The sequence below is a fragment of the Nicotiana tabacum genome, chromosome 6 (assembly GCF_000715075.1).
Source record: "Nicotiana tabacum cultivar K326 chromosome 6, ASM71507v2, whole genome shotgun sequence".
Taxonomy (NCBI): domain Eukaryota; kingdom Viridiplantae; phylum Streptophyta; class Magnoliopsida; order Solanales; family Solanaceae; genus Nicotiana; species Nicotiana tabacum.
This window is the reverse complement of record NC_134085.1, coordinates 27,286,175-27,430,353: the sequence shown is the minus strand read 5'-3', so window position 1 is coordinate 27,430,353 and position 144,179 is coordinate 27,286,175.

Sequence of the window (144,179 nt, the reverse complement as noted above, 5' to 3'; positions counted from 1 at the left end):
CTCAAAGAGATCTAATCCAGTCTTGGCTCAACTTCTATCTATGGTCCTTTCCTGGACATCCATTGCCGATCGAGTCAGATCTATGGCTGTTCCGGCTAGATCGGTAACTTTTCGATGTTTTTCTCACTTTTTTGGGTTCTCTGAAACCCTAACTTTTAAGTTCTTTTGATTTTCTTTCAGATCTATCCTATATCTGTGGATGTTATGAACCTCGTGGTGTTTTCTCAAAGCTTTTTTGATTTCTTTCAAAGCGACTCTTCGTCTTTAACGACTAGGGTTTTCTTAAGATCTCTTAAAAGATTTCTTCTCTGATTTTTAAGTATTAACTTATGATTTTACTATGTTTAAATGTTTTGCTTATGTTTTTCTTCTACCTGGTTCATCGTGCTGAAAGCCCTAGCTGTTTTGGTTGTATCTGGGGATCTGAGACTCTCTTTGTTTATTTTATACGCATGCTTGGTTCGATTAAGTTCTTTGTATTTGAATCCTTTTTGACTTATCTGATTTTGAGTTCTTACCATTTTTTAACTCGACTATTGAATAAACCCTAGTTTTTTAAAAAAGTTTTCCTCACTTATTACTATGAGTTCTTTACTTGTTTCTCACTTTCTTTATCTGTTAGACTGATTTCTTCACTTTGGTTCTATGTGTGAACCACGGCTGCTTGACCTTGTTCATTACCATTCTTTGAATAGTCTTTAGCCTATTCATGTCACTCATGTATGTCTATGTTCATCCAGTTTGATCCTTTTCGTCAATATGTTTGACCCTGTATGTCTAATACGCCCGTTCATTCCTTTCGGTTTATATGTTCAAGTGCAGAATCACAACCACTTCTTGATTGATCTTGATTTTATTAAGTGACGATTTAATTGCAAGGTTTTCTTATAAACCCTAATGTTACTCGCTTGTTTAAGTGATTGATTCCTTCATTTATTTGCTATTATATTTCACCCTGTCGAATCCTTTTCCCAATTAAATATATTCTTTACCTAGACTCAATTGTATACTCTATATTTTACTATCCCTTATATGGTCATAAATCAATCTTCCTCAATTAATTTTCTTTATTTAATTATATTTGCTAGTATCTGTTAAGCAGTAATTCATTGATTAAAGGGAAGTACTTGTGTTAATTGATTCTGATTGTGATTATTTCCATGTTTATGTTAAGACTTTACTTGTTACCTTAGTTTCTACTCGTTTTCAAAGTTATAAATACCCTACCCTCTCTTCTTTAAAACATATGAACAATTGAGTTCAAAAACACACACTCACACACTCAAAACTCTCTCTTTCTTTACTACTACTTGTACTACTACTTTGTCTATCCGGCTGAAAGCCAAGGCTAGACTGTGGAATCCTACTTGCTTTACCTTTCTACACATTGCTTTCTCTACTAGTATGTCCTATTTTAATGTTAAAGCTTCAACAACAACATGCTTCTTTAATTGTTTCATTTTCTCTCATTCTTGTCTACTTCTACTTGTGGTTATGTAGTCAAGATACATTACCAACATGCTATAAAGGCTCCCCTTCCCCTTTAGATGAATGCACTTCCCTATGTGTGTTTCAAGGCATACTCTGTCAGTCACTTATTGTGTACTTGCCATCCCAAGTACCTATCCCTTTCAATGTGCTTATGTTTTTTCTGACTAGACTATGATCATGCCAGTATCAACTATTGTTGTGCATATCCAACTAGTCCTAAAGACCCTTGATGGGGTTATGTGTTTATAGTCCAATGTCTGTGTGTCCCAAATCCCATGACCCCCTTGTATGACTACTGATTCTGTGTGTGATCCCATCTTGGGAGTTTGAGTTTTGTTTACTACTGTAATTTCTTTTATCTTCTTTGTTACTGATTACTTTCAAAAAATGGACTTGCCAATCCAGTTTTCAAACAAACTCTTTTTTTTAAAACTATGTCAAGCACTCTCACCTATAGTCTTAGAATCTAGGTTCTGCCCCTTTTGTGTGAGCCTTGCCTTGGGACCCTTTAGCTCCCTCTAACTTAGACACATAAGAGCTGGCCCTTCTACACTGCACTAATTCTGTTTGGTTATGCAAATCTGGGTGTGAGCACTGTCCGGGATCCCTTAAGGTCCTTAGAGAACTCTGACACACCCAGATATGAGAAAGACTTGGAATAATATTGGCATTGAAGTAGTTCATTACATAACTTAGAGAGGAAGTCGATATCAGGCTTCCTATGGTTGTAACTTCTTATTTTTGCACTTTTTCTGTAATTCAATCATTTGGTCTGTAATAATTTGTAAACAATTATGGGGTTGGCTAGTGAAAAGGGCTGGGAAATATGCATGTTTTAGCTATCAAAATTGTAGAAAGCATGTTATTAGGTTTACATTCTTACTTGCGTAATCGAATCTATGCTTGGGACTCATTTCATGCATTAGAGATCATGTCCTTTAGAATTTACACTTACTGTTTTCAGCATGTCTGTTTCTCTATCATATCACTTAGCAAATCTTGCGTTAAAATGTGTTAATAACCGGTGTTTCTGCAATCATGTTTCTACTACCATGCACACTTATAGATCCTGTATAGGCTAAATGACATTAATGAACATATCATCTCTGCATATTCTAGGAATCATGTTTAAATATTGGTGCATATAGAAATCCTACTTAGGATTCTGCATATATATCATTCTGCATCCCTGTACATTAGATACCATGTCTTTAGGATTTCATTCACTTATATTCCCTTAGGCTAATTAGGATTGCATAAAAAAAGGAATAAAACATTTTTACTTAGTCTTTACAACTAACTGGCCATAATTCTGTGTGGTGAACACCTAGAACATCATGTTTATGTAATAAGAATAATCTCCAAACGTCTTAATAATTCTGAATAACTTCTAAATACTACTTACGCCTAGGCAAGCCTTAGGAAATTACTTAAATAAAAAATTTGAATTGCCTTCGTTAATTATCAACTACTACAACTAGCAGGAAGGCCTGATCCAGACGTCTTTTCTAAGTTAAATAATGAATCTGGTTCTGACTCAAACACCTTGCTTTAGGATTTAAAATTTAGACCTTAACTATGTTTAAGTCATGCTATTTATATGCGCTATTTGGGGAGGTATACATGAGCCTTCTATTTACTTATATGTTTCCCCTTCTAAATGCAGTCTTACTTGTTTCTATAGGTCGCTTTAGCATTTTACCTTTAAACCTAAGAGTTAGCTTAGAACCTCCTTCTTATTGGAATAGGAATCCTAAATCCCTCCGGGACTGATAGTAATAAAACGGGTAACAACATGCAATAGAGGTCGAGACCAATCCTCGCTTTAATACCTTCACAGGGTGGGAAGGGTAGATATGGATATGATGACCGGTGCGCTAATACCACGTGTTTCCCCTCTTCTGAGGAGTGTCATACCGGGTATTGCATTGATGTGATCCATATTACAAACAAACCTATGACCCCCTTTTATTTTTACAAGCATGTTTAGCTTATAACCCTTTTCAAAACCTTTACTTTCAATAATTGTTTTCAAACGCTTGTGTATTCAAACTTAAATCCCCTCTTATTTGAGCCTTATTCGTTTACTTGCTAATTGCATAAATTCACAAGAAATATCTGGCCGGGAACCACACTAGTGGATCCTGAGGGGTGCCTTACACTTTCCCCATAGGATAATTTCAAGCTCTTACCCTATATCTGGTTATCAAACCTAGTTGTAGTTGAACCTTATAGGTGCCTTAACGCACCTTAAAATCGTTAGGTGGCGACTCATCAAAGTACCCAATTCCCAAAAGGAAATGAGTCATTACACCCCATGAATGTCGAAACCCGGAATTCCTCTCCGAAGAAAGGGGAAAAAAGGGGTGCGACAGTAAATGTCATGAAGCAAGTTATCTGTCCCATCCCGTTTCGTTTATTACTCAACGTATCTTGTACTATGTTTGGACTTCGCCCTATTATAAAATGGGAGTCGTTAACACTCTGTAAACAAGAGCTAACAATATCAATAATATCTCTCTCTCTCTCTCTCTCTCTTTTCTCTCTAACTCGTTTGCTCAAGGCTACTCTTTCCATTTATTACTTTCATATTTGTTCTTCATTTATCACTTGGTATTTGCCATAAAGAGCCTTATTTAGTTATATCTTAACTGTTATCCCATTCCCGATTTACCCCGATAACTCGAACTCGTGCCGGATATCGATCCCGAGGCCCAACATCGAGCACTTCGAAGCTCGGGCAGCAAGCCCCTCGGTTTGATCACTGCCTCGTTTTAGCTTGTATTTCATCGTTAAACTTCATACCTCTAGCATCAACTGCTCTAACAACTAGCATAAAAATAGATCACGTATGATTAGTGTCCCATTTACAAATTTAATTGCTTTTACCATTTTCACAGTAAATATTGTGTCAGCTTGCTGGGGTGGAAGAGGCTCCGGGGGACAATTGTGTCACACCTCCTTTTTCCTACACCCCGGAAGGGTATAAGAGAGTTTTTCCAATTAAAGTGACAATCGAAACGGGATTATTTTATTTAAAATTCAGAGTGGCCACTTGGGATAATTTATGGTGTCCCAAGACACCGGTTTTAAATCCCGGATCGAGGAAAGGTTGACTCTACTTTACACTCCGCGAACACAGAAATTCGGGCAAGGAATTTTGTTAACCCGGGAGAAGGTTTTATGCATTCCCGAGTCGCTCAACTATTATTAATTGTCTATTTATTTGATTTTAAAACATCTTTAAACCTATGTGCATTTTATTACTTTTAAACCGCTTTTAATAAATTAGTGTTACACATTGCGAATCATGTCACGGGAACCGTACCCACGATCTATAACATGTTTAGTATATTAACACGATTAAATTTGGGTCGGGTCACATAAATGTACCCTCGGATTTTAGAAATTAAACATCGCAACTACGTCACGGAAACCGTACCCGTAGCCATGAAAATTATTCAATTAACGTGCCTAAAGCAAACTACGAAAGTTCAAGGCATTTTTATAATAATTTTTGTATTTATGGGAGGGCCATATATTATGGATTTTATTTGTGTATGGCGCACCTCAAATCATTTTTAAAAAAGGTTTGTATATACTTTTGAAGGCCAACTAAAGATATTCCTATTTATTTAGTTTTCTAAAAGCAAGTACCATAACTACATCATGGGAACCGTACCCGTAGTTGTGATAGTTTTAATTACGTGCCTAAAGCAAACTACGAGATTCATTTTCAAATGGCTAGTTGTGGTATTTATGAGGGCCATGGGTTATCTGATTAGAATGGCACACCCCAGTCATTGGTAAAGGGCAATACTCGATTGAAACAAATTATGAAGTTTGTTAGGGTAAAACGGATCATCAGCTAGAGAGCCAGGGATACGTGTCAATCTTTGTGTTGTATCTAGGCCAACTATAAGCCCAAATCACGTAAAGCAATAGCAGAACACACGAGGACAAAGGGTATTGGGCTTAACCAAATATAGATGAGTGTTGTGCTCAATTGAGCCCCAGAAATGAAACCGGGCAAAGGGTCAATGAGCTTCAGATGAGCCATACGATATAGATCAAGGCTAAGGATTCCTAGGCCTGAGATTTGGCTTAAAATCCAAAGAAGATTGGATTTGTTAGTTTTGGGCCCGGTATTGGAAAAACATAACCCAACAGGCCCATGACATGCCTCTTGATACTTTTTGCCTTAGGCACATGCACACAGTGTTAAGCGTGTAAATCAATTTGCTGAAATTAACTAAACACACATGCATCTGAGCATTAAAACTACCATTAAGCTGTTACTGAATTCATACACATCACTTTTAACAACAAATGTATTCTAAACTTTAAATCAAGTGTTATAATAATGCATGGCTCCTAATCTCGTTCATATATTTAAAATCAAAGGTTAAATCAAAATGCAACTAGAGTGACCCAACTCAATCAAAACCCAACAAGGAAATGCTTTCTCGTCTAAATTGAAACCCTTGCTGTAACAGCCCAAAACATAGATACATGGCAGGAAAGGGTTCAATCCAATCAAAATCATGACAAAACTAAAGTCCTCATACAACCCCCAAGAATGAACTGTTAATATTACAATTGAATGCAGTAAAAAAACATAAATCATCTTTGAGGAACATAGACTGATCTACAATCGACTGATCATTCATCCATAACATCCAAAACAATTACATGGATTCAGACTACATTTCACACGTTCATAAGGTCGAAGAAGTACCTGGGAGCAGAAAATTAGAGCAAACAATGAGGAAATCAACAGCAATAGAACACTACAAATCAGCAGATCAACACCAAATTTTCAGCCGCATTTAGACCATTTTAAACCCAGATGCACGAAAATCCTTTGAAGCTTTCAAGACTTTGCCTAACAATGGAGATCAAATAGCACAGCCAAAGCAACAAAAAATACAGGAAACTTTCAGTAGTTTTCAGAGTGTAAAGAGAAGGTTGCCGTTTCTAAGTTTTTTTCAGTGTTATTAATCCCTGAATCTGCCTTGACAAAGAAGGAAACAAGCTTTTTATAGGGAGCCTTTAGGGCAGCAGAAATTACTATAACATTTATAAATTAACCCCTTCCCCAATTTTCATTTTTTCAACTTAGACCTTCATTTTCTAGTCTGTTTATTAAACTAACCCCAACCCCACCTTCCTGGAAGCTTCCCATTAAGTTTTTTAAAGACTATTTCAATTAAACTTCCCAAACTACCCTTTAATACCCTATTATTTACCCTCTCTAGCCTGAGCCAAAACAGGCTGTCTGAATCCAAACCTAGGCCCTAACAAAGATGGGCTTCTAATGCCCCAAGTCTACCTTACCATAAACCCCAAACATGATCCCAAATCAGTAGGGTAATAAATCAAGAAAGGACCAAAAAGGATCAAAGTAATCAACATAGACCAAGCATGATGAAACCAGCCCACTGGCTAAATCAAACTACAATTGGCCAAGGACAAAAAGAGAAGAGAAAATAAACACAGTAGAATTGACCTAATCAAACCACAAAAATTTAATTCAACAAAGAAACAAAATAAAGAAGACAATTGACATGACTTGAACAAAACATAACATAAATAAATGAACGGAGACACAGAAAAAGAAATGAGATTAGAATGGGAAGCAAACAATGTTGAAAAAAAATGGGTATACAATCAAAGGTAAAAACATGTATCGTTTTACCAGAAACAACACGAGTGAAATTGCTTTGATAAATCAGTTGGTCTTTGGCCTTACATGGGGCTGATGAACTCCGAAACGAGTCGAAATCCATGCTAATCGCTCATCCTCACGGAGAATAGTTGATTAGCATGGGTCTCGACCCATTAACAACCCAGAAAATGACTCGATTTCCTTCAAGTTTCCGGCACCAGATTTGGGATTTGGGGGAAAAGGTGGGATTTTTGGGGTATTTATGTTAGATTTGTGTTTCATGGGGTGTGCGTATTGTGTGATGAAATTTTGGTGGCGGTTTGAGGTGGCGCAGCCAGCTGATGATGGAGAGCAATTTGGAGGTGGCGGTTTAGGGTTCTTGAGGTTGAAAGGGAGATGAATTGAAGTAGGGGGGATGAAGTGAACTGGTACTAGGTTAATTGGGGTGTTCAGACACTTTTATTAAAAGAGGGGGAAGTGATCTTGGCCATTAGATCAGATAGGATGGAAGGCTAGGATTGTTTCTAAGTGACTGAACTTAAAAACGACGTAGTTTTGATCCCATACTACGTCGTTTGAGCTGCTTAATTGACTTGAATAGTTGGACTGGGTTTAGTGTAATTTGGGCCAGATTTTGAACGTGTATGGGGAAGAAATATCACTTGGGCCAGCTGAATTGGCCCAAAAATCAGCCTTTTCTTCATTTTCTTTTCAATTCCCAATTATTTTTCCCTTTCAAGTTAACTTAAAAACCTAAATTAATTCTTAAACTAAATTAACCTACAAAATTAAATTAATTACTCAACATAGTATTTACACCATTTAATTAATTCTCAAATTAAATGAAAAATTACAAAAAATTTAAAATTAAAAAGTGAAAAATGCAAAGTGAGTTATTTTTTGTGATTTTTCTATTTTTGTAAAACAACTAAATTAATAATTAATTTTAAAATGCAAAATTAAATCCTAAATACAAATGCAATGTATTTTTTCGGTATTTTTCATGAATTAAATAAAATAAACGTGCACATACAAATGCAAATAACTAACAAAAAATGCTACAAAAATCCACGAAATTGCAAACAATGGGAAAATTTTATTTTGTTTGAATTTATGGGAGTAATTTATATAGGGAAAAAATCACGTGCTCACAGCTGCCCTTCTTTGCTCAAAAACACGACGAGTTTTCATGCAAAGATAAAGTGAGCGGATACGAGCAATTTTTGCCAGTTTGAATACTCCGTGGGAAGCATTTTTGAAAGATTTGACCGCACCCCTCTTCCGAGGTTTCCTACATATCCTTGGCTATAAAGGAATCAGGTCAGTGTAGTTCAGGAAGTTTCGGTAGCTGGGACAACCAGGAAGCTGTGATTTCACTGTAGCTGCTGCTGCTACTGCTTACTGAACTATTTATTACACCAAGACAAAATAAAAGAAGCTAGACTAAAATATGATCTACGAATTACAAGAATTCTATCTATATCTTCAAACATGATCATGTCGTTCCAGTTTCTCTGTTGACTCGTACTTTCCGGGTGAAATACCTTTGTTGCAGACCTGAATTGCAATCTGAGATGCTTTTCCCTTTTTTCAGGTGGGTGCTTGATTGCTGAACTTGAACCGTCTTCCTTTGACCACTGTTGCCTTCCCTTTGTTCTCCAGGTGGGCTCCGGATTTCCAACACTTGAATTATCTTCTTTTGAATATTGTTGTTTCCCTTTGTTTTCTAGGTGGGCTCCTGATTGTTGGCTTCCTTTGAACGTTGATGCTTCCCTTCGTTCTCCAGGTGGGCTCCTGATTACCAACACTTGCGCTGCTTTCCCTTGAAACTTGAACTGCTTCCCTTTGTTGTTCAGGTGGGCTCCTAATTGCTGAACTCCTCTGAACCTTGCTGCTTTCCCTTTGTTCTTCAGGTGGGCTCCTGATTGCTATACACTTTTTAACCTTGCTGCTTTCCTTTTGTTCTTCAGGTGAGATCCTGATTGCTGAACTCCTTTGAACCTTGCTGCTTCCCTTTGTTCTTCAGGGGGGCTCCTGATTACCATTGCTTGAATTGCTCTCCCTTTGTTCTCCAGGTGGGCTTCTAATTACCGCCACTTGAACTGCTTCTCCCTTTGTTCTTCAGGAGGGCTCCTGAATTCCAACACTTGAATAACTTCTCCCTTTGTTCTTCTGGTGGGCTCCTGATTATCGACGCTTGAACTGCTTTTCCTTAGAATTTGATTTGTTTTCCCTTTGTTCTCCACGTAGACTCCTGATTGCTGAACTTGAACTACTTCCTCTTGCGACTGTTTTTCCTTTGAACTATCTTTTCTTGTTTCCCCGAATAGGTGCCCAATTGCTTGACCCTGAACTGCTTTCTATCCTTAAAACTCGTGTTGTTCTCCCTTGCTCTCTAGGTGGGTGCCTGATTTCAACAAAATAGACAAAAAAAAGAATGTTTTCTGCCCCAGTTTGGTAGCTGGGCACATCTGTGAGTGTTAATTGAATCATGTTACCAAATATCTCTAAGAATTTGAAAGATAGATCCCATTATCTAGGAGGGTCGTGAAAACTCCTAGTTAAATGACTGTTTTAAAGCTAAATTATGTTTCCTAAAGGTATGACTTCCGCTAAATCGCGTTATCTATGAAGGTCTTAAAACTAAATTTCATTATCCAGGAGGGTCCTGAAAGTTATTATCTAATCTCATCTTAAGAGTGACAACTTCAAGGCTAAATTATATTTTGCTAAGGCAGAACTTACACTAAATCCTGTTATCTAATGAATGTCTTAAATCTAAGTCCCATTATTCAGGAAGGTCCTGGAAATTTAAATTGAATCCTATCCTAAGAATGAAAACTTCAAGGCCGACCTATATTTCCTTAAGGTAAAGTTTATGCTAGATCTTGTTACTCATGAATGTCTTGAATTATAACTAAGTCCCATTGTCCAGGAGGGTCCTGAGAATTTACGGTCAAACCTGTCTGGTACTTGCTTTTCCTTACGGAGGGTTTCTTCGAAACAAACAAAATTTTCTGCCCTTGTTTCACATCAAAGATAAATCTTGTCACTTTAAAAATGTGGTGGTTAGTTTGTGGCATTCTTGCTAAAAGTGGATCTTCCCTTGTCGTGCTTTTCTTTGATTGGCTGCCTTGAACTAACCAAGAATTGTTTGACTTTCAGACTGATCCTCAACCGCAGGACCCTGGATGACCCGAGTGCTCTATACCCAAACCGTTGTTTTACATTTCTGACCCTTCTATCTGAACCTCTGCATCCACCACGAAATTACTAAACCATTCCACCGATGGAACTTTCATTGACACTTTATTTCCCAGTTTACATCATGCTATCTTTGGTATGCTTTGGCCTCCCTTTGCTTTGTACAATTAGAAGTTGGTAGTAAGCTTTGAAATCCTTTCTTACTTGCTTAAACAAAGCTGACATTGGAAAAACCTTAGAGAAATAAACCCGAAAGAAATGAAATGCAATGACTTTGTGAGTTAGGGAATAAAGGAAAATCTAAAATTGGATGACTGTGGGGAAAAGGAAAAGAGACTTATCTGAGTGGAACAGCTGGCACCAATGATCATGACATGCATTTCGGATTAATCAGCCCAGCCTATTCAACCAATCACCTTTCAGTTGTCATATTTTATGCCTCACGATTTCCATAACCCAATTTCTTCACCAAATCACTGACCTTGTTCGGCTTGCGGTACCCTGAAGGGTTTTCACCGACAAACCTCTCTCATTTGTCCTTCTCTCAACTCACTGTCGCCTTACGGTGCCCGTGAGAGTTTTCACCAATAAGACTCTCTCATTTTAATTTTTCTCATCTTTCGTCTCCTTACGGTGCCCGTGAGGGTTTCCACCAATAAGACTATCTCATTTTTTATTTTTCCTGCTTAGACCGGAGTGTTTCCCCTGATATGAATCACCTCTACTTGCTCGACTTGGCATCTCTCGAAGACTGGTCGGAAGGTCTTTCTTTAGACCATAATATAGGCTTCTGGATAGGGTTAGAAAGAAAGGATATGAAAAAGGCTCAGAATAATTCAAATAGGTTCAAAATTAAAACTTTTGGAATCAAAATTCTTACAACAACCACAACTTCTGCTCCAATTTCTTTGCTTGGAGACTTTTTGAATTTTTATTTTGATGGGACCGAATTGTGAGGCTGCGTACGTATCCCTAAAAGTAATCAGGTCAAACGTAGTTCATGTCATAGAAATTACTTTGTTGTTGTGATTTTTCTCTTTTCTTTTTCTTTTCTCTTCTTTTTTTTCTTTTCCCTTTTTTTGTTATTGTTTTTTTTCTTCTTTTTCTTCTTCTTTCTTTTTTCACTCTTTTTCATTCTTTTCTTTGTTTTTTTCTTTCTATTCTTTTACTTATCTTTTGCGCTCGCGTTTCTGAACTTTGCTACTAATTCCAATAGAGGGGTATGAAAGAAAATAAATAAGGATCAAAGGGGTAACAAAGGATAAAGTGTTTAGATAGTAGAACAAAATGTCTTCGTCATTCCAATCTTCAAAACATGCCAAGTACAAACAAACACAATTTAAACCAAAGAAATCATACATAATATCTTTTGACTTCATCAGTATTGATAGCCATATCTACACATTTGCCTTATCTATATGTTAAATACAAAGCACCATTGGACAACACTCTCGTTACGATGTACCGCCCCTGCCAATTTGGGGCAAACTTGCCTTTTGCTTCAGCCTGATGTGGAAGGATACGTTTCAATACTTGCTGACCCACTTCAAATTTTCGGGGACGGACATTTTTGTTGTATGCCCTTGGCATTCTCTTTTGATACAACTGGCCATGACATATTGCTACCAGTCTCTTCTCATCAATCAAACTCAATTTCTCCAAACAGGTCTTGACCCACTCATCATCCTCAATCTCGGCTTCAGCCACAATCCGAAAGGATGGGATTTCAACCTCCGCGGGTATCACTGCTTCTGTACCATATACCAACAAATAAGGAGTTGCACCTACTGAAATGCGAACAGTAGTGCGATAACTCAAAAACGCAAAGGGTAACATTTCATGTCATTGCCTGGAACCTTGCTCCATTTTTTGAAGTATCTTCTTTATGTTCTTGTTGGCTACCTTGACTGCTCCACTTGCCTTGGGGCGGTATGGGGTGGAATTGCGATGCGTAATCTTAAACTGTTGACATACCTCTTTCATCAAATAACTATTGAGATTAGCACCAATATATGTGATGATTATCTTTGGGATCCCGAACTGACAAATGATATTTGAGTGAACAAAATCGACAACTGCCTTCTTGGTCATAGACTTGAAAGTTTTAGCTTCAACCCACTTAGTGAAATAATCAATGGCCACTAGAATGAACATGTGCCCATTGGATGTTGCTGGCTCAATTGGTCCAATGACATCCATACCCCAAGCAACAAAGGGCCATGGTGCAGACATTGTGTGTAATTCAGATAGCGGAGAATGAATCAAATCTTCGTGCACTTGACATTGATAACACTTGCGCACAAAACTAATGCAATCTCACTCCATGGTGAGCTAGTAATAACCCGCTCGAAGAATTTTCTTTGCTAGAACATACCCACTCATATGCGGTCCGCAGAGTCCGGAATGTACTTCGGTCATGATAGTCGTGGCCTGTCTAGCATCTATGCATCTTAACAATCCAAGATCTGGAGTTCTTTTGTACAAAACGCCTCCACTGAAGAAAAATCCACTTGCCAAACGACGAATTGTTCTCTTTTGATCACCTCTGGCTTGTATTGGATACAGCCCCATCCTGATATACTCCCTGATATCGTGGAACAACAATTCACCGTCTAGTTCCTCTTCCACCATGTTACAGTAAGCATGTTAATCGCGGACCAGAATATTCAAAGGGTTGACATAATCTTTGTCCGGATGGTGCAACATTGACGCCAAGGTAGCCAAAGCATCGACAACCTCATTATGGATTCTTGGAATATGTCTGAACTCTATTGATCGAAATCGTTGACAAAAATCATGCAAACATTGTCGGTACGGTATGAGTTGTAAATCCCGTGTTTCGCATTCTCCTTAAATCTGGTACACCAGAAGATCCGAGTCTCCCAAGACCAATACTTCCTGGACACCCATGTTTACAGCTAACCTTAAACCCAAAATGCATGCCTAGTACTCAGCCATGTTATTGGTACAATAGAAACGAAGCTGAGCCATAACAGGGTAGTGATGCTCTGTTTCAGAAATAAGTACAGCTTCTATCCCAATGCCTTTTATGTTAGCAGCCCCATCAATAAGAAGTTTCCAACCTAGCTTTTCAAACTGTTTCAACTTGTCGATATGCATTACCTTTTAATCAGGTAAGCAAATTCTCAAAGGTTCATATTCTTCATCCACTGGGTTCTCGGCAAAGTGATCAACAAAAGCTTGGGTTTTCATCGCTGTCCAAGCCATATATATGATGTCAAACTATGTGAGCAAGATCTGCCACTTTGCGAGCCTTCCTGTGGGCATGAGCTTCTGAAAGATATATTTCAAAGGATCCATACGAGAGATGAGGTAAGTAGTGTAGGATGACAAATAATGCTTCAACTTCTGCGCTACCCAAGTCAGGACACAACACTTCCTCTCAAGCGGAGTATACTTAACCTCATAAGATGTGAACTTCTTGCTGAGATAGTAGATGACTTTCTATTTCCTACCAGTGATGTCATTCTGACCCAACACACAACCAAATGAATTATCTAGGACTGTAAAATAAAGAATCAAAGGCCTCTCGAGATCTGGGGGACCAGTACATGTGGGTTTTACAAGTACCCCTTTGTCTTATCAAATGCTTCTTGATACTCATCAGTCCACTTCACCGTAACATCCTTCTTCATCAGTTTGAAGATAGGTTCACAAGTTGTTTTGAGCTGAGCAATAAACCTGTTGATGTAGTTCAGCCTCCTTAATAGAATAATCACTTCGGTCTTGTTCCTTGGCGTTTGTAATTCCTGGATAGCCTTGATCTTTGACGGATCCAATTCAATACCTTGACGGCTGACTATGAATCCCAGCAATTTTCCAGATGGAACACCAAATGCACACTTGGAGGGGTTAAGCTTATGATTGTACCTACGAAGCCTATGGAAAAATTTCCTCAAATATCTGACGTGGACAGACTGCTTCCTAGACATTACGATCACATCATCCACGTAGACCTCGATCTCCTTGTGTATCATGTCATGGAATATGGTCGTCATTGCCCTCATGTAAGTTGAACCAGAATTTTTCAAACCAAAAGGCATGACCCGATAGCAATACGTTCCCCATGGCGTGATGAATGTCGTCTTTTCTGCATCTTCCTCATCCATTAAGATATGATGATAGCCCGCATAGCAATGCACAAAAGACCCAATCTCATCCTTGGAACAATTATCAATCAAAATATGGATATTTGTCAGTGGGAAGTTGTCCTTTGGACTTGCCTTGTTGAGATCACAGTAATCAACATACACCTTGGTCTTACCATCCTTCTTTGGCACAGGCACAACATTGGCTAACCAAGTGGGATACCGCGTGATTCGAATGACCTTTGCATCAAACTGCTTTGTGACCTCTTCTTTAATTTTCACACTAGTGTCGGTTTTGAACTTTCTCAACTTCTACTTAACGGGAGGAAATTCCAAGTCAGTGGGAAATTTGTGAACCACCAAGTCAGTGCTTAGACCTAGCATGTCGTTATATGACCATGCAAAAATATCTTTGTATTTAAATAATGCTTTAATTATCTCTTCCCCGATTTGCGATTCAAGATAGACACTTATCTTAGTTTCTCTGACATTTTCTAGGTCCCCTAAATTGATTACTTCCATATCGTTCAGGTTAGGCTTGGGTTTTTCTTCAAAATGATTTAATTCCTTACTAATCTCCTCAAAAGCCTCATCCTCATCATATTATGATTCATCATCACACTATATTTCTTGAATTATTATTTCAGTATTAGATTGACTTTTAAGATTGGACCGAAGATTCCTCATGCATGTCATGTCATTGAAACCAGCATAAAAATAATTGTACAAGGAAGAAACGAAAAACAAAAATAAAACTATTAGGAATGATGGATAAAGGGAAATTGCATTTCATTGAAAATAAATGATAACAGGTTTTATACATCCACACGGACGGAACATAAAATCTAAACTACAACCCTGGAATAATCCAGATAAACTGAAAGAAAATCAAAGCAAACTACAAAAACTCCTTCTGGGTAAGGAGAGGAGTATCCTTCCAATTGTTAAGCTTTGCATTCGGCCCGACAAATTGCACATCTGCTTTGCTAGAAACTTCTCCAACTTCCACCATGTTCACATCATCGAACAACCTCTGGAACCTTTAAATTAACTCCTCATCAACGTCAACCACAGAATTTGGAACTGTCGTCACTTGGCGTTTCCTGGCACCAGGCTTGACAAATGACTTGGAGAGACGTGGAACAGGCTTTGGAAGTTCCCACGCCTTCTGCTTCAACCTTTTATCCCTTTTCACATCTGCCGCTGTAGGTTTGAATCCAAGACCGAACGTACCCAAATTCTCTGGAGGGACACTGGCTGTATGATACCCTGCAGTGATGCACCCAGACCTTTACCGGGCATAAAGCCATTTTTTAGCATTTCAAAGGCCACCATGACTGATGCATATGTTATCTTTGGGGTTAGAAGACATTTTCCTTCTGGAACCTTCTCCACCGGCACTGTTTCAAAAACTTGATAGACCCAAGGCCCTTTGTCATCTTCAACCTCAGTGAACGGGACATAGGGATCACTGTGAGCACACAAGTTATCTTCATCATGCACGACGATCTCCTGTCTATCCCATTCGAACTTGACCATCTGGTGCAGAGTGGATGGGACTGCTTTGGCGGCATGAATCCAAGGTCGACCTAACAGTAAATTGTAAGAGACGGCTACGTCCAGCACCTGGAACTCCATGGTGAATTCCACCGGTCCTATTGTAACCTCAAGCACTATATCACCAACTGAATCTTTCCCTCAACCATCAAATCAACGAATGCAGATGATGTTCATGTGAATCCTCTCATCATCCACTTTCAACTTGTTCAGAGTAGAGAGGGGCAAATATTTGCACTGGAACCATTGTCAACTAATACCCTGGTAACCACAGAATCTTCACATTTTAACGTAAGATAGAGAGCTCTGTTGTGCTGAGTACCTTCCATATGCAACTCATCATCAGAGAAAGTGACCCTGTTCACCTCAAATATTTTGTTGGAGATCTTTTCTAGATGGTTCACTGAGATTTTGTCGGGAACGTGAGCCTCGTTCAGAATTTTCATCAAGGCCCGACGATGTTCGTCTAAGTGGATTAACAATGACAATAATGAAATCTGAGCATGCGTTTTTCTCAACTGCTCCACGATGGAATAGTCTTGTACCTTCATTTTTCTCAGAAACTCCTCCGCCTCTTCTTTAGTCACTACTTTATTCACTAGAACTGGGTTATCTCAGGATGTTTTAGCTTTCCTTAAATCTTCTGGAGCGAAGCATCTCCCCGAACGAGTTAATTTATCGGCCTCATTAACTTCTTCTTTCACTTCTTTACCCTTGTAGGTCACTATCACTCGTTCATAGTTCCACGGGATAGCCTTGCTGATGACTATCAGTAACTGGGTTACAAGCTTGATGATGACAGGATCCGTACGGGCACCCTCTACAATTATGATAGGCTTATTTGCCACTCCTGGCACAACCACTTTTGACTTTTCTTGCTTTGTTGCAACATCACTTGGGGATACTTTCTTGACTACCGCAGATGGTTCACCGTTTGCCATGCTCAATTTGTTCACTGATCCTTCAACCGTTAGTTTTTTGACTGGCTTGACCTCACTGGACCGAATCATCATAATGGTCTGCGAAGGCTTCATGGGCTCCCCTCCCTTATGTAGTATCTCGATCATGTTCGTTTCCTGATGCGTTGGCAATAGGTTCTAGTTGATGTTGGGTGCCTTTGGAATTTGGACTTCAATCCAGTTTGTGTCAATGAGCTCCTGGATAGCAATTTTCAAGTGCCGACACTTCTCCCTATCATGCCCCGAAGTACCAGAACAATATTAACAGCTTACAGAGTAATCAAGATTCTTTGGAAGAGGGTTTGGCAATTTCAACTCTATTGGCCTCGGCATATCCAATTGCCTCAGTCTGTGTAACAAACTAGTATAGGACTCCCCCAATGGGGTGAAGGTTTTCTTCCAATGCATCCTCTTATTTTTAAATGCTTGATTATGCCGAAAACCTAGGCCGGTAGTGTTTTGATAGGCTCGTGGGGGTGGGTAAGCATTTTGTGGAGTTGGGTATGTGTTTTGTAGGGCTGGCACATGCCATTGTGCGTGGGAAGGAGGTTGAGTGTATGTTTGGGCGTGGTGTACAGAAAAATGAGGGTCAGGTGATGGGAAGTAATGCTGTGGTGGATTATACGGGGTTTGGGTGTAGGTTTGGTGCTGGAGTAGAGGCTGAGTATAATGGTGTGACGGGCCCCTAGGTCCAACCCATGATCCCGAATCAATTGTTGCCATATCGTCTTTCTTCTTCATTTCGATTACTCCCCTAGTACCATTCTGAATGGCTTGGGTAGTTGCCTTAATAGCCGAGTAACTCATGATTTTGTTTGATTTAAGCCCTTCTTCCACCATGCCATCCATCTTCACTACCTCGTTGAAGGACATGCCTATGGCCGATACCAGATGGCCGTAGTAAGTGGGATCTAGGTCCTGCAGAAAATAATCCACCATTTTGCTCTCTTTCATCAAAGGGTCAACCCTTGCCGCTTGTTCTCTCCAACGAAAACCGTACTCCCTGAAACATTCACTAGGATTCTTCTCAATCTTAGTCAAAGAAAAATGATCTGGAATAATCTCGAGGTTGTATTAGAAATGACAAGCGAATGCTTGGGCCAAATCATCCCATGTATACCATCTACTGTGATCCTGACGAGTGTACCACTCCAACGTCGCGCTGCTCAGACTCAGGCTAAAGTATTCTATCCACATCACCTCTTTCCTACCGGCTCCTCTCATTTTACTACAGAATCCCCTTAAATAGGCTACCGGGTCTCTTTTCCCATCATATAGATCAAATTTGGGCATCTTGAATCCCACTGGCAGTTGAACATCGGGAAATAGACATAGATCTTTGTAAGCCACGCTCACCTAGATTTTAGGTGATTTCTAAGTCTCAACAGGGAGGTCGAAACGGGGAGTGTAAGAGTAAGGTTCCGGGGCCTTGAAAGTAGGTTCCGAGGGGTAGTATTGGTTATCTTGGGTCTGGAATAAAGGCTCACTGGAGGATCGATAAAGTGTAGCGGGCGGAGCTGGCTGATGGAGGAGGGTATGTAATTGGTTTGGTGGTGGATCTTCTAGTGTTTGGGAAGTTGTGCCTTGGTAGTGGTGGTAAATGGGAAATTCTGGAGATGAATCAACAGTGGGAGGTTCCTGGGATTGAGCCAACGTTGGCACGAAAGCAGGGTTGGCGGGGTAGGATGGTGGTGGATGCCCTTTTACCCATTCCTGGTACATCTTTGTCATCTGTTGTTTCAGCTTATACAACTCCTCTTTCAGATTAAAATCAGACCATTCCCCCTCTTTTGACGGATGAATAACACTCACATTCAGTTCTTGGTTAGCCATGATCAACTTGTTTTGGGACCTGGTGCTGTACGGGTGAGTTTCCAGAATGTCAAACAAACTAACCACCTGCCTTATTGATTTCAACAACAAACTTGTTAGCGGTTAGAGCTTAACATATAGGCAATCGCACATCGGGGATGCAATACACCTAAATAGTTAATCATTTCTATTATGCATTTGATCGGTTGCTCGCTTCATCCCAACCTTACCTAATTTCCATTTTGCAACTTCTATCTTTTTTCATTACTGCCTTGATTTCTCGTTGTTCTTTATTCTCTCACTTTTCTCTCTTGTTTTGCCATTGTTTCCTTCCTACAGTTTCTTGTTTTCTCTCTTTCTTTTTTTTCTTCTTTCTTCTTGTTTTTTTCTCTGGTTGAGATCGAATCCTATGGGGATTGTCTACGTATCATGACGCCGCATAAATTAGACCACGCATAGTTCTAGAGGATAAGTGTAAAAATAAATAAAATGAAATAATAAAAAACATTTTGGGGTTTTCAAATTTTTCATAAAACAAAAGCATTTTGATTACAACGACTCATCCTACCGGATTTAATCAAAAAGCTAACAGACTCGAAAAGGGGAACTAAAAGATTCCAACAGAAAGATGAAAATACAAACTCGAAAACAGACTAACAGACTCCAATAGAAAGACAAAAATACAGACTCAAATAAAAATCATGAATACATTAATGCCTCAACTGCTCCGGGGGCCCGCCGGACATCAGTCGGTCCCACCACGGGCCTATGCGCTAGATTCTCTTGGAGACGATATAGATCCTCCATTATCTGGCAGACAAAGATCATTACAGTGGTGAAGAACATGGATCTGGTCATTTCCACACACTCTCCATTTCATCGTGATATAGTCGGCGATCCTTCTGGCCCTTTCCCTTATGATGCCCATTTCTTGCAACAAATGCCCAATCTGCTAGTATCTTGCCTCTAAGGTTTGGGTGGCGGTATGATTTTGCTCCTGCAAGTGCTGTAGGTCTCCCTCTAACTGTGCCATCAAAGCGTAGCACTGTTGTCTCTCAGATTTGAAATCCCTTGCCTGCTTAGTCATTTCATTCTCAAAGACGGTGATCTTTTTCTTCAACCCCATGATTCCATAGTTATATTTCTCTTTTAGCTGTTTGACCAAGCATGCTCATTCCACCGCAGTGTTAGCCAATTTTATTCAAGATCTTGTCAGTTCACCTTCGGCCTTGTTCAGATCAAAACCATATTAACCCACTTTCTGTCTAAGGTTACTTATAAGCTTTTCATCTTTTGCACTTCTAGCGAGGTTTTCGGCTGCTGTTTTCATTTCCTCAATTTGGGCTCGTAGGGCGTCATTTTCTTTGGCTAGCTTTTTCTTTTCACCATCACCCGCAGCTGCATGCAAACCATTCTTGAATTGAAGATCTCTAACTTGCTTTTCCATCTTGCTTATGGTGGCCCTATATTCATTTTCTTTTGCCAACCAATCCCATTGTTCCTGTGATGCCTTGACATGTTCTTGAAGATGAGGTCTTTTGGATGGTCTTCCAAACTCAACGCTTCTTTTGTACCAAGCGAGGTAATAGGGTGAGACTTCACCCTTGGATATATCACGCACTTGGGTGCTTGCTGTCAAGTACTGACACTCACTCCAGATGTGGCGAACTGCCGCTTCATGAAACTTACCATTAGAACCGATCTCGACTACCTGAGTACTAAGGTCTTCATCCTTTGGAACTATTTGACATCTCCCTAGCTGTCTCAAAACCCGGTACGTGGCATAAGGTTGTACACTTCTGAGACCCATCAAGAGGAAGTTGGTATCGGTAGCAGGTATGTATATGATTTCATCAGCAGGGAGCCAACCAAACTTCCAATCTATTTGATTGGCAGTGATGGAGCGGAAGCGAGATATCCATTATGTGACCCCTTCTGGCATGTTGAACCCGTTGACCCTTGTATAAAACTTCTCTATGAAGCTTTCTCCCGTTAACCCATGGTTCATGTACTGGGGACGATGACATAGATGCTCAGTCATCCACATTTGTAGCAACAATTTACACCCTTCGAAAAAGTCTGCTCCGGATTTGCAGGCTGTGAGAGCTCAGAATATTTCAGACACTATCATGGGTGCGAGGGTGCTTTTGGCTTGGTTAAGAAATGTTTTGACGACCCCAGCTACACGTACATCGATATTTCCGTCCTTCCTGGGAAACACTAAAAGACCCAAAAATACTACCATGAAAGCGAAACATCTATGCTCTTCCCATTTTAGTGCTGCAAATTTTGCTCTACGTGTTTTCGAATCCCCCTATGTGCCCGTACCGTTGATATATGAATTGTGGAGTAGAAAACCCAACCGCCAAATCTTCATATTTGACCCCCTCCTTATTTTTAGCAAATTAAGAAACTTGTGAGGGGTGACGGCTCTCGGGGCAACCAGCTATTTATGTCTCAAAGCTTCGGTACTCCCAACATAACCGACTATCTTTTCTAAAGTGGGTGTGAGTTCAAAGTCCAAGAAAAGAAACACGTTGTGTGCTGAATCCCAAAATGTAACCAATGCCTTTATTATCTCTCCTCTAGGTCTGATCTTCAATAACCCGATGAGACCCCCCTAAGTACTGGTTGACCACATCTCGTCCTGATTTTCCCAGATCTTCCCACCACATGTACAGTTCCAAAGGAATCTTGGTCATGACCTTCATTGGCAAGTTTTGACTTGTGCTCATTCTGCACATTTAGGTTAGGGTGATTGGTTTACACACAAAGTGAATCTCATTTGAAAAACTGATAAAAGAGTTATTCTTGCAAAAATTAAGAAATTAGGGCTACTTTTGCGAATATGGCCCTTCAACACTTTGAAATGGAAGTTTTTAGGGATGTGCTTGCTAAGTGGCCAAAATTTGACAAAACACAGTCAACGGCTATTCTTGCAAAAATAGCCTTCCGACGTCCCGTCGGGACATTTGGCTATTTAGACAAGAACGACATGACCCATTTTATTTACAACAGAATGGCGACGCCTAATATATTTCTTCCAAAAATTTTCAAAAAGGGGGCTGGACCCGATGAGGGCTGCCTACATATCCCACATCCAGTGAGAATCAAACCCACGTAGTTCGACCAATTTTGACACAACTGAAAAAAATAAAACATTTTGAAATGATCTTTCTACTTTTTCTCTTTTTTTTTTAAAAGTTTTCGGCAGAGTTTCGGGATGTTTTGGATACTGAATTTTGGGCAACGGACAAAATTTTCTCTCATTCTCCGCACTTGGTCTGTTTTTTTCTTTTCTCTAATAGATTTTAGTTTTTGTCACTTAATCTAGAAGCCGGTCAACATGCAGTCCGAAACAAATTAAATGCACAGGTAGCACATAAAAATGCATTAGGTTGGTCTTTTATTTTCGGGTACGTCTGTCCTAGACGGATCCAACCCCTGTGTTGAGTTCCCAAAATCAAATGCATATAATGCAAACAAGCGTTCCTACTAGGGATCCTTCATGAGTCTGAGTTATTCTAAGTTGAAAACCTGGGTATGTTGTTCTAGACTTGTGTACCCCGAGCGGGCAACTAGAGCCAGGAGGGGCTACGTACCGGAACCAAAAGGCCATGCGGCTTTGTAACTTGTCCGAGCCTCTTCCTAATTTAAGGTATGAAACTAACAGAAAAGGAGTCATGCCAGAGTGCACATCCCCAGAGATGAGAAGAGAAGAGTTTCGTAGCAGTTTATATACAGTTCAGATAATATCAAAGCGGTAAAAAACGGCATTTAACAAATTAGGCTCAAACATGTAATAAAACTAGATAATAAATAAAGCCAAATACAACAGTTATTCTAAGCTAGAATTCTTGAACCCTGAACCAGAGATTCTAGGTTCTTGTCCCCAGCAGAGTCGCCAGAGTTGTCACACCTCCTTTTTCCTACACCCCGGAAGGGTATAAGGGAGTTTTTCCAATTAAAGTGACAATCGAAACGGGATTATTTTATTTAAAATTCAGAGTCGCCATTTGGGATAATTTATGGTGTCCCAAGTGACCGGTTTTAAATACTAAATTGAGGAAAGGTTGACTTTGTTTTACAGTCCGCGAACACAGAAATCCGGGTAAGGAATTTTGTTAACCCGGGAGAAGGTGTTAGGCATTCCCGAGCTCCGTTGTTTTAGCACGGTCGCTCAACTGTTATTATTGACCTATTTATTTGATTTTAAAACATCTTTAAACCTATGTGAATTTTATTCCTTTTAAACCACTTTTAATAAATTAGTGTTACACATTGCGAATCATGTCACGGGAACCGTACCCACGATCTACAACATGTTTAGTTTATTAACAAGATTAAATTGGGGCTGGGTCACATAAATCTACCCCCGTATTTTAGAAATTAAACATCACGACTACGTCACGGGAACCATACCCGTAGCCATGACAATTATTCAATTAACGCGCCTAAAGCAAACTACGAAAGTTCAAGGCATTTTTTATATTAATTTTTTTATTTATGGGAGGGCCATACATTATGGATTTTATTTGTGTATGGCACACCTCAAATAATTTTTAAAAATAGGTTTGTATATACTTTTGAAGGACAACTAAAGATATTCATATTTATTTAGTTTTCTAAAAACAAGTACCATAACTACGTCACGGGAACCGTACCCGTTGTTGTGATAGTTTTAATTACGTGCCTAAAGCAAACTACAAGATTCATTTTCAAACGGCTAGTTGTGGTATTTATGTGGGCCATGGATTATTTGATTAGAATGGGACACCCTAATAATTGGTAAAGGGCAATACTCGATTGAAACAAATTATGAAGTTTGTTAGGGTAAAATGGATCATCAGCAAGAGAGCGAGGGATACATGTCAATCTTTGTGTTGTATCTAGGCCAACTATAAGCCCAAACCATGTAAAGCAACAGTAGAACACATGAGGACAAAGGGGATTGGGATTAGACAAATATAGATGAGTATTGGGCTCAATTGAGCCCCAGAAATGAAACCAGGCAAAGGGTTAATGAGCTTTAGATGAGCCATACAATATAGACCAAGGCTATGGATTCTTGGTCGTGAGATTTGGCTTAAAATCCAAAAAGACTAGATTTGTTAGTTTTGGGCCCGGTATTGGAAAAACATAACCCAACAGGCCCATGACATGCCTCTTGATACTTTTTGCCTTATGCACACGCACACAGTGTTAAGCGTGTAAATCAATTTGCTGAAATTAACTAAACAGACATGCATCTAAGCATTAAAACTACCATTAAGCTGTTATTGAATTCATACACAACACTTTTAACAACAAATGTATTCTAAACATTGAATCAAGTGTTATAATAATGCATGGCTCCTAAGTTCGTTCATATATTTAAAATCAAAGCTTAAATCAAAACCCAACTAGAGTGACCCAACTCAATCAAAACCCAACAAGGAGATGCTTTCTCGTCTAAATTGAAACCCTTGCTGTAACAACCCAAAACTTAGATACATGGCAGGAAAGGGTTCAATCCAATCAAAATCATGACCAAACTAAAGTCCTCATACAACCCACAAGAATTAACTGTTAACAGTACAATTGAATGCAGTAAAAAACCATAAATCATCTTTGAGGAACATAGACTAATCTACAATCGACTGATCATTCATCCATAACATCCAAAACAATTACATGGATTCAGACTACATTTCACACGTTCATAGGGTCGAAGAAGTACTTGGGAGCAGAAAATTAGAGCAAAAAATGAGGAAATCAGCAGCAATAGAACAATACAAATCAGCAGATCAACACCAAATGTTTAGCCCCATTTAGACCATTTTAAACCCAGATGCACGAAAATCCTTTAAAGCTTTCAAGACTCTGACTAACAATGGAGATCAAATAGCACAGCCAAAGCAACAAAAAATGCAGGAAACTTTCAGTAGTTTTCAGAATGTAAAGAGAAGGTTGTCGTTTCTAAAATTTTTCAGTGTTATTAATCCCTAAATCTGCCTTGACAAAGAAGGAAACAAGCTTTTTATAGGGAGCCTTTAGGGTAGCAGAAATGACTATAACATTTATCAATTAACCCCTTCCCCAATTTTTATTTTTTCAACTTAGACCTTCATTTTCTAGTCTATTTATTAAACTACCCCAACTTCCTGGAAGCTTCCCATTAAGTTTTTTAAAGATTCTTTCAATTAAACTTCCCAAACTACCCTTTAAGAACCGATTATTTACCCTCTCTAGCCTGAGCCAAAACAGGCTGTCTGAATCGAAACCCGGGCCCAAATAAAGATGGGATTCTAATGCCCTAAGTCTGCCTTACCATAAACCCCAAACATGATCCCAAATCAGCAGGGTAATAAATCAAGGAAGGACCAAAAAGGATCAAAGTAATCAACATAGACCAAGCATGATGAAACCAGCCCACTGGCTAAATCAAACTACGATTGGCCAAGAACAAAAAGAGAAGAGAAAAGAAACACAATAGAATTGACCTAATCAAACCATCAAAATTTAATTCAACAAAGAAAAAAAGAAAGAAGACAATTGACATGACTTGAACAAAACTTAACTGAAATAAATGAACGGAGACATAGAAAAAGAAATGAGATCAGAATGGGAAGCAAACAAAGTTGAAAATGAAAAGGGCATACAATCAAAGGTAAAAACATATATCGTTTTACCAGAAACAATACGAGTGAAATTACTTGGACAAATTAGTTGGTCTTTGGACTTGCATGGGGCTGATGAACTCCATAATGAGTCGAAATCCATGCTAATCGCTCATCCTCACGGAGAATTATTTAATAGCATGGGTCTCGACCCATTAACAGCCCATAAAATGACTCGATTTCCTTCAAGTTTCCGGTACCAGATTTGGGATTTGGGGGAAAAGGTGGGGATTTTTAGGGTATTTATATTAGATTTGTGTTTCATGGGGTGTGCGGATTGTGTGATGAAATTTTGGTGGCGGTGTGAGGCGCCGCCGCCGGCTGGAGATGGAGAGGAATTTGGAGGCGGCGATTTAGGGTTCTTGAGGTTGAACGGGAGATGAATTGAAGTGGGGGGGGATGAAGTGAACTGGTACTAGGTTAATTGGGGTGTTCAGACACGTTTATTAAAAGAGGGGGAAGTGATCTTGGCCATTAGATCAGATAGGATGGAAGACGAGGATTGTTTCTAAGTGGCTGAACTCAAAAATGATGTAGTTTTGATCCCATACTACGCCGTTTAAGCTGCTTAATTAACTTGAATGGTTGGACTGGGTTTGGGGTAATTTGGGCCGGATTTTGAACGGGTGTGGGGCAAAAATATCACTTGGGCCAGCTGAATTGGCCAAAAATCAGCCTTTTCTTCATTTTCTTTTCTTTTTCTTTTTAATTCCCAATTCTTTTCATTTTTAAGTTAACTTAAAAACCTAAATTAATTCTTAACCTAAATTAACATACCAAATTAAATTAATTACTCAACATAGTATTTACACCCTGTTAATTAATTCTCACATTAAAAGAAAAACTACAAAAATTTAAAATTAAAAAGTTAAAAATGCAAAGTGAGTTATTTTTGTGATTTTTCTATTTTTGTAAAACAACTAAATTACTAATTAATTGAAAAATGAAAAATTAAATCCTAAATGCAATGTATTTTTTCTGTATTTTTCATGAATTAAATAAAATAAACGTGCACATACAAATGCAAACAATTAACAAAAAATGCTACAAAAATCCACAAAATTGCAAATAATAGGAAAAATTTATTTTGTTGGAATTTATGGGAGTAATTCATATAGGGCAAAAATCACGTGCTCACAGCTGCCCCTCTTTGCTCGGAAACACGATGAGTTTTCGTGCAAAGATAAAGTGAGCGGATATGAGCAATTTTTTCCGACTTGAATACTCCGTGGGAAGCATTTTTGAACGATTTGACCGCACCCTACTTCCGAGGATTCCTACATATCCTTGGCTATAAAGGAATCAGGTCAGTGTAGTTTGGGAAGTTTTGGTAGCTGGCACTACCAGGAAGCTGTGATTTCACTGTTGCTGCTGCTGCTACTGCTTACTGAACTATTTATTACACCAAGACAAAATAAAAGAAGCTAGACTAAACTATGATTTATGAATTACAAGAATTCTATCTATATCTTCAAACTTGATCATGATGTTCCAGTTGCTCCGTTGACTCGTACTTTCCGGGTGAAATTCCTTTGTTGCAGACCTGAATTGCAATCTGAGATGCTTTTCCCTTTTCTTCAGGTGGTCGCCTGATTGCTGAACTTGAACCGTCTTCTTTTGACCACTGTTGCCTTCACTTTGTTCTCTAGGTGGGCTCCTGATTTCCAACACTTGAATTATCTTCCTTTAAATATTGCTGCTTCCCTTTGTTTTCCGGGTGGGCTCCTGATTACTGTCTTCCTTTGAACATTGTTGCTTCCCTTTGTTCTCCAGGTGGCTCCTGATTACCAAAACTTGCGCTGCTTTTCCTCGAAACTTGAACTCCTTCCGTTTGTTCTTCAGGTGGGCTCCTGATTGCTGAACTCCTTTTAACCTTAATGCTTTCCCTTTGTACTTCAGGTGGGCTCCTGATTTCTGAACTCCTTTGAACCTTGCTGTTTCCCTTTGTTCTTTAGGGGGATCCTGATTACCAACGCTTGAATTGTTGTCCCTTTGTTCTCCAGGTGGGATCCTGATTACCGACACTTGAACTGCTTCTCCCTTTGTTCTTCAGAAGGGCTCCTGACTTCCAACACTTGAATCACATCTCCCTTTGTTCTTCAGATGGGCTCCTGATTACCGACGCTTGAACTACTTTTCCTTAGAATTTGATTTGTTTTCCCTTTGTTCTCGAGGTGGGCTCCTGATTGTAGAACTTGAACTACTTCCTCTTACGACTGTTTTTCTTTTGAACTATCTTTTCTTGTTTCCCCGAATAGGTGCCTGATTGCTTGACCCTGAACTGCTTTCTATCCTTAAAACTCGTGATGTTCTCTCTTGCTCTCCAGGTGGGTGCCAGATTTCAACAAAATAGACAAAACAAAGAAAATTTTCTGCCCCAGTTTGGTAGCTGGGCACATTTGTGAGTGTTAATTCAATCATGCTACCAAATATCTCTAATAATTTGAAAGCTAGATCCCATTATCCAGGAGGGTCCTAAAACTCCTAGTTAAATGACGGTTTTAAAGATAAATTATGTTTCCTAAAGGTATGACTTCCGCTAAATCTCGTTATCTATGAAGGTCTTAAAACTAAATTCCATTATCTAGGAGGGTCCTGAAAGTTATTATCAAATCTTATCATAAGAGTGACAACTTCAAGGCTATATTATATTTCACTAGGGCAGAACTTACACTAAATCTTGTTATCTAATGGAGGTCTTAAATCTAAGTCCCATTATTCAGGAGGGTCCTGGAAATTTAAATTAAATCCTATCCTAAGAATGAAAACTTCGAGGCGTACTTATATTTACACAAGGTAAAGCTTATGCTAGATCTTGTTACTCATGAATATCTTCAATTATAACTAAGTCCCATTGTCCAGGAGGGTCCTGAAAATTTACGGTCAAACCTATCTGGTACTTGTTTTTCCTTACGGAGGGTTTCTCCGAAACAAACGAAATTTTTTGCCCCTGTTTCACAACAAAGAAAATTCTTGTCAGTTAAAAAATATGGTAGTTAGTGTGTGGCATTAATGCTAAAAGTTGATCTTCCCTTGTCGTGCTTTTCTTTGACTGGCTGCCTTGAACTGGCCAAGAATTGTTTGACTTTCAGACTGATCATCAACCGCAGGACCCTGGATGACCCGAGTGCTATATACCCAAACCGTTATTTTACATTTCTGACCCTTCTATCTGGACCTCTGCATCTCTCACGAAATTACTAAACCATTCCACTGATGGAACTTTCACTGACATTTATTTCCCACTTTACATCATGCTATCTTTGGTATGCCTTGGCCGCCCTTTGCTTTGTGCAATTAGAAGTTGGTAGTAAGCTTTGAAATCCTTTCTTACTTGCTTAAAAAAGCTGACATTGGAAAAACCTTAGAGAAATAAACCTGAAAGAAATGAAATGCAATGACTTTGAGAGTTAGGGACTAAATGAAAATCTAAAATTGGATGTCTGTTTGAGAGGGGAAAAGGAAAAGAGACTTATCTGAGTAGAACAGCTGGCACCAATGATTATGACATGCATTTCGGATTAATCATCCCAGCCTATTCAACCAATCACCTTTTAGTTGTCATATTTTATGCCTCAGGATTTCCATAACCCAATTTCTTCACCAAATCACCGACCATGTTCGGCTTGCGGTGCCCTGAAGGGTTTTCAACAACAAACCTCTCTCATTTGTCCATTTCTCAACTCATTGTCGCCTTACGGTTCCCGTGAGGGTTTCACCAATAAGACTCTCTCATTTTGATTTCTCTCATCTTTCGTCGCCTTACGGTGCCCGCGAGGGTTTTCACCAATAAGACTCTCTCATTTTTTATTTTTCCTGCTTAGACCGGAGTGTTGCCCCTGATATGAATCACCTCTACTTGCTCGACTTGGCATCTCTCGAAGACTGATCAAAAGGTCTTTCTTTGCACCGTAGTGTGGGCTTTTGGATAGAGTTACAAAGAAAGGATATCAAAAAGGCTCAAAACAATTCAAATGGGTTCAAAATTAAAACTTTTGGAATCAAATTTCTTACAACATCCACAACTTCTAATCCAGTTTCTTTGCTTGGGGATTTTTGAATTTTTATTTTGATGGGACCAAACCGTGAGGCTGCCTATGTATCCCTAAAAAAATCAGGTTAAACGTAGTTCATGTCATAGAAATTACTTTGTTGTTGTGATTTTTCTCTTTTCTTTTTCTTTTCTCTTCTTTTTTTTTCTTTTCCCTTTTTTTGTTGTTTTTTTTTCTTCTTTTTATTCTTCTTTCTTTTTTTCACTCTTTTTCATTCTTTTCTTTCTTTTTTTATCTCTTTTCCTTTACTTATCTTTTGCGCTCGCATTTCTGAACTTTGCTACTGATTCCAAAAGAGGGGTATGAATGGCAATAAATAAGCCTCAAAGGGGTAATAAAGGATAAAGTGTTTAGATAGTAGAACAAAATGCCTTCGTCTTTCCAATCTTCAAAACACACCAAGTACAAAAAAAGACAATTTAAACCAAAGAAACTTGCCCCTGCCAAAACACCATTGGACAACACTCTCGTTATGATGAACGACCCCTGCCAATTTGGGGCGAACTTTCCTTTTACTTCAGCCTGATGTGGAAGGATACGTTTCAATACTTGCTGACCCACTTCAAATTTCCGGGGATACACCTTTTTGTTGTATTCTCTTTCCATTCTCTTTTGATACAATTGGCCATGACACACTGCTGCCAGCCTCTTCTAATCAATCAAACTCAATTGCTCCAAACGGGTCTTGACCCACTCATCATCCTCAATCTCGGCTTCAGCTATAATCCGAAGGGATGGGATTTCAACCTCCGCGGATATCACTACTTCTGTGCCATATACCATCAAATAAGGAGTTGCACCTACTGAAGTGCGAATAGTAGTGCGATAACCCAAAAATGCAAAGGGTAACTTTTCATGCCATTGCCTGGAACTTTGCACCATTTTTCGAAGTATCTTCTTTATGTTCTTGTTGGCTGCCTCAATTGCTCCATTTGCCTTTAGGAGGTATGAGGTGGAGTTGCGATGCATAATCTTAAACTGTTGACATACATCTTTCATCAAATAACTATTGAGATTAGCACCAATATCTCTGATGATTATCTTTGGGATCCCGAACTGACAAATGATATTTTAATGAACAAAATCGACACTACCTTCTTGGTCACAGACTTGAAAGATTTAGCTTCAACCCACTTAGTGAAATAATCAATGGCCACCAGAATGAACATGTGCCCATTGGATGATGCTAGATCGATTGGTCCGATGACATCCATACCCCAAGCAACAAAGGGCCATGGTGCAGACATTGTGTGCAATTCAGATGGCGGAGAATGAATCAAATCTCCGTGCACTTGACATTGATAACACTTGCGCACAAAACTGATGCAATCTCGCTCTATGGTGAGCTAGTAATAACCCGCTCGAAGAATTTTCTTTGCCAGAACATACCCACTCATATGCGGTTCGTAGACTCTGGAATGTACTTCGATCATGATAGTCGTGGCCTATCTAGCATCTATGCATCTTAACAATCCAAGATCTGGAGTTCTTTTGTACAAAACTCATCCACCGAAGAAAAATCCACTTGCCAAACGACGAATTGTTCTCTTTTGATCATCTGTGGCCTGTACTGGATACACCCCCATCCCGATATACTCCCTGATATCGTGGAACGACGATTCACCATCCAGTTCCTCTTCCACTATGTTACAGCAAGCATGCCGATCGCGGACCTGAATATACAAAGGGTCGACATAAGCTTTGTCCGGATGCTGCAACATTGATGCCAAGGTAGCTAAAAAATAGGCAACCTCATTATGGATTCTTGGAATATGCCTGAACTATACTAATCGAAACCATTGACAAATATCATGCAAACATAGTCGGTACGATATGAGTTTTAAATCTCGTGTTTCCCATTCTCCTTGAATCTGGTGCACCAGAAGTTCCGAGTCTCCCAAGACCAAGACTTCCTGGACACCCATGTCTACAGCTAACCTTAAACCCAAAATGCATGCCTAGTACTTAGCCATGTTATTGGTACAGTAGAAACGAAGTTGAGCCGTAACAGAGTAGTGATACCCTGTTTCAAAAATAAGTACAGCTTCTATCCCAACGCCTTTCATATTAGCAGCCCCATCAAAGAGAAGTTTCCAACCTGGCTTTTCAAACTGTTCCAACTCGTCGATATGCATTACCTCTTCATAAGGGAAGTAAGTTCTCAAAGGTTCATATTCTTCATCTATTGGGTTCTCGGATATGTTATCAACCAAAGCTTGGGCTTTCATAGCTATCCGAGTCACATATACGATCTCAAATTCTGTGTAAGATCTGCCACTTTGCGAGCCATCCATTGGGCATGAGCTTCTGAAAGATATATTTCAAAGGATCCAGACGAGAGATGAGGTAAGTAGTGTAGGATGACAAATAATGCTTCAACTTCTGCGCTACCCAAGTCAGGACATAACACGTTCTCCTCAAGGGGAGTATACTTAACCTCATAAGATGTGAACTTCTTGCTGAGATAGTAGATGGCTTTATCTTTCCTGCCAGTGATGTCTTGCTGACCCAACACATAACCAAATGAATTATCCAGGACTGTCAAATAAAGAATCAAAGGCCTCTCGGGATCTGGGGGGACCAACACATGTGGGTTTGACAAGTACCCCTTTATCTTATTAAATGCTTCTTGACACTCATCAGTCCACTTGACCGCAACATCCTTCTTCAGCAGTTTGAAGATAGTTTCACAAGTAGTTGTGAGCTGAGCAATAAACCTGCTGATGTAGTTCAGCCTCCCTAACAAAATAATCACTTCGGTCTTGTTCCTTGGCTTTGGTAATTCCTGGATAGCCTTGATCTTTGATGGATCCAATTCAATACCTCGACAACTGACTATGAATCCCATCAGTTTTCCAGATGGAACACCAAATGCGCACTTGGCGGGGTTAAGCTTAATATTGTACCTACAAAGCCTCTAGAAAAATTTCCTTACTTCCAAAACTTGAATCACTTCTCCCTTTATTCTTCAGGTGGGCTCCTGATTACCGACGCTTGAACAGCTTTTCCTTAGAATTTGATTTGTTTTCCCTTTGCTCTCCAGGTGGGCTCCTGGATGCTGAACTTGAACTACTTCTTGTTACGGCTGCTTTTCCTTTGAACTATCTTTTCTTGTTTCCCCGAATAGGTGCCTGATTGCTTGACCCTGAACTGCTTTCTATCCTTAAAACTCGTGTTGTTCTCTCTTGCTCTCCAGGTGGGTGCCTGATTTCAACAAAATAGACAAAACAAAAAAAGTTTTCTGCCCCAGTTTGGTAGCTGGGCACATCTATGAGTGTTAATTGAATCATGTTACCAAATATCTCTAAGAATTTGAAAGCTAGATCCCATTATCTAGGAGGGTCCTGAAAACTCCTAGTTAAATGACGGTTTTAAAGATAAATTATGTTTCCTAAAGGTATGACTTCCGCTAAATCTCGTTATCTATGAAGGTCTTAAAACTAAATTCCATTATCTAGGAGGGTCCTGAAAGTTATTATCAAATCTTATCATAAGAGTGACAACTTCAAGGCTATATTATATTTCACTAGGGCAGAACTTACACTAAATCTTGTTATCTAATGGAGGTCTTAAATCTAAGTCCCATTATTCAGGAGGGTCCTGGAAATTTAAATTAAATCCTATCCTAAGAATGAAAACTTCGAGGCCGACTTATATTTCCTCAAGGTAAAGCTTATGCTAGATCTTGTTACTCATAAATGTCTTGAATTATAAATAAGTCCCATTGTCCATGAGGGTCCTGAGAATTTACGGTCAAACCTGTCTGGTACTTGCTTTTCCTTACGGAGGATTTCTCCGAAACAAACGAAATGTTCTGCCCCTGTTTCACAACAAAGAAAAATCTTGTCAGTTTAAAAATGTGGTGGTTAGTTTGTGGCAATATTGCTAAAAGTGGATCTTCCCTTGTCGTGCTTTTCTTTGACTACCTTGAACTTGCCAAGAATTGTTTGACTTTCAGACTGATCCTCAACCGCAGGACCCTGGATGACCCGAGTGCTCTATACCCAAACCGTTATTTTACATTTCTGACCCTTCTATCTAGACCTCTGCATCTCCCACGAAATTATTAAACCATTCCACCGATGGAACTTTCACTGACATTTATTTCTCACTTTACATCATGCTATCTTTGGTATGCCTTGGCCGCCTTCTGCTTTGTGCAATTAGAAGTTGGTAGTAAGCTTTGAAATCCTTTCTTACTTGCTTAAACAAAGCTGACATTGGAAAAACGTTAGAGAAATAAACCCGAAAGAAATGAAATGCAATAACTTTGAGAGTTAGGGACTAAATGAAAATCTAAAATTGGATGACTGTTTGAGAGGGGAAAAGGAAAAGAGACTTATCTGAGTAGAACAGCTGGCACCAATGATTATGACATGCATTTCGAATTAATCATCCTAGCCTATTAAACCAATCACCTTTCAGTTGTCATATTTTATGCCTCAGGATTTCCATAACCCAATTTCTTCACCAAATCACTGACCTTGTTTGGCTTGCGGTGCCCTGAAGGTTTTTCACCGACAAAGCTCTCTCATTTGTCCTTCTCTCAACTCATTGTCTCCTTACGGTGCTCGTGAGGGTTTTCACCAATAAGACTCTCTCATTTTGCTTTCTCTCATCTTTCGTCGCCTTACGGTGCCCGTGAGGGTTTTCACCAATAAGACTCTCTCATTTTTTATTTTTCCTGCTTGGACCGGAGTGTTGCCCCTGATATGAATCACATCTACTTGCTTGACTTGTCATCTCTCGAAGACTGATCGGAAGGTCTTTCTTTGCACGGTAATGTGAGCTTTTGGATAGGGTTAGAAAGAAAGGATATCAAAAAGGCTCAAAACAATTCAAATGGGTTCAAAATTAAAACTTTTGGAATCAAATTTCTTACAACAACCACAACTTCTGCTCCAGTTTCTTTGCTTGGGGACTTATTGAATTTTTATTTTGATGGGATCAAACCGTGAGGCTGCCTATGTATTCCTAAAAGAAATCAGGTCAAACATAGTTCATGTCATAGAAATTACTTTGTTGTTGTGATTTTTCTCTTTTCTTTTTCTTTTCTCTTTTTTTCCCTTTTTTGTTGTTGTTTTTTTTTTCTTCTTTTTCTTCTTCTTTCTTTTTTCACTCTTTTTCATTCTTTTGTTTCTTTTTTTCTCTCTTTTCCTTTACTTATCTTTTGCGCTCGCATTTCTGAACTTTGCTACTGATTCCAAAAGAGGGGCATGAAAGACAATAAATAAGGATCAAAGGGGTAACAAAGGTTAAAGTGTTTAGATAGTAGAACAAAATGCCTTCGTTATTCCAATATTCAAAACACGCCACGTACAAAAAACACAATTTAACCCAAAGAAATCATACATAATATCTTTTGACTGCATCAGTATTGATAGCCATATCTACACATTTGCCTTCTATATATGTTAAATACAAAGCATCATTGGACAACACTCTCGTTACGATGAATGACCCCTGCCAATTTGGGGCGAACTTGCCTTTTGCTTCAGCCTGATATGGAAGGATACGTTTCAATACTTGCTGACCCACTTCAAATTTCCGGGGACGCACCTGTTTGTTGTATTCTTTTCCCATTCTCTTTTGATACAACTGGCCATGACACACTGCTGCCAATCTCTTCTCATCAATCAAACTCAATTGATCCAAACCGGTCTTGACCCACTCATCATCCTCAATCTCGTCTTCAGCCACAATCCAAAGGGATGGGATTTCAACCATCGCGGGTATCACTGCTTTTGTGCCATATACCATCAAATAAGGAGTTGCACCTAATGAAGTACAAACCGTAGTGCGATAACCCAAAAAAGCAAAGGGCAACTTTTCATGCCATTGCCTGGAACCTTGCACCATTTTTTGAAGTATCTTCTTTACGTTCTTGTTGGTTGCCTCAACTGCTCCATTTGCCTTTGGGCGGCATGGGGTGGAATTGCGATGCGTAATCTTAAACTGTTGACATACCTCTTTCATCAAATAACTGTTGAGAAGGAAAGAAAAAAAATAGAATAAAATGATAAGAAGATGTAAATAAAGGGAAGATTAGGTATGGAATGGAAAGTGAAGAAAGGATGGAAAATGTTTTCGAAGGAAGTGGACTTTGATTGTAAATTTTGTAGTGCTTGGGGAGGTTTTGAGTCACTCTAACCAAAATTGTGCCACACCTTAACCAAAAGTCTAAACTACAACCCTTTAAGTCCTAATTGATTTTGAACCAAGTTGTCCACATTAGTGAAGGAATACATGAAGGGCAAACCTACGGTACTACTTGTAAGCATTTGAACACATGAGATTTGAGTGTGGAATCCTCTCTTAAATTTGAGAGCACATGAGATTTGAGTTGTGAATTTAATCCCATTTTTAATTGGAAGGAATGATCAAAGAAAGGTAATTATGATAGAGAGGCAAATTTTGAAGCTTTAGTGTCATGACTTGATTTGCTACTTTGATTTGCATAGTGCTTGAGCACTTGAAATGTAATGAAGTTCATGAAAAGTGTTCTGCAATTCATATGCATTGGCTTAATTGTTGGTACCAATCGAAGTTATGTGTTTGTGCATAAAGTAGACCTTTTTGTCTTAGTGTGATAATGATTCAATGTTGAGTTAAATACTTGGGAGGAGATTTTGTCGCTTTCATTGCTTTAGGACAAGCAATAGTTTAAGTTTGGGGGTCTGATAAGTTGGTATTTTACCAACATATCTTGTCTCTAAGCCTATATTTTTGCTGTGATTGATGTTATAAAATCACATGTTTAATGCCATTTACAGGTTCTATATGATTTAGAAGTGATGTTGAAGAAACCAAGTCAAACAAGTCAAAAAGAAGTTAAAAAGAGGAAAATATGGTCAATGCCCTCAGTTGTCGCAATTGCGATAAAATCCTAGGAATTGCGAAGAAAACAGTCTTGGGTATTGCGAAGGAAGATGATTAAGGTAGTAATCACAAATTCGAAAAAGACTTCGCAAATACGGAGTCAACCAGGGGAGTATACCTTCGCAAATGCGAAAAAGACTTCGTATAGGAATAGTTCGCAATTGAGAACTTATGTTGGCAAATGTGAATATCGAGCATCAGAGCTGGGAAATTCTAGAATTTCACATTTTTTGGCCCCAAACCATTTAATACCCGACTTAGCTCATTTGAAAAAGATTTTTGGCTTATTTTCAGTTCTTATAACTAGAGAGAACAAGGTGGAAGTTAGGGTTTGCACACACACTTGGGTTTTGAAGATTTCAAGCTTGTGGTTAAGGATTTCTTACCAATTTATGTTTATTTCTTCATTCCATTGCTTTGTATTGAATATTTAAGTGTGTAGTATTTATTTCCAACATGTGAATCTTGTTTATGGAAATATTCATAGTTAAAGTGTGGATTAAATATCTTGTTATGCTTATGTATTGAATGATTTTTATTTATTTATGAAGTGAGTTGTTGTTTCTTTAATTATTCTTGTTCTTTAATGTTTGCAAAGGGATTCGCTAACCCTAGGACTCGCCCATTAACTCCGAATTAATTTTGTAAAAGATAATTTGGGGTTGGGAAAGATTAATTAACAAGAACTTAAGGCTTTAACCCTCATTTTATAGATTCTACCTAGGGATAGGATTGAACTACTTGTAGTCATATCTGGGTGTTCTTAATCTCTTAATTGGGTTAGGAATAATTCAATTACGAAATCTTGTTAGTCTTCGGAAGAAGCTAATTAAGAATTATTATCCGTGGCTAATTAACGTAAACTCGCTCGTATTTGTAAAATCATAAAATACATTGGATCGTTACTTGAGTGTAATTCCTGATGCAAACATACTTGTAGCCATTGATCATTTTACTTGCTTTCTAGGTTAGTTTACATTTCCGCATTTAGGTATTATATTTTCTCAACCCAATTCTAAGTGTTTGACATTGCATAACAAGTGATAATTCTCTTACATTCCTAATCGCCTGCATATTTTTCTCTGTGGGATTTGATCCCAAATCATAGTTGGGTATATTATATTGCATACGACCGTGTCCATTTACTTCGTAGTAATGGATTTGGACGTCATCAGGCAGCTACCTTGCTAAACTCTGATGACTCTACCTCAAAGCAACCAACACCCGCAAACGGGTACAGAAATACCTGAATCGGCACACAAGGTGCAGAAAGTAATGTGAGTACTCCGACTTAGTGAGTAATAACAATAAATGAAGACTGAGCGATAAGAAATCACGTAAAAGCACATCAACATACTATAAAGAATCAGTATAAAACTAGTAAAAGCAATGATAGTGAAAACATATAAAGACACCTTAGTTCAGAATAAACTTCTTTAAAACACCTTTTTGACAATTAAACAATTAAATGGAAAGCAGCCAAAACAGAAAAACACATAAAATCCGCTCCTCGGGCACAATATCAACAGAATCCGCCCCTCGGGCAATATCATGGAACACTACCAGTCCCTCGGGCTATATCTCATATCACAATGGGTACCCGCGCTCACTGGGGGTGTACAGACTCTGGGAGGGGCCCCTTATGCCCCAAGCACAATATCAAGCCATCTTTTGACATAATCAATGGGCTCTCGGCCTCATATCAACAAGCCACCTCGTGGTGTACAATCTCAAGCCCTCGGCCTCATAATCATAATTAGTGTATCACTGTTGCGGTGTGCAGCCCGACCCAAAGTATCCTCACAACACAGGCCCTCGGCCTTACTCAGTTAGAATCTCATAAGCCACTCGAGCAATATCAAAACATGATGCTCAGCCCAAAATATCATTTAATGTGTTAATATAGAGTAAATGGTTGAATTATGGAAACAGTAGAATAAAGCATGACTGAGGTCAAGTATAACATCAAAACAGTGAGGAAATAGCAGTAAAAATCTCCTAAGGGTCCAAATAGTTGACATGAGGCCCAAATATGGCATTTAGCCAAAAACATGATGATAACAAGTAGTTTCCAGTCAAATACGTGGTAAAACAGTCATTCCGAATAGACTAAGTCACAATCCCCAATGGTGCACGACCCACGCTTGTCATCTAGCGTGTGTGTCACCTGAATATAGCACAACGATGTATAATCTGGGGTTTCATACCCTCAAGAAGATATTTATAATTATTACTCACCTCGTTCCGGTCCAAACTCTAGCCTGCGATGTCTTTGCCCTCTCGAATCGACCTATGAATGCTCCAAATCTAACCAAAATCAATACATAACCATTAAACTATGCTAAGGGAACAAAACCCACTCGAAAATATCCAAATTACATCAAAAATCCTGAAATTCATCAAACTCGGCCCCTGGGCCCACGTATTGGAATTCGATGAAAGTCACATAAATAGAATCCTCATCCTCTCACGAATCTATACATACCAAGAACATCAAAATCGGACCTCAAATGTCCCCTCAAATTCCCAATTTACACTCTCCAAATTCAAGCCCTAATTCCCCAATTTTAGGCTTTAATTTCCACATATTTCATGTGTAAACAAGTAAGAATCAATATAGGATCGAGTATTGAGTTCAAAAATCTTACATCCAAGTGTTATCCCTTGAATCCCTCTTCAAATTCTCTCAACAAGCTTTAAAACCTTTAAAAAATGGGGAGAAATGGGCTAAAAATCGCGAAGATGAGTTTTTATACATTCTGCCCAAACATCCTCTTTCGCGAACGTGGGATAACCATTGTCACACCTCTTTTTTTACACCTTGAGGGGTATATAAGGGAGTTTTTCCAATTATAGTGACATTATTCGAAATGGGATTACTTATTTATTTTAGAGTCGCCACTTGGGATAATTTAAGGTGTCCCAAGTCACCGCTTTATTCTTAAATCCCAAATCGAGGAAATTTTTCGATTTTATTTAAAAGTCTGCGAATCAAAAATTCTAGATAAGGAATTTTGTTAACCTGGGAGAAGGTGTTAGGCATTCCCGGACTCTAGTATTCAGTAAAATACGCGGTAAAACAATCATTCAGGATGGAATATGTGACAATCCCCAATGGTGCACGACTCACGCTCGTCATCTAGCGTGTGTGTCACCTCAATATAGCACAACGATGTATAATCCGGAGTTTCATACCCTCAAGACAACATTTACAATCATTACTCACCTCGATCCGGTCCAAACTCTAGCCCGCAATGTCTTTTCCCTCTCGAATCGACCTCTGAATGCTCCAAATCTAACCAAAATCAATACATAACCATTAAAATATGCTAAGGGAACAAAACCCACTCGAAAATATCCAAATTACATCAAAAATCCCGAAATTGCTCAAACTCGGCCCTCGGGCCCACGTATCGGAATCTGATGAAAGTCACATCAATAGAATCCTCATCCTCTCACGAATCTATACATACCAAGAACATTAAAATCGGACCTCAAATGCCCCCTCAAATTTCCAATTTACACTCTCAAAATTCAAGCCCTAATTCCCCAATTTTAGGCTTTAATTTCCACATATTTCATGTGTAAACAAGTAAGAATCAATATAGGATCGAGTATTGAGTTCAAAAATCTTACATCCAAGTGTTATCCCTTGAATCCCTCTTCAAATTCTCTCAAAAGGCTTTAAAACTTTAAAAAAATGAGAAGAAATGGGCTAAAAATCGCGAAGATGGGTTTTTATACATTCTGCCCAAACATCCTCTTTCGCGAACACGAGATAACCATTGTCACACCTCTTTTTTACACCCCGAGGGGTATATAAAGGAGTTTTTCCAATTATAGTGACATTATTCGAAATGAGATTATTTAGTTTTTTCAGAGTCGCCACTTGGGATAATTTAAGGTGTCCCAAGTCACCGCTTTATTCTTAAATCCCAAATCAAGGAAATTTTTCGATTTTATTTAAAAGTCTGCGAATCAAAAATTCTAGATAAGGAATTTTGTTAACCTGGGAGAAGGTGTTAGGCATTTCAAAATTCTTGTTTTCAGCCAAATACGCGGTGAAACAGTCATTCGGGATGGACTAATTCACAATCCCCAATGTTGCACGACCCACGCTCGTCATCTAGCGTGTGTGTCACCTCAATATAGCACAACGATGTATAATCCGGAGTTTCATACCCTCAAGACAACATTTACAATCATTACTCACCTCGATCCGGTCCAAACTCTAGCCCGCAATGTCTTTTCCCTCTCGAATCGACCTCTGAATGCTCCAAATCTAACCAAAATCAATACATAACCATTAAACTATGCTAAGGGAACAAAACCCACTCGAAAATATCCAAATTACATCAAAAATCCCGAAATTGCTCAAACTTGGCCCTCGGGCCCACGTATCGGAATCTGATGAAAGTCGCATCAATAGAATCCTCATCCTCTCACGAATCTATACATACCAAGAACATCAAAATCGGACCTCAAATGCCCCCTCAAATTCCCAATTTACACTCTCAAAATTCAAGCCCTAATTCCCCAATTTTAGGCTTTAATTTCCACATATTTCATGTGTAAACAAGTAAGAATCAATATAGGATCGAGTATTGAGTTCAAAAATCTTACATCCAAGTGTTATCCCTTGAATCCCTCTTCAAATTCTCTCAAAAGGCTTTAAAACTTTAAAAAAATGAGGAGAAGGCTAAAAATCGCGAAGATGGGTTTTTATACATTCTGCCCAAACATCCTCTTTCGCGAACACGAGATAACCATTGTCACACCTCTTTTTTACACCCCGAGGGGTATATAAGGGAGTTTTTCCAATTATAGTGACATTATTCGAAATGAGATTATTTATTTTTTTCAGAGACGCCACTTGGGATAATTTAAGGTGTCCCAAGTCACCGCTTTATTCTTAAATCCCAAATCAAGGAAATTTTTCGATTTTATTTAAAAGTCTGCGAACCAAAAATTCTAGATAAAGTATTCTGTTAACCTGGGAGAAGGTGTTAGGCATTTCAAGATTCTTGTTTTCAGCCAAATACGCGGTGAAACAGTCATTCGGGATGGACTAAGTCACAATCCCCAATGTTGCACGACCCACGCTCGTCATCTAGCGTGTGTGTCACCTCAATATAGCACAACGATGTATAATCCGGAGTTTCATACCCTCAAGACAACATTTACAATCATTACTCACCTCGATCCGGTCCAAACTCTAGCCCGCAATGTCTTTTCCCTCTCGAATCGACCTCTGAATGCTCCAAATCTAACCAAAATCAATACATAACCATTAAACTATGCTAAGGGAACAAAACCCACTCGAAAATATCCAAATTACATCAAAAATCCCGAAATTGCTCAAACTCGGCCCTCGGGCCCACGTATCGGAATCTGATGAAAGTCACATCAATAGAATCCTCATCCTCTCACGAATCTATACATACCAAGAACATCAAAATCGGACCTCAAATGCCCCCTCAAATTCCCAATTTACACTCTCAAAATTCAAGCCCTAATTCCCCAATTTTAGGCTTTAATTTCCACATATTTCATGTGTAAACAAGTAAGAATCAATATAGGATCGAGTATTGAGTTCAAAAATCTTACATCCAAGTGTTATCCCTTGAATCCCTCTTCAAATTCTCTCAAAAGGCTTTAAAACATTAAAAAAATGAGGAGAAATGGGCTAAAAATCGCGAAGATGGGTTTTTATACATTCTGCCCAAACATCCTCTTTCGCGAACACGAGATAACCATTGTCACACCTCTTTTTTACACCCCGAGGGGTATATAAGGGAGTTTTTCCAATTATAGTGACATTATTCGAAATGGGATTACTTATTTATTTTAGAGTCGCCACTTGGGATAATTTAAGGTGTCCCAAGTCACCGCTTTATTCTTAAATCCCAAATCGAGGAAATTTTTCGATTTTATTTAAAAGTCTGCGAATCAAAAATTCTAGATAAGGAATTTTGTTAACCTGGGAGAAGGTGTTAGGAATTCTCGGACTCTAGTATTCAGTAAAATACGCGGTAAAACAATCATTCAGGATGGAATATGTGACAATCCCCAATGTTGCACGACCCACGCTCGTCATCTAGCGTGTGTGTCACCTCAATATAGCACAACGATGTATAATCCGGAGTTTCATACCCTCAAGACAACATTTACAATCATTACTCACCTCGATCCGGTCCAAACTCTAGCCCGCAATGTCTTTTCCCTCTCGAATCGACCTCTGAATGCTCCAAATCTAACCAAAATCAATACATAACCATTAAACTATGCTAAGGGAACAAAACCCACTCGAAAATATCCAAATTACATCAAAAATCCCGAAATTGCTCAAACTCGGCCCTCGGGCCCACGTATCGGAATCTGATGAAAGTCACATCAATAGAATCCTCATCCTCTCACGAATCTATACATACCAAGAACATCAAAATCGGACCTCAAATGCCCCCTCAAATTCCCAATTTACACTCTCAAAATTCAAGCCCTAATTCCCCAATTTTAGGCTTTAATTTCCACATATTTCATGTGTAAACAAGTAAGAATCAATATAGGATCGAGTATTGAGTTCAAAAAATCTTACATCCAAGTGTTATCCCTTGAATCCCTCTTCAAATTCTCTCAAAAGGCTTTAAAACATTAAAAAAATGAGGAGAAATGGGCTAAAAATCGCGAAGATGGGTTTTTATACATTCTGCCCAAACATCCTCTTTCGCGAACACGAGATAACCATTGTCACACCTCTTTTTTACACCCCGAGGGGTATATAAGGGAGTTTTTCCAATTATAGTGACATTATTCGAAATGAGATTATTTATTTTTTTCAGAGTCGCCACTTGGGATAATTTAAGGTGTCCCAAGTCACCGCTTTATTCTTAAATCCCAAATCAAGGAAATTTTTCGATTTTATTTAAAAGTCTGCGAACCAAAAATTCTAGATAAAGTATTCTGTTAACCTGGGAGAAGGTGTTAGGCATTTCAAGATTCTTGTTTTCAGCCAAATACGCGGTGAAACAGTTATTCGGGATGGACTAAGTCACAATCCCCAATGTTGCACGACCCACGCTCGTCATCTAGCGTGTGTGTCACCTCAATATAGCACAACGATGTATAATCTTGGGTTTCATACCCTCAAGACAACATTTACAATCATTACTCACCTCGATCCGGTCCAAACTCTAGCCCGCGATGTCTTTGCCCTCTCGAATCGACCTCCGAATGTTCCAAATCTAAACAAAATCAATACATAACCATTAAACTATGCTAATGGAATAAAACCCACTCGAAAATATCCAAATTACATCAAAAATCCCGAAATTGCTCAAACTCGGCCCTGGGCCCACGTATCGGAATCCGATGAAAGTCACATCAATAGAATCCTCATCCATTCCAATGAAAGTCACATCAATAGAATCCTCATCCTCTCACGAATATATACATACCAAGAACATCCAAATCGGATCTCAAATGCCCCCTCAAATTCCCAATTTACACTCTCCAATTTCAAGCCCTAATTCCCCAATTTTAGGCTTTAATTTCCACATATTTCATGTGTAAACAAGTAAGAATCAATATAGGATCGAGTATTGAGTTCAAAAATCTTACATCCAAGTGTTATCCCTTGAATCCCTCGTCAAATTCTCTCAAAAAACTTTGAAACCTTTAAAAAATGGGGAGAAATGTGCTAAAAATCGCGAAGATGTGTTTTTATACATTCTGCCCAAACATTCTCTTTCGCGAACATGGGATAACCATTGTCACACCTCTTTTTTTACAACCCGAGGGGTATAAAAGGGAGTTTTTCCAAGTATAGTGACATTATTCAAAATGAGATTATTTATTTATTTCAGAGTCGCCACTTGGGATAATTTAATTTAAAAGTTTGCGAACCAAAAATTCTAGATAAGGAATTCTGTTAACCTGGGAGAAGGTGTTAGGCATTCCCGGATTCCGTGGTTCTAACACGGTCTCTTAGCAATTTATACTTGGCTTAAATTGTTTAACTACTCATTTTTAGGACCTATGTGCATTTAACTTTTTCCGCTTTTAATCCCTTGATTATTCATAATTAGAGAATTGAGTTACGCGTACACATACTCTCTTCCTTTGGCGCGTCAAAGATCATGTCACGCGAACGTGTCCACAATTAATAATGCTTTGTTTATTTTTTAAGAACGTTTGGTTGAAGTTGCGCTAACACATCCCTCGAGTTACTTTTTAGAAATTAATTCGCACGTATACATAATCACAATACTAGTCTAAATCGAGCCTAAAGCAAAACTACGATTATTCAAGATTATTTCAATACTAGGTTAATACTAATCTGAGGGCCATAGCTTAAGGATTTTGTTTGAGTATGGCACACCACAAATTATTATTTCAAAAGGGCTTATATTTCATTGAGGAATCTCCTATTTAAATCTAAATTGAAATTCCATAACAAACTTATAATCTTGTACATGCTTTGGGATATATGTATTGGGCCTTTAAATATTTTGGATAAGGGGAATTGGGCCAACAATAATAGGTTATTTAGTCGGGGAGCATTCAATGTCTGAAGGTGCATTGGCTTGTAATTTATCCCAGAAACGAGGAACCCCAAAGGCCATCGTTACATATGACCTCACACCAGGTCTGCCCACATTGGGCTAATAATAGGCGGGCCCAGTTATGGCTATTAATTGGCTGGGCCTCTCCACCCTTTACTTTTAACCATCATTCACCTATTTGCAACAATTAAAATCAAACATGCTTTTTAAATAAAAGTCAAGATATGCAACATAATTCTAATACATCAGTTGGTTACGCGTTCAATAGGGATTAAAGAATAAAACCTGATACTATTACTGAAAATTAATTAATTTGACCACAAAATGATTCATGAAAAAAAGAATTCTAGATTGACTTAAAGTTTCGGCCTATAGGCTAGGCCCAAACCATCTGAGACTAATCTTTCATTGGGCTAGGAATTCAGCCCCACTTTTCATTCATTAAACAACATAATTAAGTCCTTAATGCATCAATACTATGTCTGATTTATTACAACAGCCCAAACAAAAGTAAGAAAGAAATCTTTTCCAGAAGTTCATGAGCATGTTACATGAGAGACCATTAACACATGAACTACTAATGTTAAATAAAACTAACTCTATTACATTTTGGGTAGCATAACTAATTTGTTGCCTCTTTTGGACATGATTTGTCCATCATAAGCATGGCTTCTTCCATAAAGAGCATCAGATTCATCCACACAATAAAGCTCTAAATTTCAGGTTCTAAACCTGTTGATTTGGCCAACAATGAGTAATGGGGAATTACCTAACCTAAAAGTAGCATGAACTTGGTCAACCTTGCTGTAGTTGACCGGACTATGGCAGGCTTGGAAACAAACCAAACCCACATGAATCAATTGCCCTTGTCAAGAGCAATTGACTCATGTCAGTTTGAGCTCTTACATGCTCCGGAATCAACCAGGGTAGACTTTTAGGGTTTCAGAATCTAAGATCTAAAATTTGAACAAATTGAGGCCGATTTGGAGGAAGCTAATAGTACCTTAGGGTTTAGGGGGGAGATTATAGGGCGTGAATTTGGAGCGTATTTGAGTAGTTAGGGTTTTTGGCCGAGATTTTCGATGTAAGATTAAAGGATTTTAGCCTGGATTCGAGGGAAAAGCATTGAAGATTTGGAATGAGGAGGTTATGGGGAATTCATGGTGTAAATTTGGGGAAGATTAGTAGTTGTCCGCCGCCGTGAGGCGATTTCTGGCCGGCGGAACATGACGGAATAGGGCGAAGCCGGTGAGGTTTTTGGGGTGGCTAGGGTTTAAAGTTTATAGAGAGAGATGAGAGATATGTATGAATGAGAGACGGGTCTATGGAGGCGGTCTCTGATTATCGGACGGTTTAATAGTATTTGAACGACCATTTCCCAGTCGTTTGATTTGTGATGATCAACGGCTGGTAATGAAGGGATATTAAACAGGGTCATTTGGTTTAGTGTGGGGGCCTGGGCCAGTTGTGTTTGGCTTTGGTCTTGGGTTGTGGGTAAATTGGGAACGGATTTGGGACAGATTGGGGTGTAAAATTAGCCCAATTTCAAAATAAGACCCCTTTTTCAATTCTTTTTCCTATTTCATTTTCTTTTCTTTTTCTTTATTTTTTCTAATTAAAAAATCCTAAAAAATAAGATCCTAAATTATCTAAATTAAACCAATTATCTAATTATAATAATTACAAACATCACTTAATTCTAAATTAAAAGAGAAAAATCAATAACCTAAAAATTTAAAGGTAAAAATGTAAAAAATGAGCTATTGTTTTTTGTGATTTTCAATTTTTATAAAACATGTAATTACTGATTAATCCTAAAAATGTAAAAACAAGGCCTAAATGAAATGCATGGTAACTTTTTGGTATTTTTCTTGATTTAAATAAAACTTAGACATGCACGAAAATGCAAACAATTAAATAAAAATTCTACAAAATTTCTAAAATGGCAAATAACTACAAAAATCTATTTTCTTAGAATTTTATAGGAGTATTTTCGTATAGGGCAAAGATCACATGGTCACAGCTGCCCCTCTTTGCTCGGAAACACGAAGGGTTTTTGGGCAAAGATAAAATGAGCAATTACGAGGAATTTTTGCCCATTTGAAACTCCATGAGAAACATCCTTTGAAAAAGTTCGATCGAACCTTACTTCGGAGGTTGCCTACATATCCTTGGCTATAAAGGAATCAGGTTAGTGTAGTTCTGGATGTTTTGGTAGCTGGGACTACTGGTAAATTGTGATTTCCCTGTTGTTGCTGTTGTTTCTGCTTGCTGAGCTCCTTATTACACCAAGATGAAAGATAAAAAACTAAACTAGCTAAGTCTATCAACTACGAGTTACAAGATTCCTATCTATAAACCTTTTAAAGCTTGATATTGAGTCTTGGTCAGCTATTCCTGCGGACTCTGTTTTGAATCTTGATGCTCGTTAGCTGTAACCAATGGTTCAATCTTCTTCAGCTTTTGGATCAAGGCGGGACGTGCGAATCTTGTGACTTCAATCAAATTTTGAGTAGTCTGCATCTTTTCTCTACTTCTACACTCAGAGTTCAACTTCTTTTCTTGTGTCTTCTTTTCTTTTATTTGGGTTGAGACTTCTTCTTTTGGTCATCTCAATCCTTTTGCCCACGATGAAAACCTGTTCAGGCACCAAAGCAAACAAATAAACGAAATCTTTTGCCCCAGTTTTCACTAGGAAAATTTTGTGAGTTATTGTAACCAAATCTAAACTATATCTATATTGAAAGCAATAAGATCAGGATTGTGTATCCTTGGGAGAAGGATATTAAGGAGTGGAGACCCTATGTCTAAAATGCAATCAAATGGGGATTGGTGGCCCCAAGTTGGGAAGATTACCAAGTTATGCCGGAAAAATGACTGGGTTATGTCGGAAAGATCATCAGGTTATGCCGGAAAAGAAAAATATCCTCGGGTTATACTGGGGAAGGTCCACGGGTCATGCCGGGAAAGTCATCAGGTTATGCCGGAAAAGTAAAAGGTCCTCAGATTATTCCAGAAAAGTCATCGAGTTATACCGGAAAAGAAAAAGGTCCTCGGGTTATGCTGGGGAGGCCCACGGGTTATGCTGGAAAAGTAATCGGGTTATGCCGGAAAAGAAAAAGGTCCTCGGGTTATGCCGGGAAAGGTCATCGGGTTATGCCGAAAAAGAACGAGGTTCTCGGGTTATGCCGGGGAGGTCCACGGGTTATGCCAGAAAAGGTCATCGGGTTATGCAGGAAAAGAAAAAGGTCCTCGGGTTATGGCAGGGAGGTCCACGGGTTATGCAGAAAAAGAAAAAGGTCCTCAGGTTATGCCGGGGAGGTCCACAGGTTATGCCGGGAAAGGTCATCGGGTTATACCGGAAAAGAAAAAGGTCATCGGGTTATGCCGGAGAGGTCCACGGGTGATACTGGGAAAGTCATCGAGTTATGTCAAAAAGAAAAAGGTCCTCGGGTTATGCCGGGAAGGTCCACGGGTTATGACGGGAAAGGTCATCGGGTTATGCCGGAAAAGGAAAAGGTCCTCGGGTTATGTCGGGGACGTCCACGGGTTATGCCGGGAAAGGTCATCGGGTTATACCAGAAAAGAAAAAGGTCCTCGGGTTATGCCGGGAAGGTCAACAGGTTATGCCGGGAAAGGTCATCGGGTTATGCCAGAAAAGAAAAAGGTCATCGGGTTATGCCAGGGAGGTCCACGGGTTATGCCGGGAAAGACATCGGGTTATTCCGGAAAAGAAAAAGATCCTCGGGTTATGCAAAGGAGGTCCACGGGTAATGTCGGGAAATCAACCAGGGAATGAAGCATTGTAATAGAAAAGACTACTAGGTTATGCTGGGAGCGACTAGGGAATGAGACCCTATGTTAAGAAAACATAGCTAGAGATTGGGGACCCTAGGCTACCATGATTTTGAATCTTTCTTTTTCTTTTTTTTCTTCCTCTCTTTTACTTCACTTTTTATTTCATGAATGAAGAGTTTTTAGGAGGACTTCCCTTTTTCGTGTCCACTTTTGCTGCAGAAATGTTTTGGTTTCTGCGTAACTTGTTTTTTATTGCACCTGCTTCTTGAAAAGTTGTCTTGGATTGCACAAGTTTTCAAATCCTTTACTGCTCGCTGGCTTTCTGGAGACCGATCTCTCTTCTAAAACCAAGTATCTTGACTTTTTCCAAAAATTCACATGATGGTTAACCCGTGTGGGGCTTTGGCCTTTCTTATTTTGCCTTTATGGGTGCTTGACTTTGGATTTATTTCCTTTTCAATAATTTTGACTCTAGATCATCGGCCATCATGGCCAGTTGAAATCAACTTGATGCACTTGCTGAGGCCGGGTGCCTTTACTTGAAGTTGGCTTTTGCTAAGCAGAACCCTGTAAAACTAATCTCTCCATCTTTTCTTTGTATTAGTTTCGGAGGAGGATTAAACCGAAAGGGATTCAAAGAAAAGTAAAGAAAGGACAGGATAATGAATTTAAGGAGAAGTGTCCCTTACGGGAGAGGAAAGAAGGACTTATCTGGAGTGCATGCAGACTTTAATAGACATGACATGCTTCTTGGACTGGATACTTGATTTGCGCAACTATCCAATCTCTCTTACACCCATGATGACTCATGTTTTAAAACTGAAAAACCTTGCCAGGACTCTATCAGTGCCAATGATGGTAAGATATTCCTTCTTTTTCGATCAATGGTTCCCTTTGCGGGTTTTTGCCAATGGACCACTCTCATTTCTCTTCTTACCGTTGCTTTATAGTGCTCTTTGTGAGTTTTCACTAACAAGACTCTCTCATTTTTTAGTTTCTCTGCTCACCATCACCTTACGGTGCCCGTGTGGGTTTTCACCAACAAGACTCTCTCATTTTATTTCTCTCATTTTATCGCATCAAATCCAAGCAACCGCATTCCCCGATTTTTGAACATTCTCACAGATTGATCAGAAGGACTTGAACAGGTTTCACGATAAAAGAATTTGGATTGAATTACAATTTTGGAACCTTTCAGGCGAACCGTCTTCGAACCATTATAACATGTGCCCCAATTTCACTTTTGGGGAAATTTGGATTTTTGTTTTGGTGTGACTGAACCCTAGAGAGAGGCTACCTACGTATCCTTTCAGAATCAAGTCGAATGTAGTTCAGGGAAACTTTTTTTTGATTATAATTTAATTTTTGGATTTTTTTCAGGTTCCAAAGAGGGTAATCAAAGAAAGGTAACCAGCTCAAATGATTAGCAAAGGATTGCAGTGTTTGGGGTAGCGAGAATAAAAACCTTCGTCATCCCAATCATATAATATTGTTACTGCAAAAGGATTAAACGTAATACCTTTTGACCACGTCTGCATTTACAGTTGTTTCAGGGTCATTCCTTCAACGTCTTCCAGGTACAACTCCCCTTTCGGCAACAATTCTTTGATAATGTATGGGTCTTTCAAGTTGTGAGCAAACTTTCCTTTTGCTTCTTTGTGATGAGGGAGAATATGTCTCAAAACGAGTTTCCCCACATCAAAGTTCCTAGGCCGCACTTTCTTGTTGTAGGCACGGGTCATTCTTTGTTGATACAACTGCCTGTGGCAAACTGCGGCCATCCACTTTTCGTCAATCAAGGTTAACTATTCTAGACGGGTCTTAACCAACTCACTATCCTCAATTTCTGCCTCAACGATGATTTGGAGAGAAGGAATTTCAACTTTTATAGGTTTTACAGCTTCAGTGCCATAAACTAATAGATAGGGTGTTGCCCTAACTAATGTGCGCACATGTGTGCGATATCCCAACAATGCAAACGACAACTTTTCATGCCACTGTCTTGAACTTTTGATCATCTTTCTAAGAACCTTCTTGATGTTTTTGTTTGTTGTTTCAACAACACCATTATCTTTGGGCCGATAAGGGGTAGAATTCCGATACATGATCTTAAATTGCTCACATATCTCCCTCATCAAGTGGCTATTCAAGTTCGGAGCATTGTCCGTAATGATAGTCGTAGGGATACCAAAACAGCAGATGATGTTGGAGTGCACGAAGTCTACCACTGCTTTCTTAGTGACGACTTTAAGAGTGACTTCTTCAACACATTTTGTGAAGTAGTCAATGGAAACCAATATGAATCTATGCCCATTTGAAGCCTTTGGCTCGATTGGCCCAATGACATCCATACCCCAGGCAATGAACGACCATGGTGCTGACATATGATGCAGTTCTGTAGGTGGTGGATGAATCAGGTCACCGTTTAACTGACACTGATGACATTTTCGGACAAAACTGAAGCAATCTTTTTCCATAGTCATCCAGTAATAGTCTGCTCAAAGGATTTTCATTGCCAGGATATATCCATTAATATGAGGTCCACATACTCATGCGTGTACTTCATGCATGATTCTTCCGGCCTCTTGGGCATCCACACATCTTAACAAGTTGAGATCTGGAGTCCTTTTGTACAAAACCTCTCCGCTCAAGAAAAATCCACTAGAAAACCTTCTAATTGTTCTATTTTGGTCTCCATTGGCTTGCTCGGGATATTCTTTGGTTTTAAAAAATATCTTGATATCATGATACCATGGCTGGACATTTGGTTCCGCCTCAACCGTATTGCAATAACTATGCCTTTCTCGAATTTGGATTTCAAATGGGTCAATGTGGACATTGTCTAGGTATGGAAACATCGAGGCCAAAGTAGCAAGTGCATCGGCTAACTAATTGTGAAAACGAGGAACGTACCTGAACTCGACTGACTTGAACCATTTGCTAAGATCTTCCACATGTTGCATGTATGGAATAAGCTTGACATCCCTAGTTTCCCATTCTCCCTAAGCTTGTCAGATAATCAGATCTGAATCTCCCATGATTATCAATTATTCCAAATCTTGGTGGATTGCCATATTCATACCCATGATGCAGGCTTCATACTCAACAGTGTTGTTTGTGCAGAAAAACCGAAGCCGGGTTGTGGCTGGATAGTATTGACCAGTGGGTGAACATTTTCCAAGCATTTTCCAAGCATTAGTGTCTTCTGATGTTACCTCAACTGAGTTTACTTCCTCGTCCGGGAAGTAAGTACTCAAAAGATGATATTCTTCATCAATAAGGTTTTCAGCTAGGTGATCTACTAAAGCTTGGGCTTTCATTGCCGTGCGGGTGACATAGACTATGTCAAACTTAGTGAGCAGGATTTGCCATTTTGCTAACCTCCCTGTGGGCATCGGTTTTTGGAATATGTACTTCAAAGGGTCCAGCCTGGTGATGAGATGAGTGGTGTAGGCCAATAGGTAATGCCGAAGTTTTTGAGCGACCTAAGTTAGGGACAACAAGTCCTTTCCAACAAAGTGTATTCGGCTTCGTAGCTAGTGAACTTCTTGCTCAGATAGTATATTGCCTGCTCCTTCTTCCCGGTCACATCATGTTGGTCGAGAACACATACAAAGGAATTCTCCCAGATTGTCAAATACAAAAACAAAGGCCTCCCAAGTTCGGGTGGGACTAAGGCTGGCGGATTCGATAGATATTCTTTGATTTTGTCGAAGGCTTCTTGACATTCATCTATCCATTTAATTACCACATCTTTCTTTATCAGCTTATATATGGGCTCACATGTGGATGTCAACTGAGCAATGAACTGGCTGATGTAATTCAACCTTCCCAACAGGCTCATAAACTCTTTCTTGGTTCTTGGAGGAGGCAAATCCCGAATAGACTTTATCTTCGTTGGCTCTATCTCGTTGCCCCTCCGACTAACTATAAATATCAATAGTTTGCCAGACGGAACCCCAAATGTAGATTTAGCAGGATTTAGCTTCAGGTTATACTTATGCAGACGCTCAAAGAACTTTCTAAGGTCCCGAAAATGGTCGTACCGTATTCTAGATTTGATGATCACATCGTCCACATACACCTCAATTTCTTGGTGCATCATGTCGTGAAAGATAGCAGTCATAGCCCTCATATAAGTTGCCCCAGTATTCTTCAAACCAAAAGGCATGACCCTGTGGCAATACGTACCTCAGGGTGTGGTAAAGGCTATTTTTTCCGCATCTTCTTCATCCTGTAAGACCTGATGGTACCCAGCATAACAATCCACGAAAGATTGTATCTCATCTTTGGCACAATTGTCAACAAGGATATTGATGTTTGGCAAAGGGAAGTTGTCTTTAGGACTTGCTTTGTTTAGATCTCCATAGTCAACACACACTCGAGTCTTCCCATCTTTCTTTGGTACGGGAACCACATTAGCCAACTAGGTGGTGTATCGGACCACTCGGATCACCCCCGCCTTCAACTATTTGGTGACCTCTTCTTTGATCTTGTCACTGATATCAGTTTTGAACATCCCTCTATTTTTGCTGGACAGGGGGATAATCGGGGTAAGTCGGTAATTTGTGTACCACTAGATCAACACTTAGTCCTAACATATCATCATAAGACCAAGCAAACAGATCTTTGAATTCGAACAAAAGTTGGATCAATGCATCCCTGCTTATTTCATCCGTGTGAATGCTTATCATGGTTTCTTGGACCTCTTTTGAACTACCCAAATTAACCGACTCGGTTTCATTTAAGTTTGGCTTAGGTTTATTCTTGAATTGTTCCAGTTCTTAGTTTATTTCCCTAAAAGCATCATCTTCATCATATATCGGTTCTTGATTCATTATTTCACAATTAGACATCATGCTATGATCTGGGCATGAAATCCACAAGCATGTCATGTTATTTAAGTCCGCATTATTAGAACTGAAAGGAAGAAATAAGAAAAGTAACAAAAATCAGAAGAATAAAGAAAGAGATTCATAGATGATGAAATATTGATTTCATTTCATTGAATTTGAAGATAGCAAGGTTTACATTGGAATTTTAAAGACAGTAAACTAAAAGAAACATTCGAGTTACACCCTGGAATAACTCAGAATGCAGAAAAGGTGGCAAGACTCGACTACCGGGATTCCCGCCTGACTGGAAACAGAGTAGCCTTGCAATTTTGCAGCTTGCCATCGGGCCCCATGAATTGCACCTCAGCAGTGCTGGAGCCTTCGCCCGGCTGAACCATATGAGTTTCATAAACATTTGCCTCATGGATCCACATATGTCCTCAATTTCCTCGGCCGTGAAGGCCTCATCTTCTTCTTCTTCGGTGTACTTTGGCTTGACGAATGTTTTGTAGAGATGTGGGATCGGCTGAGGTATCACCCAACCATTGCTCTTTCGTTCATTGGCCCATGTAAATTGAGGTTGAATTCGTGACTCGAGCAAATGCACCCGCACCATTTGAGGTTGCAGTTTTGCCACCCAAGGCACATGTTCCATTCGGAGTAGGGATAGCCACACCGATCCCAGTGGCGATGTCAACCATGACACCATTCCATATGAAAGTTGTACCCTGGGACTATACAGCCGAGGTGAGGAGGAAAAGTTAGATTAGAATTGAGGAAACTGTCGCAGCACAAGGTATGACAAGAACTGGTAGAGTCTATACCCCTGAACATCTAGCTGAGTCAAGCAAGCAGGCATCCAATCGGCCACCCATTAATGAGACAGGTCCATACGACCTTTGGAGGAAAATATAGGCCAAGGAGTATACGGTCATCGACCAGTTAAACAAGACGCTAGCACAAATCTCCATCCTCTCCCTGCTGCAAAACACTAAGGCACAAAATAATGCTCTTTTAAAAGTGATAAGTTAAGCATACGTACCAAGTAACATCACTGGCGGGGAAATGGCTAACATGGTAGGACATCACTGTTCAATGCGAAGATTATTTCATCACCAGAATCCTGATCGATGTAGGCTCCAGTCTCAACAGTTGTCCGTTGGTAACACTCAAGAAGCTGGGTAAAAGACTACACGAGATAAAAGATGGAGCAATCAATGTGAAAGCCTTTGATGGTTCTCAGAGGTCCACCATTGGGGAGATTATCCTATGCTTGCAGATGGGACCAACATGGTTCGATGTCGATTTCCAAGTAATAGATGTGCCAGCGTCTTACAACTTGCTGCTGGGACGAGCATGGATTCACGCTGCTAGGGCCCTAGCATCAACACTGCAATAAGAAGTGAAGTTTGAATGGAATCACTAGGAGGTGATCATTCACAGCGATTGTAGCAACCCTATATACAGTCGCCACACCATTCCGGCGATCGAGGGAAGAAGAAAACTAGGCGGAGAAACTTACCACCACATCAAACGGGTCAATGCTATCGACAAAGACAAATAGTGGGATAACAAAATTGAGAGTATACTGAATTGGAGTGGGTACGAACCTGACAAAGGGCTCGGCAAGAACCTCTAAGGAATCGCTAAGCCCATAAAACTCAAGAAACATGGCACTACCTTCGGTTTAGGATATGAATACACCTGGGAAGAATTCAACAACTGGTCGCCCCCATGGTGTGGTCCTTACTATCCACTAGAGCAGCCAATACCGTATTTGCAGCACACATTCCAACAGGCCGACATTGTTTATGGGTCGGATGAAGAAGAAGCACTTGCAGCGGTGAAGAACTTGTTCATAGAAGACAATAACATGGATTGTTATGATGTTCTCGAGGAGGAGGGGGAGGAAGGCCCTTCCATACAGGTTGTGGGCATAGGGGCACTTCTCAATAATTGGACCATCATGACAACCAAAGCCCGTCGTGCCTCAAGGTAGCAAGGCTAAAACAAGCATTACTCATTGTTTTTACTAAATGATTTTTTCTTCGCATTTTTCAATTCCCGCAATAAGATCTTCAATGTTCAAAATAGTTATTCAACTTATCAAAAACATTTTGATTCTTCTCATGAATTAATATCTATTTCTATAGTTTTCTCTCCTTACTTTACCAATATAGTAATACTATTACTTATCTTGCTGAACCAATGACTATGACATACAACAAGACAACGCAACAAATAGACATTGATTCAGAGGAAGATGACATACCTGACGAGATTGTCAAAGAAGTTGAAAACTTTGAGAACGGACTTAAGTCCAACTTCGACGAGACCGAAATTATCAACCTGGGAGATGCAGAAAACATCAAGGAAACATGAATCAGCGTTCACCTGTCATCATCAGAAAAGGAAGAATACACAGAATTTCTAAAAGAATATGAGGACATATTCGCCTGGTCGTATGATGACATGAATGGTCTGAGTACGTCTATTGTTGCTCACAAACTGCCAAAGGATCCAACGTGTCCACCGGTAAAGCAAAAGCTTAGAAAGTTCAAACCTGATATGAGTATGAAAATAAAGGAAGAAGTCAACAAGCAGGTCAAAGCTAAGGTTCGCAGGGTAGTAAAATACCCGACATGGTTAGCCAACATTGTGCCAGTGCCAAAAGAAGTATGGGAAGGTCAGAGTCTGTGTCGACTACCGGGATCTCAATCGGGCCAGTCCGAAAGAAGACTTTCCCTTGCAAAATATGCACGTCTTGATTGATAATTGCGCCAAGCATAAGCTGCAATCATTCGTAGATTGCTTCGCTGGATATCATCATATCTAGATGGATGAGGAAGATGGTGAGAAAACGGCTTTCATTACGCCGTGGGTAATGTACTGTTACAAAATGATGTTGTTCAACCTGAAGAATGCACGGGCCACCTACATGAGGGCCATGACTACCATTTTCCATGATATGGTACACAAGGAAATAGAGGTATATGTAGATTATGTTATTATCAAATCCAAGAAGGTCACTGACCACATGGAAGATCTGAGGAAGTTCTTCAATAGACTGTAGGTACAACTTGAAACTAAACCCCGCAAAATGCGCATTTGGGGTTCCTGTCGGGAAATTTCTTGGGTTTATTGTGAGTCACCGAGGAATAGAACTGGATCTATACAAAGTCAAAGTCATTCAAGACATGCCACCACCAAAGAACAAGAAGGATATGATGAGTTTCTTGGGAAGGCTCAACTACATCAGCTGATTCATAGCACAGTCTACAGTTATCTATGATCCAATCTTTAAGATGTTGAAGAAGGACGCCGCTTCCAAATGGACTGATGACTGCCAAAAGGACTTTGACAGAATCAAGGAGTACCTATCAACACCTCCGGTCTTAGTCCCACCCGAGCCAGGTAGACCCATACTACTCTACCTTGTAGTGTTGGATGGAGCTTTTGGATGCGTTCTGGGAAAACATGATAAAACGGGAAGAAAGGAGCAGGCCATATATTACCTGAGTAAGAAGTTTACACCTTATGAAGCACGGTACACTTTATTAGAATGCACTTGTTGTGCTTTGACTTGGGTAGCTCAGAAACGGAGACATTAATTTTGTGCATATACTACATATCTCATATCAAGGATGGATCCTTTGAAATACATCTTTCAAAAGCCCATGCCTACTGGCAAGCTGGCCAAGTGGTAAATCCTGTTGAGTGAGTTCGACATTGTCTACGTAACTCAGAAAGCGGTCAAGGGACAAGCACTAGCAGACCACCTCATTGAGAATCCCGTGGTGGAGAATACGAGCCCCTAAAAATGTATTTTCCTGATGAAGAGGTATCATTCATAGGAGAAGACATTGCAGAATCCTATAACGGTTGGAGAATGTTCGTCGATGGAGCGAAAAACTTCAAAGGAGTTGGCATAGGAGCAGTCTTAATATCAGAAACCGGTCAGCATTATCCGGTGTCTGCCAAACTCAGGTTCCCTATACCAACAATATGGACAAGTATGAATCCTGCATCTTAGGTCTCAAAATGGCCATTGACATGAACGTTCAAGAGCTGCTAGTGATTGTAGATTCAGACTTGCTTGTACATCAGGTACAAGGAGAATTGATAACCAAGAACTCCAAGATACTCCCGTACCTGCATCATTACAGGAATTGAGAAAAAGGTTCACCAAAATAGAATTCCAGCATGTTCCCAGAATCCAAAATGAGTTCGCCAACACATTGTCTACCCTATCATCTATGATAAAGCATCCCGACAAGAATTTCATTGATCCTATTCCAGTAAATATCCATTATCAGCCAACTCATTGTGTCCATGTTGAAGAGGAAGCAGACGGAAAGCCCTGGTATCATGATATCAAGGAATATTTGGCAAAAGGAGATTACCCAGAACTTGCAAATCCTACTCAGAAATGCACACTTCGGAAATTGTTCAACAATTTCTTTCACAACGGAGGAATCTTGTATAGGACGACTCCTGATCTGGGACTATTAAGGTGTATATACGCACAGGAAGCCTCTAAGCTACTAGAGGAAATACATGCTGGGACCTGCGGTCCATATATGAACAGTTTTGTCTTAGGAAAGAAGATACTCTGGGTTGGTTACGTTTGGATGGATATGGAAACAAACTGTATCTAGTATGTCTGGAAATGCCACCGCTGTCAGATACATGCAGACATGATAAAGGTACCTCCGAGCGAGCTCAACGGGGCCATTCGCCGCCTGGGGAATAGACGTTATTGGACAAATCGAGCCTGCTGCTTCCAATGGACACATGTTTATCCTAGTAGCCATTGACTATTTCACCAAATGGGTCGAAGCAGCATCTTACAAAGCAGTGACTAAGAAAGTCGTGGTAGACTTTATCCACGACCGCATTGTTTATCGATTCGGAATTCTAGAGTCAATCATCACTGATAATAGCTCCAACCTCAACACTGACTTGATGAAAGCTATGTGTGAAACTTTCAGGATTAGACATAAGAATTCCACAGCATACAGGCCTCAGATGAATGGAGCCATAGAAGCCGCCAACAAGAATATCAAAAAGATATTGAGGAAAATGATAGAAAAGCATAAACAGTGGCATGAGAAATTATCATTTTCTCTATTGGGGTATCGCACCAAAGTCTGCACATCAACTAGGGAAACCCCCTATATGCTGGTTTATGGCACAGAGGCTGTCATTCCCGCTGAAGTAGAAATTCCTTCCCTAAGAATCATACAAGAAGCTGGGCTCGATGATGCAGAGTGGGTAAAAAGTCATTATGAGCAACTAGCCCTTTAGAAAGAAAGAGAATGAATGCAGTTTGCCATGGTCAACTCTATCAGAACAGAATGTCTAGAGCCTTCAACAAAAGAGTCAAGCCGAGACAGTTCACACCGGGGCAACTGGTGTTAAAGCAAATTTTTTCCGCATCAAGATGAAGCCAAAGGGAAATTCTCTCCCAACTGGCAGGGTCCATACATGGTTTATCAGGTTCTGACAGGGGGAGCCCTCATACTTGCAGAAATGGACGGAGAAGTCTGGCCGAAGCCGATCAATTCAGATGCAGTCAAGCGTTACTATGTGTAATCTTTATGCTTTCCTTATATGATGTAAATTGAACTACGCTTAACCTGATTCCTATTTAATAGGGGATACGTAGGTAGCCCTATGGGTTCGGTCACAATTAAATAAAATTCCATTTCCCCCCCCCCAATTTAAAACTGGGGCAGAATTTTGAGGAGGACCCTCAAAATTCTGAAGTAATTTCAGCCGATCATCGCACAAGCAACAGTTAGAAATGTCAACCCATCAAATTGTGGCAGAATTTTCAGGGGGACCCTAAAGGTTTCGCAGCTGGAAGGGTTGCAATGTCTTGAGCTACGTCACAGTCGTCGGTTCATCTAAAAGCTATTTTTAACTTATGTCATACTTTTACAAAATCATGAATGATTATTATTGAAATTGCTTTGTTTAGCAACACTACCCCAATAATACAGACGGTATCACCGTATCAAAGCCGAACAAGTCAAGCAAAGCCAGCAGGGATACAACTAACCTTCCCCATTACAAAACTCATGATGTTTCTTTGGATGCAGGCACTAGGATTGAAAAATCATTAAACATACTATACGCCCATGGGACAAACATTGTTCAAAATACGACTCTCCGAACTGTTGCACTTGCAAACATTTGCTATTAGCATGCACAAGTAATGCCCCGTATGTCACGATGCTCCCAGTAATCACAACACTGCAATCTTTTATCAGCTAAGAAAACTCTAATGTTATTGGCTATTTTATTTCTTGCATAAGGCTACCATTCTTCCTTCCGAGACTAAATATTGTCTCCATCTTCATTCGCATCTCATAAGGCTACCATTCTTCCTTGCGAGACTAAACGTTGTCTCCATCTGCATTCGCATTGCATAAGGCTACCAGTCTACCTTCCAAGGTTAAGCTCCACCTCCATTTGTATTCACGTTGCATAAGGCTACCATTCTGCTTTCCAAGACTAAACGATGTCTCCATATGCATTCGCATTGCATAAGGCTACCATTCTGCCTTCCGAGGTTAAGCTCTACCTCCATCTACATTCCATTGCAGAAGGCTACCATTCTGCCTTCCGAGACTAAACGTTGTCTCCATCTGCATTCACATTGCACAAGTCTACCATTCTGCCTTCCGAGGTTAAGCTCTACCACCATCCGCATTCGCATCTTGCATAAGGCTATCATTCTGACTTTCGTGGCTAAGATCTGCCTCCAATTTGCTTCAAAACTAAGCGACATCTCAAGCACTATTTATTTTGCCTTTCTTACGGGCTAAGCTTTGCCCTTCAATTGGCAAGACAAAGCTCTTTCTTGTCCGCATCATACTACTGCATCCTTTATGGGCTGAAATATCGCCAACACATCCAAAGGCGTCATCGTTCGGAGACACCATCTTCATAGTCCGAGAACACCATGTCATGGCCTGAGATCCCTTTCAACCTTTTGCATATCATTATTCAAAGGCATCATGGTTCTAAGGCACCATCCTCATAGCCCGAGAACATCATTTCATGGCCTGTGAATCCTTTATCGTAAGCTTCATGGCCCAGGACGTCATGGTCTGAAGACGTCATTCCGAACCGTCCAAAGACAATATTCATGGTCCAACAAGAATTTGTATCATGTTTAAATTTATGCACAATATATGCTTTTATTGAATGTTTGCAGGTAAGATGGCAAGCAACGGCTATCTCGGTAGGAGCGATCTCGCTCCAGTTCCCGCAACCATATCAAGCCTAACCATTCCCGTAAACCTGCCACTCACCCCACCCTAGATATTGCGTCCGTTTATAAAAATATCTTCATCGGCACACTCCGCAGGTAAATCCTGAACTACATACAGCCTGATTTATGTAAAACCAAGGATATGTATCTCAAAAGCCAGGGTGCAGCCTATATCTTCTTCGAACCGTTTCGCTCGATCAAAAGTGGCCATCATATCTTTACACAACAACTATTTCATCCTTCCCGGGTAAAGAGAGGCAGCTGTTGATACCCAATTTTTCCCTATATATTTTTAATATGCAAAATACTTTCAAAATAGCATATATAAGCATGTTCAAGTGTTTTATTATTTTCCCATAATTTTTAAGGTTTTTAAATTGATTTATTTCACTTTTTCATCCATAAAATCCCCAATAATTATTTCCAAAAAATTATCATTCTGGTAATTAATCTACTGGATTTTTATATTTATGGCAAAATATGGCTAAGGTAACTTTTACATATTTTTACAATTTTATCTATTATTTTTTAAAGCTAAATTACATATAATTGCAATATTAGCCCTTTCAAGGTTTAATTAGGTTTTATACTTATAAAATGGGGTCCGGAATTTTTAAATTGTTATTTATGTGTTATAAATCATTTTGGTACTTTCAATTTATTTTCAAAAACTATTTACTATTTTTTATAATTTAAAAAGTGCAAAATTGGCTATTGAAATAATCGCTCATTTGTGTTTCAATTATAGCCTAAATTGGACTCCAAATTTCCCAACCAAATTCCAATTAAAACCCGCCCCTAAGCAAATCAAATCCTACCCAAACCCGGATCCCCACCTACCCCTTTTAATCTAGGCCGTTGATCATTCAGATCAACGACCACCATTACCCCTACCTATTTTTAAACCCAAACGACCCCCTAACCTAAATAATTTCTCACCAGTCCGCTGCCCTTGAATCTCCTTCCTATCAAACTCCCACTGAAACCTGAAGAAAACCATAGCCGCTGCCACCCAAATCCACCCTAAACCCATTCGATCCTCACCTAATCCATAGGCTCTCATGGCTGTTTGAGACGTTTACCGGTCTCCTATGTCTCCTGGTTGTTTGTTTCCGTGATTTCATGGACAGATCTCAAATAGATCTAGTCCAGTCTTGGCTCAACTTCTATCTATGGTCCTTTTTTGGCCATCTATGGCCAATCGAGTCAGATCTGTGGCTGTTCCGGCTTGATCGGTAACTTTTCGAAGTTTTTCTCACTTTTCTGGGTTCTCTGAAACCCTAACTTTTAAGATCTTTCGATTTTCTTTCAGATCTATCTTAGAACTATGTATGTTATGAACCTCGTTGTATTTTCTCAAAGCTTTTTCGATTTCTTTCAAAACGACTCTTCGTCTTTAACGACTAGGGTTTTCTTAGACTCTCTTAAAAGATTTCTTCTCTGATTTTTTAGTATTAGCTTATGATTTTACTGTTTTTAAATGGCATGCTTATTTTTTTCTTCTACCTGGTTCATTGTGCTAAAAGCCCTAAGTGTTTTGGTTCTATCTGGGGATCTGAGACTCTCTTTGTTTATTTTATACGCATGATTGGTTCAATTAAGTTCTTTGTGTTTGAATCCTTTTTGACTTATCTGATTCTGAGTTCTTACCATTTTCTAACTCGACTATTGCATAAACCCTAGTTTCTTAAAAAAGTTTTCCTCACTTATTACTATGAGTTCTTTACTTCTTTTTGACTTTCTTTACCTGTTAGGCTGATTTCTTCACTTTGGTTCTACGTGTGAGCCACGACTGCTTGACCTTGTTGATTACCATGCTTTGAATAGTCTTTAGCTTATTCATGTCACTTATGTATGTCTACGTTCATCCATTATGATCCTTTTTGTCAATATGTTTTACCTTATATGTCTAATACGCCCGTTCATTCCTTTCTGTTTATATGTTGAAGTGCATAATCACGACCAGTTCTTGATTGATCTTGATTTTATTAAGTGACGATTTAATTGCAAGGTTTTTTTATAAACCCTAATTTTACTCGCTTGTTTAAGTGATTGATTCCTTCCTTTATTTGCTGTGATATTTCACCCTGTTGAATCCTTTCCCCAATTAAATATATTATGTACCTAGACTCAATTCTATACTCTATATTTTACTATACCTTATATGGTCAGAAATCAATCTTCCTCAAATTAATTTTCTTTCCTTAATTATCTTTGTTGGTATCCGTTAAGCAGTAATTCCTTGATTAAATGGAAGTACTTGTGTTAATTGATTCTGATTGTGATTATTTCCATGTTTGTGTCAAGACATTACTTTTTACCTTAGTTTCTACTCGTTTTCAAAGTTATAAATACCCTACCCTCTCTTCTTTAAAACACACGAACAATTGAGTTCAAAAACACACACTCACACACTCAAAACTCTCTCTTTCTTTACTACTACTTGTGCTACTGCTTTGTCTATCCGGCTGAAAGCCAAGGCTAGTCTGTGGAATCCCACTTCCTTTACCTTCTTCACATTTCTTTCTCTACTAGTATGTCCTAATTTAATGTTAAATCTTCAACAACAACATGCTTCTTTAATTGTTTCATTTTCTCTTATTCTTGTCTACTTCTACTTGTGGTTCTGCAGTCATGTTACATTACCAACATGCTATAATGTCTCCCCTTCCCCTTTAGATTAATGCGCTCCCCTATGTGTGTTTCAAGGCATACTGTGTCAGCCACTTATTGTGTACTTGCCATCCCAAGTCCCTATCCCCTTCAATGTGCTTATGTTATTTCTGACTAACCTATGATCATGCCAGTATCAGCTATTGTTGTGCATATCCAACTAGTCCTAAAGACCCTTGATGGGGTTATGTGTTTATAGTCCAATGTCTGTGTGTCCCAAATCCCATGACCCCCTTATATGACTACTGATTCTGTGTGTAATCCCATCTTGGGAGTATGAGTTTTGTTTAATACTGTAATTACTTTTAATCATCTCTGTTACTGATTACTTTCAAAAAATGGACTTGCCAGTCCAGTTTTCAAACAAACTTTTTTTTTTTAAACTATGTCAAGCACTCTCACCTATACTCTTAGAATCTAGGTTCTGCCCTTTTTCTGTGAGCCATGCCTTGGGACCCTTGATCTCCCTCTGAACTTGGACACATAAGAACTGGCCCTTCCACACTGCACTAATTCTATTTGGTTATGCAAATCAAGGTGTGAGCAATGCCCGGGATCCCTTGAGGTCCTTAGGGATCTCTGACACACCCAGATATAAGAAATGCTTGGAATAATATTGGCATTGAAGTGGTTCGTTACATAACTTAGAGAGGAAGTAAATATCAGGCTTCCTATGGTTGAACTTCTTATTTTTGCACTTCTTCTGTAATTCAATCATTTGGTCTGTATTAATTTTTAAACAATTATGGGGTTGGCTAGTGAAAAGGGTTGGGAAATATGCATGTTTTAACTATTAAAAGGGTAGAAAGCATGTTATTAGGTTTACATTCTTACTTGCGTAATCGAATCTATGCTTGGGACTCATTTCATGCATTAGAGATCATGTCCTTTAGAATTTACACTTACTGTTTTCAGCATGTCTGTTTCACTATCATATCACTTAGCAAATCCTGCGTTAAAATGTTTTAATAGCCATTGTTTCTGCAATCATGTTTCTACTGCCATGCACACTTAGAGATCCTATTTAGGCTAAACGACACTAATGAACATATCATCTCTGCATATTCTGGGAATCATGTTTAAATATTGGTGCATATAGAAATCCTACTTAGGATTCTGCATATATGTCATTCTTCATCCCTGAACATTAGATACCATGTCTTTAGGATTTCATTCACTTATATTCGCTTAGGCTAATTAGGATTGCATAAAAAAATGAATAAAACAATTTTACATAGTCTTTACAACTAACTGGCCATAAATCTGTGTGATGAACACCTAGAACGACATGTTTATGTAATAAGAATAATCTCCAAACGTCTTAATGATTCGGAATAACTTCTGAATACTACTTACACCTAGGCAAGCCTTTGGTAATAACTTAAATAAAAAATTGGAATTGCCTTTGTTAATTATCAACTGCTACAACCAGCAGGCAGGCCTAATTCATACTTCTTTTCTAAGTTATATAATGAATCTGGTTCTGACTCAAACACCATGCTTTAGGATTTAAAATTCAGACCTTAACTGTGTTTAAGTCATGCTATTTATATGCACTGTTTGCGGAAGTATACATGAGCCTTCTAATTGCTTATATGTTTCCCCTTCTAAATGAAGTCCTACTTGTTTTGTATGTCGCTTTAGCATTTTACCTTTAAACCTAAGAGTCAGCTTAGAACCTCCTTCTTATAGGAATAGGAGTCCTAAATCCCTCCGGTACTGATAGGAATAGGACGGGTAACGGCATGCAATAGAGGTCGAGACCAATCCGCGCTTTAATACCTTTACGGGTTGAGATGGGTAGATATGGATATGATTACCGGTGCGCTAATACCACGTGTATCCCATCTTCTGAGGAGTGTCATATCAGGTATTGCATTGATGTGATCCATATTACAAATAAACCTAGGTCCTCCTTTTATTTTTACAAGCATGTTTAGCTTATAATCCTTTTCAAAACCGTGCCTTTCAATAATTGTTTTCAAACACTTATGTATTCAAACTTAAATCCCCTCTTATTTGAGCCTTATTCGTTTACTTGCTAATTGCACAAATTCACAAGAACTATCTGGCCGGGAACCACATTAATGGATCCTGAGGGGTGCCTAACACCTTCCCCTTAGGATAATTTCAAGCCCTTACCCTATCTCTGGTTATCAAATATAGTTGTAGTTGAACCTTATAGGTGCCCTAATACACCTTAAAATCGTTAGGTGGGGACTCTTCAAAATACCCATTTCCCAAAAGGAAATGAGTAATTACACCCCATGAATGTCGAAACCCGGAATTCCTCTCCGAAGGAAGGGGAAAAAGGGGGGCGCGATAGTATATGTCATGAAGCTAGTTATCTGTCCCATCCCGTTTCCTTTATAACTCAACGTATCTTGTACTATGTTTAGACTCCCTCCTATTATAAAAGGGGATTCATTAACACTCTGCAAAGAAGAGCTCCAACTATTCCACACAATATCAATAATCTCTCTCTCTCTTTCTCTCTCTCTCTTCTCTCTAACTCGTTTGCTCAAGGCTACTCTTTCCATTTATTACTTTCATATTTGTTCTTCATTTATCGCTTGGCATTGGCCATAAATAACCTTCTTTAGTTATATATTAACTGTTATCCCATTCCCGATTATCCTCGATAACTCGAACTCAAGCCGGATATCGATCCCGAGGCCCTACATCGAGCAGTCCGAAGCTAGGGCAGCACGCCCCTCGATTTCATCACTTCCTCGTTTTAGCTTGTATTTCATCGTTAAATTTTATACCCCTAGCATCAACTGCTCTAACAACTAGCATAAAAATAGATTACGTATATTTAGAGTCCCATTTAAAAATTTAATTGTTGTTACCATTTTCACGGTAAACATTGTGCCAGCTTGCTGGGGTGGAAGAGGCTCCGGGGGACAATTGGATAGAGCCGGGAAAGGCTCTAAATCCGTTGAAGAAGAGAGGAGAGGGCGGCGTTGTGTAGAGCAAAAAGAGAAAGATGGTTTCTTGTTCTCAGGTTGATCCGAGTAGTCAGCCATCATCCTCTGCAAGAGGACCATTTGTTGTGCTTAGTGAGGAGATGCGAGTGATTCACGAGCTAGTAGATGGCCTTCCACAAGGGCCTGGGGAGACATCAGAGGGACCCGCTTACATTTCAAAGAAAGATTTTCAAAAATACCTTGATGATCAGAGGAAACGACCTCGGTTCTCGGTTTTCAAAAATTGGCACAGTTCTCGGTTTATCTCTTCGAAGGCTTCATCTTCGTCATATTCAGACTCATTGTCACAAACGACCTTTTGTAGTATTAAGTCGGACTCGGATTGATTTATTAGACTAGGTCGAAGATCCGCTGTGCAAGCCATGTCATTAGAACCAATAAAAAGAGAACTGTTCAGAAAGAAAAAAAAAAAGAACAAAAACAAAATTAAAACGAGACAAAGGAAGAGAACTTTATTAAATTTGCGGGATAAAAGGGTTCACACTTTTACAAGACAAAATGAAAATTGGGATTACACCCTAGAATAATCCGAACAAGAAAAGCATAAATCACAGCCTACTACCAAGACTCCCTTCGGATAGGAAGAGGAGTAACCGTCCAATTGTTGGTTTTGGCCTCAGGCCCCACAAACTGTATCTCTGCTCTGCTGGAATTCTCTCCAGCTTCTACTATACTGACATCCACGAATAACCTCTCGAAACTCTGATTCAAGTCCACATCCATACCAATCAATGGTCCTAGAATCTTTGGGACCAGTGGCCCCTTGGCATTTGCTTTAACAAAAGATATTGAGAGACGTGGCACCGACTTGGGAAGAAACCAAACTTTCTTCTTCATTTTTCGCGCTCACTTCATATCTGCCGCAGTCGGTTTGAACCCCAAACCGAAGTTTTCCAAGTTCTTGGGCAGGGAGACAGGTTGGACAATCCCCTGAAGCTCGACCCCCAAGCCTTTTCCCGGCACAAACCCGTTGCCCAGCATTTCCGAGACCATCATGATCGTTGCGAAAGCTACCCTAGGGTGCTGGAGGGTCTCACCCTCAAAAATCTTGTTTGCCGACATTGTATCAAAAATCTGGTAGACCCAAGGACCTTTGTCATCATCGGTCTTTATGAAAGGCACAATGGCGCAACCCATGGTGTACGTCGTGTCTTCGCCGTGCAGTACGACCTCCTGTCTATCCCACTCAAACTTGACCATCTGATGCAAGGTGGAAGGCACGGCTTTGGCCGCGTGGATCCACGGTCGTCCTAAAAGAACGTTATAAGATACTGTGGCATCTAATACCTGGAATTCCATGGTAAACTGGACTGGACCGATGGTCAATTCAAGTATAATATCCCCCACAGTGGCTGTTCCATTTCCGTCAAATCCTCGGACGCAGATGCTGTTCTTGTGGATTGTTCTGTGGTCGATCTTTAACTGGTTCAGGGTGGATAATGGACAAATTTTGGCACTGGAACCGTTGTCCACCAATACTCAAGTAACTATCGAGTTTTCACATTTGACAGTTAGGTAGAGAACTTTTTTATGCTCCGTACCTTCCACCGGCAGATCATCATCTGAGAATGTTACCCTGTTCACCTCGAAAATCTTGTTGGCAATGGTTTCCAGGTGGTTTACAGAGATCTCGTTTGGCACATGAGCTTCGTTAAATATCTTCATCAAGGCCCGACGATGTTCCTCAGAATGGATCAGCAATGATAGCAGCGAGATCTGGGCCGGCGTTTTCCTCAGTTTTTCGACCACAAAGTAGTCCTGTATTTTCATCTTCCTCAAGAACTCCTCAGCCTCTTCTTCAGACACGGGTTTCTTGGTTGCAGCTGGATTGGGTCTTCTCAGCTCCACCAGAGCAAAACACCATCCTGATCGAGTCAACCCTTGCGCTTCACAGCTAACTTCCTCCACTTGTTTTCCTTTGTACATCACCACTGCCTTCTCGTATTTCCATGGCACCGCCTTGCTATCAATTATAGGCAGTTAGACTACAGGCTTTATGGTGACCAGTTCCCTGTACACCCCTTTCAACACAACTGTAGGTGTGGGTGGAGTCCCTGATATTACCAACTTGTTTGGCTCAGGTTTGCTTGTTACGGCGGACGGGCTCTTTCCCAATATCACTATTGGCTTGACGCCTTCTCCCTGCAACGGTACCCCCGTTCCTCCACTGGTCGATCCTCCTTTCGGAGCAGCTTGGATCATCATCACTGTCTGTAAGGGCTTTCTCGGCTTTCCTCCCTCATACACCACCTCGATCATGTGAGTCTCGTGGTGTGTTGGCAATGGGTTCTAGTTGATGTTAGGTGCCTCTGGTGTCTGGACCTCGATCTTATTGGTATCAATAAGATCCTGTATGGCATGCCTCAACTTCCAACACTTTTCGGTATCATGCCCCAGCATCCCTGAGCAGTACTCACAGCTTATTGATCAGTCCAAATTTTGGGGTGGGGGATTTGGTTCTCGAGTCTCGACAGGATTAACTAAACCCAATTGCCTCAATTTGTGGAACAAAGCAGTGTAGGTTTCTCCCAACTCCGTGAAAGTTCTATGTTTCCGTAGCCTGTCATTCCTAGCAGCTGGATTTCCCCGAAAGCCTGCCTCTGGAGGGTTTCTATATGCCCTTGGTGGAGGATAGGTGTTTTTTGGTGGTGCATATGTGTTCTGGGGAGCCGGCGCGCGCCATTACGGGCGAACCATAGGCTGAGTGTATGTCTGGGCTTGGTGTACGGAGTAATGTGGTTCTCGAGGTGGATAGTAGTGTTGTGGTGGGCTGTATGGGTAGTTTGGCCTGTGGGGTCTGGGTTGGTTGTAGTGTGGTTTGCCAGACCTGGACCAACTGCCTGCCTCGATCGTGGCAATTTCTTCTTTCTTTCTTCTTCCCAGCGCACCTCCCGTGCCGCTCTGAATAGCCTGGGTCGTTGCCTTGAGTGCTGAGTAATTCAGGATTTTGTCAGACCTCAGACCTTCTTCTATCATGACCCCTATCTTTACTACCTCGTTGAAGGATTTTCCAACCTTCGTCACCAAGTGACCAAAGTAGGTTGGATCCAATGTTTGCAAGAAGTAGTCCACCATCTCTCCCTCTCTCACGGGAGGATCGACTCTGGGTGCTTGCTCTCTCCAGCGGAACCCGAACTTGCGAAAACTTTCCCCAGACTTCTTCCCGGTCCTCAACAATGTGAGTCGGTCAGGGACTATCTCGAGATTGTATTGGAAATGACCTGCGAAAGCCTGCGCTAGATCATCTCAAGTGTACCATCTGCTGGAATCCTGCCTGGTATACCATTCTAGTGCCGATCCGCTCAGACTTTGGCCGAAATAAGCTATCAGCAGCTCATCTTTACCGCCTGCCCTTCTCATTTTGCTACAGAAACCCCGCAAATATGCCATGGGGTCACCGTGCCTTTCATATAAATCAAACTTAGGCATCTTGAACCCAGCAGGGAGCTGGACGTCCGGGAAAGATCTTTGTAGGCCACGCTGACCTAGTTGCCCAATCCGTGCAGGTTCCTGAAGGACTGCTCCAGGCTTTGAACTTCCTCAATACCTCATCTTGTTCTGGGGCTTTAACCTGTTTTTCAATCTCTGCCGGTACCTCCAAGTGTGGATTGTAGGCATGTGGTTCGGGGGCATGGAATGTGGGCTCAGGGGGATAGTATAGCGTATCGTGAGCTTGAAACAATGGCTCGCTGGTCGTTCTTTGTAGGGTGGCTGATGTGGGTCCCACAAAAGTGGGAACATTTGGTGTTGGGAGAGGTTTATGGGGTGGTCGAGCTTGGGAATCATGGGGGCTTCTCTCCTGATGATAACGGGGATTCGGGAGGCTTGTTGAAGGGCCGGAGTGAGGGTATTCCGGCGTGTGCCCTAGTGGCTCAGGGCTCTTTTGTGCTTTGGCTAGAGCTAGCTGCATTTCATTCATCTCTAGTCCCATCCTTTCAATCTTTTCCATCGCTTCCATTAACAACTGGCTCATCGGCCTTTCTTCCTCAGTACTATTCTCTGAAGTAGTCATGCTTGTTGCTACCGGTCCTTTGGATCTGGTTTGGTAAGGGTGTGTTGCCAGAATTCTTTAACAACTAACTGTCTGGATTCAGACAACAACAAACCTTGTTACCGTTAGAATTTAACAGATTTGATAACAACACATTGAGGATGCAATGCTCCTAGGCAGTTAACCGTTTCTAATTTGCTTTGCTTCAAACAAACATGCGTCATCCCGACTTGCTCATTTGTCCTTTTAAAGAACCTTGGGAAACCCTGTATTTTATTTTATTTTTGTATTCTCTTTTCTTTTTTTTTTCCTTTTTTCTTTCTTTATTAAAGACGGTCGAATCTTATGTGGATTGCCTACGTATCACGTCCCCACGTGAATCAGATCGACGTACTTCTGCCATAAAGTAAAGACACACAAAATTCTTTTTGGAATTATTGAATTCATCATCAAAATTTGCTATTACAAATTACTTCAAACAAAGAATAGCAACAGTACAGACTCCACGGTTTTTAACTTGATTTGGCCAAAAGAAAAGAAAACAACATATGGGAAAGCATAAAGTCAAATGAACAGGACTCTATCAAAGATTAATTTTCCAACTTAGGGGCCCATGAGGCATCGTTCGGCCTTTCCGCGGCCCTTGGTGTAAGGTCTCTCTGCAAGCTTTTCAACTCATTCATGATCCGGTGGACGCAGCTCATGATGGAAACAAGGAGGGTTTTCCGAGGTATTTTCTCACATGCTAGGCATCTCATGTAGATGTAGTGCCCAATCTCATCGATCCTTCCTCGAATGTGGTCCCTTTCAACGAACAATTGCCTTATCTATCGGGTTTTTAATCCCAGTGCTTGAGCATTGTCGGCAAGTCGATCCTGGAACATCTCCATTTGTCTTTCCATGCAGGCCATTGCATCGTAACAACGTCTTCTGTCGGCCTGGGCATCTCGTGCTTGTTTGATGATCCGATCATGAAGAATGGAGTTCGTTTTCCTTAATATCCCGATGCTCATTTCATAATCCCTTATGACCTGTTGCAGACGCTGCCTCCGGGCCATTGTACCTTTTGCCCATCTGACCTTCATCCTTGCTATGTAAGCCTTTGATTGTTCTAATTGTTCTTGGTTTTGGCTGACCTGACTTCTTAAATCTACTATCAATCTTTCGTCGGAGCGACGTTTCTATCGGTCAATGTTACTCTTGCTAGCTTGGCGAATGCGGGCCTTTAGTGTCTGGTTCTCTTAGGCTAGCTTGTTCTTTTCACCCCCGCTCGGAAGTGACTTGCACGTTGTTCTCAAATATAAGCCTTTCAACTTGTTGCTTTAACTTCCGGATTTCAACCCGGTAACCTTTTTCTTTTGCAAGCCAGCCCCATTGTTCTTGCGATGACTCAACAAAATCTTGGAGGTGAGGCCGTTTGGTTGGCCGCTCTGGTTCGTCTCTCGCAATGTTCTTCTTATTATGCCAAGCGAGATAGGCCGGCGAGACTTCACCCCTAGACACATCACCTACCCGAGTATTTGCCGTCAGGTACTGGCATTCACTCCATATGCGACGAACTGTCTTTTCAGGAAATTGGCTGTCATTGCTGACCTCGACTGTATAAGTACTGAGATCTTCGTCCGGGTGTACCACCTGACACCTTCCTAATTGTCTCATCACCCTGTAAGGGGCATAAGGCTGAATACCTCTGAGTCCCATTAAGAGGAAGTGAGGACCAGTGACGGGCATATACACAATTTCTTCCATAGGAAGCCAACCCAATGTCCAATTTATTTGTTTTGCGGTGAGGGCACGGAGATAGGATACCCATTCTTCAAACCCTTCTGGTAATCGAAGACCTGAAACCCTCAGGTTATAACCTTCGATGCAGTCCTCATTTGTAGACATGTAGCGCATATACTGAGGATGATGACATAAGTGTTCGATCATCCACATCTGTAATAACAAATTGCACCCTTCGAAGAAATCTGCCCCGACTTTACAAGCCGTGAGGTCTCGGTATATCTCCGACACTACCATAGGAGCAAGGATGCTTTTATCGTTGGTAATCAGGACCTTGACGATTCCAGCCACCTTCAAATCGATATTTCTATCTTTCCGGGGAAACACCACAATGCCCAAGAATGATACCATGAAAGCGAACCGCCTATGTTCATTCCACTTTGCCAGATTCCCTCTGCTGCAGACACCACTTTCTGGATCATTGAATCCTCCTATGTGCCCGTACCTCTGGTATGTGAATTGCAAGGTAGAAAAAAAACCTCTATCCAATTCAGCGTACGGGACTCCCTTGCTTATCTTCAACAGATCCATGAATTTTGTGAATTCACAGCTCTTGGAGCGATCAGGTATTTGTGTCTCAAACCTTCAGTGACGTCCATGTAACCTGCTACTTCTTCTAAGGTTGGGGTGAGTTCAAAATCCTAGAAGCGGAATATGTTGTGGGCCGGGTCCCAAAATGTATCCAAAGCCTTTAGGATGTCTCATCTGGGCCTGACATTCAACAAACTAGTCAGACCTCCCAGGTGCAGTTTGATCTTGTCTTGCTCTGACTTTTCCAAATCCTCCCACCACAATCGCAACTCCAAAGGGATTTTGCTCCTAACTGTTACCGGCAAACTTGGACTTGTGATCATTCTGCATGTTTATTGGGGCGATTAAGCAAAGATCCAGACTCATTTGACTCAAATACCAAATTGACACACCTTTCTTTCCTAAAAAAAACGACATTCGGCTATTTCTGCAAAGCACGATGTCACCTTGACTATTTCAAAACTTTTGTTCTTTTGGATTATTTTTTGAAAAAGTAAGTTGGACCCAATGGGGGTTGCCTACGTATCTCACACCCTGCGAGAATCAAACTGGCGTAGTTCGGGTAGAAAACATAAACCAAATCTTGGAAACCATATTTCTCATGTCAAACTATTTTTCCTCTTATGTTTGAAAATAAGACAAAACAAAGATTCTTTTCTTCTCTTTTTTTTCTATTTTTCTTTTGCTTTTAATAAAACAAATTAATAAGACACATTTTTCATTTCCTCAAAATTTTGGCAGAGTTTTAACCGTTTTTTGGGTATTGCTTTTCTTTTTTTTTTCAAAAATAAACAATTAATTCTCTAACCGTTATTTCTCTTTTTTTTCTTTTCTCTTATTTTCAATTTCACAACATTCCCGATATTCAAAAGCCGATCAGCATGCAAGTCTAAAACAAGTAAATGCATAAAGTAAATAGGATTTAGCAGGATGGTCTTTCATTTTCGGTTGCTAGTCCTAGACGGACCCAACCCCTGTGTTGAGTCCCCTAAGTCAGATGCAACGTGATGCACATAAGCGTTCCTACTAGGGATTCGGCATGAGGCTTTGTTATGCTAAGTTTAAAACCTAGGTGTTTGTTCTAGACCTGGCTTACCCGAGCGGACAACTCGAGCCGAGGATGGGAGCTGTGTACCGGTAACCAAAAGGCCATCCGGTTTTGCAACTCCTCCGAATCCTCGTTCTATTGTGGTATATGACACTAACAGAAAGAAGTCACGACCAGCGTGCACTCCTCAAGAGAGAGAAGAGAGGGGTTTCGGCACAGTTTATATGTACAGTCCAAGTAATATCAAAGCGGTAAGAGCAACATTTTTGCATATTTAGGCTAAAACATGTAATAAAATCAGATAATAAATCAAGCCAAATAATAACAATTATTCTAAGCTCGAATTTCTAACCCTGAACCAGTGGTTCTGGCTCAATCATATCCCCAGCAGAGTCGCCAGAGCTGTCACACCTCCCTTTTTCATACCCGCGAGGGTATAAGGGAGTTTTATCCAATTGAAGGACAATCGAAATGGGATTTGTTTATTTATTTCAGAGTCGCCACCTGGGAGATTTAAGGTGTCCCAAGTCACCATTTTTAATCCCGAATCGAGGAAAAGAATGACTCCATATTACAATCTGCGTACCAGAAATCCGTATAAGGAATTCTGTTAACCCGGGAGAAGGTGTTAGGCATTCCCGAGTTCCGTGGTTCTAGCACGGTCGCTTAACTGTTATATTCGGCTTGATTATCTGATTTTATACAAATATGACATTATGTGCAAATTTAAACTTTTGATCGCTTTTATTATTATATTTTTACGAGAATTACAATGTCGTGAAAACATGTCTCGAACCACGTCACATCGATGCACCCGTAGTTGTGGACATATCTCGACTCGATTGAGATTTGGATTTGGGTCACATAAATGGGCACCCGAGTTAAGGAAAATGAATTATTAAAGGTGCACCTAAAGCAACTAGCGTATTGTTATTTGGGGAAGGCTGTAAAATTAGTTAAACGGCCTGTCCCGAACTCTAAGTATTTTAACATATATATTTAGAGGGCCCCGCAGCTTGTGCATTTTCTTTTGTTTGTCGAGGCTCGTCTCATTCATTATTAAAGGAATTTGCAACGTCATGGAAACGCATCTCAAGTCACGTCACCATCAATGTACTCGTGATTAGAGACACATCTCGATCCCATTGAGATTTGGATTTGGGTCACATAAATGTGCACCCGAATTTAAGGAGATAACATTATTAAATTCGCGCCTACAGCAACTAGCGTATTGTTATTTGGGGAAGGCCGTAAAATTCGCTAAACGGCCTGTCCCGAGTTCTAAGTATTTTAATGCATATATTTAGAGGGCCCCGCTGCTTGTGTATTTTTTGTTTGTCGAGGCTCGTCTCATTTTTATTTTTTAAGGATAAACCTATAGTGGCTACATTTCTTCTATTAAGTTTGTCTCTAAAAATAGGAGAAATCCCTTAATTAATTATACGCTAAAAATGCGCCTATTGGTTAGTAGTTCGCAGCTAATGCAAATAAAAATTGCAATCGAATTTATACAAAGAGATATTGCTCCCGTTCTATATTCTATTATTTAATAACACTGGAACATGAGATTGACGCACAACAATATCGGAGCAGATTATCTATTTTTAGATGAAGAAATTAAACATATGCAACCTTATTCATTGACGGGCACACATATGAGGTTCAGTTACTTATTTTCTACACGCTTGACACGCAAAGGCAAAAAGACTAAACTGACTTTATCTAACTTAGGTGGTATTACTAAATGTTTTATTTGTTTAATATAACCTACACGATTTATTTGTTTATACATATGTTTTTTCAAATTGCCTAGCATGCTTTTGAAATATGCATTATATATTGGTGAGCCAAGATAAAACAAACGTGATCACTGTATCACCCTTCTTAATCGACCCTATGCGAAACCATTTGTTGATCGAACATCACTGATACACCACTAATTCGAATATGCTACATCGTCAAATTACTGGACCAAACTCTTATAGAATGAAAACTAATCCATTACACAGTTTGGGGTCAAGACTGTACATGTAGGGTATACAGAATGCTTTAAGTAAAAGAAAAAAATTGTTGCGCTAAGTTCAAACAACCATTCTCTTTATATTCTTATTCATGCTTCCAAGTTCATCATTACACCAGTGAATTTAGAATGTGTACCTGGATGTTGGACAATAAGAATGAGAAGAAAAATAGTATCAGCAGCAGGCAACCAGACAACAACGACACAACAACAACAATCAGCAACAACACAGCAACAACAATTAGCAACAATGTCACCAATAGCCCACAAACAACCAACATCAGTTTCAACAATGATGAAACACCCAGGTGGTCAAACACCAAACAAGTAGTCCCAGAAACAGAGTAGTAAAACAGCCGAGAAAACCAGAATATCCAAGGCAAATAGTGACAGCAATTAAATAATCACAGTCGCTCGACGAATAACTACCAACAGCTTCAATAGCAATAAAACCAAACTCAATCAATAGCATACAGGAGCCCAGATTACAGTAGTACTCTTACAGGGGAAATCAGAATAATCCTAACGAGATAGTAACAGACCAACCCTTTAGAACTAAACAGTTTTGTTCTTCTATGCACACTCGATAATTTTCCAGCTTATGCTTTCACTACTCACTGACCTCTCTCCTTTTTTTCAGAACCTTCAGCTCTTTCTGTTTTTTTTCTCTTTCTTTCTCCCCCGCCCCTTTTTAGCTTGTGTTACCCCCTATTTATTCTAGCATCCACCCATTCAAAACAGTCTGTTAGACTATTCAAAACCCCTCCCATATTCTCCTGTTGTCTTTCCACTCAAAAATAAAAATAAACCCTTCCCATGAGATTCCCCTGACAATACTATTAAAATGCCTTATCATTTATTAAACTAAAACCAAGCATGGGCAGTAGGAATGTATTCCTGACAGCACATGCTGTCCAATTGACCCTAATTCATTAAAGAACTACAAATTGCCATGCCTTTCTGATTGCCAGCCATTACAGACACTTAATATGTCATTAATTCCACTATTGATTAATTAATTCCATTGGTTGAATCCATGTCTTCGTACCTCATCGCCAGCTCATCTTGTCTTTAAACATTTCCGAATTTTATAACCCCAAACCAAACCTTTAACACCCCTGACCATTACTGTTTTATCCCTAACTTCAACACAAATGAAATTCTGAACTTATGGGAGTTCAAATTCAACAATTATCCTATCTGAATTCCAACTATTCGATTATAGCTAACAAACCATTCACAGATAGTTTTCAAGCAACCAAATAATCAACAATGGTTCGATCAAATCCTATGAAGCTACCAGGAATCAGGACATTCAGTCGTAGAAAACTAATCAACGACGTTTATCAAATCGACTATACTAATTATAACATGGAATAATCAGTCGATTAATCAAATAAACCGAACAGGGTTCCAAATGGCTTCAGACAACTTTGAAGAACACTGGGAGGCTATATGAATTATCTATTCGACGAATAATCTAATCGAACATGTATCTCACCATACGTATTTAACAACAAACAGAAGAGCAATCGACCGAATAAAAGGTCTTACGAGGATGGAAGGAATTGAAAGAGAAATATCAGAAATACCAAACAAACTGATTAAACATGCTATCAAATTCAAACAATACTCAAACAAAATATATAGCAAAGAAAAAGAAAACTCACTGTGGAAATTCAAATAAAGACGATCCAGGTCTGGACTAGATTCGACCATTTGAGGCCGAAAAAACTTTAATCGGGGTGTTCTCGACCGAGAACACCTTGATTAAGGTCTATTAGACCCCAACCCTCTGTTAAAACTGCCCGGATTCCTCAGGTTCTTGTGTTCTAGGGTTTGAATCTTCAGATTTGTGGTTTTGGGATTTGTGGGTAGATTCGGACCAAACCAAGCTTGGTTTGGTCACGAGGGAGGTCAGGGGATTGTCCAGTGTGAACCTGGGGTGGTTTGGTGTAGATCGGGGTTTGGTCTCGAATCTTCAAATCAAGATTCGAGATGATGGAATGTGATTCGAGGTACATGGTTGGTGGATTCGTGTTTAGGGTGGTTGGATGTATCGGGGGTGTTGTTTTGGCAGTCACCGGCGTCCTTGCCGCCGGCTTTATGGTGAAGGTGCACAGGGGCGGCTAGGGTTTGGAATGGGAGGTCTGGGTTCGTGTTTGGTGACGATGGAACGGGGGGTGTTCGGATAGGGGGGCTGGGTAAAGGTTTAGGTTTATATATGTAATGGGCGATTAGATCCAGGCCGTTGGATGAATCGAGATTGATGGCCAGGATCTTTCACTTAATACGGAACGACACCGTTTGGCCTTGGTTGGGGGTCGGTTCGAATCGGTTACTGGGTCGGGTTTTGAAACGGGTTGCCGAAAGAGTCCTAGGCCGTTGCATTGGGCTGGATGGATGGCTCAGATCAAACGCCCTATGCGGCGTCGTTTTGGGGTCGTGCCTGGGCAGCTCGGGTTTTGGACTGGGTCGTGGGGTTGGACTGGGCTTGGTTTGACATGAGCCCAATCCGAATTTCCCTTAACCTTTTCTTTTCCTTTTTTTAACATTTAACAAAATTCCTAAAAATGTAAAACACAAAAAAATAAACTATTAACTAACTCATAACAATAATTAACACACAATTTTAAAACATTAAAATAACGCCATAATAACGGATAGCATAAAAATGCATATTTTTTGTGGTTTTCTTTTAAAAACCAATTTAAGGTTTAACTAATTCCTAAATGCACTATAAAATCGTAAATGCGCATGTGACACACATTTTGGTATTATCTTAATTAAAGTACAAATAAATATGCACAGACAAATACAAACAATACACAAAATTCTCAACAAATGCAAACTATCAAAAAAAAATGTTTTATTATTATCATTTTTCTTTGGAATTTTTTAGAGTAATTCTTTCATAGGGCAAAAATCACGTGCTTACAGGGTTGCCTATTCATTTTCCTATTTCCTTTTCTTTTTATTTTCTTTTTCTTTTTATTTAATTTTTCTAATTAAAAAATCCTAAGAAATAATATCCTAAGTTATCTGAATTAAAACAATTATCTAATTATAATATTTATAAATATCACTTAATTCTAAATTAAAAGAGAAAAATTAATAACCTAAAAATTTAAAGGTAAAAATGAGCTATTTTATTGTGATTTTCAATTTTTATAAAACAAGTAATTACTGATTAATCCTAAAAATGTAAAAACAAGGCCTAAATGCAATGCATGGTAATTGTTTGGTATTTTTGATGATTTAAATAAAACATAGACATGCACGAAAATGTAAACAATTAAATAAAAATTCTACAAAATTCCTAAAATGGCTCATAACTACAAAAATCTATTTTCTTAGAATTTTATAGGAGTATTTTCGCATAGGGAAAAAATCACATGCTCACAGCTGCCCCTCTTTGCTCGTAAACACGAAGGGTTTTCGGGAAAAGTTAAAATGAGCAATTACGAGGAATTTTTGCCCATTTGAAACTCCATGAGAAGCATCTTTTGAAAAAGTCTAATCGAACCTTTCTTCGGAGGTTGCCTACATATCCTTATCTATAAAGGAAATAGGTAAGTGTAGTTCTGGAAGTTTTGGTAGCTGGGACTACTGGTAAACTGTGATTTCGCTGCTGTTACTGTTGTTTCTACTTGTTGAGCTCCTTATTACACAAAGATGAAAGATAAAAAACTAAACTAGCTAAGTATATCATCTATGAGTTACAAGATTCCTATCTATAAACCTTTTAAAGCTTGATATTGAGTCTTGGTCAGCTATTCCTGTGGACTCTGATCTGAATCTTAATGCTTGTTAGCTGCAACCAATGGTTCAATCTTCTTCAGCTTTCGGACCAAGGCGGGACGTGCGAAGCTTGTGACTTCAATCAAATTTTGAGTAGTCCACATCTTTTCTATGCTCCTACACTCAGATTTCAACTTCTTTTCTTGTTTCTTCTTTTCTTTTATTTGGGTTGAGACTTCTTCTTTTGGACATCTCAATCCTTTTTCCCCATGGTGAAAATCTGTTCAGGCACCAAAGCAAACAAATAAACGAAATGTTCTTCCCAGTTTTCACTAGGAAAATTTCGTGAGTTATTGTAACCAAATCTAAACTATCTCTATATTGAAAGCAATAAGATCAGGATTATGTATCCTTGGGAAAAGGAGATTAAGGAGTGGAGACCCTATGTCTAAAATGCAATCAAATGGGGATCCGCGGCCCCAAGTTGGGAAGATTACCAGGTTATGCCGGAAAAGAAAAAGGTCATCGGGTTATGCCGGGAAAGTCATCAGCTTATGCCGAAAAAGAAAAAGGTCCTTAGATTATGCCAGAAAAGTCATCGGCTTATGCCAAAAAAGAAAAAGGTCCTCGGGTTATGCCGGGGAGGTCCATGGGTTATGCCAGGAAAGGTCATCGGGTTATGCCGGAAAAGGAAAAGGTCCTTGGGTTATGCCGGGGACGTCCACGGGTTATGCCGGGAAAGGTCATCAGGTTATGTCGGAAAAGAAAAAGGTCCTCGGGTTATGCCGGAGAAGTCCACGGGTTATGCCGGAAAAGTCATCGGGTTTTGCCGGAAAAGAAAAAGGTCCTCAGGTTATGCCGGAAGGTCAACAGGTTATGCCGGGAAAGGTTATCGGGTTATGCCGGGAAAGAAAAAGGTCCTCGGGTTATGCCGGGGAGGTCCACGGGTTATGCCGAGAAAGTCATCGGGGTATGCCGGAAAAGAAAAAGGTCCTCGGGTTATACCGGGAAATCAACAAGGGAGTGGAGCCCTGTAATAGAAAATACGACCAGGTTATGCTGGGAGCGACTAGGAAATGGGACCCTATGTTAAGAAAAAGTAGATAGAGATTTGGGACCCTAGGCTACCATGATTTTGAATCTTTCTTCTTCTTTTGTTTTCTTCCTCTATTTTACTTCACTTTTTATTTCATGAACGAAGAATTTTTAGGAGGACTTCCCTTTTTCATGTCCACTTTTGCTGCAGAAACGTTTTGGTTTCTGCGTAATTTATTTTTTATTGGACATACTTCTTGCAACGTTGTCTTGGATTGCACATGTTTTCAAATCAAAGAAAGATTTGTTAGTTTGAAATGGTGGTTGGTTTTCTGTCCTTGAGTGTTTTGATCTCGGCCCAACTCCTTTGATGAAATCCTTTACTGCTCGTTGACTTTATGGAGACCGATCTCTCTTCTAAAACCAGGTATCTTGACTTTTTCCAAAATTCACATGATGGTTAACCCGTATGGGGCTTTGGCCTTTCTTATTTTGCCTTTATGGGCTCTTGACTTTGAATTTCTTTCCTTTTCAATAATTTTGACTCTGCATCATCGGCCATCACGGCCAGTTAAAATCAACTTGATGCACTTGCTAAGGCCGAGAGCCTTTACTTGAACTTGGCTTTTGCTAAGCAGAACCCTGTAGAACCAATCTTGCCATCTTTTCTTTTTATTAGTTTTGGAGGAGGATTAAACCTAAAGGGATTCAAAGAAAAGTAAATAAAGGACAGGATAATGAATTTAAAGGTCCCTTTCGAGAGAGGAAAGAAGGACTTATCTGGAGTGCATGCATACTTTAATAGACATGACATGCTTCTTGGACTGGATACCCAATCTGCGCAACTATCCAATCTCTCATAAACCCATGATGACTCATGTTTTAAAACCAAAAAACCTTGTTAGGACTCTATTAGTGCCAATGATTGTAAGATAGTCCTTCTGTTTCGATCAATGGCGCCCTTTGCGGGTTTTCACCAATGGACTAATCTCATTTCTCTTCTTACCGTCGCCTTATAGTGCTCTTTTTGAGTTTTCACTAATAAGACTCTCTCATTTTTCAGTTTCTGTATTCACCATCGCCTTACGGTGCCCGTGTATGTTTTCACCAACAAGACTCTCTCATTTTATTTCTCTCATTTTATCGCATCAAATCCAAGCAACCGCATTCCCCGATCTTAAACATTCTCACCGATTGATCAGAAGGACTTGAACAAGATTTGGGGTAAAAGAATTTGGATTGAATTACAATTTTGGAACCTTTCAGGCGAACCGTCGTCGAACCATTATAACATCTGCCCCAATTTCACTTTGGGGAAATTTGGATTTTTGTTTTGGTGTGACTGAAACCCAGAGAGAGGCTTCCTACGTATCCTTTCACAATCAAGTCGAACGCAATTTCAAGGAAACTTTGTTTTTGATTATGATTTGATTTTTGTTTTTTTTTTTCTGGTTCCAAAGAGGGTAATCAAAGAAAGGTACCCGACTCAAATGATTAGCAAAGAAATGTAGTGTTTGGGGTGGCGAGAATGAAAACCTTCGTCATCCCTATAAGATAATATTGGTACCGCAAAAGGATTAAACGTAATATCTTTTGACCGCATTGGCATTTACAGCTGTTTCAGGACCATTTCCTTCAATGTCTCCCATGTACAACGCCCCTTTTGGTAACAATTTTCTAATAATGTATGGGCCCTTTAAGTTGGGAGCGAACATTCCTTTTGCTTCCTTGTGATGAGGGAGAATATGTCTCAAAACGCGTTGCCCCACTTCAAAGTACCTAGGCCACACTTACTTGCTGTATGAACAGGCCATTCTTTGTTGTTACAACTGCTCGTGGCAAATTACGGCCATCCGCTTTTCGTCAATCAAGGTTAACTATTCTAGACGGGTCTTGACCCACTCACTATCCTTAATTTCAGCCTCAACGATGATTCAGAGAGAAGTAATTTCAACTTTTACAGGTATTACGGCTTCACTGCCATAAACCAATAGATAGGGTGTTGCCCCAACTGATGTACGCACAGGTGTGCGATATCCCAACAATGCAAATAAAAACTTTTCATGCCACTGTCTCGAACTTTGGATCATCTTTCTATGAATCTTCTTGATGTTTTAGTTTACTGCTTCAACAACACCATTAGCTTTGGGCCGATAAGGGGTCGAATTCCGATGCGTGATCTTAAATTTCTCACATATCTCCCTCATCAAGTGGCTATTCTAGTTTGTAGCATTGTCCGTAATAATAGTCGTAGGGATACCAAAACGGCAAATGATGTTGGAGTGCACGAAGTCTACCGCTAATTTCTTAGTGACGACTTTGAGAGTGATTGCTTCAACCCATTTTGTGAAGTAGTCAATGGAAACCAATATGAATCTATCCCCAGGCAACGAACGGCCACGATGCTGACATAGGGGCAGTTTTGTAGGTGGTGGATGAATCAGGTCACTGTGTACCTGACACTGGTGACACTTTCGGACAAAACTGAAGCCATCTTTTTCCATAGTCATCCAGTAATAGCCCGCTCAAAGGATTTTCTTTGCCAGGACATATCCATTCATATGAGGTCCACATACTCCTGTGTGTACTTCATGCATGGTTCTTCCGCCCTCTTGGGCATCCACACATCTTAACAGGTTAAGATCTGGAGTCCTTTTGTACAAAACCTCTCTACTCAAGAAAAAGTCACTAGAAAGCCTTGTAATGGTTCTCTTTTGGTCTCCATTGGCTTGCTCGGGATATTCTTTGGTTTTCAAAAATCTCTTGATATCATGATACCATGGCTGGACATTTGGTTCCGCCTCAACAATATTGCAATAACCATGCCTTTATCGGATTTAGATTTCTAATGGGTTAATGTGGACATTGTCTAGGCATGGAAACATCGAGGCCAAAGTAGCGAGTGCATCAACTAACTCATTGTGAAAATGAGGAATGTACCTGAACTCGACTGACTTGAACCGCTTGCTAAGATCTTCCACATATTTCATGTATGGAATAAGCTTGACATCCCGAGTTTCCCATTCTCCCTGAGCTTGTCGGATAATCAGATCTGAATCTCCCATAATTATCAATTATTCCACATCTTGGTGGATTGCCATATTCATACCCATGATGCAGGCTTCATACACGACAATGTTGTTTGTGCAGAAAAATCGAACCCGGGTTGTGGTTGGATAGTGTTGACTAGTGGGTGAGATCAAAATTGCCCCAATCCCAACACCTTTTGCATTCACATCTCCATCGAAGAACATTTTCCAAGCATTGGTGTCTTTTGATGTTGCCTCAACGGAGTTTACTTCCTCGTCTGGGAAGTAAGTACTCAAAGGCTCATATTCATCATCAACAGGGTTTTCAGCTAGGTGATCTGCTAAAGCTTGGGCTTTCATTGCCGTGCGAGTGACATAGACTATGTCAAACTTAGTGAGCAGAATTTGCCATTTTGCTAACCTCCCTGTGGGCATCGCTTTTTGGAATATGTACTTCAAAGGGTCGAGCCTGGTGATGAGATAAGTGGTGTAGGTCAATAGGTAATGTCGAAGCTTCTGAGTGACCCAAGTTAGGGCATAACAAGTCCTTTCCAACAAAGTGTATTTGGCTTCGTAGCTAGTGAACTTCTTGCTCAGATAGTTTATAGCCTACTCCTTCTTCCTGGTGACATCATGTTGGTCGAGAACACATCTGAAGGAATTCTCCAGCACTATAAAATACAAAAACAAAGGCCTCCCAGGTTCGGGTGGGACCAAGGCTGGCAGATTCGACAGATATTCTTTGATTTTGTCGAAGGCTTCTTGGCATTCATCTGTCCATTTAATTGCCACATCTTTATTTAACAACTTAAATATGGCCTCACACGTGGATGTCAAATGAGCAATGAACCGACTGATGTAATTCAACCTTCCCAACAGGTTCATAAACTCTTTCTTGGTTATCGGAGGAGGCAAATCCCGAATAGACTTTATCTTCATTGGCTCTAGCTCGATGCCCCTCCGACTGACTATAAATCCCAAGATTTTGCCAGACAGAACCCCAAATGCACATTTAGCTAGATTTAGCTTCAGGTCATACTTATGCAGACGCTCAACGAACTTTCTCAGGTCCCGAACATACTCGTTCTGTATTCTGGATTTGATGATCACATCGTCCACATACACCTCAATTTCTTGGTGCATCATGTCGTGAAAGATGCCAATCATAGCCCTCATATAAGTTACCCCAACATTCTTCAAACCAAAAGGCATGACCCTGTAGCAATAGGTGCCCCAAGGTGTAGTGAAGGTTGTCTTTTGTGCATCTTCTTCATCCTTTAAGACTTGATGGTACACATCATAACAATCCATGAAAGATTGTATCTCATCTTTGGCACAATTGTCAACAAGGATGTGTATGTTTGGCAAAGGGAAGTTGTCTTTGGAACTTGCTTTGTTCAGATCACTATAGTAAACACACACACGAGTATTCCCATCTTTCTTTGGTACGGGAACCACATTAGCTAACCAGGTGGTGTATTAGACCACTTGGATCACCCCCTTGTGGTGTATCGGACCACAATGCATCCCTGGTTCTTTCATTCGTGTGAATGCTTATCATGGTTTCTTGGACCTCTTCTGAACCACCCAAATTAACTGGCTCAGTTTCATTTAAGTTTGGCTTAGGTTTATTCTCGAATTGTTCTAGTTCTTGGTTTATTTCCCTAAAAGCCTCATCTTCATCTTATTCCGTTTCTTGATTCATTATTTCATAATTAGACATCGTGCTATGATCTGGGCATGAAATCCGCAAGCATGTCATGTTATTTAAGTACGCATTATTAGAACTGAAAGGAAGAGATAAGAAAAGTAACAAAAATCAAAAGAATAAAGAAAGTGATTCATAGATGATGAAATATTGATTTCATTTCATTGACTTTTAAGATAGAATGGTTTACATTGGAATTTTAAAGACATTAAACTAAAAGAAATATTTGAGTTACACCCTGGAATAACTCGGAATGCAGAAAAGGTAGCAAGACTGGACTACCGGGATTCCCGCCTGACTGGAAATGGAGTAGCCTTCCAATTTCGCAGCTTGGCATCGGGCCCCATGAATTTCACCTTAGCAGTGCTCGAACCTTCGCCCGAATGAACCATATGGGCTTCATATAACATTTGACTCATGGCTCCACATATGTCCTCAATTTCCTCGGCCGTGAAGGCCTCATCTTCTTCTTCTTCGGTGTACTTAGGCTTGACGAATGTTTTGTAGAGATGTGGGACAAGCTGAGGTACCACCCAACCATTACTCTTTCGTTCATTGGCCCATGTCACATCAGTTTCCGTGGCGTAAAAACCCATACCGAAGAACTTCTTACTGGCAACTAAAGTGATAGGTTCTGTGATACCTTGTAATGATGCCCTGAGTCCCTTCACTGGCATATAACCATGTTTGATCATTTCAGTAGCGACCATGATGGATGTATTTGACAGAAAGGTCTGAGGACACGGGCTTCACTCCTCACATTGATCTGCGACCACAACCTCGAAAGCTTGATAGACTCTATGCTTGCTACCTTCCTTAGCTTTGAGACATGGGACTGACTGTCCCGATAAATTGACTGCTCGTCTTCTCCATGAACCACAATTTCTTGATCTGAGTGTTCAAACTTCACCATTTAATGGAGGGTAGAAGGTACGACACCCGCAGCGTGGATCCAAGGCCTTGCTAAGAGAAAATTACAGGAGGTATCCATGTCCAGGACTTCAAATGTCACCTCAAAATCCACAGGACCGATAGTCAAAATCAAACTGATCTCGCCTATTGTGTCTCTTTTGATGCCATCAAAGGCATGCACACAGAGATTGTTAGGCCTGATTCTCTCAGTCCCAATCTCCATTCTTTGCAAAGTTGAGAGAGGATAGATATCACTTCCGGATCCGCCATCCAACATGACTTTTTTCACATAGTACCCATCACATTTAACTATCAAATGGAGGGCTTTATTGTGGGTAGCCCCTTCCGGGGGCAAATCATTATTGCTAAAGGAAATTTGATTTACTGCGAAGAATCTTTCTACCGTACTTTCCAGTTGTTCGACTGTAGTTTCAATCAGAACATAAGCTTCATTGAGGGTCTTTATCAACAATTTCTGATACTCAGTTGAGCTTATCAGTAGAGAAAAAAGCGAGACCTGAGCGGGAGACTTCCGGAGTTGGTTAATTATCTCGTAGTCTGCAGCTTTCATTTTTCAGAAGAACTTCTCTGCTTCTTCAGCACTAACTAGCTTTTTGAGCGGGAAGCGCTTCTGCCTTGCATTGTTCACTTCTTCCAGATTAAGGTACTTCCCAGATGGGTTGGTTTCATTTACTTCCCCTATGATTTCCTTCCCCTTGTATGTTACAATTGCTCTGTTGTAGTTCCAGTGGACTGTAGTGGGGTCATTCATAGGCCTTTGTGGTGTGCGGCTAATGATAATGGGCTCGTTCAACTTGGGTGGAATTACTAGTCCTCGCGCCACAAAAGTCCATTTGGGTACATACATCTTGGGTCCCTTGTTTAGCTCGAACTTCTTAGGAGGACACAAAGCCAATTGTTCTTTCCTATGAGCTCGGGGTACATAAAGAACGACTTCTTTAGGGGGTACTACCCTTATTTTGATTTTCACAATCTTTTCTTCACTTCGGGGAGCTGAGTTACTCTTCTTCTCCCCTTCATCTTGATTTGTGGCAGCCTTTGGATTCTTTTCCACATCGTCGATAGCAATGATGGCTTTTAGAGCTCGATAAAACTCTTTATCTTCACCAATCATCCCAATATCTAGCCCATTGTTGTGGGCCGACAATGGGTTGTTGGTCATATTGGGGATCTTCATCTTTTAGTACTACCCTCTTTTGCTCTATCAAGTTTTCAATTGCCCTTTTGAGAGTCCAATAGTCTCCAGTGTCATGCCCTTCCACCCCAGAATGATAAGCACATCGGGTACCGAGTCGGTAGGAAGGTGACTCTAGGTTTTGTTTGTTCGAGGGTACGGGTTGCAACAAACCCATTTGGACCAGTTTAGGGAAAATGCTAGAATATGATTCACCAATAGACGTGAAATTTGTTCTTCTGGGTGGTTCTCGAGCACGGGCATTATATGGAAAACTATTTTGAGGAGGACTGGGATTATATAGAGCTTGGTGAGGAGGGTTATTTCTAGGAAGTGGAGCTCGATTTTGGTTAAAATGTTGTTGTGGCCGAGCGTATGGCTAGGCATTCATCACCGCGTAAGGCTGAGGAGCCATAGCATAAGCCACAACCTGGTGAGAACTAGACTCTCTCTAAAATAAGCCATTAGGAGCTCTTCCTTGCCGCCTGCCCCTCTTAATTGATTGAAATACCTCTTGAGGTGGGCTATGGGATCCTCGTGCCTATCATAATTTTCAAACTTGGGGGTCTTAAAGCCGAGGGGCAAATGCACATGCAGGAACATACATAGATCAACGTAGGATACGCTCTTTTGGCCGCTCAAACCTTGTATATTTTATAGGATCTATTCCATGCTCCTCATTTTCCGGGTGATTTCCTCTTGCTCGGGTTTTTTTGTAACCTTCTCCTATCCCTCGATAAACTCGTATCGGGGTTGTTGAGGGTAAGAATTAGTGGTGAAATGGGTAGGTTCTGGTGGAAAAGATGGTACTTGGAAAGTGAAGGATGACGGAGCAATGCTTGGCCTGGGCAAAGTTGGTTGTGTCATACCTCCTTTTTCACTTGTGCCTCCTCAAAGGGACGTAAAAGGGAGTTTTTTCCAATTAAAGGACAACCGAAACGAGATTTGTTATTTAATTCAGAGTCGCCACTAGGGAGATTTATGGTGTCCCAAGTCACCGGTTTAATCCCGAATCGAGGAAAAGAATGACTCTGTTTAACAGTTTGCGAAATAGAAATCCGGATAAGAAATTCTGTTAACCCGGGAGAAGGTGTTAGGCATTCCCAAGTTTTGTGGTTCTCGCACAGTCGCTCCACTGTTATATTCGGCTTAATTATCTGATTTTATACAAATATGAACTTATGTTTATTATTATTATTATTATTATTATTATTATTATTATTATTATTATTATTATTATTATTATTATTATTATTATTACTATTATTATTATTATTATTATTATTATTATTATTATTATTATTATTATTTTACAGAGAATTGCAACGTTGTGAAAATGTATCTCGAACCACGTCACAATCAATGTACCCGCGGTCGTCGACACACTTCGACTCCGTTGAGATTTGGATTTGGGTCACATCAATGTGCACCCGCGTTTAAGAAAGTAAATTATTAAAGGCGCGCCTAAAGCGACTAGCGCATTATTATTTTTGAGAAGACCGTGAAATCTTGCTAAAACGGCCCATCCGAAGTCTAATTAATTATTAACCATTTATTGAGGGCCCCGCAGCTTGCGTTTTATTTGGCGAGGCTTGTCTCATTTATTTTTAAAGAGCAATCCTAAAGTGACTACATTTCTATTAGGCTTGTATCTAAAAGAAAACTAGAAAAGTCTTAATTAATTACATGCTTGACAAGTAGTTATTGGATTACAGTAGATGATAACGGTAATTTACACTCGAGCTCGTAACAATGGAGAAATGTTTTGTGCCTTTATTATATAAGTGAACTACTAAAGCTGAAATTACAAAATGCGTGCAAAATTGTCAAGATATTCAAAACAAACTAACCATTCTCCAACTTGATTTAAACTAACATTCCTAAAATTGATTTAAACTATTGGAATTAACGGCTAGGAAATGTTATCAATACGGATTCGAATATTGGCCTATATGCTGCCTAACAGAATCAAACACTGCCTATTTAAAATCTGCCTCAAATACAAAAGAAAGCTAGAGATGAAATATGGCAACTAATCCCTTAACTTATTTGTTCATTCTACAAATTACATATTTAACTACATGGAATCTGTAATTGATAATTACAAACTATAGTTTGAAAACCAAACAGTTCCAGTTAAATACAAGACTATGTTATGCATTCTAGTTGAGCTATAAAACTAAACTATATAAATACACATATCTTATTAAACTATAGATACAACACTAATTCATCAAACACCCTAACATTTCATTTTACTTTCATATCTCACAGCCACATCAGTATTGATTCAAAAGTATACCTGGTATTGAAATAAAAGAAGAGTAAGATGAGAAATCAGTAGGGCAGTAATAGTGTAGCAACAACAACAGCAACGCGGAAACAGATTAAAACAAACAGAAATCCAGCAAACAACTAATGGAACAGTTTTGTTTAACCAACAACAAACTCAGGACCACAAGTTACAATTTCAGAAGTACCAAACAGTAACACAGATACACCAGAAACCCAGGAATAAAACCAGAAATACCACCAACAATCACGTGCAGAAACATAACGTATTCAGAAATGCGATAGAACAATAGATTTCCTGGTTTCAAAACATTTAAAGAAAAGAAGCTTGAAGCTTCAATGATACAGTAGCAAACTGGCACTGATTTTTAACAGTGGAAGAAAGACTTCACTTTTCAGTTTTTTATCTCTCAACCCTCTCTTTTAACTTTCTCCAATTACTGAACTTTTTAGGTGTTTAAAAATTCAGCATATTCAACTCTAAAATTGCTGAATTCTGAAGATAAAATCCAGCAGGTTTTTAACTTGAACTATGAATGTTTTCCCTTTCTTCAAAGTTCAGCATTCATTCACTCATCAATTCTCCAAAATTCCTCTCCCTTTCTCTACAGACCTCATCCCCCTCTTATACAAGTCTTCCTTCCTTCCAAGCCTACTACTAGACCCCCTTTTCCCCACTAAATCTGAAATTTTCCACTTAAAATCCACTAATGAAAACTTTTCCTTATTTTCAGCCCCCCCCCATTCCCTTTTGTTCCCCATTACCACATTAATTTAAAGACACTAACATCCCACTAACAAAAACACTAACATTAACATATTATTCTAACTGTTTCATTCCCAAATTAACCCTGAAACCCCTTAATATTACTGCCCCCTAATACAACTATTCAAATATATTAAAACTTTTGATTCTAAAATCTGCTCAACTATCAATTAATTAAACTAATTTGATTAACAGCTATAACCAATTCCCCTAAGTTTTGAATGCAATATTATGACTCACTACTATCCAGTTGACATTATCAAACCAATACTGAATTCAAATCAGTTGTCAGATTCATTTTAGACCCTAGACAGTAGGATTCAATTCATCAATTGCTTAAACTTGAATCAAACAACAACAAAAATAAAGGCTAAGGCTATTAATGACCTGGAACACCCTTACAGGGAATGACACAATAGGTTTAGGTGACAACCAAAATAGCAGTTGTGATGAAGCAGTTTGATTGACCAAGCAATTCAGAACATTTCAAATGATCAAACAAAAACAGTGTGACGAACTGAATATACCCACAGGCTCAGTACTAAGTTCAACTATACCAACAAGCTCGTTTCAACACAACATTTAGGATAGAAACGAAGTAGGAGGGGAAACAGACTAGCATGAACCATGAAACAAAAACCAACATTACACTACTATCATGTTAAATTAACATTCAGGCCTACCGGACTAACCGACAACACTTATTCAATCGATTATATAAATTATAACACATAACAATTATAGCAAACAGAAGCAATGCCAGAATTGGACCAAATAAAAAGGTCTAGTGGAGAAGAACAGAATCAATTGACAACAATTGAAAAACCCATAAAATTACACTCAACAAAGTAAACAGAATAATCAAAAACCAAAACGGAACAAACAAAAACAAAGAAAAATACCTCCAGAACTCGGAAACATGGGCAACCTTAATTTGAAACCTCACTCGAACTATTCGAGGTTGAACGAACCTTAATCGAGTGTTCTCAACTGAGAACACTTTGACTAAGGTCCACTAGACATCTAACTTCCTTTGATTTAGATAGATTTCAGTCTTTGGTTTTCTAGGGTTCTTGGGGGTTTGATTTGGAATTCGTCCAACTCTGGCTTGATTTGAGCAGGACTATCATGGGATTTGGGTCGAGGGTGGGCTAGTGGCCAATGTGTATATGTTTAGGTCTGCTTAGGTTTGGTTCCACCACCAGGGGATCTTGTGGCGGCGCTAGGGTTCCTGGCTCAAAATTAAGATTCGAGTGACTGAGGCTAGATTCAAACCAAACCCATGGTGGTTTGGTGACGAGAGAGGTTAAGGACATGTCTGGTATGAGTTTGGAACTAGTTGGGGTATGTTCTTGTTTGGCTCGAATCTTCAAATGAATATTCAAGGAGTTTCAGGAAGATTTGAGCCAGATGGTTACTGGATCTGCAACGAGGGTGGTCAGATGGCTTAGGGGTGTTAATTTGGTAGTCATCGGAAGAGGTGAGGTTTCAGGAGGACTCTTTGATTGAAGATTCGAGACGTTGGGTATGGATTCGAGGGAAACTGATACCAGATCTGGAAAGAGGATGTCGTGGAGGCTATGGGGTAATTTTGGGCGTGTTTGGACCACCGGAACCGCCGTGAGGCAATTTCCGGTGGGCGGAGGACGGTGGTTGAAGGTGGCGGACATATCTAGTCTCTGAAGATCAGAGACGAATGTGGAAGGGGGATATGGCTTTGGGGGCGTAGGGTAAAGAATTGGCTTTATATACGGAGGGGTTGTTTCAATCCTGGCCGTTAGATCAATTAAGATCAACGGCCAGGATCAAGAGGATTAAACTACACGACATCGTCTGGTTTAAACAGGGGTGTCAGCCTTAACCGAGTAATGGGTCAGGGGTCGGGTTTGGTCACAGCTTTGGGACCGTTTGATCAGCTGAGATCAACGGTCCAGATTGAGACGCCTGAAACGGTGTCGTTTGATAGAGGCTAAAGACGGGTTGGATTGGACCTGGACATGGGGTGTGATTTTGGGCCTGGGTTGTTTTCTTGTAAAGCTAGCCCAATCCGAAATTTCTTTCTTTTATTTTATTTTTTTTCTTTTAAAAACTAAAATTCTAAGTTGAATTATGAATTAAATTAACTTATTAAATTACTAATTAGCTCCTAATAATAATTATTAAACACGATTTAGTACCAATTAAAATATAAGATCACACAATTAGACCATAAATGCCTAAAATGCAAAGTACATTATTTTTGTGATTTTATTCTTAACTTAACAAATAAACAGGCACGAACGAATGCAAACAATAAAAAAATTCACAACACTTACAAATAACACAAAATTTATTTTATTTTGAATTTTCTGGGAGTAGTTCTCGTAGGGCAAAAATCACGTGCTCACAGCTGCCCCTCTTTGTCCGAAAACACGAAGAGTTTTTGTGGAAAGATAAAGTGAGCAGATACGAGCGATTTTTGCCCGTCCGAGTACTCCGTGTGAAGCATTTTGAAAGTTTTTGACCGAAATTCTGCTTCAAAGGTTTCCTACATATCCCTGGCTGAAAGGGAATAAGGTCAATGTACTTCAGGAAATTTTGATAGCTGGGACTACCATGGGAATGTAATTTTGTTGTTACTGCTGTTGCCTGTTGTTACTACTTCTTACCGATCTCCTTGTTACATTGTGCTCAAAAGAAAACAAGAGGCTAGACTAAACTAGGAATTACAAAATCTTATCTATCTTCCACTTGCTCTGGTTGCCTTGCTTTCTTGTCGGCTTGTGTTTCCTTTGTTGCTTTTCTTCTGAAAACTGCTGGGGATGACACTGTCCTTTTGCTTTTCTGAACACAAGTTTTATCATTCCGTTTCGTCTGCTGAGGACACTGCTTCCTACATTAAAGCTTGTTATGCTGGGGATTTTTGTTGTAACCCTCCTCATTACTGACTTCTGATTTGATCTTGAAATGTATTCCTCTGTTCTGCAGGCGGGCTCCTGACTCCAACTTGACTTTTGAAAGATGACACAACATCCATTCTCCAGGCGGGCTCCTGACTTTTTCAATAACTTCAAATATAACAAACTCCATGTTACACCCCATGTTTTCGTACGTAAAAATATGCCATAAATAAATTAATGAAAGCTCGAAAATGAGATATTACATCCCGCATTTTCGTACGATAAAGTTTCATCGTAAGTTAATCGATGTAAGTTCGGGAATGAGATTATTGTGAGATTATAAGTATTGTACTATTTCAAATAAATGATAAGTAAATTCATGGAAGTGAAAGGGTGAGCGAATCAAAGAAAATAAATTTCGTCGAAATTTGACATTTTGGGGTAAAATACGGTTAAAGCTATAATAACCCATATTTATGGACTAGTGCACACAAGGTACCACATGGCAATAATAGAAATGTGTGCAAAGTGTATTAAAAGTGAGTAGTATTTTATGTAATTTGAGATAATTCTTAATTATGTGGGTAATTGGTTAAATATTAGGTAGTGGGAGATTATCAAAGTAATCATAATATTAGTAACTAATTAATGATAAATTGGGATAAGGCTTGCACTACCAAAAACGTGGCAGCATTTGAATTTTGAAACAAAACCCATGAGATGACTCATAAATGGTTTAGCAAGGTGTCACTTTAACATATATGTATGGCAAGAACAAGAATTATTCAAGTATTAGGTCTTTAACATTCTTTAAGCATTCTTCCAAAGTAAGTTACATTCTTCCAACGTAAGTTACATTCTTTCAAAGTGAGTTACAGTCTTTTAACACTCCTTCAACAAGAGCTACACAAATAAAGTTGTGAATATACAACATCACGCTTTAGAGAAATTTGCATACGTGATTTACAATGGTCGGAGCTATAACGTAAGATTTTGCAATTCTAAGGAAGTACGATGCAATCTTTATCAAGAATATCATATGGATTTTCCATACTCCGATCTCGCCGTTAAGTGATTTGTTGCAATTGACATATATTAGAGGGATTGTCAAGAAATCGGCTCAGGTATGTTAAGGCTAAGCTCTTCTTTCATTTGGCATGATCTCGTCATTACATTCATATCCCGGAATTTACGTATATTTTGTTAGTCTCGCAAATTATGTATATTTTTCTAGTGTTGTAAGTTATAATATCCTCCTTATCGGAATTTCATATTCCGTTGATTTTATTCTTCTTTCAGTCAAGAGAATAGAGAAGTTGATATATATATATATATATATATATATATATATATATATATATATATATATATATATATATATATATATATATATATACACACTACAGTATTTTCATTACCATCGAGCTATAATCGATGGGCAGGCCCCTATTGGGAAACCTCTGATCAGATGGTAAGTTATATATCTAGCCTACTGTGGCCGAGCGCTTATGAGCGAGCCCAGTTGGTCGAGATACAAATCCTAGTATGGCCGAGCGCTTATGAGCGAGCCTACTACGACAAAGCAGTTATATATATATATACCGAGCCTTATAGGGCCGGACAACTATTTTACTTACTATATTAAGAGAGTTGAGTCAGTATCACCAGGTAAGCATATCTTCAGATTATCTTTGACTTCCAGCTACTTGCAGTTATTATATTATCAGTTCCATTTCAGCTTTCAGTATATTGCCTTACATACTCAGTACATTATTTCGTACTGACGCTCCTTTTCTCGGGGCGCTGCATTTCATGTGTGCAGGTCAGACAGACAGACGGGTAGGCCTCCTCAATAAGTATTTCCCGAGTTCATCTTCATCGGTAAGCTCCAAGCCGTTCGGAGTTTCCGTGTCTAGAGTCTTATGTACATCTTGTATATGCATGTATATATGTTAAGAGTAGGTCGGGTAGCTGTTCCGATCACAGTATATCCATCAGTAGAGGCTTGTAGACGCATCCTGCCAATTAGTGCAATAAGTTGGGCTTGCATGTCTTGTTTTTATATTTGGTTGGTTTGTCAGCTATAATAGTTATGATGTCCTTGTCGGCCCAGTTATATATTGACATTTAGTTAGCATTCGTAGTTATCTTGGAATGTGGCCCATGTCCAAAGTATGACATCATATGTTCAGAGTCCCTTAGTTTCAAGTTAGTACGCAAGGATAGGTGAGGCACTGAGCGTCAGTCTCGCCCCCAGGTTCGGGGCGTGACAGAAGTGGTATTAGTGAAGTTCTGTCCTAGGGAGTCTACAAGCCGTGTCTAGTAGAGTCTTGTTTATAGGTGTGTCGTGCACCACACTTATAAGCAGGAGGCTACAGGGCATTTAGGATTGTCACTCTTTCTTCTTACTTTAGATCGTGTGGTAAAGCTCACTTATAAGAATTCAAGTCCCGAACTTCTATTCGTAATAAGACGATGCCTACATTCAGAAAGACGATCGATAAGAGATACAACTGTGGGATTATTGATTTAGAGGAGCTCGATTTTGCATCTTACTTATGATAAGTAAATGTGAGGTCTTTAGCAAATCATGGGTGTACTGAAAGGTGTAAGCCTCTTGATAAGGAACCTTAAGGTAAGAATATTTATCCACCTTTATAGTGTAAGACAATGCTTTTAAGAAGTAAAATAAGCAAGGTGAAGAAGAGTACGAGGTACCCAGTTAATGAAGATTATCGGTATTGTAGTTCCGGCAGAAAAATATAAGCATTAAGAGTTATTTTGAACAGTAACAGAGGTATGTACAATTGTTCATACCCATCTCAGTTATGCCCTATGGGGGCTAACAGGTGTAGTTTAACAAAAGGACGGAACATCAGGACTTGGCTGGGGTTAGAGTAAACCAAAATGGTGAATGGATTGTTTGTGTTAGTTGACATCTCCAAAGGATATTGCAAGTGTGCTAGTAGATCTCCTAGTGAGACACATAGATGGTGCACCCTAAAATATTAAAGCTAGATATGAGCACTGGAAGCCTTGAAGGAATAAATATTACCTTAGTGTGGCTCCCACCCCCAGTAAAGAAAGAATGTTAGGCAATTGAAAGAGCCAAGGGATGGAGCAAGGGGAACCAAAAGTAAAAGAATATTTTGTTCGAGTTTTTAGAATAAAGAAGTATACATAGATAATTAGCGAGAGATAAGAAGAGAGTTAATGAAGCATTATGAGTATGATATGATACATGGATGATAACGGTAGGTCAAAAAAAAAAAGGATGACAGTATTACAGAGTTTACAGTCAAGTGAAGGAAAAGACAAAAGATGACAGGCCTTCAGAAAATGAAAAAATATAGGCCATAAAGTCATATCCTCATTTAGAGAAATAAGTTCGCAACTCTAGCATGATTACCGAGAGGAAAAGTTAGACCCAGAGTAATAGGAAGTAATATGGATTGGTTAATCAGATAAACTAAATATGAATTAGGGGCTGAGTGATTTGATAATAGTCAACATCATAAGAATTTTAGATCTCGTTCCGGCAATAATAGGACGGACAGCAGAAGAAGATTCATGAGAAATTCGGAGAATGGTCATTCGGAAAGACGCTTCCTTAAAGCAAGCAATGTTAGAAAAGTTAAGCTTAAGGGACTATATGTACCAGTTACATTAAGTGTCACCCTCGCGAGTAAGGGAATTTGTCATCCTTGGTACAGAAGTATTGCCGCAAGGCTAGTAAGGATCATTGATGTTGAGAAATGACACCAAAGATGAAGAGGTAAAACATCTATAGGTAGATCCTCATGGCTTCAGCTCTTAGTACACCCTTAAAGGGAGGAATATGGAATGATGTGATATTAATTAAGAATTAAGTGGTTCTAGTGGCTATGGAATGGTAAAGGAAGAATGCGATAAATGAAGAGGAATGAGATGGAACTTATCCAAATCTTGCAGATACGCTACGATTCAACAATATTGTGCAAGCACGACGTCAAGGAGAGAAAGTAAAGCTTCCTGCCCGAGCTGTTATTAATAAATAAGAAGCCAGTGTGAGACGTAAGTTAAGACAAAGGAAATAACCCAATAAAGATTATGAGGAATATTGACATGAAAATTGGCCAACGAGTAGTTTGTAATTGGTGAGGAAGATCCCACTTATGGTTAAACAGGATGTTATAGACGAGTCATTAGATCATGTAAGATAAACATAGTAGAACCCAACATGGAGAATTCAGCCTCAAAGAATATCATTATAATACTTGAGATATATTCAAACAAGAGTCGGGGTGGTTAAAGGTACCGTATGAGTGTTACGGAAATAAAAGATAGTTCCACTGGGAAGACAGTCAAAACTTTAGTTTAGAAACGTTCGTACGAGCAGATGAATATGGAGGTAAGTAACTAAGGATAAGTACAAGTGAGCACGAACATCAAAATTATATCGGGAATACGATATAATAAGCTCGCATATTTTCAAGAGTCAGCGGATCCTCCCTAAGTACTATAGTGAAGGACTAGCTGAGGAAATAAGGAAGAAGGCTTCAACCTAAGCACAATGACCTAAAGAGGAAATGGTCTTGTAACAACAGTTTCATAAAAACATTGTACGTCCTCCATAAGAAAGAGGAATCTACCGTGGCTAGTAAACGAGAAGTAAAGATCAAAAGAAATATTCGAAAATCATATAAGTTGTACGAAAAATTCAGCATGCGTAGGAGCTAAGATAAGCTAAGTATGCATGCAACACGGGGGAAGAAAGATCAGGAAAGGTAATATCTCACGTTAAAAGAAATCTGAGAAGGAACGAAAGGAATTATTTAACCAATGATCCCAAATTGGTGACGTTATGAACGCACTTAAGAGTTTGGATTTTTTTAATACATGCAGCATATATGTTGACAATCATACAACCGTAAAAGATTCCGGTATAAGTTAAAATAAAGAATTGAGCCCAGGTCATAGACAAAGGAATGAATTTTTAGAAAATTATATCATGGATATTCCATAGCATCCACGGAAGGCTAAAGTAATAACTAATACCAGGAGCCACAGATTGGAAGATAACTTAAGCCAGCATAAAGGCCAATAAGAAGAAGAAGGAAACTAAAGAGTTGCATCAACAAAGTAAATCAGGAATCTGATTATTGGACTCAGAAGTTATAGGAATCATGATTGAGAACATAGCAGAATTGCTCTTAATATTAGAGGTTCAAGAGAGATAGCACAACAATTATGTTCTATAATGGCTCTACGATAAAACCAGTTAGAAGGGTACCATTCTCATAAGAAGTTAGTATGAAACTCCCATGAGATTGTGTATGTACCAGAGGTGAAAATATTATAATAGAGTTTCAAATTATGGACATGAATTATACCTATGTGGAAGGGAGATCATGAAAGAGATAAAAGGTACTATGCGAGATTTTAAGGTAAGTAAGGTAAAGGTGAACAACGCACAAGATACTCAAAGGCAAAACAATGTGAATAATCCATGCTTCGGATAGAAGGCTAGAAGCACTAGGATTCAATATCCAAGAATGATAGCAACATAACAAATGGCATACCTTCCATCCTATGGTTTCTAAGTACCGAGAGATTTAGTCAAAAGAGTAAAGAAGAGTTAGAGATGATGTGATATCTCGCTTGATGTTATAGAATAACTAAGGAAATATATGGTGCAAGCAAATTTAAGGAAGGTTGCGAACAAGTATAAATAGGTATGTGTAGGTCTCAAGCTAAAGTATGGTAGAGTGACAAGGTTTTAGGAAGACAAGAGAAAGGATAAAAAAAATGTGAGTGAAAAGGTGACACGAATGGATAAGTCCTTGGGATTAAGCTCATGAAAATACAAGAGCTGATGGGTTCTATAAGTTATAGAACGCTCAGTATAGCTAGAATGAACTCAAAGGAGTCTAAGACTAGTAGCATTTAGAACAAATGGAATGTTGCTCTGGTAGTGGAATAAGGGCATAATTGTGATAGATAAAGGATGGAGTTTGGACCTTTGATTGAGTAATGACTTGAAGAGGATTTCATGAATTATAAGGGGCTAAAATACCCATATAAGGTGAGTCACATTGGGATGCTATAAAGTATGGTTATGGAAGTATAGTATCACCCCTAGGTGGATCAATCTAATTATTCCAGATGTCCCCGATGAGACGTGAGCCAAACGGTAGTGTTACATAAAAGATCAAGTTATCAGTGATAGATGATGGATCAATATTAAGGTGAATCAACAATGGATAGATAAATGTTTAACAGTATAAGAAGATCAGACCATCAGTCTTAAGGATAAGCAACAAGAGTAACGTGGAGTTGGTTGTAGACCTCTATAACGATAAATTAAAGTAAGAGTATGGTATAGTATGGCCTAACTAGATGTATTAAAGTCATACAAATAGATAAGCGGATCTATGAAATAAGGTATAACAATATTCGTAAGTTCGACAAAGTACCGAGTGAAGAACTTCAGAATACCTACAGATGCCCAGAGGGACACTTTTGCAAAGTGAAGCCTAGAGATTAGCTGAAAGATGGAGTAAAGAGGAGAGAAGAGTTGCATAGGCGCATATACAAGGAACAAGTCGTACACGATGCATGACTGGAGGTAGAAAGAGTTACGAAATTAGAAGAATTTAGACCATAGGTCGTGGTGTGAGAAATAGGCCTAAAGGGGGGAATGCCCTGCTCGCAAGAGATATGGGTTGGGTGAATGATAAATGCACCAGTCAACATTCAAGGACGAATGTTTCAAAGGGGGGAATGATGTTACACCCCATGTTTTCGTACGTAAAAACATGCCATAAATAAATTAATGAAAGCTCGAAAATGAGTTATTACATCCCGCATTTTCTTACGATAAAGTTTCATCGTAAGTTAATCGATGTAAGTTTGGGAATGAGATTATTGTGAGATTATAAGTATTGTACTATTTCAAACAAATGATAAGTAAATTCATGGAAGTGAAAGGGTGAGCGAATAAAAAAAATAAATTTCGTCGAAATTTGATATTTTGGGGTAAAATACGGTTTAAGCTATAATAACCCATATTTATGGACTAGTGCACACAAGGTACAACATGGAAATAATAGAAATGTGTGCAAAGTGTATTAAAAGTGAGTAGTATTTTATGTAATTTGAGATAATTCTTAATTATGTGGGTAATTGGTTAATTATTAGGTAGTGGGAGATTATCAAAGTAATCATAATATTAGTAACTATTTAATGATAAATTGGGATAAGGCTTGCACTACCAAAAACGTGGCAGCATTTGAATTTGGAAACAAAACCCATGAGATGACTCATAAATGGTTTGGCAAGGTGTCACTTTAACATATATGTATGCAAAGAACAAGAATTATTCAAGTATTAGGTCTTTAACATTCTTTAAGCATTCTTCCAAAGTAAGTTACATTCTTCCAACGTAAGTGACATTCTTTCAAAGTGAGTTACAGTCTTTTAACACTCCTTCAACGAGAGCTACACAAATAAAGTTGTGAAGATACAACATCACGCTTCAGAGAAATTTACATACCTGATTTACAATGGTCGGATATATAACGTAAGATTTTGCAATTCAAAGGAAGTACGGTGCAATCTTTATCAAGAATATCGTATAGATTTTCCCTACTCCGATCTCGCCGTTAAGTGATTTGTTGCAATTGACATATATTAGAGGGATTGTCAAGAAACCGGCTCAGGTATGTTAAGGCTAAGCTCTTCTTTCATTTGGCATGATCTCGTCATTACATTCATATCCCGGAATTTACGTATATTTTGCTAGTCTCGCAAATTGTGTATATTTTTCTAGTGTTGTAAGTTATAATATCCTCCTTATCGGGAACTAAACTAATGGAGAATCATTTTGTACTTATTGGGGCTTCATATTTAATTGTGTATTTTCTTCTTCCAATCAAGAGAGCAGAGAGTTTATATATATAGTATTAGAGTATTTTCATTACCATTGAGCTATAATCGATGGGCAGGCCCCTATTGGGAAACCTCTGATCAAATGGTAAGTTATATACCGAGCCTGCTGTGGTCGAGAGCCTATGAGCGAGCCCAGTTGGTCGAGATACACAACCTAGTATGGTCGAGCGCTTATGAGCGAGCCTACTACGACAAAAGCAGTTATATATATATATATATATACCGAGCCTTATAGGGCCGGACAACTATTTTACTTACTATATTAAGAGAGTTCAGTCAGTATCAGCAGGTAAGAATATCTTCAGATTATCTTTGACTTCCAGCTACTTGCAGTTATTATATTATCAGTTCAGTTTCAGCTTTCAGTATATTGCCTTACATACTCAGTACATTATTTCGTACTAACGCTTCTTTTCTCGGGGTGCTGCATTTCATGTGTGCAGGTCAGACAGACAGACGGGTAGGCTTCCTCAATAAGTATTGCCCGAGTTCAGCTTGATCGGTAAGCTCCACACCGTTCGGAGTTTTCGCGTCTGGAGTCTTATGTACATCTTGTATATGCATTTATATATGTTATGAGTAGGTCGGGTAGCTGTTCCGATCACAGTATATCCATTAGTAGAGGCTTGTAGACCCATCCTGTCAATTAGTGCAATAAGTTGGGCTTGCAGGTCTTGTTTGTATATTTGGTTGGTTTGTCAGCTATAATAGGTATGATGGCCTTGTCGGCCCAGTTATATATCGACATTTAGTTAGCATTTGCAGTTATCTTGCCTTGTGGCCCATGTCCAAGGTATGACATCATATTTTCAGAGTCCCTTAGTTGCAAGTTAGTACGCAAGGATAGGTGAAGCACTGAGTTTCAGTCTCGCCCCCAGGTTCGGGGCGTGACACTCCATTATACAGGCGGGCTCCCGACTTCTTCAACAACTTTAAATATAACAACCTCCATTCTACAGGCGGGCTCCTGATTTCTTCTTCAACTTTAAATATAACAACCTCCATTCTACGGGCGGGCTCCTGACTTCTTCTTCAACTTTAAATATAACAACCTTCGATCTACAGGCGGGCTCCTGACTCCAAGCTTAAAATTTAACAACATCCATTCTACAGGCACGCTCCTGACTTCTCCAACTTAAAATAAACAACCTCCGTTCTACAGGCGGGCTCCTGACTCCAAGCTAAAAATTTAACAACCTTCATTCTACAGGCGGGCTCCTGACTTCTCCAACTTAGAATATAACAAACTCCGTTCTACAGGCGGGCTCCTGATTTCTCTAAATTTTAAAATGTAACACCTCCATTCTCCAGGTGGGCTCCTGACTTCAACAACTTCTTCAAAATAATTCAGCCTCCATTCTCCAGGCGGGCTCCTGACTTCAACAGCTTCTTAAAAATAATTTAGCCTCTATTCTCCAGGCGGGCTCCTAACTTCAACAACTTCTTAAAATAATTTAGCCTCCATTCTCCAGGCGGGCTCCTGACTTCAACAACTTCTTAAATATAACACCTTCATTCTCCAAGAGGGCTTCTGATTTCAACAACTTCTTAAATTTTACCACCTCCATTCTCCAGGCGATCTCCTGACTCCTTTAACTTGAATCATCTTAATTCAACTGCTTCCTTCAAAGGTGGTGTTTTATTCCTCTGAAAACTGTTGGGGATAACACCGATATTTTATTCACAAATATGTCATTTTCCTTCTTCAAAGACTACTTCCTTTAAAGCTGGTGCTTTCACTTCCCTGAAACCTGTCGGGAATAACACTACTGGGGAATTATCTTCCTCCTTTTAACAATGGTGGGGATGATATTGATTCAAAGGCCATTACATTTAAAACTTTGGGTTATCTTGCTTCTTCCAAGATTGCTTTTCTTTTAAAACTTGTATCTCCCTTCTTGTATACTAATGGGGATTTTACTTCCTTTAAAACTTGTGTTTTCTTCTCTCTTTCCCAAAGGGCTATCTGATTTCAAGAAAATTTTTGTAATGAGAGAAAATTTTCTGCCCCAGTTTGATAATCTTCTTTGTGACCCTATCTTCCGACTGTCAATAATATTTCCTTTCCCTGCTTTAAATCAAGAAAAATTTGTTAGTTTAAAACTTGGCGAGTGGTCGTGCCACTTCTGTTGGGGATGGTTTTTCCCTTTTTCTTTTCCCTGCTTTGCTATAAAACTTGCTGGGGATGATATTATTTGCTGGGGCTGATATTCCTGCTGGGGATGGTTTTTCTTTTCTCTTCCTTACCCTCTCTGTGTTGTCCGACCATTGTGGAACTTGGTCGAGAATCAGTCGGAGTTGTTCCTGTATCTTGCAAATCTGCTGGGGATCCTCTTGGAATTTGATCCATAACTTTTCAACTGTTGTTCTTTCTGTTTTTCTCCGACTTCCCTTGGAAATTTGGTCCTCTTGGGATCTAGACCCATTCGTCATTTGGTCTTGCGACAGACTTATTTTCGCTTTGTCGCCTTATCTTTGGCCTGTCCTATTCGCATTTTGCTTTGCACTGTTTTGGCCAATAGTGGTAAGCTCTGAAAATCCTTTTCAAAAATAAACTGCTAGGGAGGTAAAGTCTTTAAACCAAGAAATAAAAAAGTGATGATTTCAAAAATAGAAAAGAAGAAGTCTTTCTAAACAAATGCTGGGGTGAAAGAAAGAAAAGGACTTATCTGAATGATGTAACCGATCCCAACGATCATGTCGTGCATTCCAGACTAATCAACCTAGTTTATTCGTATCAATCAATCTTTCGGACAGCCTCATCTTGCTGGGGATAAACAAGCACTCAACTCTTTGCCAAATGTGGACCCTTTCCGCCAACCTTGCCTTGTCGCCTCATAGTGCCCTTCGAGGGGTTTTCTCTAATAAGACTCTCTCATTTCTCTCAACTCCCGTCGCCTTATGGTATCTGTGAAGGTTTTCACCGATAAGACTCTCTCATTTTATTTATTTTTTTCAGCTGGAGATTGGAGTGTTGCCGATACGACTCTCTCTGCTGGGGATTCTTTCTAGCTATCAATTCATTTCTAGTCCATGAGCCTCTTCTCTGCCGGGAATCGGGGTGCTATCCCCGGCTTCCATTTGCATGACTTGGCATTTCTCTAATACTAATCGGGAGGTCTTTTTTGGACATCAATATGGGTTTTCGTGATGGGTAAAACAGTACAACTCTTGGAATCAAACTTTCTTTCCGAAATTACAAACACAAACTTCTGCCCCAGTTCTTCTTGCTTGGGGATTTTTATTTTTTGTTACACTATGTCCGAGCCGTGAGGCACCAACGTATCCTTCTTTGAGGAATCAGGTCAAACGTAGTTCCCAATTCCTTTATTTTCTTGTGACTTTCTTTTGCCTTTATTATCATTATTTTTCTCTTTTTTCTTTTTCTTTCATTTTAATTGCTAATTCTAAAAGAGGTATATGAAAGAATAAATACGGCTCAAAAGGGGAATAAAAGGTTAAAGTGTTTGGATAGAAGAAAGAATTGCCTCAGTCATTTCATTCTCCAATAAATGCCAACTACAAACAAAAAACAATTACAATCAAAAGAAATCATACATAATATCTCTTAACTTCGTCAGAATTGATAGCCATGTCGACGCATTTCCCTTCAATATCTGTTAAACATAAAGCTCCATTGGACAACACATCGGTTATAATGAATGGTCCTTGCAAATTCGGGGCGAACTTGTCCTTTGCCTCAGCTTGAAGTGGGAAGATGCGTTTCAGCACTTGCTGGCCCACTTCAAACTTCCGGGGATGCACCTTTTTGTTGTATGCTCTTGCCATTCTCTTTTGATATAACTGTCCATGACACACAGCTGCCAATCTCTTTTCATCAATCATGCTCAACTGCTCCAACCGGGTTTTGACCCAATTCGTCATCATCAATCTCAGCTTCAGCGACAATCCGAAGGGATGGAATTTCAACTTCCGCCGATATTACTGCTTCAGTTCCATATACCAACAAATAAGGAGTTGCACCTACTGAAGTCCGAACAGTAGTGCGATAACCCAACAATGCAAATGGTAATGTTTCATGCCATTGTCTGGATCCTTCTACCATTTTCCTCAGCATCTTCTTGATGTTATTGTTGGCTGCCTCAACTGCTCCATTCGCCTTGGGACGATATGGTATGGAATTACGGTGTGTAATCTTAAACTGCTGACAAACTTCTTTCATTAAATTGTTGTTAAGATTAGCACCATTATCCGTGATGATCAATTTTGGGACCCCAAATCTACAGATGATATAGGAGTGAACAAAATCCACAACTGCCTTCTTGGTTGAAAGTTTTAGCTTCAACCCACTTAGTAAAATAGTCGATGGTCACCAGAATGAACCTATGACCGTTGGTAGCTACCAGCTCAATAGGTCCAATGACATCCATGCCCCAGGCAACAAATGGCCATGGTGCTGACATTGTATGTAATTATGTCGGCGAAGAATGAATCAAATCTCCGTGTATCTGACACTGATGACATTTCTGCACGAAATTGATACAATCATGCTCCATAGTGAGCCAATAGTACCCTGCTCGAAGAATCTTCTTCACCAATACATATCCGCTCATATGTGGCCCACAAACTCCAGCATGTACCTCTGTCATAACTGTTGTGGCTTGACTGGCATCTATACATCTCAACAATCCCAAATCTGGGGTTCTTTTGTACAACACTCCTCTACTGAGGAAAAATCCATTGGCCAATCGCAGAATGGCTCTCTTTTGATCTTCGGTGTCCAGCTCCGGGTATATCCCCATCCTGAGGTACTCCTTGACATCATAAAACCATGGCTCGCCATCCATTTCTTCCTCTATCATGTTGCAATAAGCATGCTGATCACGAACCTGGATATGCAACGGGTCAACATGAATTTTGTCTGGGTGATGCAACATTGATGCTAAAGTGGCCAAAGCATCGGCAACCTCATTTTGAACTCTTGGGATGTGTCTGAACTCCACTGATCGAAATCGCTTGCTCAGATCGTGCAAACATTGTCGATATGGTATGAGCTTCAAATCCCGTATTTCCCATTCACCCTGAATTTGATGCACCAGGAGATCCGAGTCTCCCAAGACCAAGACATCCGGGACATCCATGTCTGCAGCTAGTCGCAGACCCAAAATGCATGCCTCATACTCAGCCATGTTGTTGGTAGAATAGAAACGCAGCTGAGCCGTAACAGGATAATGACGTCCTGTTTCAGAGATAAGTACCGCTCCTATTCCAACTCCCTTCGCATTTGCGGCTCCATCAAAAAAAAGCTTCCAACCTGGTTCCTCAGGTAATTCCAACTCATCTATATGCATCACTTCTTCTTCATGAAAATACATCCTCAACGGCTCGTATTCTTCATCAACAGGATTCTCAGCCAAGTGATCGGCCAATGTTTGGGCTTTCATAGCCGTCCTTGTCACATAGACGATGTCGAACTCTGTGAGTAATATTTTCCATTTTGCTAACCTCCCTGTGGGCATAGGCTTCTGGAAAATATACTTTAGTGGATCCAAGCGTGAAATGAGATAAGTAGTATATGATGACAGATAATGCTTCAATTTCTGGGCCACCCAAGTTAGGGCGCAACATGTCTTCTCAAGTTGAGTGTACTTAACCTCATATACTGTAAACTTCTTGCTGAGATAATAGATGGCTTGCTCCTTCCTTCCTGTAATGTCGTGTTGTCCTAGTACGCAGCCAAACGAATTCTCCAGGACCGTTAGATAAAGAATTAACGGTCTCCCCAGCTCAGGGAGAACCAACACAGGTAGATTTGATAAATTTCCTTTGATCTGGTCAAATGCCTCTTGGCATTCTGCCGTCCATTCTACCGCAGCATCCTTTTTCAGTAGCCGAAAAATGGGTTCACAGGTTGTTGTGAGTTGTGCAATAAACCTGCTGATGTAATTCAACCTTCCCAACATACTCATTACTTCTATCTTGTTCTTCGGCGGTGGCAAATCTTGGATAGATTTGATATTTGACGGGTCCAGTTCAATACCTCGCCGACTGATGATGAATCCCAACAACTTTTCAGATGGAACTCCAAATGCACATTTGGCCGGGTTGAGCTTAATATCGTGCCTTCGAAGTCTTTTGAAAAACTTCCTTAGGTCTGCTACGTGGTCTTCCTGATGCTTGGACTTTATGATCATATCGTCCACATACACCTCAATCTCTTTGCGGATCATGTCATGAAACACAGTAGTCATTGCTCTCATGTACATTTCCCCAGCATTCTTCAAACCAAATTGCATTACCCGGTAGCAATAAGTCCCCCATGGCATAATGAATGTCGTCTTTTCCGTATCTTCTTCATCCATCAGAATTTGATGATACCCAGCATAGCAATCTACAAAAGATCCGATCTCACGTCCGGCACAATTGTCGATCAAGATATGGATGTGGGCTAATGGAAAGTTGTCCTTTGAGCTCACCTTGTTCAAATTGTTGTAATCGACATACACCCTGATTTTCCCATCTTTCTTCGGCACTGGCACCACATTAGCCAACCAATCAGGATATCGAGTAACCTGAATAACCTTTGCTTGTAGCTGCTTGGTTACTTCTTCTTTAATCTTCACACTCATGTCTGTCTTGAACTTCCTCAATTTATGCTTGACGGGAGGACATGCGGGGTCAGTGCGCAATTTGTGAACCACTAAATCCGTGCTTAACCCCGGCATGTCATCGTACGACCATGCAAAAACGTCTTTGAACTCAATAAGTATTTTGATTAGTTCTTCCCTGATATTTGGTGCAATGTGGATGCTTATTTTAGTTTCCTTGATATCGTCTGCATCCCCTAATTGGATGGCTTTTGTGTCATTTAAGTTGGGCTTGGATTTCTCTTCAAACTGGCTTAACTCTCTTTTTATCTCTTCGAAGGCTTCATCCTCATCGTATTCCGATTCATTATCATAATCGACTTCTTGTATAGTTAGTTCGGAATCAGATTGATCTTTTAGACTGGGTTGAATATCCGTTGTGCATGCCATGTCATTAGAACCAGTATGAAAAGAACTGTTCAGAAAAAGAAAAGAAGAAAACAGAATTAAAACAAAAATAAAGAGAGAATTTTTTTTACTTTATTAAACTGTGGGATAACAGAGTTTCACACTTTTGCGGAATACAAAAATAAAACAAAAACTGGATTACAACTAAGAATAATCGCAAAACACCAGAAAGAAAATCCAAAGCCTACTACCAAGACTCCCTCCGGGTAGGAAGAGGAGTAGATGTCCAATTGTTGACCAGAGCCTTAGGACTCACAAACTGTATGTCTGCCTTACTGCAACCCTCTCCAGCTTCTATCATGTTGACATCAGCGAACATCCTTTCAAATACCTCATTCAAATCTCCATCTGCCCCGATCAGGGGTCCGAGAACTTCCGGGACCGGCAACTTTCTGAACCCTGCTCTGACAAATGATCTGGACAGGCATGAGATTGGCTTAGGAAGGACCCAGACTCTTTTCTTCAACTTGAGGGCCCGCTTTACATCCGCTGCGGTAGGCTTGAATCCTATCCCAAAAGTATCTAGGTTCTTGGGCAAAGAAACTGGCTGGACCATTCCCTGCAGATCAGTCCCCAAACCTTTTCCTGGTACAAACCCGTTGTTCAACATTGCTGAGGCTATCATGAAGGTCGCAGCTGCGATTATGGGAAGTGGAAGGCCCCCTCCCTCAGCAATTTTGTCTATTGAAACTGCGTCAAAAACCTTATAACCCCATGGGCCCTTGTCATCGTCGGTTTCTATAAAGGGCACGATGGCATTACTGACGGCATGTGTGTCGTCATCACTGTGTACCACAATCTCTTGTCTATCCCATTCAAATTTGACCATCTGATGTAGTGTAGAAGGCACTGCTTTGGCTGCGTGGATCCAGGGTCATCCCAACAGAAGATTATACGACACCGCCACATCTATCACTTGAAATTCCATGGTGAACTCGACCGGCCCAATTGTCAATTCCAGTATGATATCACCCACTATGTCAGTACCGCCCCCATCAAAACCTCGGACGAAGACGTTGTTCTTGTGGATCCTATCATCAGCAACCTTCAGTTTGTTCAGAGTGTCCAAAGGACAGATATTGGCACTTAACCCATTAACAATTAGTACTTGAGTGACCACTGAGTCTTCGCATTTTACAGTCAGGTAGAGTGCTCTGTTGTGTTCTGTACCCTTTACCGGAAACTCATCATCAGAGAATGTCACTCGATTTACCTCGAAGATTTTGTGCGCTATTTTCTCCAAATGGTTAACTAAAAGCTTGTCCGGGACATGGGCTTCGTTCAGAATCTTCATTAATGCCCGACAATGATCGCTTCAATGGATCAACAAGGATAGCAACGAAATCTTGGCTGGGGTTTTCCTTAACTGCTCTACAATGGAGTAATCATGTGCCTTCATCTTCTTCAAAAACACTTCTGCTTCCTCTTCCATCACTGGCTTATTTATTGTTACAGGATTGGCCCTCCTCAATTTTGTGGGAGCAAAACACCTTCCTGAACGAGTTAAGCCTTGGGCCTCACATACTTCTTCCACAACCTCCTTCCCCTTATGCATCACCGTCACTTGACTGTAACTCCATGGAACAGCTTTCTCACTTGTTATCAGCAACTGCATTACTGGCCCGATAACAACTGACTCTACGCGGGCCCCCTTCACTACCAATACTGGTGTGCTTGATACTCCCTGTAGCATTACCCTGACTGACTCTGGCTTCTTCGCATCAACAGACGAACCTTTCCCCACTACCACAAATGGCTTGTCATCTACCTTTCCCAACTTTACCACTGCCTTTCCACTGGTCGACTTTTCGTTTAGACTGGCACGAATCATCATTACCGTTTGTGAGGGTTTCTTGGGCTCTCCCCCTTCGTGCATTAGTTCGATCATGTGATCCTCGTGGTGCACCGGCAATGGGTTCTCATTGATGTTGGGTGCCTCTGGTGCCTGAATCTCGATCCTATTTGTGTTAATAAGATCTTGTACGACAGTCTTCAACTTCCAACACTTCTCAGTATCATGCCCGGGAGCCCCCGACCAATATTCACAGCTTACTGAGTGGTCCAGATTTTTGGGAAGGGGATTTGGCAATTTGGGTTCAACAGGACTTAATAGGCCTAACTGCCTCAACTTGTGGAATAGAGTAGTATAGGTTTCTCCCAACGGAGTGAATATTCTCGACCTCTGCACCCTTTCGTTCCTGAAAGTCTGATTCCCACGGAAGCTTGGCCCTGAAGGATTCCTATAGGCCCTTGGTGGTGGATATGTGTTTTGTGAAGGTGGATATGTGTTTTGTGGAGGTGGATATGTATGTTGGGGAGCTAGCACACGCCATTGCGGGCGAGCCGGAGGCTGGGCATAAGTTTGGGCATGATGGACGGAGAAATGTGGCTCTTGTGGCGGATAATAGGGTTGTGGAGGGTTGTATGGAGTGTGCGGATAATTTGGGTAATGCGGTCTGGGTTGGTAGCGAGGGGAAGGACCTCTGAATTTGGACCAAGTACCTACTTCGACTGTTGCGACTTTCTCTCTCTTCTTTTTCCCGAGCGCACCTCCTGTGCCGCTTTGGATAGCTTGAGTTGTAGCCTTGATTGCTGAATAACTCATTATCTTGTTGGACCTGAGTCCTTCTTCAACCATACCGCCCATTTTTACTACTTCATTGAAAGATTTACCAACTGATGTCACCAGGTGACCAAAGTAAGTTGGCTCCAATGTTTGTAAGAAGTATTCCACCATTTCACCTTCCCTCATTGGTGGATCGACTCCTGTTGCTTGTTCTCTCCAACGAAATATGAATTCCCTGAAGCTCTCTCCAGGCTTTTTCTCCAGTTTTAACAGTGTGAGACGGTCGGGGACGATCTCAAGGTTATACCGGAAATGACCTGTAAATGCTTGTGCTAGATCGTCCTAGGTATACTACCTGCTAGGATCTTACCTTGTGTACCATTATAATGCGGATCCGCTTAAACTTTGACCAAAATAAGCTATCAGCAGCTCATCCTTTCCACCTGCCCCTCTCATCTTACTACAGAAACCTCGTAGACGCGCCATGGGATCCCTATGTCCCTCATATAGATCAAACTTTGGCATCTTAAAACCTTCCGGCAATTGAACATCGGGGAAGGGACACATATCTTTATAGGACACACTGACTTGGCTGCCCAATCTATGCATATTCCTGAAAGATTGCTCCAGGCTTTTCACTTTACGGAGTACTTGGTCCTGCTCCGGATTCTTAGCTAGCCTTTCAGTTTCTGTCGGGAGATGAAGGTGAGGGGTGTAAGGGTATTACTCGGGGTGCTTTGAAGGTGAGTTCAGGAGGATAGTATTGGTTGTCGTAAACCTGAAACACTGGTTCATCGGATGATTTTTGCAATGTGGCGGGTGGAGGTGCCACGAAAACAGGAACAGCTGGTGGAGGAGGGTTTTGTTTGGGTGGTGAAGCTTGGGGATTATATGATGTTTCCCCTTGATAGTATTGGGCAAAGGGGAGGTTCGTTGATGGACAAGTGGAAGGGTGTTCCGGAGTCCGAGTTGGTGAAAGGGTAGGAGTAGGGGGAAGTATTGGTGATGTTTGTCCCTTAGCCCAGGCTAGGTGCATCCCAGCTATCTCTTGTCTCAACCTGTCTACTTCCTCATTCATCATTTGCATCTCCGTTTTTTCCTCCTCAACACTTTTGTCTGAACCAGACATACTTTCCGGAATGGGCCTTTTAGATCTTGTGGTAATGGTAATCTGCCAGAACGTTCTAACGAGCTAACTGTTTTGAAATCTCTTTCTCTGATATAAACAACAAACTTTTTAGCATTAGAGTTTAACACATATTGCAATTTCACATTGGGGATTGCAACGTTCTTAGGCAGTTTAACTATTTCTAACATGTTTTTGCTTCGATTGCATGCGTCATCCCGGCTTACTCTTTCTTTTTATGTCCCTTTTTCCTTTATTTTATTCACAATGCCCTTTTTTAGTGATGGTCGAATCTTATGTGGATTGCCTATGTATCATGTCCCCGCATGAGTCAGACCGGGCGTAGTTCTGCCACAAATAAAGACACAAAATTTTTTATTTTATTTTATTACCAAAATATGCTATTACAAGCTACCTATTTGAAAAAAGGACAAACAAAATATAGACTCCACACTATTAACATTGTTTGATATGGAAAGAGAACAGAAGGGTAGACAACAGACTTTTAAAAACAACAATGCAGACTTGAACTAGGGATACATTAAGGCCTTGAATTTTGGTGCCCGCGAGGCATCGTTCAGCCTTTCCACGGGCTTTGGTGCAAGGCCTCTTTGCAAGCTTTTTAATTCCTCCATGATCCGGTGGACATAACCCATGATTGAGGCAAAAAGGGTATCACAGGGCATTTCCTCACAAGTTAGGCACCTCGTGGTGATGTAGTGCCCAATCTCATCGATCCTACCCCTGATTCTATCCCTTTCCATACACAATTGTTGTATTCGTTGATTCTTTAATCCCAATAATCGAGTGTTGTCAACAAACCGATCTTGGAACCTCTCCATTTGTTCTTCCATTCGGCTTATTAAATCATAGCAGCGCTCCCTGTCCGTTCTAGCATCTCGGGCTTGTTTAAAGACCCGATCTCTGAGAGTGGAATTTGTTTCTCTTATTATTTCAATGCTCCTTTAATAATCCCTTCTCACTTGCCATAGGTGCTTTTTCCTCGCTGCTGCACCTTTTTCCCATCTGTCCCGCATTCTTGCTATGCTAGCCTCGGATCTTTCCAAGTCCTTTCGGCTTTCAATGACTTGATTCCTTAACCCTGCTATCAGCCTTTTATCGGACCGGCTTCTCTGTTGGTTGTCGGCATCCATTATGACTTGTCGGTTTTGAACTCTAAGGGAGTCATTTTCTTGGGCTGATTTCCTTCTATCCCCTTCATGAGTCGCGGTCTGAATTTCTCTTTCAAACTGAAGATCTGTGACGTGCTACTTCAACTTGCCTATTGTGGCCCTGTATTCTTCTTCTTTCGCCAACCAATCCCAATGCTCTTGTGAGGACTTGGGAAACTCTTGAAGGTGAGGTCTTTTAGCCGGACTTCCAGACGACACTTCCCTTTTGTACCAAGCTTGATATCCGGGTGAAACTTCCCCTCTTGCCCGATTCAGTACACAAGTATTTGCCTCCAAGTATTGACATTGGCTCCAAATCTGGCGGACCCTTGCTTTAGGAAACTGGCCATCGGAACTGATCTCAGTCACTTGGGTGCTCAGGTCCTCGTCTTTCGGCACAATCTGACACCTCCCAAGTTGCCTCAAAACCCGATACGGCACATAAGGTTGAATTCTCTTAAGCCCCATCAAGAGAAAATGGGGCCTAGCTGCTGGCATATATATGACTTCGTCGATCGGTATTTGACTGGCGTTGAGGGTCCGAAAGTATGAGGTCCATGTCGAGACTCCTTCAGGTAAGCGAACCTCATTAATTCTGGTGTAGAACTCCTCTATGCAGATTTTCTCAGAAGATCCATGGCTCACGAACTGGGCTCGGTGACATAGGTGTTCGGTCATCCACATTTGCAATAACAAGTTACACCCTTCGAAAAAGTTCCCTTCGGCTTTGCAGACCGTGAGAGCTCGGAAGATATCAGATACAATCATGGGCGCAAGCGTACTGTCATCTTGAGTGAGCAAAGTACTGACGACCCCAGCTACCTTTATGTCAATATTCCCGTCTTTTCTGGGGAACACTAAAAGCCCTAAGAAGGTTATCATGAAAGCAACCCGTCTATGTTCATCCCACTTTCGACGGTTACTTTTACTGCACAACTTGTTTTCTGGCTTGTTGAATCCTCCTACGTGGTCGTATCTGTGGTATATGAAGCTCAGAGTGCAAAAACCTTTCGCCAAGTATGGGTTATGGATCGTTCTAACTATCTTTAATGAGTCCAAAAACCGATGCACCGCTACAGCTCTTGGAGCAACCATGTATTTACGCCTCAACGGAACCTCAGCACTGCCGATGTACCCGGCTATTTCCTCTAAAGTCGGGGTAAGTTCAAAGTCCGAGAAGTGGAAGACATTATGCGTCGGGTCCCAGTAAGTGACCAGTGCCCTTATAATATCCCCTCGAGCCCTGATACCCAACAAACCCGTGAGACCTTTCAGATGTTTCTTGACTTCGTCTCGCCCTTCTTTGCCAAAATCATTCCACCATAGCCGCAACTGGAGGGGGATTTTATTCATGATTGAAAAAGGTTAATTTTGAGTCGTGCTCATTCTGCACATTTATTAATGTGATTAAACAAAAGAAAATTTATTTGACTCAAAACGATTTGATTATTTTTCATAAAAGAAAGACCCGATTTTCCGAACACGACCTTTCAGCACTTCAGGGACGAAGATTTTAAGGTTGTGTGAGTCAACCAATCAAAAATCCAAAAATTGACAGAAGTGGCCGTTTATGCAAAGTCAGCCTTCCGGCATCCATTTCGGGAACATTCAGATATTTCTGACAAAAACGGCATCGTCCGACTCTATGACGAAAATTAAAATTTGACATTTTTTTGTCTATTTTTAAAAAAATGAGAGGTTGGACCCGACGAGGGTTGCCTACATATCTCACGCCCTGTGAGAATCAAACCGGCGTAGTTAGCCCAACATAAATTAAACATGTAAACAAGACTCCTTTCTTTTGTTTTTCAAATAAATCAAACTAAAAATGAATTTTTTTTTTCATTTTGCAAAATTTCGGCAAGGTTTTGACACTACTTGGACATTGGTTTTATTTTTCTAAAAATAAGTAGTTATCTGCCTACACTGCTATTTTTGTTTTTCTCTTTTTCACAATTTTCAAAAATTCCCGATTTCAAAAGCCGGTCAACATGCAGATATGAAGCAAATAAATGTGCAAAACAAAAAGGATGCAGCAGGATGGTCTTTTTTCATTTCAGGTTGCTTGTCCTAGATGGACCCAACCCCTGTGTTGAGTCCCCTAACTCAAATGCAACATGATGCAAATAAACGTTCCTACTAGGTATCCGGCATGAAGTCAAGTTATTCTAGGTTCAACCAGGGTATATGTTCTAGATAGTGTACCCGAGCGGACAACTCGAGTTGAGGAAGGAGCTTCTTTCCGGGAACCAAAAGGCCAGTCGACTTAGAAACTTTCCGAGCCTATTTTATTTTAGGGTATGACACTAACAGAATAAGGAGTCTCAACCAGTAAGCACATCCCCGCAGGTGAGAAGAGAAGGTTTCGACACAGTTTATATGTATAGTTCAAATAATATCAAAGCGGTAAAAAAAAGCATCATTTTGCACATTTAGGCCAAAACATGTAATAAGATAAAATAATAAATAAATCCAAATATAACAATTCATCTAAGCTCGAATTCTGAACCCTGAACCAGAGATTCTGGGTTACATCCCCAACAGAGTCGCCAGAGCTGTCACACCTCCTTTTTCACCTGCGCCTCCTCTAAGAGACGTAAAAGGGAGTTTTTTCCAATTAAAGGACAACCGAAACGGGATTTGTTATTTAATTCAGAGTCTCCACTTGGGAGATTTATGGTGTCCCAAGTCACCGGTTTAATCCTGAATCGGGGAAAAATGACTCTATTTAACAGTCTGCGAACCAGAAATCCGGATAAGGAATTATGTTAACCCGAGAGAAGGTGTTAGACATTCCCAAGTTCTGTGGTTCTAGCACAGTCGCTCCACTGTTATATTCGGCTTAATTATCTGATTTTATACAAATACGAACTTATGTGCAAATTTTAACTCTTTACCGCTTTTATTATTATTATTATTATTATTATACAGAGAATTGCAACGTTGTGAAAATGTATCTCGAACCACGTCACAATCAATGTACACGTGGTCGTCGACACACTTCGACTCCGTTGAGATTTGGATTTGGGACACATCAATGTGTAACCGCGTTTAAGAAAGTAAATTATTAAAGGCGCGCCCAAAGCGACTAGCGCATTGTTATTTTTGAGAAGACCGTGAAATATTACTAAAACGGCCCATCCGAAGTCTAATTAATTATTAACCATTTATTGAGGGCCCCACAGCTTGCGTTTTATTTGGGGAGGCTTGTCTCATTTATTTTTAAAGAGCAATCCTAAAGTGACTACATTTCTATTAGGTTTGTCTCTAAAAGAAAATGAGAAAAGTCTTAATTAATTACATGCTTGACAAGTAGTTATTGGATTACAGTAGATGATAACGGTAATTTACACTCGAGCTCGTAAAAATGGAGAAATGTTTCGTGCCTTTATTATATAAGTGAAATACTAAAGCTGAAATTACAAAATGCATACAAAATTTTCAAGATATTCAAAACAAACTAACCATTCTCCAACTTGATTTAAACTAACATTCCTAAAATTGATTTAAACTATTGGAATTAACGGCTAGGAAATGTTATCAATACGGATTCGAATATTGGCCTATATGCTGCCTAACAGAATCAAACACTACCTATTTAAAATATGCCTCAAATACAAAAGAAAGCTAGAGATGAAATATGGCAACTAATCCCTTAACTTATTTATTCATTCTACAAATTACATATTTAACTACATGGAATCTATAATTGATAATTACAAACTATAGTTTGAAAACAAAACAGTTCCAGTTAAATACAAGACTACGTTATGCATTCCAGTTGAGCTATAAAACTAAACTATATAAATACACATATCTTATTAAACTATAGATACAACACTAATTCATCAAACACCCTAGCATTTCATTTTACTTTCACATCTCACAGCCACACCAGTATTGATTCGAAAGTATACCTGGTATTGAAATAAAAAAAGAGGAAGATGAGAAATCAGTAGGGCAGTAATAGTGTAGCAACAACAACAACAACCCAGAAATAGATTAGACCCAACAGAAATCCAGCAAAACAACCAATGGAACAGTTTTGTTTAACCAACATCAAACTCCGGACCACAAGTTGCAATTTCAGAAGTACCAAACAACAACACAGATACACCAGAAACCCAGGAATAAAACTAGAAATACCACCAGCAATCACATGCAGAAATAGAATGTATTCAGAAATGCGATAGAACAATAGATTTTCTGGTTTTCAAACATTTAAAGAAAAGAAGCTTGAAGCTTCAATGATACAGTAGCAAACTGGCACTGATTTTTAACAGTGGAAGAAAGACTTCACTTTTCAGTTTTTTATATCTCAACCCTCTCTTTTAACTTTCTCCAATTACTGAACTTTTTAGGTGTTTAAAAATTTAGCCTATTCAACTCTAAAATTACTGAATTCTGATGATAAAATCCAGCAGATTTTTAACTTGAACTATGAATGTTTTCCCTTTCTTCAAAGTTCAGCTTTCATTCACTCTTCAACTCTCCAAAATTCCTCTCCCTTTCTCTACAAACCTCATCCCCCTTTTATACAAGTCTGCCTTCCTTCCAAACCTACTGCACGACCCCCTTTTCCCCACTAAATCTGAAATTTCCCATTTAAAATCCACTAATGAAAACTTTTCCTTATTTTCAGCCCTCCATTCCCTTTTGTTCCCCATTACCACATTAATTTAAAGACACTAACATCCCACTAACAAAAACACTAACATTAACATATTATTCTAACTGTTTCATTCCCAAATTAACCCTGAAACCCCTTAATATTACTGCCCCCTAATACAACTATTCAAATATATTAAAACTTTTGATTCTAAAATCTGCTCAACTATCAATTAACTAAACTAATTTGATTAACAGCTATAACCAATTCCCCTAAGTTCTGAATGCAACATTATGACTCACTACTATCCAGTTGACATTATCAAACCAATACTGAATTCAAATCAGTTGTCAGATTCATTTCAGACCCTAGACAGTATGATTCAATTCATCAATTGCTTAGACTTGAATCAAATAGCAACAAAAATAAAGGCTAAAGCTATTATTGACCTAAAACACCCTTACAGGGCATGACACAACAGGTTTAGGTGACAACCAAAATAGCAGTTGTGATGAAGTAGTTCGATTGACCAAGCAATTCAGAACATTTCAAATGATCAAACAAAAATAGTGTGACGAACTGAATATACCCACAAGCTCAGTACTAAGTTATACTATACCAACAAGCTCGTTTCAACACAACATTTAGGACAGAAACGAAGTAAGAGGGGAAACAGACTAGCATGAACCATGAAACCAAAACCAACATTACACTACTATCATGTTAAATTAACATTCAGACCTACCGGACTAATCGACGACACTTATTCAATCGATTACACAAATTATAACACATAACAATTATAGCAAACAAAAGCAATGCCAGAATTGGACCAAATAAAAAGGTCTAATGGAGAAGGACATAATCAATTGAAAACAATTGAAAAACCCATAAAATTACACTCAACAAAGTAAACAGAATAATCAAAAACCAAAACGGAACAAACAAAAAAAAAAGAAAAATACCTCTAGAACTCGAAAACACGGGCAACCCTGATTTGAAACCACATTCGAACTGTTCGAGGTCGAACGGACCTTAATCGAGTGTTCTCAACTGAGAACACTTCTACTAAGGTCCACTAGACATCCAACTTCCTTTGATTTAGACAGATTTCAGTCTTTGATTTTCTAGGGTTCTTGGGGGTTTTATTTGGGATTCGTCGAGCTCTAGCGTGATTTGAGCAGGACTATCATGGGATTTGGGTAGAGGGTGGGCTAGTAGCCAATGTGTGTATGTTTAGGTCGGCTTAGGTTTAGTGCCGCCACCAGGGGATCTTGTGGCGGTGCTAGGGTTCCTGGCTAAAAATTAAGATTCGAGTGACTGAGGCTAGATTCGAACAAAACCCATGGTGGTTTGGTGACGAGGGAGGTCAGGGACATGTCTAGTATGAGTTTGAGATTTTTTGGGGTAGGTTGTTTCGCTCGAATCTTCAAATGAAGATTCGAGGAGTTTCAGGAAGATTTGAGCCAGATGGTTACTGGATCTGCAACGAGGGTGGTCAGATGGCTTTGGGGTGTTAATTTGGTAGTCATCGGAAGAGGTGAGGTTTCAGGCAGACTCTTTGATTGAAGATTCAAGACGTTGGGTATGGATTCAAGGGAAACTGATACCAGATCTGGAAAGAGGATGTCGTCGGGAGGCTATGGTGTAATTTTGGGCATGTTTCGACCAACGGAACCGCCGTGAGGCGATTTCCGGTGGGCGGAGGACGGTGGTTGAAGGTGGCGGACATGTCTGGTCTCTGAATATAAGAGACGAAGGTGGAAGGGGGGTATGTCTTTGGGGGCGTGGGGTAGAGAATTGGCCTTATATACGGAGGGGTTGTTTTAATCTTGGCCGTTAGATCAATTAAGATCAACGGCCAGGATCAAGGGGATTAAACTACACGGCGTCGTCTGGTTTAAATAGGGGGGGTCGGGCTTAACCGGGTAATGGGTCAGGGGTCGGGTTTGGTCACAGCTTTGGGACCATTTAATCAGCTGAGATCAACGGTCCAGATTGAGACGCCTGAAACGACGTCGTTTGATAGAGGCTGGAGACGGGTTGGATTGGACCTGGACATGGGGTGTGATTTTGGGCCTGGGCTGTTTTCTTGTAAAGCTAGCCCAATCCGAAATTTTTTTCATCTTTCTTTTATTTTATTTTTTTCTTTTAAAAACTAAATTTCTAAGTTGAATTATGAATTAAATTAACTTATTAAAATACTAATTAGCTCCTAATAATAATTATCAAACATGATTTAGTATCAATTAAAATATAAGATCACACAATTGGACCTTAAATGCCTAAAATGCAAAGTACATTATTTTTGTGATTTTATTCTTAACTTAACAAATAAACAAGCACGAACGAATGCAAACAATACAAAAATTCACAACACTTGCAAATAACACAAAATTTATTTTATTTTGAATATTCTGGGAGTAGTTCTCGTAGGGCAAAAATCACGTGCTCACAGGTTGTACCGCAGCCGAGGTTGGTGGTGCGGTAAATATGTTAGAGGCTACTCCCGAAACAACCTTAGGGCGAACCTCAGAAGGTGTTCCGGTGAAGTGAGCTGAGATGGTGGGGTATCCAAGTGGGCCATTTGGGTAACTTATTGGGACATTGGAATTTCCAGTTGATCTGGAAAGTAACTCGGGGAAACCGGGTATGGCACTTGGCGGATCTCTACCATTAGACCAAACGTCCCACATTTCTAGCACACGGAGGCGCATGGCCCTATACTCTTCAGCAGCCGCTGACTCTGAGGATGGGATAACTGATAGCTGGCTATCGTCCGGGATGGGAATTGTTGGTGGATGACCTTATGATGACATTTCTGCACTGCCCTTGGATCTTGTAAAGTAAGGGTGTGAAGTTAGGTTACAACAAGCCAACCACCTTAAAAACAAAACCTATACTCAATAGTAGACAACAAACCGGTTAGTTTGAAGCAATTAATACATAGGGAATCACAGTTTGGGGGTGTGATGCACCTATACAGTTAAATGTGTTTCTACATGTTTTGCAACGATCGCATGTCTCATCCCAGCTTTTGTTTATCTCCCCGATCTTCTCTCTTTCTCTCTTTTGCACTCTTATTTTCTCTGCTGTTCTCATTCTCTTTTCTTTGTTTTCTCTCTTTACTTTTTGGTTTTTTCTTTTCCACATTTTCTCTTTTATTTGAGTTATTTACAAAAATCATGACCGGATCTCACGAGGATTGCCTACGTATCACGATGCCGCATGAATCATATTATCACGTAGTTGAAGGGATAAATGCGAAATAAATAAAACATTATTTGGTTTTTTCAAATTTTCATTAAAATAAAACTTCTAATTTTCTCTATTACAAAAGACTCGATCCTACATAGTTTGGAATTGAAAACTAAAACAGACTCGAAACAGACTTTAGGAATAAATATACAGACTCGAAAACGGGAAAACAATCAGGAGTACATCAATGCCTTCAATCCATCCCTAGGAAGACCAATTGGTCTTGATGCGGGCCTACGCGCCATCTCGTCCTGGAGGCGATAGAGATCATCCATTATCTGGCAAACAAAGATCATCACTACGGCGAAGAACATGTACTTGGTCATGTCCTCAAACTCATTGCACTACATCACAATATAGTCGGCAATTATTCTAACCCTTTCCCTGATGATGCCCTTTTCTTGCAACAACTGCCCAATCTGCTGAGATCTAGCCTCAAAAACATGGGAAGCCCTATGATTCTGTTCTTGCACATGTTGTAGGTCTCCCTCTAGTTGTGCCATCAAAGCTTAAAAATGTTCTCTCTCGGCTTTGAAGCTCTTGGCTTGTATAGTCATTTCAACATCAAGGATATTAAGCTCCTTTTTCCAACCCATGAACCCTCTGTCATATCTTTCCTTCAACTGTCGAATGAAAGTTGCCCGTTCTTCTGCATTTTTGGCCAACTTTGTTGGCACTTTTACTAGCTCTAACTCATTTTTTTGCAAATCATCGTCAAAGTCACATACTTTTTACGTAAGGTCGTAGATGAGCCTTTCATCTTTTTTGCTTCTGCCCGGGTTCTCAGCTGCTATTCTCATTTTTCGAACTTGGGTTCGGAGAGCTTCGTTTTCTTGGACCAACCTTCTTCTTTCATCTTTAGCTTCTTGTGCCTATAGATCATTATTGAATACGACGTTTCTCACTTCTTCTTGCAAAGCGTGAATGGTGACTTGATATTTTTTCTCCTTCTCTCCCCAAGCCAACCTTTCTCGAATTTTATCATCAAAGGCTTGAACATGAGATCTCTTGGCGGGCCTTTCAAGATCGAGCTCAGGCTCGTGCTCTGCCTTATCATTCGCACAAATCCTTCTCTCAAACCATGGAGCATAAGTATAAAAGATAATTGCATGTAAAACAAGCTAAAATCTAAGAAATTTGTATCAAATGTGCCAAAATTCTCCGGCACATCAGTGGAAGAGTATAAAGAAATGTTAGTTTGAGGCGAAGCAGGTGGGTTATCTCCTGCGGAGTGTTCTAAAGTTGGTGTGATCCTTATGTTGTTCGTTGGAAGATCTCTTTTACCAGTGAAAAATCTGTGTTGCAATTTGAATTTGGGTCGCTTAAGAGAGTGCGCTTGTCTTTTACAAGGGTTAATGCGAGATTCGCAGAAGAGTTGATGTACTAGATGGTCTGTGTTGCGCGAGCTTATGAAGGATTGAGTTTAATATCACAATGATATTATGGCAGTAATAGAGTATATGCATTATGAGTTATTGTGTGTTTTGATCTATGGGTTCGAGCCAAGTGGGGGAGTCTTCTATTGATTAGTTGGTTGCACGGTTATGTGCTATGTTGGTTCCAGTTTGAGGCGTACTTGTGAATCAATTATGGCTTACGGAGGTTGATACCAAGGATGACTCGAGTAAAGGAAATTTCAATACAAGTTATGTTATGCTTTATGGGTGTATGAAAATTACACAATGACTTAAGTTGTTATTAGTAAATAAGGTATGGTGCATAGAACATGAGGTTGGTTGGTTGGGTTAAGGTGAGGTTACCTTCTGCGGTATTGGAGTGCTAATGTAGCACATGTCGTCCAGTCTGTTTGATCAGTCTACTAGCGGTTTGAGTAGAGTGGATGACTCTGTAGAATGGTTTTAATGGGTTCAAGATTTTACGTGTAATAATTGTAGATTTTCAGGTTGTATATTTAGCTAGAAGTTGAGGTTTGATTTGGAGGGTGTCAAGACTCGTGGTATGTCTATATCATTATGGATTCTAAACATCAGTATCCGGAAGGTAAAGGTATTGACTTTAGATTCATAGGAAGTCTCTTCAGGGAAAGTATTTCGAATGCGGTGCTTTTGGGGATATTTGAGAGAATAGTCAGCGGCTTATGAACCGTATGATGGTGTGATTTTATGCTTGGGTCTTGTATGGCAAGTCTGGGTCAAGGATTGTGGTTTTATAGCGACAAGAAGTATCAAGTTGAAGGTAAATCAGAAGGAACATGGATAGATGGGTTAGTATGGTAGTAGGTCGGGTCGGCATGGTAAGGATATGATTAGTTATTTGGGTGCTTCGAGGTAATGAGTTTCTACAGGTGTTTCACGGTAATGCTCTTGGGTTTTAGTGGCCTGCGTAGCTTGGTTGAGTTAGAAGGATTCAGTTCTGACGATTTAGTTTTGTGCAAATAGAATTCGGAGAGTTCTTGATGGTTTCTACCACGGTTAGAGATGTATATTTTCTACGAGCGTGAGGAGCATGTCATGTGTAGTGATTTTCTTCCTGATAGGATCATTGTAACGTTCTTGGCTAATTGCGTAAATAGTTTCTTGTGGCTCAGAATGGATATGAAGTTCTCATATTTATCATATGATGGTATGGTATATGCGGTATGTTGTATAGTATTGAGATTTGCATGTGTAAGGTTGAGGTTCAGTTTTGAAAGGAAGGTCACAAATTCTCAGGTAGCATGGACAGTTTCAGATGACTAGACAAATGAGATCACTTATTGGTTTGTCTTGATGAGGGTATACATTTCAGAAAGGGCGATATATTGAGTTATGGATACTTCATTGGTATGGCCTCTCTTGTTAGATCGACGACTAATATTCAAGTTTGCTTAGTAGAAAAGAAGAATTATAGGAGTATCCCTTGTGGAATGATTGAGTATCAGATGTTTTTTAGATGTTCGGGCAGTGTAGCTGGGATCAGAAATGGTGATTCATATGTCCTAATGGATTTGGAGACTAAGAATTTTCGTGAGTTGAGGTTAGTCAGGGGTGGTATGTGCTATGAATTCAGTCATTGTGAACCTTCAAAGAGTTATTTACCTATTGTGGGTAACCAAAGTTGATTTGGGGTGGCTTTGTAGGCCCAACGTGGATGTATGTTCTGCACCAGGTCTGATTTGTTGACTCCGAGCTGCTAGGATTGAGGGATGTGCCATTCGATTATTGTTGAGCTTATTCGTGTTCTGGAGTGATCTATGAGTTATTCCTCTGGGTTATGAGGAGTTGTAATTCGTTGGTTATTTGCACATATGATGCGGTTCTATTTGGGCTTTGTAGTAGAATTTGAGTGAGACAGGTATTTGGGTGTTGCATGATTGATTGCGCATTGGTTATGTTCTCTCGGACTAGTATGACATTGCATCATTTTCTCTTCATGGTTAGGATGATTCACTGTTCATACAAGACACCATGCTGCACGTGGTTGTTGAATTAAGTATAGTGACTTGAGGTGATTCAGGTGGATCACTGTTTGAGTAGGATCGCGCATTGCAGGGAAGTTATGTGGAGGAAGGATCCTTCGAGTTAGATTCATGTGATCTATTTCTACAATATGTGATGGGTTCTTAACATTATGTGTGGTGGCACTGGTGAGCTTACGGTACAACTCTCTCATTTGAGTCATTTTTCATGATTTGAGTACGTTTGGATTGTTGCTTATTGGTGCGTGGATTGCATGAGTTGCGGCTTTAGATTGTATTGATGTGTCATGTTACCATAGTAGTTGTGTTGGATTAGATGAGATCGTTGGGATCTAGAATGAATACAAACGGATTCGATTTTAGTGTGTTAAAAGGATAATATCGATGTTCGGATCAAATGGTTATGACTTTCTATGTGTTTCATTTATCATTGGCAGTATAGTTGTGATGAGGATTTATTTGATAAGAAGTTTATTATCGATATTCGGTTGTTCTGAGCAACTGTTGTGATCAGAAGTTATCGCTGTGAGAGTTTGAGCTATGTGGTATATCATGTAATTGCATCTGAGGTTGCAGTTATGGTTTGTTACAGCTAGTTCGGGCTTATTCAGAGTATAGATGTGAGATTCTGATCTTGTAGATGATTTCTGAAGTGGAAATATGGTTCTAAGGTTTTATGGGCTAGGTTGGATTGCGAAATTTCAGTTACATTGTGTTATCGGACCTCTATGAGATAGGGTGACGTGAAATCACCCGGGTATGTGCATGGTATGGTTATGCAGCGATTTGATGGTTTTCGGAATAACTCGGAGCACGTTTGAGGACGAACGCGTGGTTAAGTGGGGGAGGATGTAACGACCCGACCGGTCATTTTGAGCTTTTGCATTTCGCTCGCCAGTTCTCGGGCATGACTAGCCCCGTGTGCTGTATTATTACTTATGTAAATCGTCAGTTTTCGTTTTCAGGGTAATCAGAATGGATTTGGAAGAATAGTTCTCAGATTGAAGCTTAAAAATTGAAAGGTCTGACCAAGTGCTGACTTTTTAGTATTTGATCTCAAGAGGAGGTACGCCATCACATACGATAAATGGGAGGGCAACTAGTTTAACTCTTCACGATCGCAGATAAAGGGACGTGATCGCATAGGTCAGTCAGGTTGAGCAACGCGAACGTGTGGGCCAGGCTGTGTTCGCAAAGAAGAATAAGGTGGCAGAGAAATCAGGTGTTACCCTTCGCATTCGCATAGGGTCAATCGCGATCGCGTAGCTCAGGGGAACCACTGCATCGCGCTCGCGTGTGGATTAATGCGGTCGCATAGAGTAAAATATTGAGGCAGCAAATATTTTTCTTTGCGATAGCGAGTATGTTTCCGTGATCGCGATTAAGGAAAATAATCCCTGGGCAGAATGTTTTAAAAGAGGCTTTCGTGATTTTTTGCCTATTTCCTCCCTAGTTGAGCAATTTTGGAGCTTTTTGAGAAGGATTGAAGAGGGAATCGAGGGGAAAAACTTGGAGGTAAGATTTTTGAACTCAATATTCGATCCTATGTTGAGTCTTACTTGTTTAAACATGAAATTAGTGGGATTTAAAGCCTAAAATTGGGGAATTAGGGCTTGAAATTGGAGAGTGTGAATTGGGGAATTGAGGGGCCATTTGAGGTCCGATTTTGATGTTATTGGTATGTATGGACTCGTGGGAGGATAAGGATCGTATTGATGTGTTTTTTATCGGACTCCGAGATGCAGGAACAGGGGTCGGGTTTGGCCAATTTATGTATTCTTGGTGTAAATTGGTTATTTTCAAGTGGGCTTTGTTCCCATAGCATATTTTGATGGTATGGATCTGTATTTGGTTAGATTTGGAGCATTCGGAGGCCGAGTCGAGAGGTAAAGGCATCGCGGGCTGGAGTTTGGACCGAATTGAGGAAAGTAATGATTGTAAATGATGTCCTGAGGGCATGAAACCCCGGATTTCACATCATTGTTCTACTTTGAGGTGACGCACATACTAGATGACGAGCGTGGGTCGTGCACCATTGAGGATTGTGACTTAGTCCGTCCCATATGACTGTTAAGTCGCGTATTTGATTGAAAACTATTGGATATCAATGTGTATCATAAAGTATTGCTGTGTTTGGGCGAAATGCCATATTTGGGCCTCGTGCCAACTATTTTGGACCCTTATGGGCCTTTTTAACTATGACTCCTCACAGTTTTGACTTAATAATTGTGCTCAGTCATGCTATGTTTTACTAATTCCCTAACTCAGCCTTATTTACTTAATTTTGCTACTATAAATGATATTTTGAGTTGAAGGCCCTATTTTACTGATATTCCGAGTGTCTTGTGAGGTTGATGGTTGAGGGAGGCCGAAGGCCTGATTGTGAGGTTAATGACTGAGATACACCGAAGGTCTAATTGTGAGGTTAATGACTGAGAGAGGCCAAGGGTCTGGTTGTGAGGATTATATATTTATTGATCGGGATGTACACTGCACATATATATATGTATATGGATCGGACTGCACGTCGCAACGATATGTTGGATCGGGTCGCACGCCGTAGTGATATAGCGCTTGGGCTGTAGGATCTCCTCCGGAGTCTGCACACCGCAAGTGAGCATAGTCGACTATATATATGGATCAGGCTGCACACCGCAGCGGTTATTATTTGGTACCTATGAAGCGGGAGTGTTGAGTGTGAGCGTTGATTGATAAGAGTTGAGTCATGAGTGGTTGAGAGGCTTGACTGAGGGGCTATATATACATGTATACGAGTGGTGCTTTGTTTTAGGGCCTTGTTTTATGAAATTACCGTTTTCACTCATCTTTATACTGAGCCTCTATCGTAAATGTTAAACAAATGTTTTGAACAACTTTCATTGAAACTGAAATTTTTACGAGACATTTGGAAATTAAATTACTGATTTTGTTTTGTTATTTCCACTGAGATTTTCACGTCATGTGATGTATATGAATGACCGATAGGTTTGTCAGAAGGGTTGTTTATGAATTATTTTGCCCGAGGGGCCGATTACGATTTTTCATCACTTTTACTATAAACAGCTATGAATCTTTATTGAAGCTGTTAGAAAGTTATCTTTCAAAGGATTTTACTGAAACTGGGGTTTAACGAGATGAATTGATTTGTATCCTATTTTGGAAAAGTTACTATACCTGCCGTGGTGCTATGATGTGGATTACATGATTTCTTACTGCTCAGACTTTATTTACTTTTATTACTTACTGAGTTGGCGTACTCACATTATGCCCTTAACTTTTTGTGCAAATTCATGTACTTCTGAGCTCGGTGGCAGGTTCATCGGAGTTAGCAAGGTAGCTGCCTGGCGATTGCAGCTCTGCTTTTCTCCCTCCTTATTCTTCCTTAATGTATTCTTGTGACTTTCTCGGCCATATTGGTCTTGATGTTGTTAGATAGTTGTAGTAGATTCTCATGACTAGTGACACCTCGATGTCGGGATTATTTATTTATTCTACATTGTTCATTTAGACTTACATCATGAGATTATTGATTAATAAATGGTATAAATATGACTTTTATTGAATAATGGTTGATTCAGAAATTATATCGGCTGGCCTAGTTTCGTGATAAGCTCCATCACGATCGGGTCGGTTTTTGAGTCGTGACAAGTTGGTATCAGAGCCTAGGTTACATAGGTCTAACAAGTCATGACCAGGTTTAGTAGAGTCTCGTGGATTGGTACGGAGACATTATTACTGTTCCTCGAGAGGCTGCCGAACCTTTAGGAAATCCCACAATCTTGAATTATTATCGTGCGTCTTTGATTTAGCTTGAAATTTAACTCTTGAAATTCCTTCCATGCGTTCGTATGTGTGCATGAGCGCTCGGTATCAGTTGTGCATCGACGGCATGTGTTCCCTGACTGGAGGGCGAGATGTGATTTATGGGTGTTGATGTTAGGCCGGTTTGGAGGACTTCAGGCTGGGTTTTGCCTTTAGCTTGAGCACCGAGGCATTGATTGTGAGAGCACATGATTTTAGATTTATATGTCGGTAATATCCCTATTAGTGGAAGTCATGATTGGATGGCTATGTGATGAGTATTATGTGACTGCGAGATGTTTTCATATGATTTGAATGTGACTAGAAGGGTTTTCTTGACGGTAGAAAGAACTATTTGGTGCTTGATTTCCATCTTGATTTGATGTATAGCCCGAGTTGTAGGCATGTTGAAGGATCTTTTCATGTCGTCTAGTTGGCAAGTGAAGTAGATTTCATGCTCTGACATGAGCTCAGACACAGGAAGATTAAATGATTGCGTGATGTTTATGACAGTGGAAGAGTATAAAGAGATGTTAGTTTGAGGCGAAGCAAGTGGGTTATATCCTGCGGAGTGTTCTGAAGTTGGTGTGATCCTTATGTTTTTTTGTTGAAAGATCTCTTTTACCAGTGAAAAGTATGTGTTGCAATTTGAATTTGGGTCGCTTAAGAGGGTGGGCTTGACTGTTACGAGGGTTAATGCGAGATTCGTAGAAGATTTGATGTACTAGATGGTCTGTGTTGCGTGAGATTATGAACGATTGAGTTTAATCTCACTATGATATTGTTGCAGTAATAGAGTATATGCATTATGAGTTATTGTGTGTTTTGATATATAGGTTCGAGCCAAGTGGGGGAGTTTTCTATTAATTAGTTGGTTGCAGGGTTATGTGCCATGATGGTTCCAGTTTGAGGCATACTTGTGAATAAGTTATGGCTTATGGAGGTTGAGACCGAGGATGGCTCGAGTAAAGGGAATTTCAATACAAGTTATTTTATGCTTTATGGGTGTATGAGAATCACACAATGACTTGAGTTGATATTGGTAAATGATGTATGGTGCATAGAACATAAAGTTGCTTGGTTGTGTTAAGGTGAGGTTACCTTCTACGGTATTGGAGTGCTAATAGAGCACAAGTCGTCCTGTCTGATTGATCGGTCTAATTGAAGTTTGAGTAGAGTGGATGACTCTCGAGAATGGTTCTAATGGGTTCAATATTTTACATGTAATAATTGGAGATTTTTAGGTTGTATATTTAGCTAGACACTAAGGTTTGCATTGGAGGGTGTCAGGACTTGTGGGATGTCTATATCATTATGGATTCTACAAATCGGTATCAGGAAGGTGAAGGTATTGACTTTAGATTCGCAGGAAGTCTCTTCAGGGAAAGTATTTCGAATGTGGTGCTTTTGGGGATATTTGAAAGAGTAGTCAATTTCTTATGAACAGTAGGACGGTGTGGTTTTATGCTTGGGTCTCGTGTGGCTAGTCTAGGGTCAAGGATTGTGGTGTTATAGCAAGAAGAAGTATCAAGTTGAAGGTAAATTAGAAGGAACTTGAATAGATGGGATAGTTTTGTAGTATGTCGGGTCGGCATGGTAAGGATATGATTAGTTCTTTTGGTGCTTCCAAGTAATGAGTTTCTATAGGTGTTTCATGGTAATGCTCTTAGGTTTTAGTGGCCTACATAGCTTGGTTGAGTTAGAAGGATTCAGTCCTGACGGTTTAGTTTTGTGCAAATGGAATTCGGAAAGTTCTTGATGGTTTCTACCACGGTTAGAGATGTATATTTTGTACTAGAGTAAGGAGCATGTCATGTATAGTGATTTTCTTCTTGATAGGATCACTGGAAAGTTCTTGGCTAGTTGTGTACGTAGTTTCTTATGGCTCGGAATGGATATGAAGTTCTCATGTTTATCCTAGGATGGTATGGTATATGCGGTACGTTGTGTAGGATTGAGATTTGCATGTGTAAGGTTGAGGTTCAGTTTTGAAAGGAAGGTCACAAATTCTTAGGTAGCATGGCCAGTTTCAGATGACTAGACAAATGACATCACTTATTGGTGTGGCTTGATGAGGGTATACACTTCAGAAAGGGAGATATGTTGAGTTATGGATAATTTATTGGTATGGCGACACTCTCTTGTTAGATCGATGGTTGATATTCAAGTTCGCTTAGTAGCAAAGAAGAATTATAGTAGTATCCCTCGTGGAATGATTGGGTATCAGATGTTTGTTAGATGTTCGGGCAGTGTAGTTGGGATCAGAAATGGTGATTCATATATCCTAATTTTTGTGATCAGAAATGGTGATTCAGACTGATAATTTTCATGAGTTGATAGTTCTGTTGTTGTGGATTGTGAAAATTTAGCTGAGGTTAGTCAGGGGTGGTATGTGCTATGAATTCAGTCATTGCGAACCTTCAAAGAGTTATTTACCTATTGTAGGTTACTAGAGTTGATTTGGGGTGCCTTGGTAGGCCCAACATAGATGTATGTTTTGCACCGGGTCGGATTTGTTGACTTCAAACTGCTAGGATTGAGGGACGTGCCATTCGATTGTTATTGAGCTTATTCGTGTTCTGGAGTGATCTATGAGTTATTCCATTGGGTTACGAGGAGTTGTCATTCGTTGGTTATTTGCACATATGGTGTGGTTCTATTTGGGCTTTATAGCAGAATTTGAGTGAGACAGGCATTTGGGTGTTGCATGATTGATTGCGCATTGGTTATGTTCTCTCGGACTAGTATGACATTGCGTCATTTGCTCTTCGTGGTTAGGGTGATTCACTGTTGGTACTAGTCACCAAGTTGCACGTGGTTGTTGAATTAAGCATAGTGACTTGATGTGATTCAGGTGGATCAGTGTTTGAGTAAGATCGCGCATTGCATCGAAGTTATGTGGAGGCAGGATCCATCGGGTTAGATTTTTGTGTTCTGTTTCTACGATATGTGACGGGTTCTCAGCATTGTGTGTGGTGGTACTGGTGAGCTTACGCTACAACTCTCTCATTTGAGTCATTTTTCATGATTTGAGTACGTTTGGATTGTTGCTTATTGGTGCGCGGATTGCACTATTGCATTGATGTGTCATGTGAGCAGAGTAGTTATGTTGGATTAGATGAGATCGCTGGGATCTAGAATGAATACAAACGTATTCGATTTTAGCGTGTTTGAAGGATAATATCGATGTTCGGCTCAGAAATTTGCTATGATCCTTGCCAAAGGAGAATTGACTTCATGAATGGTTGATCTGAGGAATGGTTATGACTTTATACGTGTTTCATTTATCATTGGAAGTATACAGAAGTGTTGTGATGAGGCTTTATTTGATAAGAAGTTTATTATCCATATTTTGTTGTTCTGAGCAACTGTTGTGATAAAACATTATCGCTACGAGAGTTTAAGCTATGTGGTATATCATGTGATTGCATCTGAGGCTACAGGTATGGGTTGTTATAGCTGGTTCGGGCTTATTCAGAGTATAGATGTGAGATTTTGATCTTGTAGATGATTTTAGATGTGGAAATATGATTCAAAGGTTTATGGGCTAGGTTGGATTGCAAAATTTTAGTTGCATTGTGTTATCGGACCTATATGAGATAGGGTGACATGGAATCAACCCCGGATATGTGCATAGTAAGGTTATGCATCAATTTGATGGTTTTCAGAACAACTCAGGGCACGTTCGAGGACACATGTATGTTTAAGTGGGGCAGGATGTAACGACCCGACTAGTCGTTTTGAGCTTTTACATTTCGCTCGCTAGTTTTCGGGCATGACTAGCCCCGTGTGCTGTATTATGACTTATGTAAATCGTCGATTTTGGTTTTCAGGGTAATCAGAATGGATTTGGAAGAACAGTTCTCAATATGAAGCTTAAAAATTGAAAGCTCTAACCAAGTGCTGACTTTTTAGTATTTGATCTCAGATTTGGATTTTATGATTTGGTTAGCTGCGTTAGGTGATTTTGTACTTAGGAGCGTGATCGGAATGTGTTTTGGAGGTCCGAAGTAAATTTAGACTTGAATTGGCAAAATTGGAATTTTAGCATTTTACGATTGGTAGTGAAAATTTTGATATCAGGGTCGGAATGGAATTCCGAAAATTTGGGTAGGTCCTTTGTGATGTGTGTGCAAAAATTTTGGTCATTCAAACGAGGTTTGATAAACTTTTTGATCAATATCGGAATTTGGAAGTTTTTGGAGTTCTTAGGCTTAAATCCGTTGATGATTTGATGTTTTGTTGTTGTTTTGGGCATTCCGAAGGTTGGAACAAGTTTGTATGATGTTATGGGATATGTTGGCATGTTCGGCTGAGGTCCCGAGGGCCTCATGTGAGTTTCAGATGCTCAACCGGTCATTTGTTTGGACTTAAAGAGTTGTTGGTTTGTTGGTGTTCTGCAACTGGTATGTTCTTCATCTCGATCACAAGAGCAGGTACGCGATCACATACGGCAAATGGGAGGCCATCCAGGTTAACTCTTCACGATAACAGATAAAGGGATGCAATCGCGTAGATCTATCATGTAGAACAATGTGAATGCATGGGCCAGGCCGTGTTCGCGTAGAAGAAATAAGGTGGCAGTTAAATCAGGTGTTACCTTTCGCGTTCGCATAGGGTCAATCTCGATCGCGTATGTCAGAGGAACCACTGCATCGCGTTCACGTATGGGTTAACTCGGTCGCGTAAAGTAAAATATTGAGGCAGAAAAACTTTTTCTTCGCGATCGTGATTAAGGAAAATAATCCCTGGGCAGAATGTTTTAAAATAGGCTTTCGCGATTTTTGGTCTATTTCCTCCATTGTTGAGCGATGTTGGAGCTTTTTGACAAGGGTTGAAGAGCAAATTGAAGGGAAACAGTTGGAGGTAAGATTTTTTAACTCAATACTTGATCCTATGTTGATTCTTACTTGTTTAAACATTAAATTAGTGGGATTTAAAGCCCAAAATTGGGGAATTAGGGCTTGAAATTGGGGAGTGTAAATTGGGGAATTGAGGGGCCATTTGACGTCCGATTTTGATGTTCTTGGTATGTATGGACTCTTGCAACGATAAGGATCCTATTGATGACATTTTTATCGGATTCCGAGACGTAGGCTTGGGGGTCGAGTTTGGCCAATTTCGAGATTGTTTGTATAAATTGGTTATTTTCAAGTGGGCTTTGCTCCCTTGGCATATTTTGATGGTATTAATCTATTTTTGGTTAGATTTGCAGCATTCGGAGGCCGAGTCGAAAGGTAAAGGCATTGCGGGCTGGAGTTTGGACTAAATTAAGGTAAGTAATGATTGTAAATGTTGTCCTGAGGGTATGAAACCCCAGATTTCACATCGTTGTGCTACTTTGAGGTGACGCACATGCTAGATGATGAGTGTGGGTCATGCACTGTTGAAGATTGTGACTTAGTCCGTCTTATATGACTGTTAAGTCGCGTATTTGATTGAAAATTGTTTGATATCATTGTGTATCGGAAAGTATCGCTATGTTTAGGGCGAAATGCCATATTTGGGCCTCGTGGAAACTAGTTTGGACCCTTATGGGGATTTTTAACTATGACTCCTCACAGTTTTGACTTAATAACTGTGCTCAGTCATGCTGTGTATTACTGATTCCCTAACTCAGCCTTATTTACTTAGTTTTTGATACTATAAATGACATTTTGAGCTGAAGGCCCTATTTTACTGATAGTTTGAGTGGCTTGTGAGGTTGATGGCTGAGAGAGGCCGAAGGCCTAATTGTGAGCTTACTGACTGAGATAGACCGAGGGTTTGATTGTAAGGTTAATGACTGAGAGAGGCCAATGGCCTTGTTGTGAGGATTATATATTTATGGATCGGGTTGTATATCGCACCAATATATATATATATATATATATATATATATATATATATATATATATACATATGTAGTGAATGTATGTATATATGTATATGGATCGGGTTGCACGTCGCAGCGATATGTTGGATCGGGCTGCACGCCGCAGCGATATAGCGCTTGCGCTGTAGGAGACCTTCTGGAGTCTGTACACCCCCACTGAGCGCAGTCGACTATTTATATGGGTCAAGCTTCCTTCCGCAACGATATATGGTTCGGGTGCACGCCGCATCAGTTATTATATAGTACCTATTAAGGGGGAGTGCTGAGTGTGAGCGTTGATTGATAAAAGTTAAGTCATAAGTGACTTATAGGCTTGCCCGAGGGGCTATATATACATGTGTACGAGTGATGCTTTACTTGAGGGGCTTGATTTATGAAATTACTGTTTTAACTCATCATTATACTGAGCCTCTATCGAAAATGTTAAAAAAAATGTTTTGAACAACGTTTATTGAAACTGGATTTTTTACTAGACATTTGGAAATTAAATTACTTATTTGGTTTTGTTATTTCCACTGAGATTTCACGTTATGTGATCTATATGAATGACCGATAGGTTTGCCAGAACGATTGTTTATGAATTATTTTGCTCGAGCGGCCGATTACGATTTTTCGTCACTTTTACTATAAACTACGTTGAATCTTTATTGAAATTGTTAGAAAGTTATCTTTCAAAGGATTTTACTGAAACTGGGGTTTAACGAGATGATTTGATTTGTATCCTGTTTTGGAAAAGTTATTCTACCCACTGTGGTGCTATGACGTGGATTACGTTATTTCTTACTACTCAGACATTATTTACTTTTATTACTTACTGAGTTTGCGTACTCACATTACTCTCTGCACCTTGTGTGCAGATCCAGGTGCCCGAACGGCAGAGTGAGGGTGTTAGCAAGGTACCTGCCTGGCGATCGCAGCCCTGCTTTTTTCCCTCCTTATTATTCCTTAATGTATTATTGTGATTTTCCCGGCCATATGGTCTTGATGTTGTTAGACAGTTGTAGTAGATGCTCATGACTAGTGATGCCCCGATGTCGGGCTTGTGTATTTATTCTGCACTATTTATTTAGACTTACATCATGAGATTATTTATTAATAAATGGTATATATATGACTTTTATTGAATAATGGTTGATTCGGGAATTGTGTCGGCTGGCCTAGTTTCGCGATAGGCACTAGTTATACCCAATTTTTCCCCTATTTATTTTTCAATATGCAAAATACCTTTAAAATTGCATATGTATGCATATCTAATTATGTCCAAGTGTTTCATTATTCTTCCTTAATTTTAAAGGTTTTATATCAGTTTATTTCTCTATTTTTATCCATAAAAATCCAATAAATATTTCCAAAAATTATCCTTAATGGATTCACTTGTTGGGATTTTATATTTATGCTAAAATATAGCTAAGGGAATTTTTCCAAATTTTTTACAAATTTATTTAGTATAATTTAAAGCTAAATTGCATAATTGCAATATTAGCCTCTTTGTTATTTTATTATGCATTTTTATGGTACTAATATATCGCCTCCTATTGATTTTTTTAGCCGATGGTCTCCTGGAAACAACCTCTCTACCCTTCGGGGTAGGGGTAAGGTCTGCGTACATATTACCCTCCCCAGACCCCACTTGTGGGATTATACTGGGTCGTTGTTGTTGTTGCAATATTTGCCTCTTTTAGGATTTAATTGCGTTTATATTCATGAAATTAAGTCCAGTATTTTTAATTTGACAATTATTTGTCATAAATCATTTTAATACTTTTAATTTATTTCCAAAAATTAATTTACTAATTTTATAATTTTAAAAGGCGAAAAATGTCTAATTAACTGATAGCCCGATTTCATTTCAATTATAGTCTAATTTGGCCACATCCATGGCTCTTGGGTGTTGGAGACGTGTAGTGACCTCCTATGTCTCCTAGGTGTTTGTTCCTATGGTTTCACGGCCAGACCTTGAGGGAATCTGGTCCAGTCCTTGTTCGATTTCAGTTCGTGGCTTTTCTCCGGTCATCCTTGACCTTTGTCCGGCCAGCCATGGCCGTTCGAGTCAGATCCTTGACTCTCCTGGTTAGATCGGTAACTTCCAGGGCCTTTCTCACCTTTTCTTGGTTTTTCGAAACCCTAATCTTTAAGATCTTTCAACTTTCTCTCAGATCTGCTTTAGATCTGTACTTACTATGACTTTCTTAAGTGTTTCTCGAAGGTTCTTTAACTTTGCTTTCAAAACGACTCTTCATTTTTTCGATTAGGGTTTTCCTTTAAGTTATTTCAAATAATCCCTTCTCTGATTTTAACTTGTTTGTGATTTTGCTATGTTTTGTCATGCTGTTCTTCTATCTAAGTTAGCATGTTGAAAACCCTAATTTCTTTTGGGTGTCACTCGATTTCTGAAGCTGTTTGTTAGATGAGTAATTGTTTGGTTAAGTTATTGTTTGTTTATCATCTTTTAAAACAAGATTATTGTTGAAAACCCTATGTCTTCTTGGTCTGAAACTGTTTGTTTGAGTATGCACTTGATTCGATTAATGTTCTTTATTTCTGACTCCCTCTTCTTTATGTGACTTATCTGATTCCGAGTTTTACTATCTTTTAAATTCGACTTGAAACCCTAACTTTTCAAAAGGTTTCCTCACATGTTACTGTGAGACCTTTACTTGTTTGACTCTCTTCTTCACTTTGGCTATTTGTGTGAGCCCTGACTATCTACTTAACCTTATGCTTATTTCTGCTATTATTGTATGTTGTTTCTTTTGCCAATGGGCTTGGCCTCGCATGTATGATGTCTCTGTTCACTCTATTCATATACTGAAGTGCAGAAGCATGTTTCTTCCTTGATTGATCTTGATCTTGTGACTGATTTCAAAGCTTTTTTTTATGAACCCTGATTTCACTCGCCTATTTAAAATTGATTGATTCTTTCCCCTTTTCTGTAATATTTACCTTGCCGAATACTTTCCAAAAATAAGAATATTTTCGTACTCAGACTTGATTGTTCACTGCATGCTTTTACTACCCCTTATATGGCAATAATCAATCTACTCCTAAACTGATTTCTTTCCTTGTTTGAACCTGTTACTACCCATTAAACAACGATTCCTTAATTAAAGGGAATCACTTGTATAATTGATTCTGACTATTGATTATTTCTATATTTGTTTTAAAACATTACTTATTACCTTATTTTTCACTCGTTTTCAGAAGCTATAAATACCATGCATCCTTTTTCTTTCAAACACACAAGCCATCTGAGTTCAGAACACACACTTCACTCAAAACTTTCTTTTCTCTATTATAACTTGTGTTACTGTTTTGTCTAGCCGGTTGAAAGCCAAGGTTAGGCTGTGGAAACTTGTTTACTTTTCCTTTCTACATTTGCTTCTTACTGGTATGTCCTAGTTAATCTTCCAGCATCAACAACAACATGTTTCTTTACTATTTCCTTCAATCTTGCAAGTTTCTTGCTTATGTTTAATCAAGTATTATTACTAAGCATGTTGTAAATAAATGTGTTCCCTTTTGTATATATACTCTGTCAGCCACTTGATTATGTGATTTGCTGACTTATGAATCCCAAGCCCTATATCCCCCCTATGTATTTGTGTTCTTTGGCTGGTTTGGGGGCATGCCAGCATCATCTATTGTTGTGTATGCCCAAACTTGACCCCTCCTAGGGTCATATGCTCCATTCAATATATTCCCAAACCCCTGGCCCCTTTGTGCAACTGCTGATCCTTTGTAGTTTAAAAGTTTTACTACTACTGTTTTTAAATTTCTCTTATCCTTTACTATTTTAAACCCAGTTTTAAATAAATCTCTGTTTCTGCACTTCCACTATACTCTTAGACTTAGGTTTTGCCCCTCTTGTGTGTGCCTTGCCTTGGCCCTTCCACACTGCACTCATCTCTACCTGGTTATGCAAACCTGGGTGTAAGCACTGCCCGGGGTCCCTTGAGACCCTTACGGAACTTTGACACACACAGGTCTGAGAAAGGCTTTGAAACAAATGACATTTGAGGTGGTTTATTCCATAACTCAGAGAGGAAGTCAAGAATCAGGCTTCTTCTAGTTGTAACTTCCTCTTTTACACTTTTCTGATGTAATTCATTGTTTGGTCTGTAATAATTTGTAATAAACATCGGGGTTGGTTGGTGAAAAGGGGATGGGTAATTTTGCATGTTTAGATATTACAATGGTAGAAAACATGCCTATAGGACCTGTTTTAAATTCTGCATGTTTAACTATGTATTTAGATAACATGCCTATAGGACCTATTTTAAATTCTGCATGTTTAACTCTGCATTTACAAAACATGCCTATACTACTTGTTTTAAAATATGCATGTTTTATTACCACACTTAGACACCATGTTTTATGATCTAAACGGCTATAATCAGACATCATGTCCATAAGGTTAAAATTAGTATTTTCATATAAATCATGCCTATAGGAATTTCAAGTAAATCCTGCCTGCATCATTTCACGTTCAACTAGATATCATGTCTATAGGAACTAGAAATTAGCAATAATAGAGATCATGCCTATAGGATCTGAAACTAGTCTAGTTAAAAAAAATCAGTTTAATTCGTACTGTTCTGAACTAGTTTTTAAACAACTCTCTCCTTTTATTAACACGGTTTAGAAAGCATGCCTATAGGATCTCAAATCGCTCGTTTTAAAACTGTCACTGTTTTGCTATACCCCTAATTAGTAATTTGCATCAATGTTTATAGGATCTCACAAAACACACTTAGGCAAGCCTTAGGTGACAACAATAAAAATTGAATCCGCTTTGTTAATTAGTAACTGCTACAACCAGCAGGCAGGCCTGATTCAGACTTCTTATCTGAGTTATGCAATAAACTGGTCTACCTCAACAATTAAAACTCCCTTTGCCTTAGTACTTTAAATTCAGACCCTGATTGTGTTTAAGTCATGCTATTTCTGTGTTTTGCTTGAGGAGGTATACATGAGCCTCTTAGTTGTTTACATGTTTCCCCTAATGTGCAATCCTATGTGTTTTTGTATGTCGCCTTAGCTTTTTAACCTTTTGAAACCTAAAAGTCAGCCTAATATCCTTCCCCGTTAGGAATAGTAATCCTAAGTTCCTCCTGGACTGATAGAAATGGGACGAGGAATAGCATGCAATATTGGTAGATATCAATCCGTACTTTAATACCAAAACGGGGTGAGAAGGGTAGATATGGATATGATGACCGGTGTGCTCATACCACGTGTATCCCCTCTTATGAGGAGTATCATACTGGGTATCGCATTGATGTGATCCATATTATAATTAAACCTAGGACCCCTTTCCTTTTCACTTGCAACTTCTTTTCAAAACTCGCCTTTTAATAATTGTTCTTTCAAACTCTTATGTGTTTAAACTGAAATCCCCTACTATTTGAGCCTATACTCTTCTATTTGCTAAATTTCACAAATTCACAAAAACATGTCTTGCCTGGAACCACACTAGTGGATCCTGAGGAGTGTCTAACACCTTCCCCTTAGGATAATTTCAAGCCCTTACCCTATCTCTGGTTATCAAACAAACTTAGAAGTGAACCTTATAGGTGTCCTAATTCACCTTAAATCATTAGGTGGCGACTCTTCAAATGCAAAAACCCAGTTACCAAAAGGAATGAGTTGTTCTAAAAATGTCATAAACCCAATTTTCTGATGAAAAGAGGGAAAAAGGGGGCGTGACAGCATGGCGATTGTGCTAGGGATATTAGGCTTTTACTACTTTAGATTGTTCTAGTGAATTTGTACCCTCCCTTATGTGCAATTACTTGTTTAAATTCCTTTAAGCATTTAATTTCTTTTCAAAAGCAAAACTGACTTATCTTCTTTGCTTCTTTCATTTATTGTTGCTTTAAATTATGAAACTGCTGTATTTACTGCTTTCTTAACATGCAAATACATGCCAACATGTTTTTAATTATTGCATAATCATGCTCAACATCATACTCCACTTGTGACAAAAAAAATACCATAGCAACGCTTATAATGAGTTGTCCACTCAAGGGTACCAGTCTAAAACCCCATAGAAACTTTACTCTGTTCAAATTGTGCATGCATCATGGTAAAACCTAGCCAGGTTAGTTATGTTGTCCGCATAATGATCCTTTAATAAAGACTTGTCCAAAAGTCGACCGGGTTTCCCTAAACCCAAACGGACGTCGTCACATTCAGTGCATTTATTTGGAAAACTAAATGTTGCATGCTAATTGTTGGTATTAAATAGTCGAGTCTGGTGGGGGTAAGGGCCTAACCTTAATTGTCTTGCAGAAAATGAGTCACGAGGTCCCCAGTTTTGGCATGATTAGCATGCCCCCATTCTTGATAGACTGGTGGAGGAGTCTTCCATCAAATGACCAAATTAATGAGTGGAAAGAGAGGGCCGCCAAAGCTAGAGAAAAGTTGGAATATCTGGAATACAATCTGCTGCAATTGGAAGGAAAAGTAAGGAAGAGAGTCACTGACTGCCAGAACACTGAGGGAAACAAAGTAGAACACCTGGCAAAGGCATTTTTACTGGTGAACCTATGCGAACTGGAGGATCTAATCAACGAGAGCATTCAACCTGAGGAAGGTCCTTCTGGGATCAAATAGATAGGAATTTACTTTTTTGTTTTAAAATATAATAAGGCCAATGGCCATTAGTGATTTTTCATTTCCTGTTTATTTAGTGTCAATTTAGGATTCGTCTACTTTTTATCATTAAAATGAGGCATTTAGCATCCTAAGTTCTCCAAATCAATTTGTCTCTAGGCCCACCTTAGGCATAAAGAGGTCCCCAAATTAAGGCGCGTTTTACATTCCCGCACTATGTGTTTAAATACTACAATACTTTTTGTGATCCTCACTTACTTGGTTACCTTTTTGTTTTTATTATCCCCCTCCCCATAGGTTAGTTCGTGCATTCTGGCAACATCATCCTATTCCAAGAGATCCAGGGTCCCTCCACCCACTCCTCCTCATAGTCATGTAAAAAACAAGAACATAGGCAAGATGGAAGATTTGAACAACGTCAGAAAGGAGAAGTGAACTGAATGGTTAAAGGCCGCCTATGGCCATGGTAATCAGAGTCCTAAGGAAAATGTATTCCAACTTGAACAAAAGCTGTTGAAATTCCAAGAAGAGCTCGATCAAGTTTGGAATTTGGCAAGACTGTCATTTTCCCTCAGTACCCTAGACATCAATTTACCCAACACTCAAAACCCCACACCGCGTCAAAATGTCCCAAAGCAACAGAATCATCTCGCTCCTCACACTATTCCATCAAAGACCCAATGCAACACCTGCCATACCCCAAACAACAATCCACTACTCATCCCAAAACTCCAAAACTCCACAAATGGCCACTTTCACACCCATCATAAGACCCCCATCTACGTGGAGACCATGCCACACTCCACCCAACCTATCTCAAGCACACCCGAGTCCTATGATAAAGACTTGAGAATTAGGAACCTTACGGAGGAACTTAAGAAATTGACTAGCTGAATTCAAGGCGTTGAAGGAAGCAAGGGAATTGAGGGGTTCAACTATGAAGATCTTTGCATACAGCCCAATGTCGAACTGCCTGAGGGGTACAAACCTCCAAAGTTCGAAATGTTTGACGGTATAGGCGATCCAAGGGTCCATTTGAGGATGTATTGTGAAAAGCTGGTTGGAGTAGGGAAAGACGAGAGAATCCGCATGAAGCTGCTCATGAAGAGTCTGAAAGGAGATGCACTGTCCTGGTACATAAGCCAAGATCCAAAGAAGTGGTCAAGCTGGGTAGGTATAGCGTCCGACTTTATCGACAGGTTCAGGTTTAACACAGAGAATGCGCCGGATGTGTTCTATATTCAGAATCTAAAGAAGAAGCCTATAGAAACGTTTCACGTGTATGCTACTTGCTGGAGGTATGAAGCTGCTAAGGTCAGAACTGCCTTAGAGGAGGAACAGATGAACAATTTTTTTGTCCGGTCTTAGGACCTGCAGTATTATGAAAGACTGATAATGATTGAGAATTGCAAATTTTCCGACATTATCAAACTGGGTGAAAGAATTGAAGAGGGTATCAAAAACGGTATGGTTACAAACTTCAAGGCCTTGTAGGCTACAAATAACGCCTTGCAGTTTGGTGGTGTGTCAAAGAAAAGGGACGTAGGAGACGTAATGGTTTCATAGAGGACCAAATATCCTCGCAAATACCAAACTTACCCAATACCTCCACTCATATATCAGCCAACTCCGAACTACCAAACACCTTCACCCTCTTACCAAGCTCCACTACCACCTTATCAATCACCTGCACCTCTCACATATCATCCTATTTCGCTCAGATATTCCCAACCCGCACATGTCTACCAAACTTACAATGCTCATCCATCCCACTATCGGTCACCTCCCGCCCGTCAAAACATCCCTAGACCCCGACCTAATTTCGATCGCAGACCTCTAAAACAATATACATCCATTGCCGAACCCATTGACCAGTTGTACGAGAGACTCAAAGCTGCTGGTTATGCCACCCCCATCCTTGCCGAAACCCCTGAGAACCCTTCTCAGTGGGTTAACCCCAACAAATCCTGTGCATAGCACTCTGGCATGAAAGAGCACACCATCGATGAATGTCATTCTTTGAAAGACAAGATCAAGACTTTAATTGATAACAAGATTATTGTGGCAAAGGAACCCGCTCCAAATGTCCGCAACAATCCTCTGCTAGACCATAAGGGTAGATGCATCCCCACGATTGAAATTGAGGATGATTGGGATCCCGAGGGGTCAATCGAGTTGATCGCAGAAGGTGATGACCCAAAGAAGCGAATAGTTACTCTTAATCCAATCATAGTCCAGATTCAACCATTCGGGGACACTGAAGTAAATATGTTTGTTCCACTTGAATTTGAAGCGACAATTTATGCAAAGATACCAGCACCAATTGAGGTCGAATTCTTAAATACACCTGCACCATTTGAAGTTGTAGTTTTCCCACCCAAGGCACATGCTCCGTTGGGAGTAAGGATAGCCACGTCGATCCCAGCAGCGATGTCAACCATGATACCATTCCATACAAAGGTTGTACTCTGGGACTATACAACCGAGGGAAAAAGGAAAGTCAAGGTTAGGTTCAAAGAGACTGTTTCCGCACAGGGTATGACGAGAACTAGTAGAGTTTATACCCCGGAACATCTAGCTGAGTCAATCAAGCAGGCCTCCAATCGGCCACCCATCATTGAGACAGGTCTAGATGATCTTTGGAGAAAGATACAGGCCAAGGAATACTCGGTCATTGACCAGTTGAATAAAACACCGACTCAAATGTCCATTCCTGCTTTGCTACAAAATTTCGAGGTACACAAGAATGCTCTGCTGAAGGTGCTGAGTGAAGCATACGTACCAAGCAACATCACTGGCAGAGAAATGGCTAACATGGTAGGACAAGTGTTGGAGAGCCATAAGATCAATTTTCATGAGGACGAGCTTCCACCTGAGGGGCCAGGGCACAACAAGGCACTGCACATCACCGTGCAATGCGAGGACTATTTTATCACAAGAATCCTAATCGATAGAGGGTCCAGCCTCAATATCTATCCACTGGTAACACTCTAGAAGTTGGGTAAAGGACTACACGAGATAAAGGACGGAGCTATCAATGTGAATGTTTTTTATGGTTCTCAAAGTTCCACCATTGGTGAGATTTTCCTATGGTTGCAAATGGGGCCAAATGGTTCGATGTCGATTTCCAGGTGATAGATGTACCAACATCTTACAACCTGCTGTTGGGACGGCCATGGATCTATGCCACTGGGGCCGTAGCATCAACACTACATCAGGCAGTAAAATTCGAATGGAATCACCAAGAGATGATCATTCACGGCGACGGTAACAACCCTTTATACAGTCGCCAGAACATTCCATCAATCGAAGGAAGAAGGAAGCTAGGTGGAG